This window comes from Andrographis paniculata, unplaced genomic scaffold (assembly GCF_009805555.1).
Source record: "Andrographis paniculata isolate CXL003 unplaced genomic scaffold, ASM980555v1 Contig64END, whole genome shotgun sequence".
Classification (NCBI taxonomy): Eukaryota; Viridiplantae; Streptophyta; class Magnoliopsida; order Lamiales; family Acanthaceae; genus Andrographis; species Andrographis paniculata.
In genome coordinates this window covers 1,905,576-2,049,754 of record NW_026137600.1, presented here as the reverse complement: position 1 = coordinate 2,049,754, position 144,179 = coordinate 1,905,576, and the positions used below count along the sequence as shown (strand labels likewise).

Here is a 144,179-nt window from a genome sequence, read left to right as displayed (position 1 = left end):
ATGGATGGAGAGAGTAATATATTCATATAAAAAATATTAATGAACTGTGGTTTTTAGTAGCAATGACATCATTATTGTTGTTCCTCGCTTGGTTTGATTGTCTTTGTGGAGCTTTTGTATTCTCTTATGATTTTTCTTAACCGTTTAGTTGTATATTATAGTACTTATTCCGTCTACTCTCAATGTATCTATTTTTTTTCATTTTTGTAGGTCAACTATCAATACATCTGTTTTCTTTTTTAGTAATTGTATTACTTTAATACATAATACTCCCACACTTAACACAATGCTACAAAAAATGTCATTTAAACGAGTATAAGGGTAAAAATATTATTTTTATCATTCTATTGTACCATTATTAATAAAATATTAATATTTTAAAATCTACGTATAAAAAATAGGCAGTTACATTTACGGTGGACGGAAAGTAATTTGATTTGATTTTTCACATTTTTATAAAAAAAAATGAAAATATTGATCATATTGTGTTTGTGTACTTATTTTTTCACTTGGTTTGATTATATTTATGTATTTTCATTTTTTATTTTTTTTTACATTTTTCTCTTAACAGATTAGTCACATATTTATATAGTACTTTGATTTGGTTATTTTAAGTTAAAAAATATTTAAAATGTTAATCATATTATTATTTGTGTATTTTGAATTTCGGCATCACCCAATCCACTCCCTTTAATTTCTCCCTTGGTTTTATTATATTTGTTTATTTGATTTTTTTTTCTCTCTTATCAGACGTATTTATACAGTGTTGAATCAAAAAATTTAAAAAAGGTGTGTTTGTTTGGATGTTTTAATTTTACTTTTATTATTTACAATTTTTTTAAAATATATAATCAAATACTTATTTTTTATTTTTTTTATTTTATTCAAAATATCACATCAATTTTTATTTATATTACATCAAATTATTAGTGAGAATGTTACTATTCAAATCAAATAAAAAGTCAAAACTCCCAAACAAACACCCTCCCCCCTAATGATTAGATGTATTTGTGGAAAATATAGTGAAATTAAATCATTATTTTCATATATTATATCAGTATTTGAACTATTAATGGTACCTTATCATCAAGTTATATTTGAATCTACTCTATTTCCACACTTTATATATATATATATATATCATGATTTTATTAAGTGGGAACAAATTCAAACAATAGTGAAGTGTTATAATACTGAACCTAGGAGATTTAATATTTGTCAAAGTGTTTTAATTCGTTTTTGGAGAATGAAATTTCTATTGTTATGAGGTTACATTGTACATTGAAGAATTTGCAGTATGTTTTTAATATAATAGAGTCTAAAATTGATTTTGTTAAGCATTATTTTAGGGGAGGGATACAAATGTTACACTAAACAAAAAATTTTGTATTTGTATTTTATTTTTTTATATTTTTAATGTGAGATAATTGTTGTATATAATTATTGTTGTTTAAAAATTTACCTTGTATAATCGATTGAAAGGTTATTGTAAATTTTCTGGTTCATCTTAAAAAAAGAAAAAAATATTTGAATTGTCTAGTATTTGATAATTGAAGATGGGTATAAACAAACTTGAAATAAATAAAATACATCATTGGTCTGGAATCAATTTATATGCGAAAAATAAATGAATAGATTGATCATGGAAGGAGTTTTAAATACTTAAATTAATAGGAATGTAAGTAATATAATAAAGATGCAAGAAATTGTAGGAATTGCTTGAGATATTTCTTGGAATTTTTTTTATTCTGTTTGTATGTTATTATTCCAGAAGTGAAAATCTATTTTGTTATCAATTATCTTCACAATTTTATTTTCTCTCTATATGTGAAAAAACAATTGGAACGGTTTGAAATTTTTCTATCTATTTTGTTTTTAAATTCTAAGTGCAAAACACAAAGAAAAAAAAATATATTAAGAATTGTTTGAAATGTTTGTGGGCATGTCATATTGTCTACATGTTGTTGTTACTCCAAAAATTGAAGAGTCTATCTATTTATCAATTATTTCCATAATTTTATTTTCTATATGTGGATAAGTGCAAAAAATAAATTTTAAAGTACTAAAAAAAAAAACCAATAAGATATTTTTTAGTATGTCTTTTATTTTATCTGTATATATATATATATTTCAAACAGTAAAAAGTCTAGTTATTAAATCTCCACTGTCTGACACTCATATTTTTTAATCTTTAGCTCCCAACCTATCATAGGCTCTTTAATATATTTTTTAATCTTTAGCTCCCAACCTATCATAGGCTCTCTAATATGATTTTTTCTTAATATAAGTTTATTGAATTTTGTTGGGTTTAAAAACTGACATTCTATCTTTTTGAGTTGTTGTATCCTTTAGCTTCCAACTTATCGTAGACTCCCTAATGTGATTTTTTTTGTTTTTATATATAAGTTTATTGGGATTCTTTAGATCTAAAAATTAATATTCTATCTTTTTGAATTATTGTATATTTTTAGAACTGATTACTTTTAATAAAAAAATGTGTTTGATTTATGATGTTGTGTTATCTTATTTTTCTTTTTTTCCTCATAGACCACAATCACAATTTGGTTCCTTGTATGAACAATGGCATTTGGGCCAACAATAATGTTTGTATTCAACATGAATATTGTTTATGTTGCTTTTACTAGAAAATAAATTTTGGGTTTAGATACATAATGTTTTGTGTATAATTTAGGCTATATTCAACTATATATTTTATTTTTTCAAAAATATAATACAATTCTTCGTTTTTTTTTTTTTTTTTTTTTTTTTGCGAAACTAACAATCTAATTTATTTTTTATTACATATTTATTTTAAAATAATATTTTATATTAATATCTTAAATTAATATAATATCTATAAGTAGAGTATTGATTAGGTCAAATTAGTATCATTATGAAATAATTATCATTTCATCACAAGATAAATAATATATGATCAAGTTAGTACATTAACGAAACAATTAATATTTCATCACAAAACATATAATATATTTTGTGTTATATAAAAATATATGTTGTTTGAATTATATATTGTGTTGAAATCAGCATATATTGTGTTATAATGAATTATCTAATGTGTTATATTATATATCGTATTAATATTTTCTGTATATATTATATATTATTTTGTATTGTATAATATGTTTGCTATTATACTGAAATTAAAAGCTTAATTCCCAATCAAATTACATGCCCGCAATTGCTCGATCATTTATGGCCTAAATTTGAGGCTATAAACCCTCCATTTCAAGCCACAATAATTAAACACATTATTAAACAAAATAAATTTGCTATTTTTATAAGTCCTCTATTTCAAGTCACAATTAATCCATGATTAAGACACATGAATTTGTTACCTTTTTCTCTACCTTGACAAATGGTGATTACGTGGGGAAAGAATTACTCAACAAATCCCTCCCCCCCCCCTCTCTTTTCTCACATGGGCTTCCATTATTCTTCGATTTCTCAGTGGACTTGGTCTGCTAGATCTTTTCAATCATCTAAATCTGTTGAAGCTTAACACAACTTCAATTTGTCCAAGATGTTAACTTGGTATACATAATTGCCGAAATTTTCTCTCTCTGAATATTTTCGATACCCATGTCAATGCATTGCCATCAAAAGTAAAATCGTATCCAGTGGTGCTTCGTTGTTTATCCAAATTGTTCCTTGCTAAAACAACATCCACAAAACCATATATAGTAGGGGGATTATTTTTTAATAGTAGAACACATGTTTCTAGTACGGTTTAGGTATCTAAAAATCTATTTTACTATATCATGGTGAGTCATTCCTAGATTATTTATTTATCTACTGACAATCCCCACAATATCTGAGATGTCTAATCTGGTACATGCCATTGCGTACATTAAACTTCCAATTGTTGAAGCATATGGACATTTATCATTTTCTCATGTTCCAACTCTAACTGTGGTGAGTCTCTGTTGGACAGTTTGAATTGTGCACCAAGTGAAGTACTTGCTGACTAGGCATCTAACATGTTGAATTTTTTAAAAACCTTCTTAATTTATTCTGATAGGGACAATCTCAGTCACCCTTGTTTATTCCGAGTGATTTCTCATTCCAAGAATCTTCTGAGCATCACCAAGATCCTTCATGGTGAACTAAGATGCCAACTACTATTTCAGTTGCTCTATCTCTTCTATGCTAACAAGCCAATAGCATATCATCAACATATAGTAATAAAAATATGTGGGAAGTTTTTAATGTAGTAGTAGTGATCGGAATTTGTATGCTCAAACTGGATCTTGAGCATATAATTATCAAACGTCCAAGATCTTGTTTTAAACCATACAAAATTTTTTTAAGGCTACACATCAAAATTTTATCAGTTGAATATCCTTCTAGATGGACCGTATAAATCTTCTCGTCCAGGTCTTCATGCAAGAAGACAGTCTTTACATCAAGTTACTGCAACTCAAAGTTTTTTTGCGGCAATAATGCTTAACACCAGATGAATACTTGTTATTTTGACTACTTGGGTGAATACATCCGTGTAGTCAATTCCATATCTCTGTCATAATTCATTTGCCATCAGCCTGACTTTGTGTCTATTTGAGTCAGTAACTTTCTCTTTTATCCTAAACACCCATTTGTTTTGTAATGCTTTCTTCCCTTCAGGAAATTTTCACAATTCTCAAGTTTTGTTAATCTCCAAAGCTTTAATCATTTTTTTTTTCATGACAAACTCTCATTTAGCATGATCAGGATTGTCTTAATCCTCTGTAACAGACTATGGTTCTTCACAGTTAGTTAAGAGAATACAATTTAGGCTTAGAAAATATCTCGATGATTGGTTTATCTTTCTCATTTCTAGTCTAGTAGAACATAATGTATAATCATCATTGTCGTGTTTATTACCATCTTTTTGGAGATCTGGAATGATTTGTTGTTATGGAGTAGCTGAACCATCATTTTGATCTAGCTCGCCTGAATAGGATGTTGTTCCAATGTTTGGAATGACATCTCGAACTCGAATGTGAAGTCTCGCACTTTGTTATATTGTGTGGATCTGTTGGCTTTATTTATCTCTTTATAGAATAATTCTTGTCAAACATTACATCCTTGTTCCTGATCAAATTCCAATTTTTATCATCCCAAAATCGATAGCCAAAATAATCTCTCCCATATCCAATATACAAGTACATTTTACTTGACTTTGGACCCAAATTATTACCCGCGGTTAGGATATAAGCAAAACAACAATTTTTTTAATATTTTAAATTTAAACTTTTACCATTCAATTGCATTAATACGCAATACCCCCTTCTCAATTGGTACCTCCAAATGCCAATTTAATTTTCAAACCCTAGTTTCAAAATAAAATTGGGGATTTTTATTAGTTCAATCGAGATTTCAAAAGTTGACTCCAAACCATTTAGTTAACACTACATAGATCGAACACAAACCATTTGCAATCAATTCAACCCAAAAAAATCGACAATAACCATGAACACGCCTTAAAAATTGATTTTGATGAAGAAACCATAAAAAAAAAAAAGCTTAAGAAGAAGAAAATTATGCTTAAGAGAGTCTAGAATCGACAAAGGATCAAAGTTTAGAAAATTGATTTTCAATAGAATGAGTTGATGCTTAAGCTCCCATGAACTCTCCATAATGTTGAAAAATGAAAGAGAAAAATGAGGTTTGGAAGAGGGGTTAATTCGTCAAAACATTAAAAATATTTTTAAAAAATATATATTTGACTGTATGGTTGACCGTACGATATGAACAACAAGACACTATTCAAGCTATAACTTGTTCATCAGACCTCCGATTGACCACTTGTTTGCAGAAATAGATAACTAACACAAAATACTATTCATCTGCACACTATCAGCTCAATTGATTTTATAAATAATTTATGATGACTTTTTAAGTCGACAATTATGACACAAGTTCTCATACGGGTATCTTTATACTCAAATGGACATAGCTCTTTTTGTTTGATGTCCAACCGACTCTTTGTCAGCGGAATTGGAAAGGTGATTTAAATACCTATTTAATGACACCAAATATGACAAAGACTCGAAAGTCTACATCCGTTCAAATTGAACATATTTCAAATAAGGTTGAAAATGATCGAATATATTAACTCTAGAGTTCTTTCAGTAGGGCTCCTGAAAAAGAATGTGCACATTGTTGACATGAGTAGTTTATTTAATCCATTTAATTACTATTCAATCTTGGATGGCCTAGCACCGATTCATCCACGGGAGTTCGTTAGAGCAAGCACGTTTAACTTTAAAGTTCTATCAGTAGGGCTCCCGAAAAAAATATGCACATTATTGACATGAGTAGTCTATTTAATCTATTTAATTATTATTAAATCTCGGATGGCCTGGTACCGGCTCATCCACGGGAGTTTGCCTAGCACCGGCCCAACTCCGAGGGTATTACAATAATGCTCCAATGTCAACCACCCATTCATCCTCCATGTTGTATACAACCATTATCAGTGTATACTGAACCTCTTTTGTTGTCATTATATGGGGCGCGTTAGACTCCGCATTTTCTCCTTCTTTGGTTTCTTGCATTTCGATTAGTAGTGTCCAAGCTTTCTGCAATTCCATCATTTTACCCGGGACATGTCGTTGGATTTTTCTCATAACTTGGACCTTATGCATGTTGACTTGTTCCAGTATTTGCTTCTTTTTCTAGTCAAGAGTGTTAAATTGGTCCCATTGGGTTCAAATTTTCTTCTAATCTCTTCGTTCAAAATCAGGCCCTAAATGTTATCAATTTTCATTGGTATGGTTCCATTTGTTGAACTCACCGTTGTCATTGTCAGGTTCCAACTTTCCGGTAGAGAGAATAGTAGAAACATTGCTTTCATTTCACCATCCAATTCAAATTTTATCGTTGTCAATTCCTAGGTGATCTGATTGAACTCACCAGGTGCATAAACAATTGTGTACTCTCCAATATTCTTAGATTGCACCGCTTGTGAATCAAATATACTTTATTTGTTGCTATTGGTTTCTCTTACATATCAACAAAAATTTTCAGCATCTCGTTGGTGGTTTTGGCCCGATTTGTGTTAAACACAATGTCTCAGCTCAAGGTTAGTCGGATTATGCTCATAGACCATCTGTCAACTCGAGCAAACTCATCATCTTTCATAGTCTCGGGCTTACCTATCAGTACAACATTCAATTCTTGGGTGTAGAGTACATCCTCAATATGCACATATCAAAACTCATAGTCATGGCCATTGAAATTATCGATTTAGGGCTTGTCACTTTACATGTTAATCTGGATTTGATACCAGTTGTTGGGATCGAACGAAACCAAAGTACACACTCAAAGTATAGTTTGGAACACAACACATATTATGAACAAGAAAATGAAAGCACAAAAAATTTTGTTTACCCAGTTTGGTATTATTATCTACGTTGAGGCAACCAAGCCATGACATACTAACAATAGAGAAGAAGACAATTACAATGATTACTCTTGACTATCAAAACTTCAACATGTTGAACTACACTTTGCTTGGGTATGGCTCTTGCATTGAAATAAGAATTTCAAGAATGTATTTATAGGCAAACACAGCATAATTCCCGATAAAACCATATGTCTAAAATTGTTCGATTGTTTATTGTCAAATTCGAGGCTATGGAACCTCAATTTCAAGCCACAATTAAGTCATGATTAAGGCATATAAATTCGTATTCTTATTAATTCTTCATTTCACGTCACAATTAAGCCATGATTAAGATACATAAATTTATTTTGTTATGAATTCTTCATTTCAAGCCACAATTAAACCATGATTAATCCACATAAATTCGTTACATTTTACTCTTTCTTGACAAATAGTAAATATGAGGATAAAAAATTACTCAGCAAATAAAATACATTCTCCATTTAGAATCCATTTGTACGTGTTTTGCTATTTTGTTTGTTTAAAATCAATCTTTTTTTTTTTTATAAAAAAAAAACTATGGTTCTAAAGAAATCTCTAAAAAATAATATTTTAATTATTGTTATAATAATATTCACTACAAGAAAAAATCATTTTTGTAACAAAATTTTTTTGTCTCTAAATCTACTTTTTCCGTTACTAATGATATTAGAGACGGAATTATGAATGGAATTATGTTAGCTACGTGAACATTATGAACGGAATTCCGTTACAAATATATTATTTTTTTGTAGTGATTATTATTTTATTTTATTTATGTGATTCAGTGATATATATATGTACATTCATTTATCTATTCTCCTATACAAAGATGGATAAACTTACCGAAAATATCAAAATATTGATTTATCGTACCGTACTGTACCAAAATATTGAAATCTTCGGTACAATATCGGTATAAATTTTTAAAAATCATTATTTCAGTATTATACTATACCGATAATATTTTAATTAAATAATTATTTTTTATTTTTAAAAAACCTAATGCAACCCAACTTCCAGAACCCTTACTCCATTTCTTTCCCCCCACTTTCCAGCAGTCCAGCTCCAACCGCAACTTCATTTCCTCCCCACTCTCCAACCCAGTCCAACGGTTCAGCCACAGCTGCACCTCACCGCACGACGAGTCGGCGATTCATGCACGCCAGCGGCCAGACCATAAGTTTTTCCGCCAGCCGTCCATCCGTCGTCTGTTATCCGTTAGCCGTTTGCAGCCCGCCCACCTCGCCGGACCCGCCTGCCTCGTCAGTCGTCTTTGTAAGTTAACAGCATTTTGGATTTTTTTTTAATTTGATTTTTTATGTTAAAATTTTTGCTTCATATCGATTTTTTTAATTCTAATTTGTGTTCTTTAATCTAATTTAACCGCTTCTTTTGGATATTTTTAATGTTATAAAATAAAATAGAATTCGAACAATATTTCTTTCAGTTACGATCAACAAAAATTCTTTTTAAGACCCATTGAATGAACCATCCGAATATCTAAAGAATGACAAAGGAATTGTGAACCCCAAATTATGGTCGAATACTCGAACGTGGATTTTTACAATGTTTTGAGGCTGAAATTTACGAAGTTTCGAAGATATTTTGTCTGTTATTATTATTTTTTTTTCAGATATTTGATTATGGTCGAATGTGGATTTTATATGGAATGGCCGAATAGGATTGATTTGTGGTGTTTGGAATGAAATTGTCGATTGTGTTTGGAATTACCGAATGAGATTGTGGTGATGGGATTGATTTATGATATGATATTGGGAAGATATTTTGCTTTTTTTTTTTTTTTTTTCAATTATTTGATTGTATTGATTAGTTATATTTTAAGATTGTTTATATATTGTTTAGGATAAAAATTCATTTTTTTATGATAAATTTCGGTTATAAATATTAGTACTGTACCGAAACTTTCGATATACCAAAAATTTTGGTACAGTTATATTTTTTAATATACCATTTCGATACGGTATACCATACCAAACCATCCCTAGTACTATATACATATAAAATATTAATATTTTAAAATTTATGTGTGAAAAATAAATAAATAAATTGATCATACAAATGGAAAGAGTATTAAAATTTTAAATGAATTGAAATGCAAATAATACAATTAAAATGCAAGGAAAAATATAAGTTGAAAGTGAAAGAAAATACTAAAGTCAAATAAAATGAAAAAAAAAAAAAACTATAAGAATTGTCTATGATATATGTGCTTATGTTATGTTGCTTTTATTCTAAAAAATGGAATCTATCCATTTATCATTTATTCTAAAAAAAATGGAATCTATACGTGAAAAACAATATACAAAAAATGTTTGGAATTTTTCTGACAATATTTTTTATTTTGTCTTATGTTGTTTTATTCAAAAAAACAAAAAAAAAAAAGTCTATTTATTCACCACTTATCTGCATAATTCGATTTTCTTTCTCCACCAGTGGATAAGTGAATTAAAACTAAGAAAAAAAAAATCATTAGGAATTGTTTGAAGTATTTGTGAGCTTGTCGGAAAATAAAATTAAAAGTAAAAATAATAGTAATAACTGTTTCAAATATTTTTGAGTATATTTTTCATTTTGTCTGTATATTGGTTTTTTTTTTTTTTCTAAAAAGTAGATAGTCTATTCATTCATAAGTTATTCCCATAATTTAATTTTGTTCCCACGTGTGGATAGGTTTTAACTCATTTTTTATCGAGTCTCCACTGGGTCATTATTATATTCTTGGATCTTTTTGGAAGAAAAAAAAATAACATACAGACAAACTGAAAAGCATATTACAAACATAGGTTCTTTGACCAGACCTGATCTTCTCTTAATTTGGGTTTATTGGATTCCTTTGATCTAAGGAATGTGATACATTTTTTTGGGCGGTCGTGTGTTTTGACAGCTGATTTAATTTTCATAAAAAAGTCTTTTTGATCTGATCTTCAATCTTTTGTCTTATTGAGTTTTCTTTATACTGATTTTATTTTATTTTTATATGCTGATCTCACAGTCACAATTAAGCCACGACTAAGGTACATAAATTTATTTTGTTATGAATTCTTCATTTCAAGCCACAATTAAATAATGATTAATCCACACAAATTCATTACATCTTACTTTTCCTTGAAAAATAATACTTACAAGGGGAAGTAATTACTTAGCAAATAAAATACATTCTCCAATGTGGAATCAATTTGTATGTTTTGCTATTTTGTTTGTTTGAAATAGATCTTCTTCTTCTTTTTAACTATGGTCCTAAAGAAATTTTTAAAAAATAACATTTTAATTATTATTATTATAACAATATTATTATTTTATGTTATTTTATTTATGTGATTTAGGGATATATTTGTACATTCATTTATCTATTGAACTATATACATATAAAATATTAATATTTTAAAATTTATGAGTTAAAAATAAATGAATAGATTGATCATAGGAATGGAAAAAGTATTAAAAATGTAAATGAATTGAAATACAGGAAAAAAATATAAATTGAAAATGAAGAAAATGCTAAAAATAGATATAACACAAAGAAAAAAAAAAACTATAATACTTGTTTAGGATATCTCACTTGTATTATGTTGCTTTTATTTTAAAAAGTGGAATCTATCCGGTCATCATTTAGTTTTACTACGTGAAGAACAATAAGAATTGTTTGGAATTTTTTTTGACAATATATATATATATATATTTTGTCTTATGTTGTTTCATTAGAAAAAAAAAAAAAAAAAAAAGGGAGTCATTTATCTCCATAATTCGATGTTATCTTTCCACTTGTGGATAAGTGCATGAAAATAAAATTAAAAGTAAGAAAAAAAACCATTATGAATTGTTTAAAATGTTTGTGAGCTTGTCTGAATGTTGTAATTATTTCAAGAACTGAAGAGTTTATTAATCAATTATATTTACAATTTTTATTTTTTCTCTCAGCACGTAGATAAGTGTAAAAAAATAAAATAAATCTCTCCACGTGTAGATAAGTGTAGAAAAATAAAATAAAAAGTAAAAATAATAGTAATAATTGTTTTGGATGTTTCTGAATATATTTTTCATTTGTCTGTATGTTGTTTTTTTTTTCCTAAAAGGTAAATAATTTATTAATTCATCAGTTATTTTCAGTTTATCAATCAGTTAGTCTCTAGCATGGATCACCTGTTCGGGGGCTTTCCGGTCCCCCTATCTATCTATGGGAAGAGGACACATAACAATCTTATTATTTTTTATTTTTATTTTTTAAAATTCATAAATTTTAAAAAATTACACTTTGCCCCGTAATAATTTAGGATTCACACTGATTAATAATTAAACGTTATTCACTCTAAAATCGATTAGGAAATCACAAATCGCCGCGGTCGTCTCTTCTGTCCGTCTGCTGTCGCTGCCGTTGTTGTGCGGTCTTAATCGTTAGTATTTGAGAAATTTAAAAATTCAGTAAAATTTTGGGATTTTTTGCAATTTATATTTGTTGTTTTTGATTTAGGGTTTAGGATTTGTTGTTCTTGGTTCTAATTTAAATACGTGTTTCGGATTTTTCAATTTCGAAAGGATTTTGATTTTGTCGATTTAGGGCTTTTAGGTTTTGTTGATCTTGTGGTAAACTTTGATGTTGTGGCTTTAGTATTGATTCTCAATTGATGTAAAAACTCAAAATAATTCAAGTTCTTTAAATTTTATAAAATATAAAAATTATACACACGTATTTTTACAACAACAAATTTTTAGTAATTTTCTTTGTAATTATAGACATGCTTTCAACTATAATAAATAAACAACAACAGTAACAAAAAATAATAATAATAATAGAGCCTGAAGCAATAAAAAACAAAAAAATAAAAAAGAAATAAATTTGTCGGGATACATGCTTTCTGATCACTTACAGTATGACCGAGTATTTGAAGATTGAAAAAAAAAAAACAAGGTTGGAATAACCGTGAAATTCGAAAGCACCGGGAAAAGTAAATATAAAGACAAGCACCACCGAGTGTGAAACGTTGGCGAAATCGATGATAAATGTTGAATGAAAAGTAAGCTTAATAATACGAACAGAATATCAAAAAAAAAAAAAAGCATTGTAATAGTGGGAGCGCGCAGACATGAGAGGATGAGGGGTTAAAGTGCAAAATAAAAAATTTTGTTTAAAATTAAATAAAAAACATTGACATGGGTCACCCTGGACAGGGGTGACAGACAAACCCTCGAGACAAGTGATCCGATGCTGTTAGTTTCAGTTTATCAATTCATCAGCTATTCCCACAATTTAATTTTGTCTCAGGTTAGGGTAGATTTCAACAAATTTTTATTTACTGAGTGTCCGCTGTGTCATTATTACATTTTTTTGATCTTTCTGCCATAATAGAAAACAACGTACAAACAAATTGAAAAATATACTACAAACATAGATTCCTGGACCTGACCTACATTCTCTTTATTTGGGTTTATTGGATTCGTTGGATCTGAGGAATGTCATCCATCTTTTTGGGGTGGTTGTGTGTTTTGACGGTTGATTTAATTTTAATAAAAAATTATTTTTGATCTAGTCTTTGGTATTTGTCTTATTGAGTTTTCTTTATACTAGTCTTATTTTTTCATACACTGATCTCACAGTTACCATTAAAGCATGATAGGTACATAAATTCATTTTGTTATAAATTCTTCATTTCAAGCCACAATTAAGCAATGATTTATGCACACAAATTTGTTACATTATACTATTCCTTAAAAATAATCCATTTGAAATCAATTTGTATGTTTTGCTATTTTGTTTTTTGAAATGGATCTTTTCTTCTTCTTTTTCTTCTTTTTTTTTTTTTTTTTTTTTAACTATGGTCCCAAAGAAATTTTAAAAAATTATATTTTAATTATTATTATTTTATTTTATTTATGTGATTTCAGGGATATACTTGTACATTCATTTATCTATTGTACTATATACATTTAAAAATATTATTATTTTAAAATTTATGTGCAAAAAATAAATGAATAGATTGATTGTACGAATGAAAAGAGTATTAAAATTTTTAATGAATTGAAATACATAAAAAATATATAAATTGAAAGTGAAAGAAAATGCTAAAAATAGATAAATGGACACAAAAGAAACAAAAAATTACAAAACTTGTTTAGGATATTTATGCTTGTGTTATATTGCTTTTAGTCTAAAAAGTAAAATCTAATCATTCATCATTTAGTTTTACAATTTCATTTTCCTCTTTTTATACGTGAAAAACAATAGAAATTGTTTAAAATTTTCTCGACTGTTCTTTTTTTTTTTGTCTTATATTATTTTATTAAAAAAAAAAATAGGGAATTACTTATCTCCATAATTTGATTATATCTTTCCACATGTGGATAAGTGCATGAAAATAAAATTAAAAGTAAGAAAAAAACTATTAGGAATTGTTTGAAATGTTTGTAAGTTTGTTTGTATGTTATAGTTATTCCAAGAACTGAAAAGTTTATTCATCAATTATCTTTACAATTTATTTTTTCTCTCCACGTGTAGATAAGTGTAGAAAAATATAATAAATCACTTTATCGTGTAGAAAAATAAAATAAAAAGTAAAAAGAATAGTAATAATTGTTTTGGATGTTTATGAATATATTTTTCATTTTATCTGTATGTTTTTTTTTTTTTTTTCAAAAAGTAGACAGTTTATTCATTCATTAGTTATTTTCACAATTTAATTTTTTCCACGTGTTGATAGATTTCAACACATTTTTTATTCAATCTCCACTGTGTCATTATACATTCTGTATCTTTCTGGTAGAATAAAAAACAGCATACAACCAAATTGAAAAACATACTCTTTATTTGAATTTATTGGATTCGTTGAATATAAGGAATGTCATTGATCTTTTTGGGTGGTTGTGTTTTGACTGTTGATTTAATTTTAGTACAAAACTATGTTCTATCGGGTTTTCAGGTTTTGTCTTATTAAATTTTCTTTATATTGGTCTTTATGTTTTCATATACTGATCTCACAGTTACAATTAAGCCATGATTAAAGTACATAAATTCATTTATTATAAATTCTCCATTTTAAACCACAATTAAACAATGATTAATCCACATAAATTCGTTATATTTTACTTTTCCTTGACAAATAGTAATTATGAGGAGAAGAAATTACTTAGCAAATAAAAAAGATTCTCCATCTAAAATCAATTTGTATGTTTTGCTATTTTGTTTGTTTGAAATGGATCTTCTTCTTCTTTTTTAAAATTTGGTCCTAAAAAAAATTCTAAAAATGACATTTTAATTATTATTATAACAATATTATTTTATTTTATTTACGTGATTTAGGGATATTCTTGTACATTAATTTATCTATTGTACTATATATATATTGTTAATATTTTAAAATTTATGTACGAAAAATAAATGAATAGATCGATCATAAAAATGGAAAGAGTATTAAAAATGTAAATAAATTGAAATACAGAGAAAAAATATAAATTGAAAGTGAAAGAAAATGCTAAAAATAGAAACACACGGAAAAAAAAAAAAAAAAAAAAAAAAGAATATAAAACTTGTTTAGGATATCTTTACTTGTGTTATGTTGTTTTTATTCTAAAAGGTGGAATCTACTCATTCATTATTTAGTTCTATAATTTCATTTTTCTCTCTTTATACTTGAAAAATAATAGGAATTGTTTGAAAGTTTTTTGATAGTATATATATATATTTTTGTGCTATGTTATTTTATTAAAAATAAATTAGAGAGTCACTTTATCTTCATAATTCAGTTTCATCTTTCCACGCGTGGATAAGTGCTTGTATGTATGTTGTAGTTATTCAAAAAATTGAGGAGTTTATTCGCCAATTATCTTTATAATTTTATTTTTTTCTCTCCGCGTGTAGGTAAATGTAGAGAAATAAATAAATCTCTCAACGTGTAGATAACTTCTGTAGAAAAATAAAATAAAAAGTAAAAAGAATAATAGCTGTTTTGGATGTTTCTGAATATATTTTAGTATATTTTTCATTTTGTCTGTGTGTTGTTTTTTTTTTATTATTAAAAGTAGACCGTCTATCCATTATCAGTTATTCCCACAATTTAATTTTGTCTTCACATTTGGATAGATTTCAACATATTTTTGGATATTTCTGGATAAACAGACAAACTGAAAAACATACTACAAATATAGGCTTTTTGACCTAACCTGACATTCTCATGATCTTGGTTTATTGGATTAGTTAGACCTAAGGAATGCCATCCATCTTTTTGGATGGTCGCATGTTTTAACTGCTGATTTAATTTTAATAAAAGACTATTTCTGATCAGATCTTTCGTTTTTGTCTTATTAAATTTTCTTCGTACTAATTTTATTTTTCCATAGACTGATCTCACAATCACAATATCATTATATGACCAGACATAATAAACATTTGATTTTGAGCATACCACCTATAATTTAGATTATATTCAAGTAGACCTGTTATTTTTACAAAAAGATATAATAAGTATAATTTTTTATTTTTACATAACTAACCACAATAACTTGTTTCGAAATATATTTTTTTATTTTTATAAAAATCAAGTAATACTCTGTGTTGATTTTATATATATATATATATCATCTTATACTTCATTTTATTATTATATATTTGTAGTTTAAATATTGGATTGATAATTGAAATTTAATTTTTATTGTTTGATTAAAAAATATAACAATTTTTTTTAAAAATATTTTTAATAAATTATTTTGTATATCATTAAAAAACAATTATACGAAATATATAGATAAAAAAATGTAATTTTATTTTTCAAAAGTCCATAAAATTCAAATCTAATCCATATTGTTAAAAACAAATAAAAATTGGTGAGGTTGGGTGGGAGAAATATTCGAAGGTGGGCTGAAATCAAAATTTGAAATTCATATTTCATTCCCTAATAAAAGAACAAAAAATAATAATAATAATAATAATAATAATAATTCATTAAATTTAATAGGCACTAGAAATGAATAAATATTTATTTAATCCGATCTGATGAGAGGCTCCCCATTCGAATTTTGTTGCAGTAAATTTTTTAAAGAGAAGAATAGCACATCCACGTCATCAATCCGCGGGACGTACTCAGAGCGAATTACGTCCCTCCGATCGCCCCCCGGTGGCGAATCCCCAGCCGTCGATTCAAACCCATCAACGCTCAATCCTGTCTGCTCCGCCTCTGTCCCGCTGTCTGTTTCTTTTTCCAATTAATTAATTATTTCTTTTTCCCATTTCTGTATAACCCTTTTATATCCCTTCCCTTCTCCTATTCCTCCCACCCCATTTTTCTCGCCTTCGATTCAGTCGCCACTGTCTTCTTCTTCACGAATTTGCAGGAATTCTGCCGCTGGACTGCTCGCCGATCGATTAGGTTGCAGAGGATTCGCAGCGCGGCCATGGCGAGTGAAGAATTTCAGTCTAATCTTCAGAATCTGGCTCAGCCGCCGGCGCCTTTGCCGCAGTATCCCGAGGTAGGAAATGTAGCTCGGATTGTTCGAATCTGCTTTGATTTCGTTAAAATCGGTTTAATTGAACCTAATTTATGGCTGTTTGCGCAATTTCTCGTTGCTGCGATATTCTTCGATTCAGCTGAACTTTTTTTTTTTCGATTAGGTTTCTGAAATCTGGATTTTATTTTTTTTTGAATTTGTGCTGCACAGATGATTATGGGAGCAATCGAGGCGTTGAACGAGAAGAACGGATCGAACAAATCGGCGATCTCGAAGCACATCGAAGCGACCTACGGGAATCTCCCGCCGGCGCACTCGACGCTGCTTACGCATCACCTCAACAGAATGAAGTCGGCGGGGCAGCTCGTTTTCCTCAAGAACAACTACATGAAGCCGGACCCCGACGCGCCGCCGCGCCGCGGCCGTGGGCGTCCGCCGAAGCCTAAAACTCATCAGCCGCCGGGGGTTGTCGCGGCGTCGCCCCGACCCCGCGGACGTCCCCCAAAGCCTCGAGATCCAAATTCAGCTCCACCTCCGGCGAAGCCAAAGGCTACAAGTAATGTCTCAGGGAGGAAACGCGGCCGCCCTCCGAAGTCGGCGGCGGCGGCGGCGCCGGCAGCACCGCCGCCGGCTAGTGGAGGACCGCCGCGCGGACGGGGGAGGCCGCCGAAGGTGAAAGCTAGCGCGACGGCTCCGGTGGGGGCTTAAGGGAAGGAATTAGATTAGGCCATTGAGTGAAGCTTATTAGGGAGTTTAGTGCTAATTTTATGTGGTTGGTCTTCTTCTTCATCTTCTTCTTCCTTCTATATTTATCTATGAATCATTATCCTTACCCTTAATTGGTCTTTTCTTTGAGTTGATTTTAATGGAGGAGGGAGTTCTTGGTGTTGGTGGTGGCGGTGGTGGTGGCGGTGGTGATGGCAAGTTAGTATATGATGATGATGATGATGATTGGTGTAGTTGATTTCAATGGAGGAGGCTACTGTACTGCTGCTGCCATTGCCATAGCCATAGCCATAGCCATAGCAAGTTTATGATTGTTGTAACTTTGTTGTAAATTTAATGTCTGAAATGACTTGGGATTCTCTCTCTCTTTGTCACTCACTCTCTCTCTCTCTCTCTCTCTCTCTTACTGTGTGCAAAGAACAAAAAGAAAGTTATTTGGTTGGGCTGTTTGAATGGTTCTTTACTTTTACTCTTCATCTTCTTCTTCCTCCATTTTTGTTTTATAGTAATCAAACTTTATGAAAGTTATTTTAGCTGTTATTGCAGTGCTGGGCTTAGCTATTTCAGTGCTTTATGCTTTTTCTTGTAGAAAATACAAATCAGTTTGAGGGTTGGATAGCTCATTCTTTGCAAGGTGGAATATTTTGAATTTGTAGTAAATTCAAGATGTACTTATTTATTAGTATTTTTCTTTTGTATAAATAGATTAAGATCTACTTTAGATATAAGAATTTATGAGACAACTTAAGAGAAATATAAGTAATGAATAATTAAGAAGTATACTATTAAAAATAATTATAATATAATATAAAAAAATTATAAATTAAAATAATTAAATATTTTAATTAATGTTAGTAAATTTCACAAAATAAACAAATCTGTATTTGAATAGCTTAGAATTTCATGATTGAAGATGAGTGGAAAAAAATTCTGAAATTCAATTTATATGTATTGTTATTTTGTTTGTTTGAAATCAATATACTCCCTCTGTCCCGTTAGAAGGGTGGCGTTTGCTTTTTGCCGTAGATTTTTGAATATTAGTATTATATTAAATTATAGTAAAAAAGACAATATGAAGTAATATAAAAGTAACAAAGTATTTATTATGTGAAGTAGGTAGTACAGTTACTAAATTAAGAAATAGTAACTTTATGTTGAGACGGACGAAAATGAAAAATGGTAACCTTTAATGGGACGGAAGGAATATATTTTTTATTAATTGTGATTCTAAAGAGATTTAAAAAGAAAACTTATTAGTATTATTATTACAATAATATTATTAATTTTATTAATTAATTTATTTGATTCAAAGATGTAATTTTACATTCATTTATTTATTTATGTATTTTACTATGTATATATAATGTTAATATTTTTAAATTTACATGAAAAAAAAAAGAAATAAAATTAGTCATATGAATGGAAGGAATATTATAATTTTAAATTAATTTTAATTTAAATAATATAAAAAATGGAGGTAGTTGTATAAATCGAAAGTGAAAAAAAGTGCTAACAAAACATAAAATGGAAAGCAAAAAAATAAAAGAAAATAAAATAATTATAGGAATTATTTTTGGGATGTTATATCATTTATTTTGTTTGTATATTGTTTTTATTTAAAAAAAATGAGGATGTATCTATTCATCAACTATATTTACAATTCTGCTTTCAACTCTCCACATGTCAGTGCTGAAAAATAAAATAAATAAAAATTAATAAAAATTATTCAAAATGTTTCTGACTATTTTTATTTTTCATTATATCTATATGATATTTTTATTTCAAAAAATTAAAATATTCATTTATCAATTATCTTCACAGTTCAATTTTCTCTCTTGGCACACATAAATTAATAAATAGAAAAACAAGAAAAATAAGTATAAATTGTTTGAAATGTTTTTAGTGTAATTTTCATTTTTGTCCGTTATGTTGTTTTTTAAAAAATTGTGAGTCTGTCTATCAGTTATCTCCACAATTTAATTTTCTATATTCACGTATTGATAAGTGCAGTAAAATAAAATGGAAAGTAAAAAAAATGACCAATAAGAATTCTTTTGGATGTTTCTGTATATTTTTTATTATATCTGTATATTGTTTTTACTCCAGAAAATATGGAGACTATTCATCCATAATTATCTTCACAGTTCCAAAATTTAATTTTATCCCAGGTGCATATAAAATGAAAAATTAAAAAAAAAATCAGAAAGAAATTATTTTGGATATTTCTGTGTGTGTTTTTAATCTGTCTGTATGTTGCTTTTATTCCAAAAGGTAAGGAGATTATCTATTTATTAATTATTTTTACGGTTTTATTTTTCATTGTCTGTATACTGTTTTCATTCCAAAAAAATAGGGAGACTATTCATTCTTCAATTATCTTCATAATTCCAAAATTTAACTTTCTTTCTTCGACATGTTGATAAGTAAAGGAAAATAAATAAAATTAAAAATGTAAGAAAAAAAAAACCAGTAAGAAATTGTTTTGGATGTTTCTGTGTGTGTTTTTAATTTTGTCTGTATATTGTTTTTATTCCAACAGGCAATGATCAGACTGTCCACTCATCAATTATCTTTATCGTCTTATTTTTTATTTTGTCTATACGCTGTTTTTATTCCAAAAAGTAGAAAGATTAACCATCCATCAGTTATTTTCATAGTTCCATTTTTTTTGTCTATATTGTTTTAATTTTAAAAGGTACGAAGATTGTCCATTAACCAATTATTCTCACAGTTTCACTTTCTATTCTCACGTGTTGATAGGTTTTAACAAATTTCTTATTGAATCTCCATGTCTCACCTTCATATTTATTGATCTTTAGCTGACAGTCTGTCATGAATTTTTTATTGCAGTCTTTTTGATCTGACTTTATTAGATTTGTTGGGTTTAAAGAATGTAATATATTTTTTTGGATTGTTGTGTGCCTTGAGGGTTTATTTAGCCTTCTCTTGATCTAACTCATTTTATTGTGTGCTTCTCTTGATCCCCTTCTATCATTGTTTTATTGGAATCGAATTTTCTTTTTTTTTCATAGGCCACTAATTGGGTCCTTCCACGAATAATGGAATTTTGGCTCCAATAACAATATTTGTATGCAATATAAATATTGTATGTGTTGTTTTTACTTAGAAAATTTTTAGTTTGCAGAGTAAAAAAATTAGAAAAAAATTACAAGAAAATAAATTTTAGTTTTGATATATAAGGCTTCTTATATAATTTAAGCTATATTCAACTATATATTTTATCTCAGATATATAATATAATTTTTTATTTAGTCACAATATTTTATAGTATAATTTTATAAATTTAATATATCATCCAACATTTTATTTTTTTACATATTATTTTACAATAATATTCTATATTAATATTTTAAATATTATATTGATGATTTAAATTTAAATACAAAATACATAGATAATATTATTTGATTGAATATAATAAATACAATAAATTAATTATCAGCTATTTTTCACATGTATCAATTTTAGTATAATCACGTATAATTAATTAAATAATATAAAAAAACAAATATATCAATAAATATTTATTTTTCTATAAATATCAATTAAAATATAAATATATATAAAGTAACAAACTTAGAATTATTATAAATATATCAATAGAATTATTTTTCTATTTGATTTAAAACGTTTTAGAGAAAGAATTTTATAATAAATAGTAAAAATCCTAAAAATCCTTCAACCAATAGAAGATTGCTACCATATTCCCCTCAATTGAGCACAATATTGTGAAGTACTTTCATTTGAGAAGGTGTCCCCTTCAATTTATATGATGATTTTTCGTAACTCATTCTATATAAATAATAATTTTGCTATTTATATAAGGCTAATGGAAGATAAGTTAAAATTGTTTTATAGATATTGAAGATGGTAGTACTTCCCATCTACAATTTAATTTTATCTCTTAAGTCGTGTTGATAATTATTGGAAATTAAAATTGAAAGTAAGAAAAAATAAATCATTAAGATCTGTTTTGGATATTTGTATGTATTTTTTATTTTGTTTGTATGTTATTTTTATTCTAAAAAATAGGGAGACTATCTATTCATCAATTATCTTCACAGTTTTATTTTTTTTACTGTCTAGATGTCATTTTTATTCCAAAAAGAGATTATTTATTATCAATTATCTCCACAATTCTATTTTTCAATGTCTGTATGTTATTTTTATTAAAAAATACAGGGAGACTATCAATTCATCAATTATCTTCACCGTTTCAATTTTCACTATGTCTATATGTTGTTTTTATTCCAAAGAATAGGAATATTATTCATTCATCAATTATCTCTGCAGTTTCATTTTCTGTCCCTACTTGGATAGATTTTAACATATATTTATTGAATCTCCATTCATATTTTTGGATTTTTAACTCGCAATCATGAGATCTCTGTTGTAGTCTTCCCTTAATATAAGTTTATTTGATTCATTCGGTCTAAGAATGTCATCCATTTGTTTTTGAATTGTTGTGTACTTTTAGTGTTGATTTAATTTTAATAAAAGACTATTTTTTGATCCAACTTCTTTCAACTTTTGTCTTTTGAACTTTCTTTGGGTTAGACTTTTTTTTTATAAGGCCACTGACTTAATTTGGGTCTTTCCACGAATAATGAATTTGGACCAAACAATAATGTTTGTATTCAATATGAATATTGTACTAACTGTTTGTATAATAATAATAATAATAATAATAATAATAAAAATTATAAGATAATAAATTTTAAATTTTGATATATAAGGGTTTGTGTTTAATTTACATTATAGTCAACTATACATTTTATTTTTGCAAGAGATATAATTAATTTTTTTTTTTCATTTTCGAAGGGACTAGCCACAATATTTATACTATAATTTTATAAATTATAAATATCATCCAATATTTTATGTTTTTACATATTTATTTTACAACAATATTTTATATTAATATTTTAAATATTATATTGAAAATTTATATATTTTGTTTTCATTAAAAATATGATAAAAAATTCTTTAAATATTCCTAATAAACTATTTTTATATCATTGAACAATACTTTTATGAAATATATAGATAAAAATATTTAATACTCTATTTGTTCCAACTGAAAATATATTTTTTTTGTTATTTTCGTTCATCTTATTATAAAAATATCTATTTTAAAATTAATCACACGCTAATAATAAAATATTTTTTTATTTTTATATAAATTACAAATATATCATTACAAAGATAATTAATTTATATGTAAAGTATTAAGGTAAAAAAATGTCAAAATCATCTTTTACAGTTTAATGAATTAATAAAATATTCTTATTTTTTAATTTACTGTAATAAGTTATATGTTGTTATATTGTTTGTTTAAAATCAATATACATATTTATTAATTGTGATCCTAGAGAAATTTAAAAGGAAAATTTATGATTATTACAATAATATTATTAATTTATTTGTGTGATTTAGAAATATAATTTTACATTCATTTATGTATTTTACTATGTATATATATAAAATATTAATATTTTAAAATTTATGTGAAAAAATAAATAAATTAATTAATCATATGAAAGAAGGAGTATTAAAACTTTAGATTAATTGGAATGTAAATAATACCATAAGAATTGAGGTAACAATATAAATTGGAAGCGAGAGAAAGTGCTAATAAAAGATAAAATGAAAAGCAGAAAAATAAAAATAAAATAGATTATAAAAATTGTTTGGGATGTTATGTTTTTTATTTTGTCTTTATGTTCTTTTTTTTTTTTTTTTTAATAACATAATAGAAAATATCTACTCATCAACTATATTAATGATTCTGTTTTTCTATCCACTTATGAATATGTGCTTACAAATAAAATAAACATTAATAAACAGTAGAAATTATTTGGAATGTTTCTGACTGTTACTTTTTTTTTTCATTGTGTTTGTATGTTATTTTTATTTAAAAAAATAGAGACATTCATTTATCAATTATCTTCACAATTCAATTTTTTCTCTTTCACTTGTTAATGAGTGCATAAAAATAAAATAATAAGCAAGAAACAAAAAAGTAGAAATTGTTTGGGATGTTTTTCAACGTGATTTTCACTTTGTCTGTATGTTGTTGTTTTTTTTTAAAATAGAGAGTTTATATATCAGTTATCTCGACAATATAATTTTATATCTCCACGCTGTTGATAAATGCAGTAAAATAAAATGGAAGGTAAGAAAAAAAATCAATAAGAGTTGTTTTGAATGCTTTTGTGTGTTTTTTTATTATGTATGTATATTGTTTTTATTCAAAAAATAGGGAGACTATTCATTCATCAATTATCTTTACAGTTTGAAATTTTAATTCTTTCTCCACGTATTGATAAATACTGAAGAATAAAATGAAAACTAAAAAAAATCAGTAAGAAATTGTTTTTGATATTTTTGTTTTTATTTTTAATTATGTCTGTGTGTTGTTTTTGTTCCAAAAAGCAAGGAGATTTATTCATCAATTATCTTTCCACGTGTGTGTCACAAGTGCAAGAAAATATTTTTTTTTTTAAAAAACCAATAAAAAATTGTTTTGGATGTTCGTGTGTGTTTATAATTATGTCTGTATCTTGTTTTTATTCTAAAAGGCAAGGAGATTATCTATTCATCAATTATCTTTATTGTTTTATTTTTCAGTTTGCCTGTATTCAAAAATAGGAAAATTATCAATTCATCAGTTATTTTCATACTTTCATTTTTTCTCTGTTTTTTATTCCAAAAAGTAGAAAGATGGACCATAATCAATTATCTTCGTAATTTTATTTTCTATTATCACGTGTTGATAGGTTTTAACACGTGTTTTTTTTTTTTATTTATTGAATCCCCATCTTTTCACTTTTATATTTTTTTATCTTTAGCTGACAACCCGTCGTGAACTCTTTGTTGTAACATTCTTTTTACTTGACTTTATTAAATTTGTTAGGTCTAAGGAATGCCATTCATTTTTTTATTTTTTTTGGGATTATTATGTGCTTTGAGAATTTATTTAATTTCGATAAAATACTACTTTTCGATTGATCTTTTTCAACCATTGTCTTATTAACTTAATTTGGATACTTCCAAGAATAATAGAATTTTGGCCCCAATAACAATATTTGTATGCAATATGAATATTGTATATTCTGATTTTAAAGGAAAACTTTAAGTTTGAAAGTAAAAAATTTGAAAAAAAATTATAAGAAAATAAGCTTGAGTTTTGATACATAAGGCTTCTTGTATAATTTAGCCTATACTCAACTATATATTTTATTTTTCAAGATATATAATATAATTTTTTATTTCTGCAGGATTAGTCATAATATTTTATAGTACAGTATAATCTTATATATTTAATATATAATCCAATATTTTTATTTTTTAACATATTTATTCTACAGTAATATTCTACATTAATATTTTAATATTATATTGATGATTTAAGTTTAAATATATATTGTTTGATTAAAGATATAATTAAAAATCTTTTAATATTTTTAGTGAGCAATTTTTTTTTTTTTTATATCATTAAGTAATAATTATACAAAATATGTAGATGATATTATTTGATTGACTATAATAAATACAAGAAATTATTCATCATCTATTTTTCACATATAGAGTATCAATTTTAGTATAATCACATTTAATTAATTAAAAAATATAAAAAATTATATATATATCAATAAATATTTAATTTTCTATCATTGCCGATTAAAATATAAATATACAAAAAAAAATTTAAAAATTTAGAATCTACTATATACAATAAAAACTAAACCAAAAAAAAAATAAAAAAAAAAAAAATTTGGCTAACTTCTCAAATGAAAAGTTGCTACAATATTTTCCTCAAGTAAGCAAAATATTGTAGATTACTTTCATTTTGAAAAATAAGGAGACTATCGATTTATCAATTATTTTTATATTTTTATCTTTTTTACTGTCAATATGTTGTTTTTATTCCAAAAAGAAGGGATATTATTTATTATTCAATTATCTCCACATGTCAATTTTTCATTTTGTATGTATATTGTTTATATTCCAGAAAATCGGAAGATTATCAATTCATCAATTATCTTCACAATTTCAATTTTCACTCTATGTATATGTTGTTCTCATTCAAGGAGATTATTCATTCATCAATTATCTTCACAATTTCATTTTCTGTCCTCACGTGGATTGGTTTTAATATATTTTTATTGAATCTTTATTAATACTTTCGAGTGTTCTGTCATGGGCTTTCTGTTGTAGTCTTCTCTTAATATGAGTTTATTTGATTCATTAGGTCTAACGAATGTCATTCATTTTTTTTGAATTGTTGTGTTCTTTGAGTGCTGATTTAATTTTAATAAAAGATTATTTTTCGATCGTATCTCTTTCAATCTTTATCTTATTGAACTTTCTTCTCGCAAGTCCTTTTTTTTTTTTTTTAATTTTTTTATAAGTCACTGACGTAATTTGGGTCCTTCCACGAATAATGAATTTGGAGCCAACAACAATGTTTGTATCCAATATGAATATTGTACTAGTTGTTTGTATAGTAAAAAAAATTATAAGATAACAAATAGTAAGTTTTAATACATAGGCTTCATGTATAATTTACATTATATTTAATTATACATTTTATTTTTCCAAGAGATATAAAACAATTTTTCATTTTTGATGGGATTAGCCACAATATTTATACTATAATTTTATAAATTAAAAATATCATCCAGTATTTTATTATTTTTTTACATATTTATTTTACAACAATATTTTATATTAATCTTTTAAATATTATATTGACGATTTTAATTTAATTTAATTTTTATTTTTTCATAAAAACATATGATAAAAATCTTTAAATATTGTTAATAAACTATTTTTTTATATCATCAAACAATATTATATGAAATATATAGATAAAAATATTTAATACTCCATTCGTTCCAACTGAAAGTATATTTTTTCTTATTATTTTTGTTCATCCTACTAAAATAATAGTATATATATTTTTATTATAGTAAAACTAATTATACACTAATAATAAATATCTTTTAACTTTTACATAAATTACACACATACCATTATACAAATAATTTATTTATCCATAAAGTACCAAGGAAAAAAATATCAAAACTATCTCACACTTCCACTAACTAATAAAATATTATTATTTTTAATTTACAATAAAATTCCAAATAACCTACTTAGATGAGACAAAGAGAGTATTATTTGATTGAATATAATAAATAAAAGAATTAATCTTCAGAATTATTCTATTTTTCATATATATCAATTTTAGTATAATCACATATAACAAATTAAGTATAAATATCAATAAAAATATAATTTTCTATACTTTCAATTAAAATATAAATACATAACAAAATAGGATATACTTATATATATATATATATATAAATAAAAGATATTTGTAAAAATCATCTTAAAAACTGATTTACAATAAAAATAAAAATGACTAAACTTCTCAAATAAAAGGTTGCTATCAGTAAGTCATCATATATATATATATATATATAAATATAATTGGCTATTTATACCTGATCAATTTGAAGATAATTTTAAAATTAATTCATATTGAAGATTGCACTAGTATTTTATCATTCCTAATTTTTAGATTGATAAAATGACATATTTAATAAATCATGCATAACAATTTCATTTTTTTTTTTATTTTTTATATTTATAACTATATAAGACAATTTAGCATATAGGGGTGTTGAGTTTTTTATCTAGATATTTTTATTTTTATTTGTTTTACTTATGTAGGTTGTATTTAATAATAATAGTAGAAAGATGTATATAGTTGATTGAGGTGTGAAATATATTAATATATTGAATTACATAACTGATAATAGAGATATTGAGTGTTAGATCTAGTTTTTATTTTTTTTATTTTTTTTATTTTTTTATTTATGTAGGTTGTGTTTAAGAATAAAGAGTAAAAAGATGTGAATAATTGATTGTGATCAATGTGAAATTGATTAAATATTGATTTATATAATTGATAATAATATTTTTACCATAAAACTCCTTTAGATGCCAAAATAAAAATTAATTTAGATCGGATTAAATTATATTCAACATCATTAGAGACTTAGAGTAGGTTTCTTGAAAATATTTTATTGAGGGAAAACAAGATTTAATTAGATTTTAGTGATAAAAAAAAGAGTAGAGGGTTCATTTTCAAAGCTACAATGATTGGAAATGACTAATTATCCTATTTGAAAAACTTTAGATGAAATATTTCATATAAATACAAGATTAGAATATATAGACATAATTGAGGAATGATGCAAACATCATATAATTAATTCTAAAAGTGGAGAGAAAATTAGGTTATAGAAAAGGATAGAATTGAAAAAGCTATCCAATTGAGTTCGATTTAATTAGGTCAATGTTTTTAAATATTATATATATATATATATATATATTTGAGTTTAAGACATCTCGTCAAAAAATCAAACCAAATATTGAATATGAAAAGTAATATCAAATACTTGATTGGGTATACAGATTTTAATTTAAAATAAAAATATTATAATTTAAATAGTTAGCTCAATTTAAATAGATTTTTTTTAAATAATAAAAAATTAAATATTTAATTTGATAACTTTTTATATACACGTAATATTGATAAATAGTTTTAAAAATAGATATAAACTGTTCCTTTGAATAATAGTAGTATCAATAAAATAATAGATTATAAATATTTTCAATATACAATGTATGATATTTATAATTATATTTTTATGAGATTAAAAAATACATATTATATTTTACAATAATATACATATAAAATATTAATATTTTAAAATTTATATGAAAAAATTGAATAGATTAAGTTTTAAAGGAATATTAAAATTTTAAATTAACTTAAATGTAAATAATATCATAAAAATGCATAGAAGAATATAAATTGAAAATGAATTTTTTTTAAAAAATGCAAGAGAATATAGTGAAAAGCAAGAAAAAAATGGTAGGAATTATTTGAAATGTTTCTAACTTATTTTTCATTTTGTGTACTTGTTATTTTTATTTAAAAATAGGAAATTTATCTATTCATCAAGTATTTTCACAATTCTATTTTATCTGTCTATGTGTGGATATATCCAGTAAAATAAAATAAAAAAAATAAGAAAAACAAAACGTTAAAAATTGTTTTAGATGTTTCTGATTGTGTTTATCATTTTGTGTATATGTTACTTTTATTCTAAAATGGTATAAATCCTTATTTATCAATTATCTCCATAATTCCATTTTCACGTGTGGATAGGTTTCAAAATATTTTTTTACAAGAGTCGCTACTATGTTACTTTCACATTAATGGATCTTTAATATCTTGGACTCTTTGCTATAACCTTATTTTAATATGAGTTTATTAAATTCGTTGTTTTGTAAGGAATGTCATATCTTCTTTGATTGTTATGTGTTTTCAGAGTTGATTTCATTTCAATAAAGAAAAACTATTTTTCGATCCGTTCTCTTTGACTCGTGGCTTTATTGGACTTCCTTTTGGCAAGATTTTCTTTTCCCATAGGCTATGGATTCAATTTGAGTCATTCCAAGAATAATGAAATTTGGGTTTAAGAACAATGTTTGTATTCAATATATTATTTGTGAGATTTTTATTTTGAGTTTTGGTTTTGAATAATAAAATTTTGAATTGAAATAGTTATTTGATGTTATGTTTTGAATGTAAAAATAAATTTTAGTGTAATATAATAAATAAAAAATAAGTGTTTGATTTTATATTTTGAAGTAAAAAATATTGAAATAATAAAATCACGATGAAAATTACTCAAGTAAACACATATATTTTTACCAAAAAAAAAAAAAAAAACAGTAAGTTTCTAAAAAACAAGTTTGTATAGTAAAATAATAATAATATATAAAACAACATTGTAGATTGTATATGCATGATAGTACTGATAACATAGAACATAGATAATAGAATAATGTAGATATTGTAAATTTATAATTGCAGGATAATATTTATTTATATTATTTGCTATTCTTTTAGTTATTTATAGTTAAAAATTAAATAAAACTTGAAAATTATTTAGCACTGATATTTTATATGCATATAAATTTTGTATTAATACTAAAAAAAAAATTAAATACAAAAACTCAAAGATACTGAATATTCAGAAAAAAAAAAAGTATTCAATATTTTGGGTATCTAGGTCGAACTATTTAAACAAGGAATATTTGATCTGATGTCAGCCTCTAGCTATAAATACTACTTTTATTGAAATAAATTATGTTAAAGTTACTATATCAAACTGTGAAATTACTAAAAAAAAATATGTATCTTGTTTGAGAAATGTTCATGAAAGGGCAATCAGGGGTAAAGTTTCACATTGTAAATCAAATGTGACAAAAATAGACATGGTTCAAAAATTCGATCCAGGCACAAAAAACTTTGTTTGGCAATTAAAAATCAGGTCCAAAATCTTCAGTTTGTATCTGGCATGATAGGTCAATAAACCGGCCGTTATGAATTGATAAATATCTTATTTTACCCCAATTTGATTCTGGGTTCGATTCCCACTAGCACTATTGGGACGGGTTTTGCAAGCCTCAGAACCCGTCTCGTTAGAAAATATTAGGCCCCAAGACCCGTCCCGCCCCGCTTCAGCCCGCCCCAAGACCCGCCCTGTCCCAAACACTCCGGGTTCGGGGCAAACTCGTTTTGTTTTTTTTATTTAAATACTATAATATAATTCTTTTAATAATTTAATACTTAAAAAAAGTAATTGTTAAAGTTAAAAAAAATTAGTTTAAAAAATAAGAACAATCAAAAGTTGACGGTGTTCTGCAATGATGGCGGTTGACGAGCGAGACAAAATTTTAGTTCCAAAAGCAAAAAATCAAATGTTAGCGAATATCCGCAGTGATGGTGGTCGGTAGCAGGCGATGCCATGCCAGTAATATCGATTGTGAAGAGAATTGAGGATGAAACAAACATGGACACAAATTTTAAATATATATATTAATTCTAATAATTATCAAAATATTCAAGTTCGGGTCCGGAATGGGACATATTTTTAATAAAACCCATAACTCACACCGAATCCGCTCGGGTTTAAAACCTAAAATCCATAACCCGTCTCGAATCATATTTGTTAGATCCGAACCCGTCCCATTAAGAGCTGATTCAGAGCTAACCAGCCAGGTAAAAGATAAAAAATAAAAATAAAAAAAAATAAAAAAGTTAGAATTTAATTTGATGTTTTATGAGAGAAAATATATAGTAACAAAATGAATGAAAGTGTGTTATCTTACTATTTACATTGATATATTTGAAATTATTTTAATTTAATAATAAGCTGATATATTAATTCAATTTAAAGTTTATTTAAGCCAATCTAATCCAATATAACCACAATTATTTTGGATATGAATACGGTAATAACGAGTCGGGTCATGAAAGAGGATATTCAAGCGACGGGAATGGACCATGGCCATGGCCAGGTCGAACCAAATCCAACGGAAGGGAGGGAGCGGAGCTGTCCAGCAGTCAAATTATCTTGTAAGAATTTGGAATCCTTAATTCATTTCGTTCCTTCCAATCCCGATCCATCCATGGCGAGAACAATTTCCGTCTCCATTCCCCCGCACACCCACCACCACCACGGTCCCCGCCACTTGCCGCCACTCTCCGCCGTAGACCACCGCCAGTTCTTCATCAGATTCCCCAAGCGCACCCACTGCAATCACTCCGCACCCCTTTCAGCTGCTTCCCCCTCTTCCTCTTCCTCTTCATCTTCATCTTCCACGTCGCCGCCCCAAAACCAGTTTCGAACGGGACGTTTTCTGACCAACGAGGATGTAGAAAAGCTTGAATTTCTCGGGAAATTCAGCCACCATCAGGAATTGGAGTCAGGATTTCTTTGGATTCGGGTAATGAGGGAAGAGGAAATGGACTTGGCTGTGACCTTGTTGGCAGAGTCTTTTGCTGAATCGATGATGATTGCGGCGGGTTATGTAAAACTTCTGGAGTTCCTGATTAGGAATTACCTGATTGAGAGGAGGGAGAAAATGCCTCACAATGCTACACTCCTAGGGATTTATCGGGAAAATGGGGAGGAAGATTTTGAGCTGGCAGGGACTGTGGAATTGACTTTTAATCGACAGGGTGCCAACGCGAATCCTCCCACTCCCACTCCGCCTAAAAGTTCACCATACATTTGCAACATGGCTGTGACGAAGCCTCTTCGAAGGTATGCCATCTAAATTCCGTTGATTTGATGATATTCTACTTTGTATGTTCCTGCAGTTTGTTGATTGCTATAATCACTTTTACGTTATTGAATTTTTTTGCGTAGTTTTTCCCAATCTTGTGTTTTCCAGGTGTCTAATTTTTTTTTTTATAATTTGTATTATTTCTTCGACTGTTGGTTCGTTCAGAATTTCCTTAAATCTGTAAGGCTTCTACAATTAAAGATGTAGTTTACAAGTTTTGAGATAGAGAAGTTCGATGGTAGGAAATCTTTTATTACCTAGGAATTTAAATGTAGGCACTCTAGTTTATAATGGGTCTCGAAGAAGGCTTTGGAAAGGAAAAGTAGGAAACCAAATATTATGTCCGATGGAGACTAGGATGATTTTGGATGAAAAGGCATAGACAACTATTCAACTAATGTTGTCCAATGAAGTTCTGTGTGTGGTTAGAAAACATTGGCTGGATTGTGGAATAATTTGGAATCTCTATACAAGATAAAGTTACTTGCCAACAATCTTTGTATGAAGGAATGCCTCCATGCCATGCATCTGTCTGGAGGTTTCCCCATTCAATCTTATTTGAATGAGTTTAATTCGATTTTAGAGAATCTTTAGGTTAGAATTGATGATAAAGATAAAGCTGTTTGATTGTCTCATTAGTCATTGCCTCTTTTGTACAACCAGTTTAGGGAAATTATGCTTTATGGCAATTCTGATACTTTGTCTTTTGATGAGGTTAAGTCAAATATGTGTTGATCGTGATGTTTGTGTTGATGGTGAGGCAGAGGGTTAGTTGTTCTTGGAATGAATTTTCAGAGAGGTGTTGGAGATAAGAAGTCACGTTCCGACTTAGGGGAACATGAGTCGAATATAATCTGTCATTATTGTGAAAAGGCCAGACATGTGATTGTTTGATTGTTATAAGATGAAAAACAAGAAAGAAGAAAAGGGGAAAGTGTAAGAACCCAATAGAAGTAGCTGCTGTCAATTCCGATTCAAATAAGGAGCACATTTTTTCTATGACTTCCGAAGAAGGGTCAAAGAGTGAGTGGACAATGGATCTAGGCTGCACATTCCATATTTGTCCCAATCAAGATTGCTTTATATCATTGAAAGCTACCAATGATTGTTTGGTTCCAATGGAGAATGATGCTCAATGTTGCATTTATGGCATTGGTTCTGTCCAAATAAAAACTCATGATGGAATCATTTGGGTTCTAATGAATGTGAGATATGTTCCTCGTGTTAAAGAGTAATTTAACTTCTCTAGGTACTTTTGAATTTCTTGGGTATAGGTGTTCTTCCGAGGTGGTGTTTTTAAACTCTCCACAGGAGCCTGACTATTTTGGAAGCAAATCATGTAGGGAGTCCATATGTTCAACAAGGTTCCAGAATGGCAAATTCAATTACAACTATTGCATCATTATCCTTACTAAAAAAGGTTTGAAAGTAATAAGTCCTAAGGGATTTCTTGATGATCAAAGGGATAAATAAATTGTAATTGTAGGTGCATTGTATATTTGGTAAGCCAAAAAGGGTCAACTTCTCTACAACAACTAACAACACATGTGGTATCTATGATTATATACATTTGAATGCATGGGCGCCGTCTAGAATTCCATTATACTGGGAAATGATATAATGATGACACTGATTCACGACTGTTCCTTGAAGCCCAAGGTATATATTTCTTAAAGCATAAGGATGAAGCTTAGGACACTTTTAAGGAAACCACAACAGAATGATATTATAGAATGAGTTTACAAGACTATTTTGGAGAGAATTCGTTGCATGCCCTATAATGCTAGGTTATGGCATTGCTGAGTTTTAAATGTTGAAGTTGTTTCAACACTGTTATCTGGTGAATTAATCACCATGCTTGGATCTTGACTTCAAAATTTAAGTTGAAGTTTGGATAGGTTGTAGCACTCCACTCCGTTATCTCTCTTTTCAAGCCAGACATGTTGTAGGATTGTAGGATGCCCTAAAGATCGACATGACAAGTTGTAGGATCGTAGGTTGGCATTACATATCAACATAAATCCTAATAGCACGCTTAATTCACTCATGTGCACTTTGAGAAACCTCCTAAGTTGTCATCAAACAGGCTTAACTTTAGAGGTTTTTTTTTTTTTTTTTTTTTTTCTTTTTTAAGTGGACTCCCTAAAAAACTCGTTGGTAAGTCTACGATCTTACAACATGCTTGGCTTGCAAAGAGAGGGTGACAATCGACCGGGGTGTTACAAATGATATCAGAGTTGACCCGTTACAGTACCATAGTTGAGATAACTAGTCAACGGTCTAGCAGGGTATAGATTCTTAGGGGTGTAATGAGCATATTGTGTTTTTAAATGGGGGATTGAGTGGAGTTTAAGTAGATCGATTAGATTACTATTGTCAATAATATGGACATTCATTTTTTGGAGCCATTTGAAAGAACTCTTTTTTGGATATTCATTAGAATAAAAGGCTATTGTTTACGCCAACAACATTCAATTGTTAAGAAGGTTGAAGGGGATGTAACACCTCTTTAACTAATTTCATCTTTCCACTAGCCAATTGATGTTCAAATACCACTTAACAAGTTAGTCTTTCTATTGCTAGAGATCATTCAAGAAGAAACATTGAACAAATATCTAGATATTATGAATAGTTTGTGATGACATGTGCACTTTTTGTTGCACAAAAAATAGAGGAAGCTGATGAACTTGGTAGTTACTCTAATGCTATTGCTTATACTTGTTGAGATATTTTAAATATTGAGTTTTAGATTTAGTAAATTTATATCTAGATTTGATCTTATTCATAGATTAGATTATTTAGATTTGAATCTATTGAGTCTGTTTTGTATTGCCTTATATATAGACTCCTTATTTTGATGATCAATAAGACAATCTCATTATTTTTCCCTAAAATTTCTAACATGGTATTAGAGTCTATTTTTCTCATGCAGTAGATATAGCCTACCAACCCGTGTTTCTTCGGGTACATTCAACCTGAATTGTACCGGAAGGTATTGTGATTTTGAGATGGTCTTGTGACTTTGAGATGATCTTGTGATTCTGAGATCATGCCTTTGCAAGGCTGTCTTTTTGCAAATTTTTCTCGTCTGCGATCTGTCATCTGTTAGCTGCCTGTTTGTTTTTGCGTGCAATTTGAAATTTGTCTGCGATTCTGCGATCCATCTGCTTTGTTTCTCCAGAGTCATGTTTCTGATTACAATGAGAGTCCCGTTATTTCCGACCTTGTGGAGAGTACTCCCGTCGTTTTTTACTCCAGTAGAGAGTCATGTCGTTTTCGGCTCCGGTGGAGTCATCTCGTTTTCAGCTCCGGTAGAGTCATCTCGTTTTCAGCTTTGGTGGATTCATATCGCTTTTGGCACTGATGGAGAGTCATATTGTTTTCGGCTCTGGTGCATGTCGTTTTCGGCTCCGGTAGAGTCATGTCGTTTTCAGTTCCGATGGAGTCATGTCGTTTTCAGCTCCGGTGGAGTCATATCGTTTTCGGCTCCGGTGGAATCATGTCGTTTTCGGCTCCGGTGGAGAGTCATGTTGTTTTCGGCTCCGGTGGAGAGTCATGTCGTTTTCGGCTTCGGCTCCGGTGGAGTCATGTCGTTTTCGGCTCCGGTGGATAGTCATCTTGTTTTCGACTCTGGTAGGTGGAGAGTCAACTGCTAATTTTATTTATGTTTTTTTTTTTTTAGTTTGAGGGGATGTTGAGATATTTTAAATATTCAGTTTTAGATTTATATCTAGATTTGATTTTATTCATAAATTAGATTATTTAGATTTGAGTTTATCGAGTCTTGTTTTGTATTGCCTATATATAGGCTTCTTATTTTGATGATCAATAAGACAATCTCATTATTTTCCCTCAAAATTTCTAACAATGCTGATTGTCTAAGTAGATGGTGGCAATAAATGAAGTGATGATGGCTCTATAAGAATAAAACATGAGATCTTGTGACTTTCCGAGTGGCAGATGTCTATTAGGAGGTAAGTGGATCTTCAAGAAGAAGAGAGGCACTTCAAGGGTTGAAAGACCTCGATTTAAAGCGTGATTGGTTAAGGGATTTAATCAACGCGAAAGCATTGATTTCAATGAGATTTCTTGCACCAATTGTGCAACAAACATCAATGTGTCTTATTTGGTTTAGTAGCTCAATTTGATTAGATTTTGGAGCAACTCATGTTAATAGGCTTTCCATGAACTTGAAGAAATTTACATGGAGCAACTGAAAGTATTTGTTTTTGTTTGGAAAAGAGTATTTGGCTTATAAACTAGAGAAATCTCTTTATAGCTTGAAACAAACACTGAGACGTTGGTACAAAAGGTTTGACTCTTTCATGATCAAACATGGGTATTCTTGCAGTCAATATGATTGCATTTATTTTAAGAAGTTTTCAGATAATTCTTTTGTACTTACTGCATTATGTTGACGACATGTTTATTGCCTTTTACAACATGCCATTGATTCCTAAATCAAAGGCCAGTTAAGCTGTGAAATCAATATGAAGTAATTGGGTGGGGCTCAGAAGATTTTGGGATGGAAATTTGTCATACTGGAAAATTATTTTTTTCGCAAAGTTCATACATGGAAAAGGTTCTTAGTCGCTTCAACATGGATAATTGAAACCCATTGCCACTCCATTAGGTGTACATTTCAAATTATCTGGAGGTGATTGTCCAAAGTTCAAGGATGACGTAAATGTATGGCCGATGTTTTTATTTTTATTGCTAGTGGTAATTTTATGCCTACAATGGCATGCACTATTCCAATTTTGGCATATTTTGCTACTGTTGTGAGCCGTTCTATGTATAATTCGGGGATGGCTCATTGGAACATTGATAAGTGTATATTGCAATATTTGAAAGGTATGCTGCATCTTGCTTTAGTTATTTTATTGGAAGAAATCAGATTTCATTGGTATGAATTGTTTTGTTGATTCTGATTATGGTGGTAATTTGGATGGATGCTCTTTTCCTAGTTATTTGTTTACTTTATGTGGATGTGCTATTGATTGGAGTCATGGCTTAAATCAATTGCAGCTTTGTCTATGACAGAAGCTGTATATATAGCAACCACAAAAGATGTTAAAGAGGCTGTTTGGATTTGAGGTTTGGTCTCAGAGCTTGGCATTGAACATGAAGTACTTAGGGTATTTTGTGACAGCCAAAGTGATTAATTTGACTAAGAATAATTGCTATCATGGGTAGACCAAACATATTGCCATCAAACATCATTTTATTTGGGATATAGGTATAGTTGAAATTCAAGCGAGCAAAATCCACACTTCAGAGAATCCTGCGGATATGTCAACTAAACCACTATCTCATGCCAAGTTTCAACATTGACGGGATATGTTAATTTGCACAATGTTTGAGAGCATGTTGGGGCTTTAGTGATGATGAATAATTTGTTTTGGTGAACCAAATTTTGGCAAGATGGAGATTGTTGGAAAATATGCTTCAGTTTTTATATTTTCCATTGCTTGAGATATTACCGAGAGCCAAGAGCCTATTATGTGTGGTGTTGGATTTATTAAATTCATATCTATATCCATATCCATTTCTTATCCATAATCATGATTTAGTTAATTAGGATAGATTTTCTAATTTGCTATATATATATATATATGTACTCTTCCCTTTTCTTTTTTGGAATAATATAACTTTATTTTCCCTCTATTTCTCTACATGGTATCAGAGCCAACTAGGGTTTAGGTAAACTTAGGGCTTAGTTTTCCGTCACCGCCGCTACTTCCAGCAGCCACCTCCTCTTAAACCCTAAATATACCAAAACCTTAGTTTTTTCTCTTTTACTTCAATTTGAGTTATTTTTTAGACACGCGCTTCACCGGTGCGTTCCTCTCTTGAAAAACACCTCGGGTAGCATCGCCTTCCTCCGCCGTCACGCGTGAGACACACGTGCCGCCGCCGCCACGCGCCGCCGCCTGTCCACCGAATTTTTTCTCAGGGACCTTTTTTGGTGCTGTTTCTATGGCTGATTCATTTAAAATTTAAAATGTTCAACCTATTACTACCGATAAATTACGAGGTGCATCTAATTATAAGTCATGGGCCGCATCTATACGTCTTTGGTTTAAAGGACAAGGGCAATCTGACCACCTTGCAGAGAGAGAGTCATAAATTAAAGAAAACTTCGATCTGAATGGGCAAAAGTTGATGCCCAGTTATGTGCCTTACTGTGGAATTCCTTGGATCCAACTATACTTCATACGTATCAGTCATTTGAGACATGCTATGAAATTTGGAATAAAGCTGCTTCCATTTACAACAATGATATTCAACGCTACTATGATGTTGTCTCCAGTCTTGTTTTACTTAAACATCACATGCTTGATCTTTCCACTTATGTGAGTAAACTGAAAGCTATTCGACAAGAGTTTCGTTCTCTAATTTCTACCGGTTCTGCAAATCCTGAGGCTGCTTGGGACAAATTCTTTGCCGTATTAGCGCTTGTTCACCTTAAGCCTAAAATTGATCATGTTCGAGACCAGATATTAAGAGGTGCCACTATAACCACGCCGGATGTTCTTGTTTCGACTAGTACGACTCTCCACTAGCAACAACACCCTTGTGGCTACCCCATCTACTAACACTCCTGATAGTTCAGCCTTGGTGTCTCAAAATCCTAGCTCCGGTAATCGTGATAAAAATCGTGGTGGGTGAGGAAGTCAAGATCGTAGTGGACGTCGTCCACAATGTAGTTATTGTCACAAGATGGGCCATACACGAGAACGTTGCTTCAAATTGCATGGACAACCCCCTCGTTCGACAAATGTTGTTGCTACTGATTCGCCTGAAAATTCATCTGACAGTATTACCTTACGTAGAGCAGATTATGCTGCATTTCCATCTCAGCAATCATCTTCCATCAGTACTGCCGACTCACTTGATACCCATACTCCTGTCATTGGCGTCTCTCAGACTTCTCTTGGTCCATGGGTTCTAGATTCAAGTGCAATTGATCAAGTGCAATTGGTACCGGACGTGAGTCTCATGGGCTATATTACCTAAACGAGTCACCTCGCAATACTTCTACCATTTTTATATCAACTATTAAGTCTCACGAATTGTTCCACCAACGATTAGGTCATCCCAATTTGTCTAAGTTAAAGCGTCATTTTTCTAATTTTTCGTCATTATGTTCGTTACCATATGAGTCATGTGCGCTTGGGAAGCAATCTCGTACTTCATTTCCCAAGTGCGTCGATAGTCGAGCATCTGAGCCCTTTGCACTAGTTCACTATGATATTTGGGGGCCTTGTCGTACTACTTCAACCATGGTTGTCATGGCGCCCTTTTGCGGCGCGGCGCTAGGGGACCGCCATACCGCTATGGCGACAAAATGGCGAACGCGGCGTACTATGTATAAAATTAAATAGATATATATAATTGTAAATATCATAAATCCGTAAAAATAATACATTATCAACTTCCTATTAATCTTCAAAACTTTGTGTGCCTTAAATCATAAAAAGAAATATAATACCATAAAAAATATAATTTCAATCATCAAATAAAACAAAATACTATCCATGAATTTCTAAACCACCAATTTTATCATCTCAAATTTCAACAATCAAAGAGCTCAAGTTCACCACTACCACTAGAAATATCTTCCAAATCATCATCATCAATGTCATCATCTAATGATACATCTTCATCGTCTAATTCTTGCTCCATCAATGCCGAAGTTGACACTTTCTTAGGACGTCTATAGTATAATTGTATTGATGAACCCGATGTATCTCCGATATTTCCCCTTATAGGAATATTGCGGCGTTCAAGATTGGCCGATGCACCCATAGCTTCATCAACATGACTCCATGTAAGATCCTCTCCCGAATGAACTATATCATTGGTGTCGAGAACCCACTCATTATCCTATTCAAATTCCTTCAACACCAAAAGATTGAAGTTCTTTCCTTCCTCACGCCTCTTTTGAAATCTATTCGCAATTTTTCGATTGTATTGAACGAAAACTAAATCGTTCAATCTCTTATGCTCCAATCTATTTCGTTTTTTTGTGTGAATCTAAAAAAAATAAATTATAATATATTAGTATATGACTTCAATAGCAATAATGCTTAATATATTATTTATATAAGTAATTAAATACTTACAAATTCAAATGAGCTTCAATTGCGTTCACACCCGGAGGACGGACAACAAAGACTAATTATATGAAAGGCAAGTGATTAAAGCTCGAAATGAAGGCCTCCAAATTATACCACCCTTGGTTTTCAATATTTTGTAACGTTTATTGATGATTTTTCTTAATGTACTTAGGTTTATTTAATGAAAAATCGATCTGAATTACTCTCCATATTTAAAAAGTTTTGTGCTGAAATTTCGTACGCAATTTCATACATCTATCAAGGTTTTAAGAAGTGATAATGGTAGAGAGTATTTTTCTCACTCATTCAGTGATTTTGGCTCATCTGAGGGAATTATTCATCAGTTATCGTGTCCTTCCACTCCCCAACAAAATGGAGTGGCTGAGCTAAAAAACTGTCATATGGTAGAAACAGCTCGCACTCTCCTCATACATTATAATGTCCCATCTCATTTTTGGGCTGATTCTATTCTTACATGTTTCCTCATCAATCGTCTTCCATCTGTCATCTTAGGACATAAGATTCCCATAACATGTCTTCAGCCTAATAATGTGTCCTTGTACCCTTTACCTCTCCGTGTATTTGGATGTACGTGCTTTGTTCATGACCATTCTTCTGGATTGGACAAATTACGTCCTCGATCCATCAAATGTTTTTTCCTTGGGTACTCTTGAGTTTAAAAAGGATATAGATGTTATTCTCCTCTCACTCGTCGATATTACCTTAGTGCAAATGTCACGTTCTTTGAGTCATCACCATACTTTACAGTGTCATCATCTTCATCCTCAATACCTATGACTCCTATTCCAGTTGTTCCAATTCATAAGCCTCCACTTTAAGTCTATAGTCGCCATACATGGCAGCGTCATAATATACTACTCCACCATCACCTACGCCTATTGATGACTCATCTCCGGTTCCATCGCCTTCCCCGGTTGCGACTCCTAAGTCACCTGTCGTCCCACGTCGAGGTACACGGTCCACTCGTAATCCGAATCCTATTTATAATTTTCTTAGTGATAACCGTTTATCTCCTTCAATGTGCAGTGTTGTGATTGCTTTAGACTCTATCACTGTTCCTCGTTCTTGGGGTGAGGCTTTGGGTCATTCAGGGTAGTGTCAGGCTATGATGAAGAAAATGTCTGTTTTGCATGCTAACAATACTTGGGAGTTGGTTTCGTTACCGCTAGGAAAGACACCCGTAGCTTTCCGATGGGTTTATGCAGTCAAAGTTGGATTTGATGGTCGCATTGATCGACTTAAAGCTCGACTTGTTGTAAAAGGCTTTACTCAAGTGTACGGAGAGGATTATACATAAACTTTCTCTCTTGTTGCCAAAATGTCTTATGTTCGCCTTTTTCTTTCAATGGCAGCAATGTGTGGTTGGCTCCTTCATCAGTTTGACATTGAAAATGCCTTTTTGCATAGTGAGCTTAAAGAAGAAGTATATATGGAGCAACCTCTTGGTTTTGTTGCTCAGGGGGAGTCTGGTCTTGTATTTCGCTTTGGTCGTTCACTCTATGGCTTAAAACAGTTCCCACAGGCGTGGTTTATGACTCAATGTTCGTCTGATCATACCTTATTCTTCAAGCATAATTTAGAAGGGCGATGCGTTTACTTAATTGTTTATGTTGATGATATTGTCATCACTGGAGATGATATGGATGGTATTACAAAGTTAAAGGAGCATTTACACAATCATTTCCAAACTAAAGACTTGGGACCACTACGGTACTTCTCAGGAATTGAGGTTGTCCAATCAAAGAATGGTGTTATCGTATCTCAGAGAAAGTATGTTCTTGATATGTTAGAAGAAACTGGTATGAATGAATGTAAGGTTGTGGATTCCTCTATGGATCCAAATACAAAATTGCTTCCAGGACAGGGGATCCATTGACTGATATTGATGCTAGACGATATAAAAGGCTGGTTGGAAAACTTAATTATCTCACTATCACCTGACCATATATATCATTTGCAGTAAGTGTAGTGAGTCAGTTCATGTAGTCTCCATGTGACTCTCATTGGAAGACACTTATGTGTATTTTGTGGTATATTAGAGGGTCTCCCGGAAAAGGATTACTTTATACAAATCATGGTCATTCTGAAATCGTTGGATATTCAGATGCTGATTGGGCGGGGTCTCCAATCGATAGGCGTTCTACCTCGGGTTAGTGCGTGTTTATTGGAGGCAATTTGATATCTTGGAAAAGTAAGAAACAAGATGTGGTTGCGCGCTCTACTGCTGAGGCTGAATATCGTGCTATGGCTTTAGCTACATGTGAGCTTCTCTGGATTAAAAAATTACTTTGTGAACTCAAGTTCTGTGATTTGACGAAGATGAAGTTATGGTGTGATAACCAAGCGGCACTACACATTGCATCAAATTCAATATTTCATAAACGAACGAAACATATCGAAATAAATTGTCATTTCATCCGAGAGAAAGTATTATCCGGATATATGGATACTAAATATATGCCTTCAGATGATCAACTTGCAAACATATTTATGAAAACTCTGAGAGGTCCTAGATCCCAATCTATCTGCAACAAGCTTGGATCGTATGATTTGTATGCTCCAGCTTGAGGGGGAGTGTTGGATTTATTAAATTCATATCCATATCCATATCTTATCCATAACCATGATTTAGTTAGTTATGATAGATTTTCTAATTTGCTATATATATTTACTCTTCCCTTTTCTTTTTTGGAATAATATAACTTTATTTTTCCTCTATTTCTCTACATGTGGCACACCTAGAAGTTTTAGAGAAACATAGTCTCCTTAGGTGTGGCTACAAATGAAGTCAAAGTTGGTCAAAACTGCTGTTTAAATGGACAAACTTTTCAATTGATGGGAAGAAGTTTTTCTTCTACATGATGTTTATTTTCTCTTTAGAATTTGTTCTTCTTTGATGTATATTTCTTTTGCAGAGAATTCCTCATCTCTTCTATAAATGAGAAGTGAGATTGTAATATCGTACTTTTTGATTTATTTTAGTGAATTTCTTCGTCATCCCATGGTTTTTTCCAGTCTTGTGTTTTCTATAATGTCCAATTCTATTTTTGCAATCTGTGTTATTTCTTCAAGTGTTCCTTAAAATGATCCTTTACTCTGTAGCAGTTCAACTTTCAAGGGTGGAGATAATTTGTGATCTTTTGGCGCCCTTCCACTATAAAAGCTGAATTCATCTCTGTGATAGATTATTTGGTGTATTATGAATCTTATGTGGTGCGGATGAGGTAAAGCTTGCTGGAATGCAGACATAATAGCAATTTAACAATACCAGAACTTTTGAACCCAGTTAGGTACTCTGGACTGCATCTGGAGAGATGCTGTGAGTTGTGACCTATTACATGAAGTCCTCGCTAATTATTTGACTACTACAAACTACTGATGCAATCGTACCCAAAGGACTTGGATAATTCAAAGGATGCATATCTCCCGACTTAAAAAATCAATGGGTAAATTCCCAATTTAAAAATTCTTCAATTCATTCAAAGGAAGATGAGCTTCTATACATTTGTTTTAGAGGAAAACATGATTCTTGGTTCCAAATGTTCTGCCCAAATCCACCTGACTCCCTCAATTCATTTACATTGATTGAAGTCTTTATCTAAATACTATGAATGATAATAACTTCTTTCTTAAGTAAATAAAGTTTCAGATAATTTGTAACAGAGTATGTTCCATTCTAAATTAACAACCAATGTAAACTTCCTAGTTGGTATTGTGGGTATACACTTGACAGTGCAGTTATGTTTTTTCTTGATACAAAGTAGCTCTCAGAGGGTGACTATGTTGATTGAAAACCAGACATTTTGGATATATAAATGCTATCAATCCTTAATTCTATCTTAGTTTTTTATAAAATTGTTTTCTAGGAGAGGCATTGGTTGGCATCTACTGAGAGCAGGTGAGGAACTTATTTCACAAATGAGTTCGTGTAGAGATGTCCATCTGCATTGCAGAATGATCGATGAAGGTCCATTGAATCTGTACATGAAAGCAGGCTATAGAATTGTTCAGACGGACAGCATCTTAACCTTGTTAACATTACAGAGGCGTAGGCATTTGATGTGCAAAGAACTCCCTGTCTCTAATGATACTTCTGCACCAGGTATTGAGGAGGAGATTTCTTGATTGATCAGCAGCTAGTCACTGAGTTTTGAGGTAAAGAAGCATGGAATTATGTTTAAATGCTCCTATACACAGCTTGTTATATATTGCAATCTTCTATACTCCAACTGTGAACTGTTGTTGTACACTATACTAAATTAGTAAGCAAAACATCCCTTTGGTTAAGTTTTACCTTACAGATTTGTCACAGGAGAAAATGGAAGATTGCTTATCTGAAATCAAATGCACTTATTTCCCCACATTTTGCATAAATTTATCATTTTTGTTCGCCTGATATAATTTGTGAAAACTTGTGCAGCTAAATGTAGTTTGAAGGTCAGCCTCAAGCTGATTTATACAAATTCTGTCATTTGTATGTCCTGATTGTTATTGTTTTAATGATACTTAGTGTTCCTATCTCATCCATACAGATGTTCCTTTTTATCAGCTGTTATAATTGTTTATCTTTTCCCTAACATACCTAATCAACTGGTACATCATTCTGTTGCTGGCACTTGCATAATGGGGGACAATACTAAAAACTTTCTTGAAAGATGAAAAAATCCTATTGAGGGAGGTAAATTACAGTATCTAAAATAATATGAGGGGTTTTTATGGGTTTTTAGTTTCTTGATTGAATATTTCTTATCGCACAAGGAGCAGGTCTTTGTACAAAATGGCTGGATGATTATTTGGTGATATTTTTACAAGGGTAAGGTTATCATTGATGATTTGCTCTTTTTCACTATGGGTTGCTCAGAACAAAATTCACACTTACTCCGATGCATGCTTATTCTTTTCAATTTTCCCAGAAGAAAAAATCTATTGTATACTTTTTCTCAGATTCTTGTTTTATAGTTTGTTGGACCAGAGAATATTTATAAATTTATTATATAGTATGATTAGTTAAATTATGCTGACTGATTAATTATGTAGATTATCTCTGATATTTTGTGGCCAAAAGACTATCAGATAATCAAAACAATATCATAAAGTATTATCACACAATAGTCTGAAAACTGTGTGATTTTGAATTGATGTTGTTTGCATTTTATCAACACATTACCATTTGATATGACTGTTGTGCGCATTAACACATTAATTATCTGAGAAATCTGTTGTGCTTGTCTCTACTGAACTCCGGGAATGTTCTCAGATTAGCTTCTGATTTGAAAATCCCATTTCTTTGGCCACTCTGTAACTTGTTCTCTTATTTTCGAACAAAACCTGGGCCTCAAATCATCCTGAGTGTATGCATTGCCATCCCCAATCCTTTAGTATTAATGCAGAGGATCAGTTGTAATTCTTTCACGCATTCTATCATTGAGGGCCTCTCTTGACTGTCTGTTCGGACACAGCGTGATGCTAGGTTTGCAAACATAGCTATTGACTCCATTGTGTATGAACTCCGTCTCAGCTCAGGATCAATCACCCGTTTCAACTTCTTCTTTTCATTCAGTATATTCTTAACCTGTGGAGTTTCATATATATATATATATATATATAATATGTTTGCATACACTGATGGATTTGTAATTCATAAAACTGATGCTATGGCATTTTAGGGTTTTGTAGGGTGTCATCTTGCCATTACCTGAAGCACTAAGTTCTGATCACTCGGTCCCTGGTTCAGGTCCACTGCTCTTCTTCCTGTCAGAAGTTCGAGTAGGACGACTCCGAATGCGTAGACATCACTCTGTAGTGTGAGTTTTCCTGTCTGTTACATGGTAGACATACCCATTGCTCAGTCCCTCTTGCCATTTAATGAAATTGTAATTGAAATGGATCCTCTTAATCTTATCGAATTTCTAGAATGAATGGATGATGCAAGAGGGAATGCCTGCCTTCAGCCCTTCATAGAAGTCTGTGCTCGGATATTAATGAAAGTGCATTAATTTTTTCAAACATTTAAAGCTCTAACAGGTGTATGTCCCTCTAGGAAGTCATATTCAAGAGTAGTAAGATGCCTTTTTTTTTTTTTTTTTAACTATTGTTTCTTTATCGTGAAATGCATATATGGTCAGTGTGTATGGGGAAAGAGATTTACCAAGGTATACTCCGGGTCGAAGTAGCCAAAAGTACCTAGAACTGTTCCTGTCACACAAGTTTCCTGGCCTTCTGGCATTATCTTTGCTAGCCCAAAATCTGATATCTGCTTTATAGCTTTCTCCATATAAGTTCTGATGTGCTTATGAAAGTAAGTCGTGTTCGTTATGTAGAAGCATGTGCGTGAAACTTGTTTGATCATGAATGGCTTAATCTCTTACCTTTGCATCATAGTTGTCGTCAAGAAGAATATTGGTGGACTTGAAGTCTCTATGAACTATGGGAATCCCAACATCTGAGCTAGAATGGAGGTATGCAAGTCCTCTTGCTGCTCCGAGAGCCACCTTGAGTCTTAGAGGCCAATCCATCTTGACTTCTCCGATTCCTAAAACATCATCAGTAAGTGTTGTAGCATAGAAATACCAACCCAACTTTAGTCGTTAGAATGACCAACCATTTAAATGATCTTGAAGGTTGCCCTTGTGCATATATTCGTACACAAGAAACCTTTGCTTCCTGTCAGCACAATAGCCTATTAAGTTTACAAGATTCGGATGGTCCAATCTGCTTAGGATGTCTACCTCTACCCGAAACTCCCTTTCCCCTTCGGCTTCCTTGAAAGGTGGTAGGTCCATTTTCTTGATTGCAACCACCTGTGAATGCCGAGTCAATTTCAATCTTCGGGTTTTTTTTTACGCATTAGTTTAGTTGGTTTGATTCTTGCACATGTAGACATAATGCAAAATCTTGGTTGTCCGAACTATTTGAAGTAGAAAATAAGCAAAATAATTTGCTCCTTACTCGTATAGTTTAGGACATACCTCCCCGGATTTTAGAGTGCCTTTATATACTCGACCGAATCCTCCTTTCCCAAGAAGGTTATCTTCGCTAAAGGAACACGTTGCCTCCTCCATTTCTTTGAGTGTAAACACTGTGGTTGCGCTTCTTCTTTTAGCTGGTGGATTTCCATATTCAATCTGCCAGAACTCCACAGGCTTGTATGTCCCTGAAAATGAGAAGTCGCATAAATCATGGAACTACAATGAGTGCACATTATTCGAACCAAAACAAGAAATGGATCAAAGCTTATACAGGGACTATTCTGATCCTCTGATTTGCTCCTCCTCCTTTTGTTCCAGGCGGAGACTAATCCGAATGGCATTTTTAGTCTCTCCAATGGTATCGCAATACAGGACTGTAAGTGATTAGAAGCTAGAATCTTAATACAAGCATTAAAGGGTGAGTAAAAAGAAAAGGTATGCTAACTATAGAGAGGTGAAATGAGATTATTATTGTTATTATTATACTGTTTCAATGCAGTGCAGTAGAAGACGACGACGAAGAAGAAGAAGAAGTACGAGGAAAGCAATGGAGGGTGAATATACTTAGTTTCAACAACCAGGAAAGGATTTCTGACTTGAAGAAACAGAAAAAAAAAAAAAGGGGGGGGGGGGGGGGGGGGGGGGGGTGGTTTCACTACAAAGGCAAGGCAGGAGGGATGAGGTAATTTGCTTAGCTTTAAATGAGAATTATGTGTTGGATTGGGGCTGTGGGGTGGGGTATGATGATTCTCTAGTTTTTATTATGTCTGAAAATGAAATGCAAGCTGCTGCTAGTTACGTTATTTTCCTCCTGGGAAAATTAATTTTGTTGGATGGGTATTGGAGCTGTTGAGCAGTGGTTTTCATAGTTGTTTTCTGCATCAATACAAGGGTGGGTGGGTGGGTGGTTGAGGTTGATCCGAATGAAACTTGTTGTTTTTATTGCTGATTTTTCTTTTTTTCCTCTGGGTAATTGATTTTCACTCTACCATCGGAAGCGTTAGGGTGCTGATTAAAGTTAGTCAGGACAATATTGATAAAAGATTGATTTCAACTAACATAATTGAAAATGTGTTGACAGTTATACTTTATAGGTGTGCTAAGATCAATATTAGTATGTCCGGTAAGACTATTATCACGTATTTATTTACTGTATTTGTATTATATGCCGAATGTACTTAGGGAGAATATTAAAATTGTTATGCCATCTATAGACAAATATTATCTTGTCTTGCATATATTTTTGTTGTATTTTAGGGCAATGTGAATTTAAAAACAAAATATTCATTTTGTTCGTAAATATAATTTTATTTTTTTTATTACAAATAACAAATATCTTCATATATATATATATATATATATAAGGGCACAATAATTTTTACCCATAAAAAGATATAATTAATTTATAATTTTTATTTGTTCAATCTAAATGAATATATACAAATATTAATATATATTAATTTTTTTCATAAATTATAATCATATAATTGTATAAACTACTATTTTATGGAGTACATAAAATAAAAAGGATAAAATATCATTTTTTTTAATTTTTTTTTTCATATTTTTACTAATTAGTAAGATAATTATTACTCGTGCTGCTTCAATTTTTTATGTCACATTATCCGATACGGAAATTAAAAAATGATAGTATTTCAATGTGTTTTATAAAAAAAAAAATATATTAAAGAATTAATAAGCAATAGTAGCAAATTAATTATTATTATTTGTTAAAACATGAGTAATGAAATTATATTTGGATAAAATTGTTTACTTTAAATTGATTATACATAAATATATAGACAATAATGATAAAAAAAAAAAAAAAGTGATAACAACCATGGAAAAATTGTTATATTTTAATTTACGAAAAAAAAAAATTGGATATATATATATGACTTAAATGGAGGGAGTATATTTACTAAATTTTGTATTAAAAAATAAATGATTCTTTCCAAATGGATAAACTGTTTTTTTTAATCGACTATATATATAGTGTTACATTATTACCTAAACCTAAACAAATACTTCCTCCGTCCCACATAATTTGTTCATATTTTCTATTTTCGTCCGTCCCACGTAATTTGTTCCTATTTTCTATTTTCGTTCGTCTCACATAACTTGTCCTTTCTATTTTTGGAAATACAAGTATGCACTTTAATCACATTTTAAATTTTAAATTTTATAATTTTTTTAACTTTAATTAAACTATTTACTTATCTTAATCTTAATCTATAATTATTTTTATTAAATAATAATTATTTTTACTAATACACTTCTTAATTATTTACTAATTATACTTTATCTAAATTCCCGTGTCTATGGTAATACACCCATATTACATGTGACGGAGGGAATATATTTCATAGTATCCTATTAAAAAGGGCGTGTCTAATTCGTTTGTTTATTTATTACTATTATTATTATTGCTACCAAGTAAAGAATATTCCTACATTGTTGTGTAGGATCGGATCTTTATTATGGCTATATATTGCATATAAGTAGGTTCTGAAAAGTAAAAAGTAAAATTATAAATTGAAATAATTATTTTATGTAATACATATAAATATTTGAAATATATTGTATGTAAAATTACTTTTTAATATATATTTTTTTTAAAAAAAATAAAAATCCAAGCTAATATCTTTTTAGAAAAAAAAATGAAGTTCAGATTTAAAACCCATAAACAAATTAAGCCTTATTAATTTACAAATTCTAACCATAAATTGTACTATAAATTTACAATTGTATAAAATATATCTAAGAAATAATAATAATAATAATAATAATAATAATAATAATAATAATAATAATAATAATCACAATTGTTATAATTATTACAAATTTTTGTTCCATGAATTACTTGTTACTTTTAAATTTGGTAGTAATAAAATTTCGAATTAAAATAGTTATTTGATTTGATATATTGGCTCGAGTTTTTAGACTAAATGATTTTTTATGTGTGATATGGAAAATTGTGTTAAATATTTGACTTTTAGTTTTTTTATAATGATTTTTTTACTTTTTATAATAAGTATTTGATTTTTTTTTATTTTTTAATTTTTTTTTTTTGAATTTTGAAGATGTTTGGCAAATAGCCTTTTTTAGGAGTTTTTACTTATTGAACAGTTTTTAGCTGGTTGACAAAACAACTGCTTTAGGTTTTCGGTAAATTAGCTTTCTGAAAAGCTAACTTACCTAACGTTTTGAAATAGTTTTTTTCAATTTATTTTTTTTTTATTTTTTATATGTCTTAAAAAATTTATTATGTATTTTACACAAATAAATATATTTTGATTATTTATTAATTATATTAGAATATTTTATTATATTATAGTTTTACTTATATAAATTTAAAATAATTAATTTATATATATATTATTTTAATTATAAAATATATATAAATAATTTATTTTTATATTAAAATTACATTATATAAATTTTATATTAAAAATAAATTAAATAAATTAAATTCTTTGAAAATTATAAATATAATGAACTAATCGATAATTAACATAATAAATATATACACAAAAAATTTATTATTTTATATTTTACATCATTTTCAATAAAAAAAAAACTATTTATATTTTTTAATAAAAATATATTATTTTTTAAATCTAACTATAATAAAAATAAATACTATTTTATAACACTTTTACAATTTTCAATAACTAATAACAACAAATTTCAAATATTCTAAACTCAAAAGAATACAATTGAATATATTATAAATAAAATAAAATAGAAATATCATCAATTGTCATTTTACGTATAAACAACTAATATCAAACAATTATTTTACCAAATATTTCAATACAAACAACTAATCGAATCGGCTAGTCAAATCAGCATATTGAATCAACTAACAACTATCAGCTAACAACTAATAGTTATCAGCTAATTGCCAAACACGCCATTTGTATAAAATATTTTGTACTTATTATTATTATTTTTGAAAAATAATGATAGGAGAACAAAATGATAATTTTTAAATTAAAACTATTAATTTATTTTTTGTAACTCATATATGAACGAACTCAAATGAATCAAGTCAAGCGAAACTTGCAAAATGTTGGTTTGTTTTAATGTTCTAATTAGACCCTAGAACTAAAAATTTATTTAAAAGCAAATATTTAAAAGAAAAAAATCAATTTTGGTCCAAATATAATTAAAATTTATTAATTTTGTTCTCAATATAAAAAATTCATCAATTTTAGTCTCATTATAAATAATTTCAATCAATTTTCACCACAAAAAAATAGTATATTTGTAACGAAATTTTGTTCCTAAATTTCACGTAGCTAATGTAATTTCATCTCTAATATCATTAGTAACGGAAAAATTGAATTTAGGAACGAAAAAATCTCGTTACAAAATTGATAATTTCTTGTAGTGAATTTGGTCCCATTATAAATAATTTTAATCAATTTTGGTCCCACTGTTAAAAAATTAACGAAAATTGCTGATGTGGACGTAACGGAATTGACGTGGCAGCTGAAGTGGAAACTACATGGCCATGTACAATTATACACAGCCTTGTTGTCACACGACCATATATATTTCAGTGTACAAATATACATGACAATATTGTTACACGGCCATGTATAATTCTACATGATCGTGTAACTTTCTGTTTTGGTATAAAATTTATTTTTTTTTTATATATTTTTTTAAAAGTATTTTGAATTTAGAAAAGTTGATATACTTAAAATAAAAAAAATAGTAATCATAATATAGTTAAAATGTATCAATTTTAATTCAAATATAACAATTATAAGATATGTTTTTTTTGTCTAAAATTCTACTATTCATAAAAAAATTTCCAATTACAAACGTCCAATTACACAACTATTTTTTATTTTTGCATATTCCAGTATTAAAAATTAATTTTACATTTCAATGCAATTATATATGTCTACGTTGAAATTGTATTCAAATATAAAATAAAATTTTAATATAATATAAAAAATAGTTGTGTAATTGGATGTTTGTAAGAGAAAAAATTTAGATGAATAGTAAATTTTAGGCAAAATCTTTCAAAAAAAATATCATATAATTTTTATATTTCAATTAAAATCGATACATTTTAATTATATTAGGATTATTATTTATTTATTTATTTTTATTTTAACTATATCAATTTTTCTAAATTCAATTTAAAAAAAATATAAAAAATATAAAAAAAATAAAACTTTATACTAAAACAGAAAGTTACCTGGCCGTATAACAACGTTGCCATGTATAATTGTACACTGAAATATACATGGCCGTGTATAATTGTACATGACCATGTAGTTTCTACATCAGCTACCACGTCAACTCCGTTATGTCCACATCAGCAATTTCCGTTAGTTTTTTAACGGTGAGACCAAAATTGATTGAAATTGTTTATAATTGGACCAAAATCGATTGAAATTGTTTATAATTAGACTAAAATTGATGAATTTTTTATATTGAGACCAAAATTGATAAATTTTTTGTTATATTGGAACAAAAATTGATTTTTTCCCTATTTAAAATAAACTCAAACAAATAGAGTAAGTCCAAACTTTTCAATCAAACATGGAATACAATAATTTATAAATTGTTGAATACCTAAAAATTCTTTAATTTTAATTTTAAATCAATATTGAATACTTTAAAATTTTTAAAGACTTTTGAAAATACTAATTAGATATCCCCAATTTTTGAAAATCTCTCTCTCTATATATAAAGCTTAAAAAAACTCCATGATCAATACACGCCGTAAAAATAATAACTAACGATATGATATGATACGGATGGACTAGACCCTCTCTATATATAGAGAGAAAAAGACCCTTGTTGGAAGGCATTGCATTGATTTATCATTGTCGATTTCCTAGAAAGTTTGGTTGTTTATTATATTCGATAGAAATGGCGTCGACTATTGAAATGGAGGTGGAATTGAAATCGAGCGCAAACCAGATATGGGAGGCCCTAAAGAACTTGACCACTCTATTCCCTAAGGCCATGCCTCACATATATAAGAGTATTGAGGTCCTCGAAGGTGATGGACAGTCCGTAGGCTCAATTCGTCTCGTTAAGATACACTCCGGTATGTATATATATATATATGTATCTTATATTACTATAAGAATCCAATATGAAAGATGTGTTTTCTTTGAAGAATTTTCTTTTTTATTATATGAAATATAAGAAATTTTGTAGATAATATAAAAATAATGAGTAGGTGTAGTATATTAATTTTTTTGAAAAAATATGTTGAATTTATTTTGAAAAAGAAACAAACCCTCAAAGTTTAGTTCACATCTGTTATCAATTAGTACTCTTACTTTGTATATTAATTTTTTCCTTAAACATAACATGCGATTTTTAGTGTGCAAATTTAGCTAAGGGATCATAAGTCAAGGATCTCATGCAATTTGCCTAATTCCACACACTAAATGTGTATATATATATATATATTGAGTGTACATATAAAGTAAAATTATATACATACACACAACATGTATACTTGCATATATGTATATATATTGTATGTGAAACTGGATAAAAATTAATTTGATAATCCTAGACTTTGAATTTAAAGGGCAGAAGATAAAAGAATTACTATTTGTAAAATACATGAGTAAAATACAATTGAAGAAACATATAAGTGTGATAATAACTTATACATATAAATTGGATTTGCAAGTTTTACAAATAAAAAATATGTGATTACTTGAGTTTTATTTGTTATTTTGGATGTTTTAGATTTCCACGGTGTAAACAATTATTGGATACAGTGTTTTCATATAGAGTAATGAAAATTTTGATTTTATTATACAAGCTAACTATTATGTCAACTATATGAATAGCAGGGTAAGACAATGACTTGATAGAATTTTCAATTGTGAAACATTGTCCGTATATTTTATTTTGACCCTTTATACCTTAGGTAACACAAAATAAGTACGAGGATAAGAAGTTTTCACTCAATTGTTATAGGCGTTAACAATAAGTATTAATGTTTGGAAGAAAAGAATGATCACTTTCTTATACACGAAAAGAAAAAAACGGTAAAGGCCAAGCGTTGCGTAGGTACATAATTTGGGAATTTTCAAGAGTTTTGAATTTAAATTAAATAACCAACTCTCCAGTTTATTCAAATTCAAATATTAAGAAATTGAATTTGATAAACTCAATTAAAATAATAATTTTCATTTTAATTTGAATAAATCTAGCAGCTTATTCTGCAATCTATTTTCATAGTTCTTGACATCAAGAAAGCTTGTCCGAGCGCGTACTTCACGCGACCCGTCCCGGACTCGTCTTAACCTTGATATCTCTTGGCCTAAGAATAATTACCGATTATACTAAAATAACCAACATTCCTCCCCCATTTTGGTGTAACCCTTGAATTATTCATAAAATTAATCAAACTCATCAAACAAACGCATAAATGAAAATATCCGAACGATTGAATTTTCATATTAGTACCTAACAACACATTTATTCGAGAATCAAGGTATCACAAGGGATTGAACCAATCAACTCATAAGAATACATGCTTGTAATGTACACCAGTGTTTACAAATCCTAACATTAATCTTGACACTTTCCAGCCCTATGTCCCAATCCTTCGCAAGCACATCGACATCAAAGTCCTTAAATATCTTAAAGCGGAAAAACTCCGTACTTGTATAGGTGATTTCTTTAAATCTTGCTCCTGCAATGCAATTTTCAAAGAAATCATTGAGAGAATAATTCTCAACTTAACTTTCTTACAGGATTGAACGTTTACCTTGGGATGATTATTTAAGAAACGTTCCAATCAACTTAAGATAAACTTTCCACATTGAATTCAACTTCTAACGTCGTACTAGAAGGGAATTGAGTGTCTCATCCTTAGATGAATTTAATGGACTTTAATCCCATCCCGACAGATGACTTGTGAACAAGTTCTCTAGCTAATCCCTTCATCAAGTGATCAGCTAAATTCTGTTGTGAACGAAGATATTCTACCGAAATCACACCATTATTAAGAAGTTCACGAATCATGCTATGTCTCACGCCTATATGTTGAGACTTTCCGTTATAGATTACACTATAAGCTTTTTCCATCGTTGTTGAACTATCGCAACGTATAGAAATGGGTGACACCGGTTTTGGCCACAATGGAATCTCATGAACCAAGTTATGAAGCCATTCAACTTCCTTTACAACCGCGGCCAAAGCAATAAATTCATATTCCATTGTCGAACTAGTATACAGGTTTGCTTCTTTGATGCCCAACAAATAGTAGCACCTCCAAGCAAAAATACCCACCCAGTCGTAGATGAGTGATCCTCTATATGATTTATCCAACTAGCATCCGAGTATCCCTCAATGATCGGAGGAAACCCACTATACGACAAACCATAATTTATTGTTGATTTCAAGTATTTAAACATTTTTCTAAGTGTTTTCCAATGGTGTGTACTTGGTTTACTTGTAAATCGACTTAGCCTTCCAACGGCATAAGCACTATCCAGTCTCATGCTTATCATTGCGTACATCAAAGAACCTTTGACTCTTTGAGTACTCGAGTTGGCACACCGATTCTCCAGTATTTGCCATAAGTTTTGCACTCTGATCAAATGGGGTATTAACTGGATTACAATTCTCCATGTGATACCTTTTAAGAATTCTCTCAACATAATGCGATTGCGTAATTACAATCCCAGCAGATTCTCTCTTGATTTTAATCCCAAGAATCACGTCTGCCTACCCCATATCCTTCATTGCAGATTTGGAAGACAAAAAATCTTTTGCTTCATCAACATGACTTTGATCTGTTCCAAAGATCAGCAAGTCATCCATATACAAACATATTATAACACCTTCACCGGCATTATTAAACCTATTGTAAACACACTTGTCTGATTGATTTAAAACAAAACCATTGGACAACACAATTTCATCAAACTTTTGATGCCATTGTTTTGGAGCCTGTTTCAAACCATATAAAGACTTAATGAGTTTATATGCCTTATTTTCGTTTCCCGAATCGATCCGGCTGCTTCATGTAAACTTCCTCACCCAAGTCTCCATTGAGAAACACCGTCTTTACATCCATTTAGTGAATTAACAAATCTTTTATGGCAGCCAATACAATTAACAATCTGATTGTAGCAATCCTTGCAACCGGTGCATAGGTATCAAAATAATCAATGCATTTTTTTTGCCTAAAATCTTGCACCACTAATTGAGCCTTAAATTTATCGATTGTGCCATCAGATTTTAGCTTTCTTTTAAAGATCCATCTACAATCTAAAGGTTTACAACCCGAAGGCAGATCCCAAAACACCCAAGTGCCATTCTCCATGATAGAATCCATTTCGTCGTTTATTGCCTCATTCCAAAAGGTTGCATCCCTAGACTTCATAGCTTCGCTAAATGTCTTAGGATCTTCCTCAACATTGTAACAAAAATAATACAACACATCAATTTTATTCCCTGCACTTTCAACTAAATAAAGCTGAAAATCAGGACCAAACGACTTTGGCTTCTTAGCTCTTTTACTTCTACAAGGTTCAATAATTTGTTCCCTCGTATCTTTCTCAAATTCATTTCCAGAATTCAGAATATTACTCTCATCTAATGTTATATTCATTGGATGACAAAAAATGTCCTTGCGCTTGTCAAACTTAATAGATTTTACATTACTTGATGATCCATGAATTGAGGTAAATCGATGTTCATCAAATATTGCATCTCGAGATTCTATAACAGCACGAACTGATACAAAATCATTAGGTTTCATAACATAGAACCTATATGCTTTAGAATATTCAGCATAACCAATGAATATGTATTTGATTTCCTTTTCTCCTAATGTTTTTATTTTAGGCTTCGGAACTTTCACAATCGCCTTACAGCCCCATACACGCAAATATGACAAATGTGGGCGTTTTTTTAACCAAAATTCATAGAGGGTGAGTTTGTTTCGTTTGTTGGTAACCCGATTAAGGAGATAACAAGCTGTTAACATAGCTTCACCCCAAAATCCTTCACTCAATCCACCATAAGATATCATTGAGTTCACCATTTCCTTCAACCTACGATTTTTTCTTTCGGGAACACCATTTTGTTGCGGTGTATATGTAGTTGTTGTCTCATGGATGATTCCGACAGATTGAAAATAGAGTGGATCATAGAACTCTCCATCTCTATCCGTACGTAAGATTTTAATCTTAACTCCAAGTTGAAGCTCAACTTCAACCTTAAAAATTTTAAATTTATCCAAGGCCTCAGTTTTTTAATGCAGCAAGTAAATATAGCAGAACCTAGTGACATCGTCAATAAATGTCACGACATACTTCTTATTTCCTAACGAGGGCGCATAACGAAAATCGCACAGGTCGCTGTGAATAAGTTCAAGAACTTCCGATTTTCTATTTACACATTTAAAAGGTTTCCTCGTTATTTTAGTTAACATGCAGGTTTTGCTATTCATGTCAAATGCAGGGACTAATTCTGATTTTGACATATCTCACATCCGTTTGTAATGTACATGACCCAAATGAGCATGCCATAAAGAAGAGTCATTGTTTGATTTTGATACCAAACAAATGGATTTGATAGGAACTAAAATATTTATTAAATTCAGCCTAAACATTTCATTATAATAATAACCAAATCCTACAAATGATCCATGTTTCGATAGGACATACTTGTCCGATTCAAACACTTGTTTGTATCCAAACTTATTTAATACATGACCCGACACAAGGTTCTTACGCAGCCTAGGAACATATAATACATTACATAATGTGATACTCCTACTAAAACTAAATTTCAGTGTCACTTTTCCACGTCCTACGACTGGATCATAATGATAGTCCCCCATATATAACACCGATCCATCATCAACCGGTTGGAGTTTTTTGAATCATCACCTATCTTTACATACGTGTGTAGTGGCACCGAAATTTATCCACCACGCATAAGCGTCATCCTGCACATAATGCGCATTAGAAATCAAAGTTACTGAACCAACAAATTTTGTATTTTCAGATTTAAAGAAATTTGTACCTTGGTTTTGGGATTGGTCTTTCGGCCCTTTTCGCGTTCCGCTAGTGCTAGTGCTCCTCTTTCCTTTTCCAACACGACAATCGTGCTTGAAATGGCCTGGTTTTCCACAAATCCAGCAACCTTGTTTAAGCTTCTTGTTGGAGCCTTTGTTGAAAGCGAATGCTTAAATTCTTACCACGCTGGAGGGAGTTTATCAATGACACTCGATATACTTGGTTTCAAGCGCATCCCAAAGTTCCCTTGAGGACTGGACATTTTGGTAGATATCGAACAGATGATCAGCCATAGCATTGAGGATATGGCCACGGCAGATGTAATCGTTGTTCTCCCATTTCAATCTTGCCCGGGTACGCTCCAGCGGTTTATCATCAGGATCCTCAGGCAGTTCTGGACATAGTGTGCTCAGCACATACACAACCTTGAGAGAGGTTAAGAGAAAATGCATATTCTTCTGCCAGCGTCTAAAATCAACTCCTTCGAATTTGCACAGCTTCCCAAATTTGGTCGCCATATCGTTGATCGTTTCTCTAGCCATTGTGCACAAAAATAAAGTATACGAATGTTATGTCAACTATATGAATAGCAGGGTAAGACAATGACTTGATAGAACTTCCAATCACGAAACGTTGTCCGTATACTTTATTTCGACCCTTTACGCCTTAGGTATCACGAAATAAGTACGATGATAAGAAGAAGTTTACACTCAATTGTTATAGGCGTTAACAATAAGTATTAATGTCTGGAAGAAAAGAATGATCACTTTCTTATACCCGATAAGAAAGAAACGGTAAAGGCCAAGCGTTGCGTAGGTACATAATTTGGGAGTTTTCAAGAGTTTTGAATTTAAATTAAATAACCAACTCTCCAGTTTATTCAAATTCAAATATTAAGAAATTGAATTTGATAAACTCAATTAAAATAATAATTTTTATTTTTAATTTGAATAAATCCAGTAGTTTATTCTGCAATCTATTTTCCCAATTCTTGACATCAGGAAAGTTTGTCCGAGTGCGTACTCCACGCGACCCGTCCCGGACTCGTCTTAACCTTGACATTCCTTGGCCTAAGAATAATTATCGATTATACCAAAATAACCAACACTAACAAATATATAAATGGACTATATATATATACTTTCTTATGCGTAGGAATACCCGAGATATCGAGCAAAAAGGTGAAGTTAGAAAAGGTGGATGAGGCGAACAAGAGTGTGGAATACACGGTGATAGGCGGGGATTTGCTCCACTACTTCAAAATTTTCAAGTGGAAGACTATGGTGAGCTCTAAAGGGGATGGCTCTGTGGTGAAGTGGTCGTGCAACTACGACAAGGTCAATGAAGATTTTCCGAATTCCAACATTGTCAAGGAATTCACAATCAAGAAATTCAAGGAACTCGATGCTTATCTTCTCAAAGCCAACTAAGGATATGCTTTGTAGAATCTATGGTGTTATTTGTGTTTTGAGTTGTTTTAAATATGAGGTTGGAGATGAAGATGATATTTGGAATGGTTGTTATGTATTAAAATAAATAAATAAAACTATGCATTCTATATGTTTGGAGTATTTGAACATTATTTGTAGATGCTATATTTCGAGTATCTACTAGGTAAATTTCGATCGAATATAATAACATGCAAATTACACTAACATAAAAAGTTGCATTAGACAAACTTTATGTAGCAACCAAGAATTTTAATATTATTTATCACTTAAAGAAGTGTTCGGTATATAGAAATTGAAATAAATCAATTTCTTGTATTTATAAGTTCTACCATACATAGGGAAATAAAGATAATTAATTAAATTTGTGAGAGTTAACAAAAAAAATAAAAGAAAAAAAAAAGTAGAAATTTATTTTCCCACTACTTTTCATTGTGCACGTAAAATTCTTTTCGATTGTTTTTTACCCCAAATTTCACATTCGGTTGTTGTTATTGTCATCCCACTGTCCACCATAGAATTTTCTGATAGATTTATTTTTATTAATGTATTTTAAAATTATCATATATGTATTTTTTTTGTATATATATAAATATATTTTTTGTTTGAATAAATGATAATTAATTTCCTATTATATGATTTCTTTTATATATAGTTCAGTTTTCTATTTTCAAATATTGGATGTCTTATATGATTCACATAGTAGGCATTAAATTTTCTATTTCTATTTTTTTTTTGTTCTCTCTATTTTCACCAATGAAATACTACTATATGAATAAAAGAGTATCATTAGAATTTATTTATCTTTTAATTATAATTTTATTTCTTATCAATTTTATTTTACTTTTTTCAAAAGTAAAAAAATATATCTTAGCTTAATTTTTCTTTAGTAAATTTTTTATTCTAATTTTAATTATATTATTCTACCGTAAAAGATATATTATTTTTTAAAAATATATAATGTTCAAATACTGTATATATTCATAAGTTTATGATTGAAATATTATACAAACTATTTAATTTTAACTTTTTTTATATAAAATTTAAATTCAATTTTATAATATACTAATGTAACATGGGTTTTGTTTGCATAAAATATTTTTTTCGATATGATTCCCAATATATATATATTATTCTATTACAAAAGTCAATATTTAATATAAAATATTATTTTTTATATTATCGAAATGAATTTTCTATACTTCACTTAAAAAAATATTTCAAATCAAAACATTAAACAAAGAAATCCCCAATGTTTTATGAAAAATTAATTCACATTTAAAATTTAGATATTTTATTTTATTATATTTTAAATTTTTATTTTAAATTTTATTCAAAAAAAAAATTATGTATTTGTTCACTTAATCTATTTTTGGGTGACAAAATAGAGTATATATATATATTAATGCAATATATATATATATATTCTATCAATCCATAAGAAATCATCTATTCAAATGCAAAACATTATTTTTTATATTACTATATCATTTTTTATACCTAATATAAAAAAACACATTTATTTAATAAAAACACAAAAGTGAATACACCCAAATATTAAAATTTAATCTAATGTATATTATTTATATTTTTTATGTTACTTCATAAATTTTTAAAGAATATAATATGAACATATAATATTATACTCAATAAAAATAAGTACTGAATTCAAATAAATCCTTAAAAAAATTGAATTCAAATACTATTTTTACGATAAAATAATATAATAAAAATTAAGTCAAAAAAATAACAAATAAAAATTAAGTTAGAATATAAGGCTTTTAATTTTTATTTTTTAAAAGAATTGGCAGTAACAATAATAATAAGATAAAGATACATAAGTTCTAATGATATTTTTTTTTCATTCATGTGACAATATTTCATTCATCAAAATGTATTTTTATTTGACTTGGTTTACTTTTTAGGATAAAAAAAAAAAGTGATAGTTTTTGTTTTAAAAAATAAAAATAAATTTAAATAACAATAAATAAAAAAAAGAATAAATTTGAATGACAATTTAAGTATAAAAAAATACTCCCTGCGTCCCAAAAGATTTGTTTTATTTTTTCATTATCGTCCGGCCCAAAACAATTGTCTTGTTTCCTTAGTTAGTAGCTGTGGTCCCTACTTTATAACAAAATTATTTCTACTTTTCCATACTACCCCTAATTATTACTCTAACATACTCTTTAAAATTCTTAAAAAAGTAAGGGCATTTTAGTCATTTACATTCTACTTTATACCATTTTCAATTAAATATTATTATTTTTTAATTTCCGTGCCAACTCTGAATAAGACACTTCTTTTGGGACGGAGGAGTAATTAAATTGTCCATTACTAAGAAAACAATTCAATTTTTTTTTATAGCTAAATTCATCTTTAAATAAATAAAAAATAATTAAATTGAATATTACTATATAACAACAAACTCACCCTTACATAAAATAATAATACTCTCTCGGTCCCATAATTAAATATTTATTTGCTTTTTATACGTAGTTGTATAAATATTAATATTATATTGAGATGTAATATAAATAAAATAGAAATAACTAAAATAATTTTATTAGTATATATGTGATATAAAACTAATGATATTTATGTAATATATTGTAAGTTGTAAGGGTATTTTTAATATTAGGTAGATAATATAATTACTAAAAAAAAAATATTTTATTATGTGATATATTAAAATAAAAAGATAAATATTTTATTATAGAACCGAGGGAGGGAGCAATAATAATAATAATTTGAACACTCCTAAAATGTAGAAAACAACAGGGTTGGCGTGAAGTGATATGGAAATATTAGTAGCGGTGCCAAAACTACACTAATATTAATAAAATGTTATTTTGATTCAAAAAATTGTGCTTAATTTATTAATTATATTAAAAAAGTTACAAGGCACAATTTTCTACGCCATATTAATTAATTTCTTAATTAAAAGAAAAAGACTACGAAAGTCAAAAGTAGCTCTTCTTGCCTCACAAATTTTATAATTTTAAAAAGAATTTAGGATGTATTTGATAATTATGTGACAATTCTTAACTGATAGCTGATTCGATTAACAATTAACTTATTCGATTAGTTGGTTTGACTAGCTAATTCGATTAACGATTTGTATTAAAATATTTGATAAAATAACGGTTTGATATAAACTGTTTTCATGTAAAATTACAATTAATGATATTTTATATTTTATTTTCAAAATATATAATTGAGTTTTTCGGTAGGTAGATTTTTCTAGAATTTTATTATTATGTTTAAAAATTAAAATTTTTTATTAAAATATTTATTTTTATTATTTTTAAAATTTTTACTAGAAAGTAATGTGATTTTTTGCTGCCGAAACAGAGACGGAACTACACAGAGGCTAGGGGGCAGTTGACCCCCCAACCCCTAAAGATAGGATTTATTTAATGTAAGAAATAATAAAATTATGTATTTTTTTTTATTATTTTGCCCTCCTATTTTTCAATTTTTTTTTTATGTCATAGTGTAAAAAATAATAAAATTTTTGCGGGTGTGTTTGTTTGGGGGATTGGATTTTAAATATATTATTCATCTCATTTTTTCTCCCTAAAAACATCAAATCAAACACTTATTTTTCATTTTTTATATTATATTAAAAATTAATTTTACATTCAAAATATTACGTCAACACCTATTTATACCACATCATACAACTATTCAAATTCAAATTTTGTTGATTTATACTTTTAAATTTAAATTTTTTTAGTAGAAATTATTGAATTTTATTAAATTTTCTTAAATATTTATCTAAAAATTTAACTTTTACCTATTTTTTTCCTTTCTTCTTGGTTATTCCGTTGCATTGGGAGAAATCGAAAAAGATAATACTCCCTCCGTCCACAAGAAAAGTATACAATTATTTTTGGCGTGGTGTTTAAAAAATAATAGTATTTTAATTATAGTAGGTAATTAAAAGTAGTGTAATGACATTTTTGCCCTTACTTTTTGGTGTAAAAGTAATGATGTGATATAAAGTAGGGGTATTTGTGGAAAAAGGTAAGATATTTAATGAAATGTTTACTTTGTAATTGGACGTACCAAAATAGAAACATGTATACTTTCTAGCTGGACGGAGAAAGTATTAAATAAAAAAAAAGTAAATTGATATTTTGTCCCCTCTAAATTTTAGGGCTGGTTCCGTCACTGACCAGAAGGTGGTCGGATTATTGCATGAACAAAAAATAATGTTTTTTCTTCCTTTTTTCAGAAAAAAAAAAAATGACAAAAACACTAAGGGTGCGTTTGTTTGGGGGTTTGGATTTTGAGTTGAGATTTGAATAGTAAAAATTTTGAATTTGAATAGTTGTATGATGTGATATAAATATGTGTTGATGTGATGTTTTGAACGTAAAATTGATTTTTAGTATAATATAAAAAATAAAAAATAGATATTTGATTTGATATTTTTGAGGGAAAAAAATTGGATGAAAAATTTCTTGAAAGTTCAATGCATGCAAATATTTTGGGGGCATCTATTACTACTGACGGATGAATTGATTGAAAAATCTAATTGACAGGTTGGCTCAAGGAATCGCGAAGGAGAACAATACAATGATAGTCCAATTTTTGAAAAGACTTAATAAAAGATCTATAGGGTGAATTTTTTGTGTTTTTAGTGAAAATGAACAAAATATTTTTGTATTTTATTTATTGGGTGAGACTCTTTTGCGTTAATGTAAAGCTTGCGCGAAATACTCTCATTTCCAAAACTGATGTTTGGTTTTAAATAAAGATCTATATTATACAAGTTTTATACAAATAAAAAATAAAAAATATCTTAAATATTTTTTTAATAAAATAAATAAATAAATAAATAATTGATTAATCTTTTATTTTATAATTTTTTTGGAGATAAATTATTATCTGATTTTTACAAAAATTATAAAAAAATAAATGATTGATCAATTATTTATTTATTTATTTTACTCAAAAAAATATTCAAAATATTTTACTTTTTTATTTGTATAAAACTTGCGTAATTTATATTTTTATTTAGAACCAAACATCAGTTTTGAACAAAGAGGTTGTTTCGTGAAAATTTTACATTAACACGAGGAGATTTCACACAATAAATAAAACATATAATATTTTGTGCATTTTTACTAAAATACAATAAAATTTTATATAATTTATCCAAATTTAAATAAGCCCAAAAAAATAGACCAAGAAGTCTAGAAAAATGAACATTCTTGGGTAAGAATATCTCTACTGAAAGTGGACTTATTTGGAGGCATTTTGTAATATTTTGAAGGAGGAGACCCAAGACTTTGAAGAAATTTGAAAACTTAGAAGTATGCTTCGGAGGAAAAGATCCATAGTTTAGAAGAAGAGGCTCAAAAGCAATCAACGGCGCTGTTAAAGGACCCATAAAAAGGTCAAAAAAAGGATAAAGTGTTGGAACTTAAAATTTGGAAGTTTCAAGACCGTTCATCGATTCGTCGGTGTGGGTTCCGGAAGTATTTCAAAGAGTCTGTCGATCGTCGGATTGGAGGCGGCTTCTACGATGGAGCCTGCATGGCTTCGATCTTAAACGAGGCTTCAAGCCTAAACAACCGATTTCGATGGATTTAAACTAACATTCTACTAAAAACTCGGATAAATCTACTATAAAGCAAATAAAAACATGTTGGATAATAAATCAAGCAAGAAATTAAGATAATCTACTAAAATCTATGGATAAACTAGAAAATAAAAGGATAAAAGACAATAAGGATAAAATGTATGATTCTTCTCGTCGTTGTGTTTGTTGTGTTCTTTTTACTATATTTATCATAATATCAAATAACTACATATTCTACTAAAAAGGTAGTTTTACTTATTCCTTCCACTACCTCCAACTGTCTGATACCTCATTCCACTATCTCCAATTGCTTGGTAACCTCCTTTCACTACCTCAAACTGTCTGGTAACCTCATTTCATCAGTTCCCAACCACCTGGTAATCTCTTTCCATCAGCTCACAACCGCTTCCATTGCCTCTGGATCGGGTTCCACTTGCTCTAAACTTCTTCCATTGCCTCTGGACCAGATCTGCCGCTTACTCCGACTTGTTTCCATCGTACTCCTAGCCGGTCCACAGGGATGTGTTCCCAACAGCCTCGAGTTACATGAAATCTTCGGTTTTCCTTTTGTTGGCTTGTTCCATGGAGCTTTTTGAATAAAGTATGAAAGTGCATAGGCCTTCCACTAATGTTCAGTACGAAATTATTAACCCATGACCAATTAAGATAATTATCCCATGATCTGTGGAAGCTGTTGTTTTTTATTTTGTGGAGGCAATCTTCCTCTGCTTTGTGGAAGCACCGCAGTCCAATAAATGTAGTTGTTTTCAACCCAACTAAGGTAACAATTTATAACCTTATGGAAGCATTGTTCCGGGATGGAGGCACCATAGTCCAAGGGGTTTCTGCCCCAAGGTCTATGGAGGCTGCTGCTTTCCGCCCAGTGGAAGCACTACAATCCAATGGAAGTTGTTGTCTTCGGCTCTGTGGAGGCAGTAGTCTTTGGCTCCGAGACTTGAAGCTCCATTGCTGTTGAGCGGCTCCGTGGCCAAGCAGCTCTGGCTCCACTTTTGTCTTTAAGCCTCCTTCACGTTCAGGTGTTTTTGAACCCATGTCCAACATAAAGAAAAGTTACTTGAAAGCTTTTTTAAATGGCTTAATACAACTTATTTTTTAAGGTCTAATGATAAAAAGGAGCTTACAAGGAAATGAATTTATAATTTCGTTGAATATGAGAATTAAAAGAGAGGTTATTAAAATCTTAATAAGGAGGCATAATGAAGAAAATAATGGACGCTTAATGAGATAATTAAATGAAGGGGAGGATGGCTTAAAAGGGGGAAAAAAAAGAAAAAAAGACATACACACCATCACAAAATTAAAACCTCTTTTATCTTTATTTTTTTCCCTTATATTTCATTTTTAGTTTCTTTTAAATCAATATAATTCATGTTATTCCTTGTCTTATTTTATTTTATTTTATTTTTACTTTCCTTCAATTATTAGTCATTTTTATTTTCTTCTTTTACATTTTTTGAGTTTTTTTTTGGTATATCTATACTACACGAGATTAGCCCAAAGGTTTTCTTCACCCAACCAGGGAATACACTCTTTCAGCCTTCCGATGGGCCGTCTTAGATACACATAATGTGCGAAGTCTTCATAGTGTGCCGTCTTAGATACACATGGCTAATTACATAGCAAGTTGTGTTGATAGCTTCAGGCCACAAGAATTTTGCAACTCTTTTGGCTCGAATTATCGATCTTTCCATCTCTTGTAAAGTTTTATTCTTTTGTTCTACCACTCTATTTTGTTGTGGAGTTTTCGGAGCTGAATGCTCGTGTTTAATTCCCAATCCAACATAGTATACAATGAACTTCTGACTGTGAAACTTCTTCCCATGATCAATCCTCAGTCTGTTAACTTTCAATTTCTTTTCATTCATGAGTCTGGTGCACAACTTCTCAAACACATCAAAAGCAACACTCTTCTTACATAAGAAATATACCCAAGTATATTTAGAAAAAATCATCAACACAAAAAAATATATACTTTTTAGCTCCAAGACTGCAGACATTCACTGGACCTATTAGACCTATATGTAGTAATTTCAAGTAGCAGTTGCTACCTTGTTTTAGCAATGGATAAACAACATTTCTCTATTCTTTTCTTGCATACTCACCACAAGTAGAAGTTATCACCTTTGAAATTTTGGATAGACCTTTGGTCATTCGAATTTTGATGATTCTCATAAGTTCTAGGGTTTGACATGCCTTAGCATGGTATGCTATACTATAGCTTCATCATTCTTAAGAATCAACATTTGAAACGTCGGGTTTTCCATGAGTAACAGTTGTTTCTCGAACGTGTAGCAATTGTCCTATTTTGTGGGTTGACAAGAGACACATGAAACCTAAGTAAAATAGCAATAGATATCAACGTCTTATGCCAATTTGGACATATGATTAATCATAATTTTCCAAAGACCAGCTTTGTTTACACAAAATACTTTCACTCATTTGACACTATTCATTTTTCAAAAATATTACATCATATACATTTTTTTTCTCACAAAACATCAAATCAAATACCAACTTTTTATTTTTTCCAAACTTCCAAATTTCTAAAAACCTCAAAAAATCCCTATCTAAACAAACCCGAAAACATTCATACTCAACTAATCAGTATGCTCTCAAAGTTAAACCAATCATTTCAAACAACACAAAGAACATCAATAAACAAATGTGCATAATTATGATCATAAAGTACTTTGTTCTTTAGTATCCATCTCACTCTCCTGCTCTAAGTCCACCTTGAGATCCACAACCACACTATTGCTCTCCAAATCCCAAATTTTGATGCTAGACTTTGTTGTGGCATAAAGCCAATACCCATGTTAGGAGTTGAGACCGAAGGAAAGTGCATGGATAATGAAGCCTGCAGCATCCAGCGAGTATAACCTCTTGTCTTTGAGTGTATTTATGCTCTATAATTTTAGGGTTTCAGATATTTAACTCGATTCAATGGGTTGCAAATGAACTCAAATAGCGAACGGAAGCAAGAAAACACTTACTAAAATCGAGATGGATATTAGGACAAAAATGAGAAGTATGTTTTTTTTTTTTTTTGTTTAAGTAAAAAAATTAGTAGGCGCTGACTTTATAGCGTCTGGATTTTTATTTTTTCAATAATAGACGTCAACTTCAGAGTCTTAAGGTTTCATTTAAAATTTGAAAATCAAACGCATAAAAAAGACATTGTATTTCAGTGTAGAATTTGGTAGCAGTTGCTACTTAAAACAATAATTATTATTTTCATATAAAAATTAATAAGACATTATATCTTGCATCATTTTTTTATATTTCGGTGTGAAATTTGGTTACTATTGATGTCCGCACCACACCGCGCCCCTTTATCCACCTCAAATGTCCCTTTTTCGGGTAGTGCAATATAATATTTAAAATATTAATATAGACTATTATTGTTAAATAAATTTATAAAAATAATAAAATATCGGATTTCATTGGTAAATTTATAAAATTATATAAAATAGAATATAAAGATAATATTCTTGACTGTTGAGATATTTTACATATTCAGTTTTAGATTTAGTAGATTTATATCTAGATTTGATCTTATTCATAGATTAGATTACTTAGATTTGAGTCTATCGAGTCTGTTTTGTATTGCCTATATATAGGCTCCTTATTTTGATGATCAATAAGACAATTTCATTATTTTCCCCAAAAATTTCTAATATGGCAGAGCCTACTTTTCTCATGCCGTAGATATAGCCTACGAACCCGTATTTATCTGGGTACATTCAACCTACATTGTACCCGGAGGTTTTGTGATTTTGAGATCTTTCTGTCATCCGCTGCTTGTCATTTGCTGTTTGTCTGTTGTACAATCAAAAACCTGTCAGCTGCTTGTCTATCGTACAATCAGAAACCTGTCTGCGATCTGCCATATATCCATTTGTCATATGTCCGCTGCTTGTCTGATGTCTTCGTCCGTTGCTATCTGTTTGTTGTTTGCGTGCGATCTGAAACTATCTGCGATATTCTTTATGTCTGTGCTTGTCTATTGCATGCGTGCGATCTGTTTAGTGTTTCCGATCTATGTCATTTTCGGCTCCGGTGGAGTCATGTCGTTTTTTGGCTCCGGTGGAGTCATCTTGTTTACGGCTCATTTTCAGCTCCGGTGGAGTCCTGTCATTTTTTGCTACGGTGGAGTCATATCATTTTCGACTCCATTGGAGTCATCTCGTTTTCGGCTCCGGTGGTGTCCTGTCGTTTTCGGCTCCGGTGGAGTCATCTCGTTTTCGGCTCAAGTGGAGTCGTGTCGTTTTCGGCTCTGGTGGAGTCATGTCGTTTTCGGCTCCGGTTGAGTCATGTCATTTTCGGCTCCGGTGGAGTCATATCGTTTTAGGCTCCGGTGGAGTCATGTCGTTTTCGGCTCCGGTGGAGTCATCTCGTTTTTTGCTTCAGTGGAGTCATGTCGTTTTCGGCTCCGATGGAGTCATCTCGTTTTTTAGCTTTGGTGGAGTCATTTTATTTTCGGCAACGGTGGAGTCATCTCGTTTTCTGCTCCAGTGGAGTCATCTCGTTTTTTTCTCATGTGAAGAGTCATCTCATTTTCGGCTCCAGTGGGGTCATCTCGTTTTCAGCTCCGTGGAGTCATCTCGTTTTTTGCTTCAGAGTGGAAAGTCATCTCATTTCCGGTTCTAATGGAAAATGAACTATTATTTATATTTATGTATTTTTTTTGCGTTTATATTCAAATTTCTTATTAAACTCAAGTTGGTTTCTGTTATACCACTTGAGTTTGATGGGGATGTTAAGATATTTTAGATATTCAGTTTTAGATTTAGTAGATTTATATCTAGATTTGATCTTATTCATAGATTAGATTACTTAGATTTGAGTCTATTGATAACTAAAATTTGCTATTGTAGTTTGTATATCAATTCGCAGGGAATTTTATTCGAAAATCAATGAGTAGAGTTTATAGAAGAACGATCAGATATAACAATTGTGTGGTTGTAGACCCTGGATAGTTATCACAATTATTTATACTCTTTTTACTGGTGAGTTTCCAGGTCGAACACAAGGATTTAAAGTCATGAATTTCAATGGTAAAAATCTTGGAGAAGCGACGAAGAAAAGAAAAGGAGGGTCCGCTTGGAGCGGGCGTGAATCTTTTACTACTGAAAACGGTAAATAAAGCAGTAAGGATGAGGTGAACGGAGACGAGCGAAGCGGAAGCGAGAGGCAGAGTTCCAGTGGCAACCAGATGATCGGGGCATGGATGAATCGTGGTTACCAGAGGATTGGGGCGTGAATGAGCGGCATATTATATGTATATGTATATGAGCGAATTAGAGTGAATGAGAGGTGCTGTGTCTGAACTATGCGTTACTAAATGGGTAGATTTCCCTGGATGTAGCGAGCGAATGACGTAAGTGTGTTATCGGAAGCATATATGTATATTATGAAAATGATGATAGAAAGATGTTGTAATTATATAAAATGGATTATAAAAAACTCATCACACTGGTATTTTTGGCCTAGGGGGGATTTACAACAAGACTTCAATGACACCCAGAATTAAGACATTATAAGAAAGAAACCCTACTGTCACTAGGAATTTCTGCGACCTAATAGACCCCCGTCTATGTCCCGTTAATTTTCCCAATTTCTGCCTCATTAGTGGCTTTACCCCCTGATGTTGCTACTATTTTATCAGAATCAAATTTAGCACAGTAGTTAAGTAGGTCGACAAGGCTCCCGCGTACTTAACTACATTGAACTACCTTGAGACCGCTTTTGGCGCATCACAAGGCTTAATTAATCAATTCTTCTCTCGCTCTATACCAGTGATATGAAATTTTCTAAAATTGATTTATATAAGTATGGAAAATTGTGAAAGAATTTAATTTGAAGAAGTGAATGATATTTCTTTATATACTACGAAAGCGCGAAAAGAATTAGACTACAAAGCTGTAAATGAAAGCAGTAATCTAATCTAAGAAAGCATTAAAGACGTGGCCAAGGGAGAGGGAAGACCCCCACTCCCTTGGCCTTTCCTGTGGAGAACTCCCTTACAGGGTTGGAGCTCTCGGAAACAGGAAAACGACGAACGCTATGTGTATGCTGAAATTGCCCAAGAATTCGATCTTCTTTACATAAAGATATCTGGCCCTATTTATATCAGGTGTGAAAAGGCGGTTGCAAGTAGCAGTTAGGCAGTTCCAACCACTGGGCAGTTAGGCGGTTGCTGGTGGTTATTCTGTTGAAGCAGTTGCTGGTCATAACTCCCAGGGTGCCCGCTTCGCTTGCGTTGAAGGTTAAGGGCACAGATCTTCCTCGCTTGCTGGAGAGCAGGAGGGCATCAGCGTAGCTCGGCTCGCTTGTGCTAGCTGGAATTGGAATGACTGTACCGCTGCAGTTGAAGTACTTTGTTGAAATCTGGTGAGAGTCTGCAGTGGTGGGTATCTGGACTGTCGCTTGTAAGCGGGAGAGGCTATCGCTTGCGGCTATGAAGGTGGCCGCTTGCCTCTCATGCCTTAGTGTTTTCAAAGTGTGTCTTGGGCGCTTGCGAGCGAAGGCGGTTGTCGCTTGCGGCGTCTGCCTTAGCTTTTCTGGTTCCAGATTACCGCTTAAGAGGGCAAAAATCGTTAATAGTCTCAACAACGAATTCTGGATCATGCCTAGTGATATAAATCAATATTGTATGCCGATTACGAATTATTTTGATGGTTCTTATGCAGAAATTCAAGTAATACACATTTTTGTCAACCTAAGAATATGCTCATATTTGGAGTCATCATCTATCGAGTCTGTTTTGTATTGCTTATATATAAGCTCCTTATTTTGATGATCAATAAGACAATTTTATTATTTTTCCCCAAAATTTCTAACATTGACCATGTAAAAATAGATGATAGCCTAGAAAAATAGATAATGGTATTGTAATTCTTGCAAAAATAAAACCTATTATTTGATAAACTTTTGTGTTTTTGTCATTTACTACTGAAAATTATGAAAGTATTATGAAAATATTCTGCTTTATTATTTTGTAAGATAAAAGATTATATATATTTGAATTATGTGTAGTGTTTAGATTATTATTTTTTTTATTGTATTTAAGTTATTAAAGTTATTTGTTTGTCAATTATTTTTTTTACATAATTTTCAATATATATTTTATTTATTTACATAAGTCAAACATTCAATATAAAATACTAATTTTTATATTATCGATACGATTTCTTATATTCCATATTAAAAAAAATTCAAATCAAAACACTGAAGAAACAAACCTTTTTTTTTGTTATCTAAAATCAATATAGATACTCTCCCTCCGTCCATTGTCAAAAGGAGTTTTTAAAGTTTTGTAGTAAATTAAAAAATAATAGTATTTTATTGATTAGTGAAAGTTTTTAAGAGATTTTGATATTTTTCTTATTTGACTTTATGCATGAAATGATATGTTTGTAGTTTAGGTAAAAATTAAGGGTATTTTGGTATTACTGTATAATTACTACTTTCAAATGAGATAGACGAAAATTGTAAAAAAAATATTTTGAATTGGGACGGAGGGAATATTTTTTTTAAAAAAAAATATATAACATAAATATTCAATATAAAAATTTATTAAACAAATATTTCAACTTTTATTTCAATATTTGAGTCTAATAATAATTAGAATAGTTATCTATAATTAATTATTACATTATTTAAATTAAATTAATTAACTATCTAACACACTATTAATTTGGAGAGACGAAGGAGTGATATATATTATAATAATTTATAATTAAAAAAGAAAATAAATAAAATAAAAATTTCCATTTATAGAATACACAAATTACTCCATTTATTATGGGATGGACCAAAATAATGAGTTTGTTATTTCTAATTTTTGTTTTCCACTCGTTTTTCTAAAAAGAATTAATATATAATATACATTCATTATTTTTATATTCCCTGCACAATTCTCTATACCTCACATTAAAAAAAAAAAAAAAAAATTTCCAAAAATCTCATGTAATATTAAAAATTAGTTCCGCAAGGATGACCTGGCAGTGTGGAGTCGATTTGTGACTATAAGGTCATTCAAATTTTCGACACTTTCAAATCTTGTCTATCACACATAATTCAGAAAGTAGCGACCGCGTGAGGAGTGGATCGATTGTTGATTAATTTCAGCTGAATTGTTATTCAAATCAGTTGTTGATCCGATCCCATTAATCACATCTTAATTATTTTGTTTTAAATGATCTATTCCATGTGTAACTATTATTATACGATGTTCTAATTTAATAATTATTATACTCACCATTAATATAATTATGTGATCCAACAATAAAAGCGCCCCCTCGTAAATATTCTCCATTTTAACAACTTAGGCCATCTCCAACCCGTCACTCTATTTTTGTAGTTACTACAGTACAGATACAGTTGATCTACTGTACTTTTACTCCAACCATAAACTTCAATTTTTACTCTAAAAAGTATATTCTATATATATTCTTCTTTTATATTATTTTATATAACTTTTCATATTTATAAATTACACCCCAACTTTAATTATTTTTACATTATAATTCATACACATATAATTTATATTTTATTTAAAAATTACATATATTAAAATTAAAATTTATAATTAATAACTATTACAAATAAAATAATTTTAAATAAATAATTAAGTGTTATCAAGGCAAATAACTATTTAAAATAAAAAATTATACATAAATTTTTATAAAATAAAAGTACGCGTAACTTTAAAAAAAATAAAATTATATTATTTTTCGAAAAGTAAAATTATATATTAATTTTAAAAATAAAATTATACATTATTTTTTTGAAAAATAAAATCATATATCACTTTTAAAAAAAATAAAATTATACATTACTTTTCAAAAAAAATAAAATTATATATAACTTTTTAATATATAAAATATTATATCATATTCTAAAAAATAAAATTCCACAAAATATTATAAAAACTCCACTAAAAAATAGAATACATTACTTCAACAATGATGGGGGTGGGGGGCGGGGTATGTGGGGGTGAGCTGGAGCCCCTCCCCCATTTTTTGCCCAACCCACTGTATTTATGCAGTGAGTTGGAGTTGGTCTTATAGGTGAGAATATTTATATTTAACTTTGGTCCCTCTACATTTATTATAAATAAATTAAATTTTATGTTTAGTGTTTTAAAAACGTGTGTTTTGTTTTGTTTTGTTTTGAGTTTGTATTTCTTATTTGAATTTTTATTTTAATAATATTTTGATGTGGTGTTTTATGATAATAGATAGTGTATTTATATTGGGAACAATACAAATTAAATAGTGTTAATTTTTCCGTGTTCTTTTGAGAGTTTGGATTTTGTGTTTAAAATTTGAATAGTAAAAATTTTGAATTTAAATACTTTTTATGATGTGATGATTTTGAATGTAAAGTTAATTTTTAGTATAATATAAAAAAAAAAAAATAGGTGTTTGATTTGATATTTTTTTAAAAAAAAATTATGATAAATAGTAAAATGCCGTATAAAAACCTAAAAAATTATGACAATTTACAATATTAAATTTACATCTCTTGTAAATAAACAACTATATTTATATATTTAAAACTTTTTATTTTCATAAAATTAATCTATGTTAAATATGTATAGAAATATGGAATGAGTGTCTTTATATTTATCTTTTTTTTTTTTTTTTTCATTTTTCTGCAAGATGATATTTATATCGAGTAAATTTGATTGAAATATAAGATGTTCTCTCTTCTTTCTTTCTTTTTTTTTTTTTTTTTTTCTTTAATGTATTTTGATTTTTGACATTTGAGAGGGAAAATAGTTGTTGCATGTGATATTTTTTAAAAAAAATGAAAAAATGCATAATAAAAAAATGAAAACAAAAAGAGCAAAAAAAAAAAAAATAAAAATAAAATTATTTTCTTATATAAAAATGTTAAAAATATATAAAATTATAAAGTTCTAAAGTACATTGCTCCATGTAATGCAAAAATATTTTAAAAAACAAACTAATCAAACCCTCAAAAGAGTTTGTATTCTTTTGAAATTTGATGTTAATATGTCTTGTTTCTTTTTTTCAATTCTTTTTTTTTTTTAATATTGATTTGAATATACTTTTACCTACCAAATTTAAAGAAGTCATTTGGTGTTTTATAATAGATTGAGAAATAATATATTTTATTAATTAGTCTTAATGTGTTTTTTTACAAAAAAAATAAAATACATGTTTTTTAAAAATATTAATATATTACATACATTTATTATTTTTATATTATCTACACAATTTCTTATACATCGCATAAACAAATATTCTTTTAAACCATCTCACAGAACAAACACACATATTTATATATAAATTAATTGTATATGTAATGATATGTTTGTAATTTATGTAAAATTTAAAGAGTATTTTTTTATATTAATATGTAATTTTTTCTACTATAATAGAAAATATATACTTTTGAGCGAGACATATAATTAAAAATAATAAAAAAATATACTCTCCGTTAGAATGAAAAGAGTAATATTTATGAAACAAATGACATATTTTTATAAAATTTTTGCGATTGTTACATAATAAAAATAAAAATAAAAATAAAATAAAATCATCACAAGGTTTGACTATATATATATATTATTGTGATAAGGTCCCAACAATAAACCCTCATCTAACTTGGGAGTGGCTCAATTATTGCAGACCAAATCGGGTGACACAATTTAAGGCCATTTATATATCATCTTTCAATCGGTCATAACTTATTACATACATGAATTTTAGATTTATGAAGATGGTGGGTGGTAGTTGTCACCCTAGCTACATTTCATTAAATTTCATGCACACTACCAATGGATATATTTAATTACTAAGTCTGTTTACTCAGCGTTTTTATATAAATTGATTTTTGTGCATGTGGTAAAAATAATATTTTGTATTGAATGATTGACTTTTTATGAGCCCGGATAATGTATATATTATATTAATGTGTGTATATTTGTATTGTTGTGATAATATTTATAGAGAATTGTTCCATTAAAAAATATTGAGTGAACATTCTGATTTTTTTTTATTTAAATTTTGGCTTAAATAATAGTTTTAATGTAATATGTTATGAAAAAAAATAGTATCATCAAAGTATGTTCAAACTTTTTAAATACATAGATTAATAAAAATAATATTTTAATATTTTCATAAGAATAAAATTGGAAATTTAGAAAATTAATAAAGTAAATCTTGAATTAAAATAGACTGATCAACGTGAGAAATATATGAGCTGTGTAAATAGATTGAAAATAGAAATTTAACAAATAGTTAAATTTTTTACTAAATATGATATAGACATATTTTTAGTAGACTACCTAAAATAATAAAATGAACACACTTTTAAGAGATCGAAAAAATACCTTTTGTAAAAAATTGCGAGAACTGAATAGTAAAAAAAAAAGTAAAAATAATTGTCAATTGAACAAAGTGTCTCTTCTTTCTCTCTATATATAGAGGAAAAAACCATTGTTGGAGGGCATTGCATTGATTTATCATCGTCGATCTCCTACATAGCTTTATTTGTTTGTTAGTTATATTCAAGAGAAATGGCGTCGGTTCTTGAAGTCGAGGTGGACTTGAAATCGAGCGCAGAAAAGATATGGGAGGGCATAAAAAACTCGGCCACTTTGTTCCCCAAGGCTATGCCTCAGCAGTATGAGAGCATTGAGGTCCTCGAAGGCGATGGACAATCTGCCGGCTCCGTCCGTCTCATTAAGTTCCCATCCGGTATATATATATATATATATGTATCTATATTACTATACAAATTCTAAAGGAAATTTCATAAATCTAGTTCATATCTATGATAATTATCATTTTTTTTTTATATGTTTCTTCATTATATTTTGATCATATACTTTAAATATATAAACAAAGCAAGTTCATTATCCCTGAGAGGATATAGAAGTGATTTTTTTCCGAATGAGAATTATATTTTGTAAAATATAAGAGTAAAATACAATTCATGAAATGTAAAAGATGATAGTGACAACTACTCATAGATGCCTAACTAAAATTGCAAGTATTATTTTGTTTGTGGAGTTTTGGATTTACGTTTGAGTTTTTAAGAGTAAAATTTTGAATTAAAATAGTTCTTTTGATGTAATTTAAATATTTGTTAATATAATGTTTTAAATATAAAATTAAATTTTAATATAATATAATAAATAAAAATTATAAATTTGATTTGATGTTTTTAAGATAAATATTTTTTGAAAAAATAAATCCATTCCCAAAACCTCCACAACCAAACACTAAATGTGTGATTACTTTGGTATTATTTTGTTGTTTTTGGATATTCTAAGATTTTTATAATGTAAATAGTTTTAAAATAAGTGAAAAAAACTTAAGGCTGTGTTTTTTCTTGTGGGTTTTATCCACAGGTTTTGACTATGCAAATTTCTTTTTCCTCTAAAAATATCACATCAAACAATTCATTTTTTTTATTTTATATTATACTACAAATTTATTTTTCATTCAAAACATCACATCAACCTCTATTTATATCATATCAAACAACTATTCAAAAATCTAAACCCACAAACAAACACACCCTAAGAAATTTAATTATATATAAATGGATTATAGATATATAAAAATAATTTCTTGTATGCAGGACTATCTGAGATATCAAGCACAAAGGAGAAGATAGAAAAGGTGGATGAGGCGAACAAGAACGTGGAGTACACGGTGATCGACGGGGAGATGCTTAAATACTACAAGAGTTTCAAGGGGAAGACTGTGGTGAGCTCGAAAGGAGATGGCTCTGTGGTGAAGTGGTCGTGCAACTACGACAAGGCCAGCGAAGATGTCCCAAATCCCGACCTCATTAAGGAATTTGCTATCAAGAATTTCCAGGAACTCGATGCTTATCTCCTTAAAGCCAACTAAGGATATATGATCATTTGTTGTTGCCTATCCATAGATTGTAATGCTTCATAGAATCTATGGTGTTGTTTGTCTTTGGAGTTGCTTTGAATTTGAGTGTATGAGAGGAAGATGAGCTTTAGAATGGTTGGTATGTATCGAAATGAATAAAATAAAATAATGCATGCGAGTTTATGGGTGTTTTTTTTTTTTTTTTTTTTTTTTGTCATATTTTGTGAAAGAAAAAAAAAATATATTTGTATTTGAAAAAGTTAAGAATATTATTCACCACTAATTATATCACTAATTATATAACAACACAAAATACCTTATATTTTATATATTATGTGAAATCTCTTGATGTTTGGATGTAAATATGCAACTAATTATGCAAATTTTATACGAATAAAATAGGTAAAATATGTAATATAATATTTTTTAATATAATAAATAAATATTTATACACCATTCATTTAGTCGTTGTTTTTAAGACAATTTGTTATCTGATTTTACTATATATATATAATTAAAGATTAACAACCAATTTAACATATTTTACCTATTTTTTTTGTATAAAATTTATATAATTAGGTACGTGTTTACAATCAAACATCAAATTTGGACGAATAAGGTGTTTTGTGTATACTTTAATTTAACATATGAATTTTACACAATAAATAAATATGAATTATATTATACATTTGTACTAAAATATAAGAGGGTATTACGCAATTTACCAAATTTTATTTAAAATATTACATCAAATACTTATTTAAATACATATTACCAATTTTTATTTGTTTACTTTTATTTTTTAACGGGATTTTTACTACTTCATATGTTATTCAATTTTTTGCTCTACCATGTAGTCACAAGTTTTAATGAGTATATGTAATAATTGTTAAAAATTTCTTTTATAATAATAAAAAAAAACAAAAACAAAAATGACAGAAATTTTTACTATAAAAAGACAACTAAAAAAAAAATGCTAGAAAATACGGTTTTTGTATTAAAGTAGTCTATGTCATTCAAAGAACTATCAAATACACAAAATAGTTTATATTGATCTTAAATGATACTTACCGTGGAAGTACCAATCTAAAATACATAACATATCAACAAGTATCTCACATATTGAATCCACAAAAACAAAAAAAAGCAAATAACATGACAATAAAATGAAATATGATAATCGAAAGAGATATAATTCCAGTTGTTTGGATCAAATCAGCATATATAATAAAAGTAGACAACATATATTATATACAATATAACATATTTATAATACGACAAACATCATATAATTGTGTTACAATAAAATATAAATTATTTAGAAATATTTATTGTCTACTTTTATCATATGTGCTGACCGAGTCAAATCAACATGCCAATTTGACTCAATCATCATGAAATCCGTGTCCAATAAACCATTTACCGCTATAAGTGTGTTGTCATCGCAGGATACAAACACAAGTTCTCGATCGTGGGATCATTACTTTTCTAATAAAATGATTTAAGGTAAATTGCGTCATTTCAATCCATATTGATTTGATCAATATTCTAGTTTGTTAGAGTATAACATCAAATAAGATAAATCATATGCTTGTGTTTCTATTTGATTAGAGATCAAATTAGCAATAAAGGTGGTGGTGGAACTTTTGTAAATAAAGAATTTTGTATTTGAAATAAAAAAGAAAGATTGGATGTTCATGTTGGTGTTGTTAATAATGCTCATAATACTTCGTTGAAGAAATGCAGTGATTTAATGCAATAAATGAGTATCGAATTTAGCTTTGTACTTCAATTGTTTCATGTAGGTTTATGTTACACCAAAAGTTGTTTTTTTGGTGGTTATAATAAAATTGGAAATTATTCAAATATAAGAAATATTTGGAGATACTTAAAAATATGATTGATCAAAATGAAATTGTTCGTAATGTTGTTTTCAAAAATTCAAAAGTGAAGAATTGTTAAATGATTTATCTTAACATTTAAGAAAATATTGTTTATTGTTTTGCACAAGAGATAGTGCAAAAAATAATTGAACTAAAGATGATTAATTTTTATTGATGCTTGATGAATGCAATCAGCTCTTGTTGCTAACGTAACTTGGAGTTCCTTGAAAATTTGAACTCATAATTTTACGATCACAAGTCCATCTTCGTACCATTAGATCATCCATAATTATTGTTTTAATAAGTTGGCTTTGTTGTATATGTAATCACTTTCAAAAAAAAAAATTGATGACAATTCTAATAACAATGGGGTTTAGAGGTTAAATTGAAACAAGAGTTTCATAGGTATAGCTTTTATTTATATATACCTACACTTATAAATTCTTAAAAATAATAAAACTTCAAAAGTTTATTTACATGTTAATTATTTTCTTTTTTTTTTCCTTTAGATTTTATATTACATTGGGCACCCATTAAATAATAATAATTCACTCTAAATTGTACTTCATGTTCCCAAGTGCATGAATTTCTTTTTCTTTTTTTTTTCTTTTTTTTTTTTTTGTCAATCTCAAATTTTGTATAATCTTTTTGAAATAGAAAATTTTGAACAACGCACATCATTTAAATAAAAACATTATCTAATTCTCAAATTATAATTTTCAAAATTCTCGTGCTGAAAACTAAAAATTGCACTATATATGGAATGGCGGGAGTATTTGTCTAAGGATTCAAATTCAAAATTATTATTTTATTAAAAACATTAAATCAAATATCAATATTTTATATTATATTAAAAATTAATTTTGTTTTTATATATATACATTTTATCAACTAAAAAGAAATTATAATTTAATACAAAATATTATTTTCATATAACATATTCAAATTTTCACACTAAATATTAAAAACACATTTATCCAAAACACAAATTGAAAACACCCAATATATATTTTAAATTCACAATACTGAATAAATTAATTTATAATCACAATATTAGAGCCGAAAATGGTGTCGATTCGTATTGGGTTCGTATCGGGTTGAATATTTTAAACGGGTTAAATTACTCAACTCTAACCCGACTCGTTTATTATTGTGTCGGGTTCGGGTTAACCCGTTTATTATCGTGTCGGGTTCGGGTTGACTCGTGTTGACCCGTATAAATAATTAAGTCTAATTTCTTGATTCAAATAAAATAATTTTTTAATTTTGTTGTATGTTAGTTTTTATTGGTTTGAGGATTGAATTATTTAAAATTGAACTTAGTTTAAATTAATTTATGAAAAAATTATTAAATTATGATTATTTTATATATATAATAAATATATTAACAAATATTAATATATTATAATCGGGTTGTCGTGTCGGGTTCGAGTTGAGAGCCTCAACCCTAACCCGACCCATTTATTATCGTGTCGGGATCGTGTCAACCCGTATACGTAATCGAATTGAAATCTTTGACCACAACCCAATTATTTCGTGTCGAATCGTCTCGGGTTGTTGTGTCGGGTCAGTTTTTGCCAGCTCTACACAATATCCATTTATTAATATGCGGAATTTAATAATTTCAGATGTATTCCCCAACTTAAGACATTTATTAAGAATGCATGAATTTAAGGTGTGATAGCTAGAAATAGTATGTTTTTTATGTTCATATCACATGCAATATTTGAGTGATTTTGATTGGATTCTATCTAATTTTATACGTGTATTGTTTATTTGTTGTGTGCAGAGGACAAATATCAAATTTGGCATAATTGACAAAAAAAAATAAATAAAAAAAATTCAGATTTGCACCACCTAGTTAATCATGGTCATGACTAACTATACCCTCTTAATATGAGAATTTAATTAAAGACTCAAAAGCCCAACTACAAAATAATTATGGAAAAAATTAAATAAAAATGGGAGTCACACGCAGACGCAAGAAGAGAAAACGGCCAGAGCAGATATGCACAACAGCAGGAGACTGCCAGACTCATATATCGCGCAGGAACAAATCGACAGAGAAGATTTCTCCTTCCACTATGACTTTATCTTTCCTTTTTGTTCTTTACTATTCGATTATGGAGTAGATACGTTTTTGGTGTGAGCGATGGTCATGTTTTGGTTCTTTTGTTTTGGAGATTCTTAATTTTCTTTATGAAAGTTCTTTTTTATTATCAATATTTGTCTAATTCTGATAATAACGTTTGTGATTGTTAGATTGATTGAATGTTTTGGTACCGATATTTTAATTAGTCTAATAATCTAAAGTCAATTCAGGTAGGATATCTATAATTGTATTCGCACTTGAATAGGTGACAACTGGGTTGAATAGTTCATTCCCAATTAAATTTGATTGTCTAACCCCCGGGAATGGGAATACTTTGAGTTTAATCTGTTTGTCAGTAACACCTGGCGGTTTCATGCTGGAGCACACTACGTCGAACTCTTGCAAGTGTTTGTGAGGTTCTTCGCCTGCAAGTCCATGAAAAGAAGACAGTAAATGAATTAAGCCAAATTTCAGTTCAAAAGCAATAGTGTTATTCAGAGTTGGAAAGTTCATGAATAAGGGCTATTGTGCCAAGTTGGGAGCAACCAACTCCCTTAGAGTGCGGGTATCCTCAGCCATGACAGTCTCTTGATCACTTTCAGAGTCGCTAGAGCTAGAAATTCTGAGGTGGTTTGTTTGGCTTCATTTCGCAGCTTTCGCTCAACCTTCTCGATCTCAAGATTAACTACTCCTAATTAAGCAAGTAAACTTAGGTGTGCCCATAAGAAATATTGTCTAATCGCATTCTAATCTAAAAAAACCCAATTCAAAACAATTACTACCTAAGAGGAACAATTAGATATGGTCGTTCTCTCTTCTTGCGTCTGCGTGTGACTCACCTTTTTATTTAATTTTTGCCCTAATTATTTTGTAGTTGGGCTTTTGAGCCTTTAATTAAATTCTCATGTCAGGAGGGTATAATTAGTCATGACCATGACTAACTAGGTGGTACAAATCTGTATTTTTCTTTAATTTTTTTTTTTGTCAATTATGCCAAATTTGATATTTGCCTTCTGCACATAAACAATACGCATATAAATTAGGTAGAATCCAATCAAAATCACTCAGATATCGCATATGCTATCAACATAAGACGCATGCGATTTCTAGCTATCAATTCTCCCCACACCTAGATCATGCTGCCCTCAAGCATAGATTCGAAATAAGCCAAAGAAATCGTAGACGACTCAATATGACAAGAGAATCAAACACAACCAATTCAATCCGAAATTCAACACATCAAGCCAAGTCAACCTCACAGGATAAAGTGTATTCGCACATGCTCTCTGAAGGAATTAAGTGTATAATTGGCTCAATACTCAGGTAGTGCAACAAAAGATTATTTTATAGGCTTGAGTAAAAATCAAATCTCTCTTACTTAAATACTCGAATCTAACATAAAGAATCAAAGGGACTTTCAATAAGGGTTGTAGCGGGGCTTATGGTCAGGGGTAGGAAAACAATGATAAACAATGGCTAAAATATGTCATAAAAGAACATAATAAGAACACAATGCTAGCATATGAAAAACAAATCTACATAAATAATGAAATCTTTACTCTATTCACTATCCAAACTTCAATAACGGAATTAAATAAAAATACTAGCATCAATTATATTACTCCCTCCGTCAGGTGTAAGGTTTGTCGTTTACTTTTTGCACGTAGATTTTTTAATATTAGTATTATAATGTATTGTAGTGAAAAAAGACAAAAATACCTCTATTAGTATTGTGTAATATAAAAATAATGATATTTGTGTAATATAGTGTAAGCTGAAAGGATATTTATTATGTTAAGTAGGTAGTACAATTACTAAATTAGAAAATAGTAACCTTATTTTGGGACGGACGAAAATGAAAAATAATAATCTTTCAATGGGACGGAAAGAGTATTTGTTTCACCATATGCCACTATACTTCGATTACAGTGCTGATTGAGTCAAATCAGTATGGTGTAACAGAGGCATCTTTTGTGCAACATTATCCGATGGGATGTCTTTTTGGTGAATCTGCTGGGCTTCTTTAGCCTTTCCCCATATCACTGAATAAAACCCAATCACCACAACAATCGATCCCACGATACTGCCAAAACATTACCAAACATTATGATTTGTTTATACACTTGAAAATTATGTTATTATTCAATAAATTTTTAAAAAATATCATATTGAATATATATTATTTCATTTAAAATATTACATCAGAAATATATTTACTATATGAAACATCACATCAAGGACGTGATCTTTAAAACTATATCAAATTTTTTTCAAAACTTCATAACTTTCAAAAATCATGTGTCCAAAAATCACTTTTAGTACTATACGTCTACCATACTATTTTTAAAAAGAAATTATATCATTATATATTTTTTCTTACAAAATATCAAATAAAATACTCTTATATCCTCCGAAATTATGTCTATTCATGAAATGTTTTATACACTCACTCTTTTTACTCCTATGTTAACAAATAACAATAATTTTGCCATTATTTTCCCAATTACTATTTTATCTAACTCATTATTTAATTTTTTATAATACTTCTGTTTTACATTTTATCTACTTTACTTTAATATTAAAATATCATTATTTTTTAATTATTTTGACCAAGCAAACTCATATAATGAAATACTAACTTTTTACTTTTTTTTAAAAAATTTTAAAACTCCGCGAACCTTTAATTATTATATCTAAAAAGAGTCTAAAGTTTGAATTCAATCAAGTACTTATGTTCAATTATCACTGTTATCTTATATGTTTTTCCTGACTGCATTTTAATTGGTTGTAGTATGTGACTAAATTAGTAGTTTTTTCCAGGTAAAAAAACAGTGGTTAATTACATAGGCAAAGCTTAAACATACCTTCCAAGATACATCGACTCTCCCAAGAGGATGATGCCCATAGCAATGGCAAATATGACACCCAATGGATGAAACACAGATACAAAGAGAGGACCCCTTCTTTTCACACACCACATAATAATCGAAACCTGGAATACATTGCCGAAAAGCGCCTGCATAAACCGAGTATAATGAATCCGTGATCATTACAAAATCGATGGACTTGTGAGAAGCATTGGATACCGAGTATATGACAGGGATCAGCCTCGTCTTATCTTTGAGGCTCCAGGCGTCGTGGTTTTTCTCTATCACCATAGACGTGGCTGCAGATAAAATGGCGACGAAGCAACTGTAGAAGAGCATCAGAATCAGCTCTGCCGGGCATTTCTTGAGGACCAATGCCTGCAGGTACGAGTTACGGATCAGACATTTTTTTTCTGTTTTTGAATACGCCGTGTTTGTTGTTTTATTTCTTGTTAACCTGCACGATGATGAATAGAGCAGACACGATTGTGTCGATTGCAAGAAGTAATCCCCCCAACAGCCATGCTGATGAAGGTGTAAGAAGAGTTGGGGAAGATGCATTCAAATGCTGCGGATTCTCAAAAATTGTAGGGCCTTGATAGAGAGTTAGTACAAGAGCGCCGATGATTGACACCACTGTCCCGATTAATTTAGCTTGAGTAGTTGAACTTGAGAGCTTGAATTTCTCCATCCTGAAATCGATAATAGATTAAACTTCAGTTCTATGTGCATACTTAACTCAAGAAGTTGGTAACAACAGCCAAAGTGATGCAATAAATAGAACATTGAAAGCTTCAGGTTTAGCTGCCTCCATAGGCATTGATCGATCATAAAGAATAAATGACAAGTTCCTTAGAATACAAAGTGAAATTTTATTTTTGGAGAAAATTGCAAATAATATCACCATTTATATCTTGTTATCACTTTTGTCCTGTATTTACTTCGTTGGCGAAATATATCCTACATGTTTCCAAAAGTTGCTATTTTTGTCCTTTAGCCGCGCGCGGTGACGTTCACACCATGCGCGGCCAAATGATATAAATAGTGACTTTTGTAAACATGTGTAAAATATTTTTTGCCAGTAAGATAAATACAAGACAAAAGTGATAATGAGGTATACATGGGGATATATTTTGCAATTTTCCCCTTAGTTCTGTAACAAGACTGTGATAGATAACATGGCAGCGTTCGTTAAAAAATGGAAAATATATCTAATTTCACAATCATCGATGAAAGCAAGTTTCCAACCGATCAAAATGTCTGGGGAATAGGGCTGTCTCCAAGTATTTCCAGAAAAATTAAGATGAATGTGAAGAAACCAGTGATGATGAATCCCAGTTGAAGAATGATAAGTAAGAAAAAATGACACCGAAAATTTCGATATTTCTATTTTAACAATAAGATTAGTAGAAAATCTGTGATCTTTATGTGTAGGAGTGAAATATGTCAGTAATAGTTTGAGAATCAAAATTCTAGGGACATCCCAATTTTTAGGAGTACTTCATTGTTCTAAGGAGATTATTACTGAAACTTGACAAATTACAGGGAATTAACTTCAACACATATTTGTTCGTGATCGCCTAAAGCTTTTCTTCAATCAAGATATTAGGATCATATATAACTCAATTGGCTTTAAATTCGGGTGTTCTCGACTCATTGTACAACAAATATCTAAATTAATTGAAACGGCTTAGCTTGTACAATGGAGCCTTTGGATTTGGCCACTTTGAACATGCCTCACGTTATAATTGTTCGTTCGGACTTCATAGAAGCTGAGATTCGTAATTTAAGAAGCGACCTCGAACTTGTCTTGAGCATGTTTAGAATGGTTCTATATATTCCTTTTTTCATCTACTCTATTTTGTTGTAGACTTGAAAAAAACTGCTGACTTCCGTTAGCTTCAAAATACTCGACAAACTCTTTGAATGTGTACTCTCCTCCATGATCCGGTTGGATAGTCACATTCTTTGTCCCCAAGACTGGGAATTTTTTTAAAAAGGAAAAGGGGTTCGACTTTTCTTTGAGGAAGTGTACATATATTTTTCGCGAGAAATCATCGATGAATCTTATTTATAATTTGTTTTTACTGAATAACTTAGGGAAGATCAATCCACAAAAGTCGTATGCACGAGCTCTGGCCACTTTCTTGCTCTTAGCAATGCTATGTAGGAGAATGCTTTCTGCAATTGCTTTCCACGTCTTTTACATATTTTTTTTGGATGTGAGATGAATGACAATCATTTCACCATTCTACACAATAGCAACTTCAAATCTCCAAAATTCAAATATACAAATCATCGACGACAGCACCATGCCTCATCATGAACACAAGTTTCAAACAAAAAGATGGTCACTTTAAATGTTGAGGTGAAACATGCGGCTCTTTGTCATCGGCACATTTGCAACAAGCTGTTGATCCTGATTCTTTTGTAAGATGGTGTTTTCCTTTAAATTTATCTCCACATGTGAATTGATTCTTGGTTGGGGTTATATCATAGAAAAAATCCCTTATTCTATGTAATGTGGTTGCTCACTCCGGTGTCCAAATACCACACATTCTTGCTTCCTTTAGATCTTTGAAAATGGTTGAATATCCCACAGTGGAAGAATATTGGAAGCTCCCCTTGATTATTAAGGTGAACGAGAATTCCTTTTATTACCAATTATTTTTTAAATGAAGACTCGAATTCGTTTCTTAATATGGTAGTAAAGCTATGGTCGCTGATTTAGGCTAGGATACCAATTCTACTTTTGAGATGAATATCATCCCGAGGGGAGTTTTGGGTGTCCCACATTGGAAAGATGTTGGGAATTCCCCTTGATTGTAATCGTGAAAGACAAACTCCTCTTATCACCAATTGGATTTAAGATGGACCCCAGATTTCTTTCTTAACATCAACCATCAATAGGGTGAACTATGAAAATTTTTTACTACAATGATATTTTAATTCTCTTTCGTGCATGCGATTGGGGTTTCTACATTTGAAGGCATAATGAACTTATCTACGGTGACAATTGCAACATTGAGTATGCGACTTGTCTTTCCGTTGAGTGTTTCTCGCCACAACCTCTAGGAACATCATTGCAATATTGTTATACATCTTCTTTCATTTATTTTTTTTTTGTCACATCTTTGATAGCTTTGAGGGAAGAGTTTTATATATTTTTTTTCTCATAGACTTGTAGAGAACTCATCAATTGTCTCATAATGAGAGATTTTAGATCCTTTGACATGTCAATGTATTCAAGCTTCTCAGGAAGTGAGTGAAGAATTTTCTCCATGATTTCCACGTTCTTTATATCCTCTCTACGCCTTCTCATTTCATTCACAAAATTTAAAACTCTAAGCAATAATCCAAAACCAACTCGGATTCCTTCACTGGAAGTGCCTCGAATTCACCTCTCAAAGATTGAACATACACCTTCACTTTATCTCCGTTCTATTTTCTAAAATATCCTTACTTTTGTACTTCCATGGGTTGCGCATTTCCCATTTTTACATAAGCCTACGAACTTATTCTTCGAGGTCATAAGAAGTTAATAGTATACCTTCATTAACCTGACTTTATAATTAGTAAATTGAAACACAAAGGGGCTTTGCCTACATCCCTAGGATGGCCTAATTAGCTACTTAACAAGGCAAAAAGACATTTGAGATGCAATGAAGATGTTAAATTCTTAAATGGGGCACGTATGATACCTCAAATTTGGACGAGGTTTATTTACCTCGAACCTAATACCTTGCAAACTAGACCCGACGAGACAAGTTACATTGGACGAATTATGTGTGACATGTGGACCTGGAGGGGTCAGAGTTTGAACCCAAACCACCCATTTTTATATGTGTTGTGTTGGTTCGGCTTGATGTTAGATCAATTATGAAAATCTAGATCCGGACACAACCCAGATTTCAAACCATGCCGGCTCGCGGCCAGCCCAATTTTTATAATCTTTTTAATTACAATTATATTTTGCATAATTTTTTATTTTAAAAAATTATATTAATCTAAGTAAATATAATTATGATAAAATAATATTTGTATTGTTAATTAAAAATGTAAACATTAGATATATAATTAAAATTATAATTTTATTATATATTTATTAATATATTTTCAAAAAATTAAAATCTAACTCTTTGGTAAATCGGGCGGGCCAGACAATGTCTGATTTGCACAAACTCAAGCACAATCCGATTTTTCAATTGTGATGGGCTGGCCCGACCCAATTTTTTTAACTCTACTTTTAGGTCCAAATTCTTATTTTTCGAGGTGTGCTCGAATTAGATTTTCGGGTTGTGTTTATTTTTATTAAGCTAGGGTATTAGGTATATCCTATGGGTCTTCATGTTGCTTGGTTAATGCCTTTCTCGACGTAACAATTGATCGTCTCTACATGTCACTAAAATCCGGTCATTCATGACAGTCACATACAAGAAGACATATATGAAGACTCATTTCGGGGTTGGTCCGGATAGAGTCAGCTCATTATTTTATATTAAAATATATATTCGGGTCGAATCTTAGTTCAGCTAACTCGATCTCATTTTCATTCCTAATTTATGTCCGTATCCATGCATGCAAAACAATAGAAGGAAACGTGTTGCCTAAATGGAGAAGGTGGTCCAAAAACATAAATAATAAATAAATACTTGAGAAGGATGTCTAGAATGACATTTGAATTAAAGATGGCAAAATAATTTGACCCAAAAGTTGCACGCAAACAAAATGTCATTCAGAAATTAAAGTGATATTGCCGATGAGACTTTTATTAATTTTCAGTAGGAGAATAAAAACGATTGATGCGACAACTAGAACAATAATTCAGATTCTGTCTATTTGAAGACAGTGATCTATATATATATATATATATATATTGAAATGTGGTTGAATTATATAGGAAGTACTTCCACCGTCCAGCTAGAAAGTATACACATTTTTATCTAGGATGTTCAATTACAAAGTAAATATGTTATTAAATACTTTACATCGCATCATTACTTTTATACCAAAAAGCAAGGGCAAAAATATCATTACACTATTTTTAACTATCCATTATAATTAAAATACTATTATTTCTTAAAAACCGTGCCAAAAGTAAATGTTTACTTTATCCGTAGACGAATGGAGTATTAGGTAGAGGTTTTCTTAAGGAAAAAAAAAGACAATCAAATATTTAATCTTTTAATTTGTTTATATCACATTAAAAAATTAATTTTACATTTAAAATATTACATCAATATCTATTTATATAATAGGATTATACAACAATTCAAATTTCTACTTTTCAATAGCCAAACACCCAAACAAATACACTTATAACTCCTACCCAAATTTTATTTCAATTTAGTATTTTACTATAAAAAAAAAAAAAAAAAAGCACAAAATATTTTATACTACTTCCGTCCACAGCCAATTTATCAATTTGTATTTGGTGTCATTGTTTTTAATATTAAAAATATCCTTATATTTGTATAATTTTTTATACAAATATCATTATATTAGTATTATAAGACACCAATACAAATATTTTTGTTGTTTTTTCTTAATTTATAATATGTTTTGATATAATAATTAATATTCAAATATTAACATATAAAAAGTAAATTGATAAATTAGCGGTGGTGGACGGGGTAGTATCTTAATCATACTAGAAATATTGTTTGTTTGAAGGATTTTGGAGGATTTCCACTATTCATCCAATTTTTTCCCCCAAAAAACATCAAATCAAACACCTATTTTTCATTTTTTATATTATACTAAAAATCAATTTTACATTCAAAACATCACATCAAACCCTATTTATATCACATCATACAACTATTCAAATTCAAAATTTTTACTATTCAAATCCCAATCCAAAATCCAAACCCCCAAACAAACACACCCATAAAAAACACTCTTTGTTCAAATATGATGAATAATGTAAATTGTATAAAAATAAGGTGCACTATCTTAAAAATATTTTTTAATAAAAATAAATAAACAATTATCATCATTCATTTAATATTTTTACTAAGTCGAACTGTTACTTAATTTTTACAAAAAAAAATAAACTTTAGTCGAAAATCATAACTTAATTTTTTCAAAAAAAATTTCATGGTTCACATCTAAATTTCAAATTAAATTAAAAAAAATATTTCTTTCGTCACTTAAGAATTTATCCATTTTTTCATTTTAATCAGTCCATAGTAACTGTATTGTATACTTAACTTTACAAATATCTTACCACTTACAATATATTACACAAATATAATTACATTTATATCACACAATACTAATTTACAATATATTAAACAAATGTAATTATCTTTATATCACACAATACTAACTTACAATATATTATACAAATGTAACTACTTTTATATCACACAATACTAATAAAGTTATTTTAATTATTTCTATTTTATTCCTACTATATAATAATATAATATACTAATATTTATAAAACTCTGTGAAAAAAAAAAAGATACATAGAAAATATACTAATATTTTATATTTGTTTGTTTTTCAACTTTTAATAAAATTATATTATTTTATCTAATAAAATATTATTTAAATAAAAATATAATCAATATATATTTCAAATTAATTTTGGAATACAACTAAAGAAACAATATATCTGAACTGTGAACAGTCAACTAACTGAAAATTGAATTTATTCAACGAAAACAAAATGTAAAATAAATAAATTTAAAAAAAAAACAAAAACAAAAAAAGAGGAGGAGGAGGAGAGAGATGACCTTAAAATGACAGCAAAGAGGAAAGTGAAAGCAGGAAGGAGGTTGAGCATTGAGGTGGACATGGTGGCCGAGGCATACTGAAGTCCGCTGTATCCCAATATCTGCACAAGGAAACTATACTACAAACACCATTTCAATTTCAATTTCAATTTCATTAGGAGAATGAATGAATGAATGAAACGACGTCGTACCCGATGGATCCCAGCAGAAAAAACCCGCACAAGAAGGAGGGCAGAAGCGGAGGACGATCGGATCTGCAAAACCAAACCAAATCAAATCAAATCAAATCTGAGACGAAACGAAATGAAACGAAGAAACTAATTAATTAGGGTTTAGGATTGGGGGAAAAGAGTATTTGAGTTTGAAATAGAAAATGAAATTGAAATTTACGGACCTGTAAATGATGGAACAAATTGGGAGAAGGAGAAGGGAAGAGAGAGCATTGGCGTAGAAGGCGAAAGTGAAGGTGGTCATGCCGTGGGACATGGCGACCTTGCCGGCTATCATCAGCCCCGCCTGCGCCAACTGCACCACAACTATTCCGACGTACGGACCTGCCTTCTCCATCTCCATCTTCATCTCACTGTTGTGAGCTGTAGTCGTTGTTGTCGTTGCACAAGGGACCACATTATATAAATTTATATATAACTCTTTTCATCGGACGCAAGCATAAACAATTTGTTTATTTGACACGAATTTTAATATTCGTTCCTAAATAATTTATCAATTTTTTTTCAATATATTACAGATAAATAATACAGTTATAAAAAATAAAATGAATACTTTGAATTCAAGAACAAGAAATGTCTCATTGCATGATTTACAAAAATTTGACGACAAAATAATTAAATTAGTAAAAAATGGAAGGAGTAGGTTACTCCTTCCACGTTAACCCAAGTTTTAATAAATATATTATTATATTAATTTATTGTAATATAAAGTAAAAATATTTTGATAAATACCTAACTAAGTAAATTTAATAAAATGGGAGAAACTTTTTTATACATTAAATGTATAGGTCGATGTGGTATTTTATATATAAATATAATATTGAAAATTAAAAAAATATGTAAAAATTATGTACTATAAATAAAAATATACAATATTATATATATATATATAACAAGAAAGAAAAACAATTATTTAATTAATTTTTTTTTTCATCGGGTATCCGAAATTCAAGAATTTTATTTATTTTTCTAAAAAACATTGATCCAATAAAACCAAATCCGATCAGGTCGGTCAGCCCGAACTACCCAACCCAAACAACCACCTCTAACTATGCTTGTGTTTGAAATGTTTTGGAAATATTTTTATAATATTTTTAAAAATTTTGAAAATAGTAAAAATAGAATAAAAATATGTATTTTGCTATGCAATGGTTAAAGTACTTTTGATCCAATTAACATTTAACTGTAGAGAGACAATATCTCACAGTAAGACAGACAACATAATATTGTACTATAATGGCAGAATCATTTCCAAGTTCTCGGAGCTAACTGTTGATTTATTCTTATTGATTCGATGTGATTTTTTTTTTTCCATAATCTTCTATACAATAATAGTGGGTGAAAAAAAAAATTAAAATTAAATGTTACATTTTTAATTAAAATACAATTAAATATAATTATATATATACATTTAACATTAGAAAAAAAAAACAAAATAAAACAAAAAAATTGGAACAAGGAGCAGCAGCCCACCTTTGCCCGATGGTAGGTCCCTGACTGTTTGTACTATATAGATGTATCTCATTTGCACTTTATATATATTATACTGTGTCATATACATATGTGTAGTACGTTGGAAACAATAATATATTGTATTATATTTTTAATTATTACGTGTTGTCAGAATATATATTGTATCATGAATTGTAATTTATGTGTCAACTGTTTATATATATCTGTGTGCGCGCGCGCTAACATCCCGTCAACATGGTAATGAAAGTAGTATTTGATATTGATGTAACTATAGTTAAGATGAATGATTATGGTTTATCTTCTCGGCAAATAGAGATTTTGATGGGTTAAAACAATCTTGTATCTTGGTATATTGTAAATAATCAAATATAGAAATCAATGAAAATTATATTATTGTGGATTCTAAAATACTATATCATAATTGATTTATACTCTTTAACTAGTGAGTGTTTAGATCGAAGACAACGATTTTAAGTCGTGAAATAAAATTAGGAAATTTTACTGAGTCTGGCTAATTCGTGAAAGTGACAAAGGATGGCTCGATGGTGAGCAAGCAAAAAAAAAACAGTAATTGCAGTAAAGTAAAGAAAACAGTAAAGAGTGAGCGACGCAACAGCAACAGCGAGTGGAGTAACGTTTATAAGCAGCGAGTATGATGGTGAGCGGAGCGGTAAAGATGACAGTGAGCAGTATACATATATGAGTGATGGTTGGCAAGCTGTGAGTGATAGCGATAATGAGTGAATGAGCGGTGATAATAACAGCGATAAGGATGGATAGGGGTGTTTTTGTGTGATCTGTATGCTAAACAAATGACTAAATTATCATGACTGAAATGAGCTGATGATGAAAGTGAAATAGCGAATCATATATATAATGCGAAATGACATAAAAAAGGATATGTGATCATATTTAAGAGATTTACAAGAAGACTTCAATGATACCCAGATCATAATATTATAAGTAAGAAAAACTATTGTCACTAGACATTTTTTAGACCTGATAGACAAGCGCCTATGTTTAATTACTTATTTCGGAAATCTGTTTCATTAGTGGCTTTACCTTTCTGATACTTCTCTTTAATCAAAATTGAATTCAGAATAGCAATTAAGCAAGTCGACAAGGCTCCTGCGTATTTAATTACGGAGAACTACCTAAAATTTGTTAATGAATACGACGCATAATTAGGCTTTAATAATCAATTTTTCTGATGCATTTTCCAAAGCGAGTAAAACTCCAAATTTAAACAATCAAATATAAATTTAAATTTGAGAATGAATTTTAAGATGGAGAAATCTTAATACTGCATTACTTCTATAAAAGTGGTAACTTTACATTAATCTAACTCTAACTGAGAGAACTCTCTTACATGATTGAAGCTAGAGTAAAAGCAGATTATCACAGTATGATATATGATATATTATACAAGAAATTTGATCATATTTATAGATTTTATGGATTGGCAGTAGGCGGCAGTTAGAACTGTTAAATGAATCGAGTAGCTCGCGAGCCAAGCTCGGCTAGGCTCGTTTATCTCTATAATTCTTAAACGAGCCAAGCTCGAGCTCAGCTTGCGAGTAGTTTGAGTAGACTCATTAATACTTGGGCATTTTTGTCATTTTATGTATATTAATATATATTAATTTTATTTCATATTTTTTCAATTTTCATTCTTAAAATTTAAAATTTTTCCAACTTCCCACCACATCCCATTTATAAGCAAAGTAGTAACCGTAATCCTAATTTCCTTTTTTCTTCTTCCTCAATCTTCAAGCAGTTATCATTGGCATTAAAACCATCTTCTTTATAATTTTTCAAGATTCTTCCACTATATTCTGAAACTTCTGCCAGTACAATCTTTTAGTTTTATTTTCAAAGGAAATTAAAGTCAAAGCACCACAAGCCACACACGACAACAAATCTTGCGTTGGTATTACTTCTTAGTTTTACCCTCTTTTATTTATTTATTTATTTATTTATTATTATTATTATTATTATTATTATTATTATTATCCGTGTTAATATATTTTGTACGTGTAGTTCCTTTAATTTTTTCCAATTATTTTTCCAAAGTATTGTTTATCTAATTTATTAAAATAGGTGATTTAGTTAATAGTTAGTAATTTTGTTTTATATGAATTATTTTTTGTTTTCTAGTTAGAGCTGTTGTCTATATTTAGATATGTCATACTTTATTTGGAATGAATTTTAAAGAAATAGTTTAATATTTAAAATAAATGAAAATTTATACGTAGTCTTTTTTTTTATACGTTTCTAAACTATTTTTTTTTATTTATACATTCTAATAATTAGAAATAATAAAAATAATATTTATATTTTTTATTTTTAAATAATTTTAAATTAAATTTTTGTGGAATATAATATTTTAGTTTTATTATTTTGCATATTCGTACAGATTTATTTTATATTGCTATTTTTATATTTTACTATTCGCTATATTTATTTGTTTATGATTAATTAGAATCTAATTTTGGTTAATAATTTTTCTTTTAAGGTATGCACAATTTTTTTGTCCAGAGTTTATCATCAACTCCTACAATGGAACAAAACAATGAAGATATGAAACATTTTAATTTGATTGAAGAAATGATTGATGAAATGAGTGAAGAAGAGCTGGAAATTCTGGAAGGTGAAAATAGTTTAAAAGACAAAAATATAGATGATAAAATTGGGCATTTTGAAAAAAAAAACAAAGGAAAAAAAAATCCAAAGTTTGGGATGAAATGACAGAGATTATATTTGAAGATGAACAACCAAAGTGCAGTGTTATTATTGCAAAGGTTATTTTGCTAAGAGTACTACTGGAGCTACTTCTCAGTACAACAGACATTTGGCATCTTGCTTATAGAGGAAGTTGGCTCTCGGGGAAAAAAATAAGAGCACACAAAAAGTGTTGTCGTTCACGGAATGATCCACTGAATCTAGGCTTATTCAATTTGACAACATTAAAAAAAAATTACAGTTGTCATCTAAGAAACTGATTTTGGATTGTCCAACGAGATGGAATAGCACATATTTGATGTTGGCTTCAGCTTTAGAGTTCAAGGATGTTTTTCCTAGATATGCAGAAATTGATCTTGGATTTCGATATAATCCTTCTGAATTATAGTGGAAAAAAGTGGAAGAAGTGTGTGAATTTATAGGGATATTTCATGAAATCACTAATATGATTTCTGGATTTGAATATCCATCGGCCAACATCTTTCTTGTGAAGTTGTATAGGCTTAAAGAGTTGTTGAATGAAAAAAAAAAAAAAAAAAAGACGATATCTCTGATCACATTAAGTCTATGACAATTGGTATGTCTACTAAGTTTGATAAGTATTGGGGGATAGCAATATTCTGTTATCATTGGAGCAGTTTTGGATCCAAGATACAAAATGGTTCTTATGAATCATGTTTATCTAGTGATTTATGGTGAGAATGCAGCAGAAGATTATGTGACATGAATAAAAAAAAATTCTTCATGAGTTGTATGATGAATATGTGAATAGTTACATGTCTTCTCAATCTGAGAGATTGGCTAGAAAAAGAAAAAAAAAACAAACTGAAGTTACTAGTTCTTCTGGTAAAAGGTCTAGTTCATCAGGTATTTTAACTGTAAGGAAAAATTTCAAATGCTTTTGAGTGAAATTGATAAAACTTCTCCGGAAAAATCAAATCTGGATGTTTATTTAGAAGAAGGTAGATATGTTTGTGATGCAAATACAAATTTGGATGTTCTTGGTTGGTGGAAAAGGAGAACGATTGAGGTTTCCTATTTTATCAAGATGGTTGCAGACACACACTACAAAAAAATAATATATTTGTAACGGAATTCCGTTCCTAAAGTTCACGTGGCTAACGTAATTCCATACCTAATTCTGTCTCTAATGTCATTAGTAATGGAAAAAGTAGATTTAGAGACAAAATAAATTTTATTACAAAAATAATTTTTTCTTCTAGTGCACACTTTTTGTCCCTGTCATAATAGTGGCTTCAGAATCTGCCTTCAGAAAAATAAATAAATAAATAATATGAATTAAAATTACTTACATAAAAATTATTTTTGAGTCCGTAACAGCTACGAATCCAATCATTTCCACACAATGCATTTGTATTGTTTCAACAAACATAAAAGCGCGTCGATCATCAATGCATTGTGTGGAAATGATTGGATTCGTAGCTGTTACGGACTCAAAAATAATTTTTATGTAAGTAATTTTAGTTCATATTATTTATTTATTTATTTTTCATATTTGATCATTGTATGTATTTATATTAAATTTCTTACATTATTTTATAGAAACGCAATGAGACCGAGTCAAGTGCACTTGAAGAAGTTGAACTTCCTGAAAATTTTACAAACTCGCAATCTACGTTATGGTTTATTTTTAGTTATTTCAAGGTAAACTTTTATAGTTATTTTATTTACAACTAAAATATACTATATTTTTTTAGTATTATTTTTTTTATTTTATTGACGCAGGTATTGTCTTTTGGTTAGAACTAATTTTCTCAGAAAATGTTCCTTATAGTTGATATGAATTTTTGTAAGTTCATTGATTTATATTAAATAATTGTATGCATTATTATTTTTAATGAAAATTTTAACATATATATTTTTTGTTTCTTTATTTTTGAAGTCAGAGATTGCCAATTTTTTTTTTTTTTTTAAGTGGGTTTGTTAGTATTGCCAATAGCTTTATTTGTTCTTTTTTTTTAAAAAAATATAAGATCCTTGGTGTTTAAAAAAGGTTTAATGTTACTCCTGAATCACTAATTGGTTATTTTTATTGTGGTTATTATTATTATTATTATTATTATTTTATATAAAAACTTATTATTAGTGAAATATAAATATTTTATTAAAATAAGTATATATTAAAAATTATTTATAATTTAATTCGAGCTCGAGCTCAAGTTTGAGCCTTGCGAGCCTAGCTCAAGCTCGAGTTCGAGCATTACAAGCCGAGTTCGAGCTCAAGATCGAGCCGAGCTCGAGCCACTATTTTAGCTCGAATTTATTAACGAGCCGAGCCGAGCCTGTACCGATAACATATTCGAGTTGAGCTCGACCACCTTATACTCGAGCTTGCTCGACTCGTTTAACAGCTCTAGCGGCAGTTGAGCGGTTATAGAGCAGCAAGTGAGAACGGTTGAGAAGCTGTTGCAACCGCTGGACAGTTAGACAGTTAGTTACTTGAGCGGTTGGAATTGCCACAACTCCCAGTTTGCTCGCTCTACGTTAGTTCGGCACAACTTGTCCTCTCTCGCCTTGCAACACTTGGCTTGGCTGGAGGACATTGGCACAACTCAAGCGAGGTTGTCGTCTCTGGCCGGTAATGGATGGTTGACCGTTGAGAGCTCCACAATTAATCAATTCTTAAAACTTCTGGATCATCGTTATTCAGCTGGCTGCACCTTCACTCGTCTTATCATACTTAGGCGTTTCTAAGCCAGATTCGTCGCTTAAAAGGGTTAAAAACATCAATAATCTTCACAAGCGAGCTTTGGATCATATTAAACGAAACATATCAATAAAGTATGTCATAAATCAGATATTGTGATAGCTCTCACATAAAAATCCAGGAAATACATAATTTTATCAAGCGATAAATATGTTATTATTTGGAATTATCATATATAAAGTGAATTTAGGAATGACAACGGAGCAGGTTGAAGACGGGTTTTGTAGGCTCTAGAACTTGCCCCGTCCCGGCTCGGCCCAATCCTAAAACCCGCCCCGTCTTGAACCCACCGGGTTTGGAGCCAACCCGAAAAACCTATTTTATTTTGTAAAATATATTTATATATTATTTTTTTCCTATTTATAGGCTATATAATAAAATATAATTGAAAAGTAAGATATTATTTTGGATCGAAGATGGCCAGATTTGATGATTTGGTGAAAAATACGAAGAACGCCTTGAAGCGTTGAAATGAACTTTGGAGGTTTTTCCTTGCTTTGATGGATTCTTCAACGGCTTTTAGAGCTTTGATTTTTCATTTAACTTGGACATATGACGAAAAATGTTAATTTCATCGATTTTGTCGACCAATAATGGATTATTTGTCCAAATCAGTGAATTTTCGACGAAGAACACTTTGAATGACACAAAGAATATGAGAACATTACAGAGATAGTCTATAAACTTACTCATTTGCTTAAATACTCGATCTAAATTCGGTTTGTCCAATGGTTTGGCCATGACCCCTATTTATAGGGGAGGAGTAGACTCGGTTTCCTTTCCGGGTGATTCCACGTGACTGCATTTTCATTGGCCGATAGGAAGACTTTATGAAATTTCCTTTTTCGTCAGATATTGTTTTTCACTCTTGCAAGGACTTTATTGTACACTTTCTTTTCTCGTCAAGATCTTTATATAATTTCCTTTATCTGAATATATTAATTATAGTTCTTTTTATTGACGAAATTAATTCGTTTATACGATATCTTTCATTTTAAGAAGATTTTGCATTAATAATTGATATTTATTGTATAAAAATTAATATATATCCATAATTAAATATCACATATATATTATTGGAATTTTATTTTCTCCAAAAATATATGTTATTTAATTGAGTTTAGGTATTTATTTTCAATGCTTACACACACAATATTTAGTATGGACCTTTCACCAATACAATCGAAAAAATGTGACGACGGAATAGTTGAATTATGTTGATATTGTGTTATTTTTTTCTTTATAATCTCTTGTTGTTGATTGTAATATATCATACAAAGATTCGTATTTGGAACAATATTAAGATTTATTGCCAGAATTTTATCCTCACATTTAAGCATTTTATATTCTAATTTTTGTTTTAAGCTTATTGTGTTTGTTCATGTGTTCATATGTTTTATTCATAGTTTCAACAATTTGTGATGTATTGTTTTTTATTTATAATTTCAACATGAGCAGACAAGGTTTCATCGATCTTCTTTTTTTTTTAAAACTTTTTTTTTTAATCCCTGTAATACATATACAGAGGCCACGTAACATAGGACATGGGGGCTGTATTATATTTTATTTTATTAATATATATTAATCATAATAATTTAACCTAAATTTTATTCTAATAATATAACCTTGGTTTTGCTTTTTTTCTTTATTTTTTAATATATAATATATATATATAGTATTTTATTAATAATACTATACATTGTATTAAAAATCAAATTAAATTTAACCTAAACTTCAAAATTAGTCTATGCCTCTGTTGCACCCAAATTTAAATCTTTTTTATTTCTTATTCTTTTCTTTTTCTTTAATTTTCTCTCATTTTTTTTTATTCTTCGAAATCTTTTTTCTTTTCCATCTTTTTTTTGGTGTTGGACTCAAATATGATCGGGTGGAACCAACTAGCAAGAACCGGTATTGTTCTTTTTTTTTTTTATATTTACAGTGTGTTTGATTAATAATTTAATTTGAATTTTTTTTTATGTGAAAAATTGCAAAAAATATCCCACACTATACCTCATTATCACTTTTGTCTGTATTTATCTCTCCGGCAAAATATATCCCACATGTTTTCAAAAGTCGCTATTTCTATCATTTGACCGCGTGTGATTGCGCGTAAGGGCGCGTGGTGTGAATTTCACACGCGAGAAAAGGACATAAATAACGAATTTTGTAAACATGTGAAATATATTTTGCCAGAGAGATAAATACATGACAAAATTGATAATAAGGTATAAGTGTGGGATATTTTTTGCAATTTACTCAGAAATTGTGTCATAATAAAAATCATAATATTTTTTGTTAAATTTTGATTTTCGGTGAGTAAATAGAATATTTATTTAAAAAAATTATGTTAGATAATTAATATTTGATTTATTTGTTTAATTATTTTTTAGGTGTATAGTTATGGATAAATTTATTATCAAATAAAACAGGTCTGCTTCATGTCCATCTTTGCACCCACCAAGTAATATGATTGCTAGTCAAATTAGTATTGATAATAGAAAAAGTGTTAAAACAAATCGAGTACAAATAGAATTATCGGAGAACGACATTGTTGGTGATCCAGGATTACGTAAACCGATTGATAGCTATCATATTGATGCTATAGATGAATTAAGAAGACGATATTTGGCTAAAGGGCCTTGTCAACCGCATGATCATGATTTTCCGAAGACTTCATTGGTAAGATTATGAGAAATTTTCAGCCAACATGGTTTGATCAATTTGAATGGCTTGAATATAGTGCACAAAAAGATGTTGCATTTTTTTTTTTTTGTATGATATTTGTTCAATAAAGGCCACAAGCATGGTGGAGATATCATTTTACAGAAGTTGGTTTTAGAAATTGAAAAAAAAACCTTAGAAAAATTAAAGGAAAATGAAGGTCCTTCAACAAGTGCACATCGTTATGCTAAGATTCAGTGTTCGTCATTTCAAGATCAGCGACATAATATTGATTATATAAAAAAGCTAGGAGGTAGAAGTTTATTACCGTATTCGGTTAATAACAGTTGTGGATGCAGTCAGATTTATTTTATAACAAAGTTTGGCTTTCCGTGGGCATGACGAGTCACAGAAGTCAATGCATAGAGGTAACTTTCTTGCACTTTTGAAATGATATTGTGATTGGAATGAAGAAGTAAATAAAGTAATGAATTCAAATGCTCCGGGAAATAATCAATTGACAACTCCTATAATTCAAAAATAAATCATCAATACTTGTGCAATAGAGGTGAGAAATATTATTTTAAACGAGATTGGAGACAAGTAATTTTCTCTTTTGATTGATGAAGCTCGAGACAACTCGGTAAAAGAACAAATGTCTAGAGATTTGTGAACAAGAGAGACGTGATTGAGCGATTTCTTGGAGATGTGCATGTTAAGGATACCTCTTCAAAATCTTTAAAAGAATCCATTGATGATTTCTTTGCAAAGCATGACCTATCATTTTCAAAGATTAGAGGTCAAGGTTACGACGGAGCTTCTAAAATGCGTGGTGAGTTTAATGGTTTGAAAATGCTTATTTTAAATGAAAACTGTCAAGCACATTATGTTCATTTTTTTTCTCATCGACTTCAGTTAGTAATTGTGACAACTTCAAGGATCATGCATTGGTGAGTAACTTTTTCGATCATTTAATTATGATTGTGAATCTTGTTGGAGCTTCACGTAAAAGTAGAGATGTTCTTTGTCAAAAGTATCATGATGATCTTGTACAATACATAGACTCTGGTGTAATTGATATTGGAAAAGGAAAAACTCAAGAAACAGGCTTAGCGCGGCCAGGTGATACTCGTTGGGGTTCTCATTATAAGACAATCAGTCGGATTTTAGATATATGGTATGCAATTATAGATGTTCTTGAAGTTATAATTGAGGATGAGATTGAAAAAAAAAAAAAAGTAGAGTTTCCGCTGCAGGTTTGGTTGAAAAAGTATTGACTTTTGAAATTGTTTCCATTACTCATTTGATGTTCACATTATTGGCAAAAACAAATGCATTATTAGCTGCTTTGCAACGAAAATCTCATAATATTGGTAATGTTGTATCTTTGATTATAGCATTGAAGGATGATTTGAAGGAATTTCGGGACGAGGATAGTTGGGAGAAATTCATGTGAATTGTCTTCAAATTTTGTTCTAAAAAAGATATTTTTGTGCCGAATATGGAAGATCCTATGTCTGGTCGAGTTAGATCTCAAAGAAAAGTTGATGGCCAACCAAAAACTTATTTTCATTATTTTCATCGGGATATTTTTCTTCAGGTACTTGTCTACTTTAATTTCATAGTAGAAATATTGATTATTTTACTTCATTTACAAATCATTTGTTTATTTTATTATTATATTAGGTTGTTGATCATATCACACAAGAAATGGATAATCGTTTTATGGAGACAAGTTCAGAACTTCTCTTAGGCATTGCATGTCTTGATCCTAGAGATTCATTTGCCAATTTTGATATTGATAAACTACTTCGTCTTGCTAAGTTATATCCAGACGATTTTGACGATGAGGTTATGCTAGCTGCAGAACTGAAACAATATATCTCTATTGTTAAAAAAGTTGAGTCTGTATTTTTTTCTGATCTTAAAAGTATTGAACATGTTTCTAAAAGGATGGTTGAAAGAAGATAACATACTATTTTGAAGTTAGTGTATCGACTAATCGAGTTGGTCTTAGTTCTGCCTGTTACAACAACTACCGTTGAAAGATCTTTTTCTGCGATGAAGATTATCAAAACTGATTTGCGAAGTAAGATGGGAGATGATTTTTTGAAAAATTCTTTGGTATATTATATTGAAAAAGAAATATTTGTAAAGGTTGAAACTAAAGCTATTTTGCAGTGTTTTCAAAATATGACAACTCGAAGAATACCGTTGTCCGACAGCAAATAAACTGTTAGTCTTCTTACATATATAATGTATATATAAAATATATTATTTTTAAAATTTTATATCCCCCTCTTATGTAATGCTAGTTCCGCCCCTCTACGTATATATTCCCATGGAGTTTCCATTATCCGTAAACTTGAAGGAGAATTTTCTAGCGTCACTTTCATCATCTAATTGAATAGAAGATGTAGTGCAGGAGAATTGGGAGCTAGGTGCTCCGATGACGACGAGACATGTGTTGCATTATGTTTTCGAAAAATCTTTCTAGGAGACACATTAGTTGTGATCTTTAAATTTTTCAAAGTCTTTTAATTGATTATAAACATGATCAAATTTAAAAATCTTGTCATTTTTACCGCAAATACTCGTCTAGAGTCTCTCACTTGAAAAAAAAAATTAAAAAAATTATAGTTAGAATACTAAATTTATGAAGTTTTAGAATAATAAAAATTAAAGAGATATTTACTATACTGAATTTTGATGCACCACTACCACTGTACTGCAATTTTTTTACTTTCTTCGTACAAAAAAAGAATTATTTGACTTATTTTTGTAGCCTACCATCCAAATCTGTATAGATTGAAAATTGTGTGCAACTCATTCTTCTTCCTTCTGCACATTATAGGCATCATCCACTCGTGTCCAAAATACTACATCCACTCGTGTCCAAAATACTACAGATATTTGGTTGGGGGCACCAACAACTCCTAGCATCGGCTAAAAATGTATTAATGTAGCTACCTTAGTTATCGAGCAATATAATAATTCAGATAATTACTCGCATATATAATTTTTTTATTTAATGTAAGATTTATTTTAATTTAGCATTTTATAAATTTCCGTATTTAATATCATGTTTGTTTTGGTATTTAACTTTTAAAATTATTTTCATGAATAATAAATAATTATTTATTTATACTATAAATATAATCATTATATAATGTTGAATGTAAATTGTAAATATAAAAAGTTGTTTAAATAATATATAAAATGAAATGTTTGAAGAATATTCTATTTGGAGTGAAAATTAGAGTTACAAATTAAAGTAAATATATTGTAGCAACTGCATTTTTAAATTAAAATTGTATAAATGAAGTGTGTTGGTTGAAAATAGCCCAAAGAGAATATTTGGTTAGTCTCAACCATGTATACCAGTTTGTGTTTTTTAATAGTTAAAAAAATAATACTCTCCATCTTAAAAGAGTTTGACCGTATTTTTACTAGTGATACAATATTTAGAAAATTAAGTTTAATAAGTTAATGATAATAGGCTATGAAATAATTTTATTAATTTTTTAATGTGAATGGCGGTGTTAATATTTTTATAATAAAAATTAATATATATGATTAAAAAAATTTAGAATATATGTTTAAATATGTTTAAATATTATATATCAATAAAATATATATAATATGTATATCATTTTATAAAAAATAATATTTTATATAATACAAATAAATAAAAAATATTTATTTATTTTTTATTAAAATAAACTAATTTATATAAAATAGAGAGTTTTTAACATAGAAAAAAAAATATTTATTTATTGAGGAGAGAGTATAATCATAAAAAAAAAAAAAAAAAAACAGTTCGCGAAGACTAAGTTCGGCTCGTTAAGAGCTCGTTCTTTAAGATAAACCAGCCAAACACGAATATAAATTTCGGCTCGTTATGTTCATGAACGAGCCGGAGCTTGTTCGCGAACGTTCGTGCCATATTTATTAAAATTTTAAATTAAAATTTTTTTATATTTAATAGGTATATATATCTTTATAAATATTATATTTAATTATTTTTAATTTACATTTATTAATAAAAAATATAATTATTATTAATTGAATTTAAATTTAAAAAATAATAAATAAATACAATAAAAAAAATTCTCTTAACGTGCCGAGCCGAACCGATCACGAACAGAAAATTACTAAACGAGTCGAGGTTAAACAAAAAATTTAGCTCATATTTCTTAACAAACGAATACGAGCCGAGCTCGAATCCTTAACAAGTCGAACTCAAATATGACAAGCTCGGCTCAGTTGGGCTTGTTTACAGTTCTCCAAGAGAGGTCGAACTGAAGGAATTTCGAGTAAATCTTATGTGTATATTAGAAATTTAATTTAATTGATTTATAATATATTAACTGTGTTTAAAATTGATAAACTTACTAAAGATGAAAACTTGACAGAGTAAAATATAAAAAGTTTCAACTGTTGTGGAATGAAAGGAGTAATACCCCTCTGTCCAACCAGAAAGTATACAATTATTTTTAGGTCATTGTATTTAATATTAAAAATATTTTTATATTTACATAATTTACTCCACAAATATCATTGTATTTATATTATAAGAGACTAATAGAAGTTTATTTTTTCATTTTCTCTTAATTTGTACTACGTTTTGATATAATAATACATATTCAAAGATCAATAAAAAAATAATTGTTTACTTTCTTGCTGGATAGAGATAATATTTTATAAGTTGATAAATGTTTGTAAGAAAATTTTAATATTTTTGTTGTTGTGCTTTATGTATAATCTAATAATATGTGTAATTATATCTTTTTACTTAATATTAAAAGATATTTTGATATTAATATGAGTTAACTTTACTATAATAGAAACGATATGTACTTTTTGGTGGGACATAAGGAGTAAAAGGCTTATTAAAATATTATTTTTTTTGTTCTAAAATTTTTTTAACATATTTTTTTATATCGGAATAATTATTTTTTTATGAAATATTTAAAAAATAATAAAAGTTACTTTTTTTCAAACAATATTATGAGTTTGTTTTCGTTTGTATTTTAAATATAAATTAATAATATTTAATTTGTATGATTTTTTATAAAAGATATTCATTTCATCTTACGTAAATTTATATATTTAGTCATTTTTGTCCATCTTATAATAATGTATATATTTTTTTTAGTAATTATGAACTCACTATTCAATACAAGTAGCCGTATTTTCTTATATATTTACCATTAAACTATTACTTTTACATAAAAAAGTAAAAGTAAAATATTATTTACACTATTTTTAATCATTCATTATAATTAAAATACTCTAATTTCTTAAAGTCGTACAAAAAATAAATACATATCTTTACTCGGGACCGAGGAAGTATTATTTTCTCTTATAAAAATATCAAATTAAAATATTATTTAAATCAAAATTAAAAACAAACAACTAATTTTAAATCGAAACAAAACAAATCAAATACTTTTTCATAAAATTTTCATATTTTCCGATAAGTAACAACAAAAATTCATAAATCTAAAACATCAAAAGATAATAAATGTTTGGTTCTACGTTTTATTTTTGGTAACTTTAGAATAGTAAAAAATTTAAATTATAATAATTATTTAAAATTATATAAATAATATTTGATTTAATATTTTAAATAATTTTTTATTCAAATTATATTTAATAAAATATATATAATATAATGTTGTAAATTGATAACGCTAGTAACCAGTTAAAATAGAAAGAAAAACCATGCGGAAAATAAATTAAAAAAAAAAAAAGAATATTTGGTTTTGATTTGAAGTCGAGTTTTTTTTACAAAAAAAAAAAAAATAAAATAAAAATTTAAAGTGTGTTTGTTTGGGGGATTGATTTTAAATACACTATTTATTCTATTTTTTTTCCCCAAAAAATATCAAATCAAACACCTATTTTTAATTTTTTATATTATACTAGAAATCAATTTTACATTCAAAACATCACGTCAACACCTATTTATATCACATTATACAATTATTCAAATTCAAAATTTTTACTATTCAAATCTCAACTCAAAATCGAAACCCCCAGACAAACAAACCCTAATCTCAAGAGACATAACAATTCAAACCCAAATAGTTCTAACAAATTTGTGCGTGCGTGCCTTGTATTAACAACAACAACAAAAGGTCTTATTATCAAAATTGTGTGTATCAAAGTGTTTAACCTGGATTTGATTAAATAATACTTATGCAAATATATTACCTCCGTTCGACTCTAAGGTCTTATTTATTTTTTGTATGTTTATCTTTAAATATTAATTATTATATCAAAACATAGTACAAATTAAGAAAAAATTACAAAAATACTTTCATTAGTGTCTTATAATACTAATAGAATAATATTTGTACAAAAAAATTATAGAAATATAAAGATATTTTTAATGTTAAATACAATGACGCAAAAGGTAAATCTGACCTTAGAGGCGGATGGAATGAGTATAATTTTTAATTAATTTTCTCTTAATATATTTTCATTGAAATTATTTTATACTCCCTCCGTCCCAGATACCATATCCACGTTGCCGTTTCTGTCCGTCCCACATACCATGTCACTTTCCTTTTTTGGAAAATGATTACACACTTTAATCTCATTTTAAAATTTTTTAATTTTAATTAAACTAATTAGTTATATTAATCTTAATTTATAATTATTTATATTATAAGATAATTATTTTCATTAATATATTCTTAATTATCTATTAATTATACCTCTTCTAAAATACTGTATCTACAGTATAAGAGACACGATATCTGAGACGAAAAGAGTAATAAAAATAGCATATAAAAAATACAAATTATGTATTGATGAATAAGACTATTATATTGATTATAATTAATTCATAATATCAGTATAATATAAAACAATGCAATGATAGATGTAAACTGACAGTACAAAATATGATATATTTTCATGTGCTGTCTAATATATTTTTATGTACGGAACAGAGATAATAATCATGATTACTCTCATTCTTTTGTACGTTTCTTATAAACTTTTCGTTTTATTATAAAAAATATCAAATTAAATAATCTTTTCTACTTTTTATTTTATATTAAAAATTAGTTTCAAATTCAATTTTATATTATTTAATATAGGACGTGTTTGACAATTAGCTGATAGTTATTAGTTGTTAGTTTATTTAATTAGCTGATAGTTGTTAGCTGATTCAATTAGCTGGTTTGACTAGCTGATTCGATAAGCTATTTGTATTAAAATGTTTGATAAAACAACTGTTTGATATTAGCTGTTTATACGTAAAATGACAATTGAAGACATTTTTATTTTATTTTTGTTTCTAATATATTCAATTATTTTCTTTTGAGTTTAGAATGTTTTAAATTTTTTGTTATTAGTTATTGAAAATTATAAAAGTGTTATAAAAGTATTTATTTTTATTACAGTTAGATTTAAAAAATAATATATTTTTATTAAAATATATAAATAATTTTTTCTATTGAAAATGATGTAAAATATAAATAATAAATTTTTTGTGTATATATTTATTATGTTAGTTATTGATTAGTTCATTATATTTATAATTTTCAATAAATTTAATTTATTTTTAGTATAAAATTTATATAATGTAATTTTAATATAAAAGTAAATTATTAATGTTTATATTTTCTATTTTATATTGATTTTAATAAATTTATATATTTTACAATTAAAATAATTTTTATACTTCCTTCGTCCCCAAATTAAATATTCATTTGCTTTTTTGCACGTAGTTTTAGAAATATTAGTATTATATTGAGATATAGTAGGAATAAAGTAAAAATGACTAAAATAACCTTATTAGTATGTGTGATATAAAGGTAATTGCATTTGTATAATATATCGTACATTTGTATAATATATTGTAAGTTGTAAGGGTATTTGTAATGTTAGGTAGATAGTATAGTTACTAAAAAAGGAAATGAATACTTTGTTATGAGACGGACTAAAATGGAAAAATGGATACTTTGTTATGGGACGGAGGGAGTATAAAAATTAATTATTTTAAATTTATAAAAGTAAAACTATAATATAATAAAATATTCTAGTATAATTAATAAATAATCAAAATATATTTATTTGTGTAAAATGCATAATAAATTTTTAAGGGCATATAAGGAATAAAAAAAAAATTTTTACAGAAAAAGCTATTTCAAAACGCTGGGTAAGTTAGCTTTTCAGAAATTAGCTTTTTGAGTCCAAAAAGCTATTCCAAAAAGCTAATTTACCAAACACCTAAATTAGTTTTTTAACTGGTCAAACAACTAAAAATTGTTCAATAAGCTAAAAGCTCTTCAAAAAGCTATTTTCCAAACACCCCATAATATAAATAAATATTAATATAATATTTTTAAAATAAAATAATTTTTCAGTGTAATTTAAAAAATAAAGAAAATATATTTAGCTTGATATATTTTTTTTTTTAATGTATAAAGAAGTACTTTTATCTATCTTTTAAAAATATATTCATTTACCATATTAGTATGTCTATAAAAAATATTTTCATATTATATTTAGTAAAAAAAATTATAATCTCTATTTACTATTTCTTCGGACTTACTGTGTTCACATTGGTATTTTTGTCCATTCTATGTTTTATGTCATTTTTATTTTTTTAAAAAATGATTACACATTTTAATCTCATTTTAAATTTTTTAATTTGCAATATTTTTAATTTTAATTAGACCGATTAATTATCTTAATTTTAATTTATAATTATTTTTACTAATATATTTTAAATTATTTATTATTATACTTATCTTAAACTCGTTTTTACAGTAATTCGGACACACTGTATACGAGAGAGAGAGAGAGAGAGAGAGAGAGAGAGAGAGAGAGAGAGAGAGAAAGAGAGAGAGAGAGAGAGAGAGAGAGAGAGAGAGAGAGAGAGAGAGAGTATTTATTTTATCTATTCATATCATTGCAACTGATGAGATCCCACGTCTTTTTTTACACATACTTATTTTGAAACATGTGAACAAATACAGCCATAAATATTTTTATATTTCTTAATATTAAAAAGAAAAATAATACTAATTATATAAATATATATATATATATTGTGTTGGTCAAATTCATAAGAGGGATCTTCCAGTGATCGAGGAATTTCACATGGTGTCCTTCAAGAAAGGGCTTTTTTTTTATTTATTGGCCAAACAAGATTATGATCGAGTTGATTTGAGGACCTCTCTCTATATATATATATATATATATATATATATTTATTTTTTTTTCATTTTTTTTTATGACGACCTATATATATATAATATATTTGTTGAGATTTGCCAAACATGGTGTCTCTCCAGATGTGTTTATTTTGCCAAATTTTTCTAAATTTTATTATTTATTCCGTCTCATAAAGAAATATCCATTTATTGTTTAGAAATATTAGTATTATATTATGATATAGTAGGAATAAAATAGAAATAATTAATATTACTTTATTAGTATGTGTGATATAAAGGTAATGTCTCATCCTTACGCTGTGTTAGTTCCGGATTTTCAGGATTTGTATAATATATTGTAAGTTGTAAAGGTATTTGTAATGTTAGGTAGATAGTACAGTTATTAAAAAAGAAAATTGATACTTTATTATAGAACGGACTAAAATGAAAAAATGAATACTTTGTTATGAAACGGAGAAAGTATTTGAATTCGTTGTTCTTGAAAAAAAAACAAAATCACAAACATCTCATTGAATAATATTTTAATATTAAATCTGAAGTAATTTTTCACAAAATCAATCAAATGAAAACCCACCCACCAAACTTAAAAACCAATATTTTAATTACTATTTGATTTATAAATATATAAATTTTTCAATAAGACATATATAATATAGATATTATTTTATAAAAATTAATTTTTTATATAATATAAAAAATATTTATTTGTGATTAATAGCATAAATTAATTTTTAAAAATAAAAAATTATAAATATGCATATAATATATTTGTTTATTAAAAAATAGAAATAAAATATTTAAGTGAATATCATACTCCCTCCGTCCCAAATTTGCGAGAGAGTTTGTATCTTTTGTTAATATAACTAATTTGTGTTAAATTGTTGACTTTTTTATAAATTGATAGAATGAATACTGTGTGGTCGCGTGTATATATTAGGAGTGTGTTTGTTTAGTGAAATTGTTTGAAGAAATATTTTTCTAGGTGATATATAGAAAATTGTGTAAATAATATAAAAATAATAACAATGTGTAATATATTTTTTTTGAAAAAATATATTTATGGGAAACATATATACATTAGAAAAAATTAACGATATTTTTCTAATATTCAGATATATCTATTTTCTTTTTTAATAAAAGTAATCATAATATTAAAAGAATATCGTTAATTTTTACTTAAATTTAAAATATATCATTACACATAATATAAAATTACTTTATACATAGTCAGATGACAAAAATATTAACATCTTAGAAACTTTCACTAACAAATAAAATAGTATTATTTCTTAATCTATTACTCTCCATTGTCCACCATATTTAGTTACACTTCATTTGCAATATATTTAGTTACACTTCATTTATAAATTATAAAAGAAGTGTAACTAAACAAGGTGGATAAAGAGAGTATAAAATTTCAAAATAATATTTTGAAATGAGATGAAAAAAACTCCTTCCGTTTCAAAACAATAGTCTCATTTTGTCATTTTCGTCCGTCCCAAAATAATAGTCTCATTTTCATTGTCGATAACTATTTTCTCACTTTTTTACAATAATTATATAAAATAGGAGTATTTTGGTATTTTAAAAACACTTTTTATACTCGTGTCAATATAATACTATTATTCTTTAATTCTTGTGCTAATTTCAAATGTCTCTATTATTTTGAAACCGAGGGAGTATGATTTACATTTTTTTCTCTTATAAAAAATCAATACTCAATAAAAAATAAAAAAATAAAATATTAGCTCATAGTGGATCAAATATGGGCTACCGGGTCAAGCCACATATCAAGGCTTAATTTTCAATAGGCCTAAAACAAAACTATAATTTGGGCCAACCTTAACCTTAATTAAACCTACACAAAATCAAAATACACTCATCTAGTTGCATCTAGTTTTTGATTTGTTAATAAAGCACTAACAAGTGATAATAATAATAATAATAATAATAATAATGATGATGAAAAAAAAAAGAAAGAAAAAAAAAGAAAAGAGATTCTTCTTACCTTTTAGTTCCATAATGTCAACGCTGTTATCCATCGTCCACCTCCACTTTCCTCTACTCCGGTTTCATCCACTTGCACTTTCTGTTTGTTTTTTTTTTCTTTTTTCTTACAATGCCCTATCCTGTCTTGTCTTGTCTTGTCCCGCGTGCGTACGTGCACCATTCCAACATTAAATTTAGATAAAATTGCTTATAATTCCCATATGATTTTAAAATTCAGCTCAAAATTTTCATGTACTTTAAAAATTATATGGTACCCTCTTATACTTTAAAAAACGTTGCATAAAACCCCACCACCATGAAACTTTCCTCGTGTGATAAGAAGATGATTTCCTATCTATATGTTTTGCATGGCAATATTTTTTAAAGTATAAGTGAGCATCATGCAATTTTTTAAAGTAAAATGAGGATTTATGCTGAGTTTCGAAACCACAAAGTGGTTTCATGCAACATTTTTTAAAGTATAAGGGAACGTCATGCAATTTTTAAAATAGAGGAGGAATTTACATTGAGTTTCGAAACCATAAGGGAGTTATGGACAATTTTATCTTAAATTTATATAGAAGCACAAAACCCTAACTTTATTTTTTTTTTGCAAAATATCCATACAACAGATCATGTAGAACATAATTAATTAATTAATTAATTTAATTATCGAGAAGAATGATAACCTTATTCTTCTCCACCTGCCCTTTCATCAATTAATTAATCTCAATGAAGCTTTTCAGCCATGGCGATTCGAGGGATCGGATCGATCGTCTTCTACCCTTAATTAATGAATTGCAGAGAATGGATTGCCATAGATAAGATGATTATTTCATATATTGATCATTATATATCGTATCTTTCCTCCACTATTATATATATATATATATATATATTTAGAGGGAGAAAGTTGGGCACGATGAGCAGTGTCCATAGACATTAAAAAAAATAGAATTTTTTTTTGTCCCTACAATTTTAGTTCTTTTTATCTAGATCAAATTAAGTAATATGAATATTTTATTAAAATTTATAAAATAGTTGCAAATTATGTGTTGATTCAATGAAGTCAATACCGTGTTGATTTAATCGAATCAGTATCACCAGCGTATATTTATACATATCTCATCGTATGTTGTGTTATAAAATAGCATATGCTGAGTTATAATATATAATGTATATTGCATTATAATTATACTGAAATATGTATAAATATACATTGGTTATAATGCAATATATATTACTCCCTCCTTCATTCAAATTTATGCTCATTTCTTTTCAGAGTTGTCATAAAAAAATATTCTCGTTTCATTTTTAAGTAAAAAAATTATTACACTTTTGTATTTTTTAACTATAAAAGAAAAAAATAACAATTATTACTTACTTTTATTATATTATTGTAAATAATATTGATTGAAGGGAATAAACATTTGCATGACGGAGGAAGTATATTATTGTAAATAAAGATTGAAGGGAATAAACATATGTTAGATAACTCAGCATATGATATCTTATACTCTGTTATAGGATATGCTGATTCTGGTCAAGTGAGCAACATCCATGCCAGTATAAAATAATTAAAATTACTTATAAATATACTAATGATAGTAATATTTATTGTAAATAAAGGTTGAAGGGAATAAAAGTTGAAGGAAGATAATAGTTAAATTTTGACATTTTAATTTTGTCAAAATTAATAACAAAGTAAATTTAGAGAACAAACAAAAAAAAAAAATGAAAATAAATTTGATGATAGAAGAAAATAGTTTTTAAATTTAAAAATAGAATAAATACAAATAAAGTGTAAATATTATAGAAAAATTGTTAAAATATTAATTAAAAAAGTAAGGTACATAAAAAAGTGATAGCAAATTGAGTATTTATTAAATAAAAATAATAAAATTATATGTAAGTAAAGTTTTAATACTCTCTCCGTCACAGATACTATGTCTGCTACATTGTAAACACGGTATTTTAAGAGGAGTGTAATTAGTAGATAATTAAGAATATATTAGTGAAAATAATTATCCTATAATATAAATAATTATAAATTAAAATTAAGATAACTAATTAGTTTAATTAAAATTAAAAAAAATAAATTAAAAAATTTAAAATGAGATTAAAGTGTGTAATCATTTTCCAAAAAATGAAAGTGACATGATATGTGGGACGGACAGAAACGACAACATGGATATTGTATGTGGGACGGAGGGAATATAAATATATTATACTTTGTATATAAATTTAACCATATAAAACAATGTCATAATTATCCTGGACATAGCCGTTGGCACTGTGTAAATATATATGATTGTTGTTACCTGATTGACTAATTATAATTCACAAAATATATATAATAATATAATGAAATATGAATCAACAGAGTATATATTAATATTTTCTCATTCCAAAATCAATTGGATATAATATATATATATATATCTCCGTCCCAATAATTTATTCTTATTTTTTATTTTTGTATGACCCACGTAATTTGTTATTTCTTTTGAAAATATAATTATACACTTTAATCTCATTTTAAAGTTTAAATTTTATAATTTTTTTAATTAAACTATTTACTTGTATTAATCTTAATTTGCAATTATTTTTACTATATAATAATTATTTTGACTAATATACTTCTTAATTACTTATTAATTACACTTTACCTAAAATTTCGAATCTACAGTAATATGCTCATATTACATGGGACGGAGAGAGTATTTTATTAGGACATTTAACGAATATTAATATATATTTTTTATAACGTAGGAATTTGCAATTCGAATAAATTTTTCGATCGAACCTAATGATCTTCAAATTAGGTTCGACAAGGCAAGTCAACGAACCATATGTGTCAGTCAAGACTCGGAGATATCGAAAGTTTAAATATATGACCTACGATCACGAGTCCATCACCGCATCATCCCTTGTAAGAAAGTTAAATTATATGTTTCTCCTTGTTTATATGTATTTTAATTTAAATTTAAAATAATCATATTTATAAAATAATAAAAAAATATGAAAATTTTTATGGTAGTATGATAATTTATTTTAGACATAGCCGAAGGGATTATTATATAAACACACAATATATAACAAGAGTTCACTCCGCACATATTACAATTAATGTCGACACATAAAAAAATATCTATCTAGCTAGCACATATATAAAATAAACACACGAAACTAAAAATCTATCCAACATGTACTATATAAATTGTTATTTCTCGTCTCCGCTGAAAGTGCTATTATTATCATTTTTGTCTATTTTCTTAAATAAAATATATATTTTTTATTTTAATAAAAATAATCAAATATTAATATCAAATATATTTTAAATACTTGTATTAACCAATAAAATGTTGCTTATTTCGTCCATTAAAATTATATAGGTTTAATTGGCATGAAAACTGTAAAATAATATTTTAATACTATTAAAGCAGGGTAATAAAATTAAAAAATAATAATAAAAAAAATTGATTATTACTATGTATTGATGTAAAGGTAATAAAATGGTTTATTATAAATGAATTGTACATAAATTTATTAAACGGTAAAAAAATACATAATATTGGCAAACAAATATATCATTATCTTTTAATCTATTATAAAAATTCAAAAGACTTTTGAGTGAGTCATAAAGAGTAATTTTACTATGTACTCCCTCCGTCCGGTTCTAAGGGTTTCATTTACCTTTTGCGTAATTGTAATTAACATTAAAAATATTCTTATATTTATATAATTTTTTGCACAAATATCATTATAATATTATAAGACACTAATAGAACTAATTTTGTGATTTTCCCTTGATTTGTACTACGTTTTCATATAGTAATTAATATTCAAATATGAATACGCAAAAAGTAAATGAGACCCTTAGAACCGGACGGAAGTAGTATTACTTTTGTACCAATTCAAGGTATCATCTTTATCATTTTTTGTCCCTTAAACTTGTTTACGTCATTGTTTATAATAATATGTAAAGTGTGTGGGTATTTTTTATTAGGAAAAATTATCCATAACTCTCCTATAATTTCAAAATTTAGCGTAAATTCCTCTAATACTTTAAAAATTACATGACGTCCCTTTATACTTTAAAAAATATTGCATAAAAATTGGCTTCTATGTAAAAATTATAGATAGAAAATCATCTTTTCATCACACAAAAAATATTAAAAAGGGTTTCGTGCAACTTTTTTAAAATATAAGGGAACGTCATGCAATTTTCAAAATAAATAGAATTTATGATAGTTTTTAAACCACATGAGAATTATGATCAATTTTGTCTTTTATTAAAATAAAAAGTATTTTTACAAAAAAAAATAATAAAACAGATACATTGGAATTGGACATAAAAAGAAATAAAATAATTAGATACGACTCGAAGAAAGAAAATACCCCATTTGTCCCAAAACAATAGTCATATTTTTTTTTTTTTCGTCCGTTTGCAAATAATAATCTCATTTTAATAAATAATTATATCACTATAAAATATCTCTATTTTTTTTAATTATTGTTACATAAATATCATTATTTTTTGGGCATGGATAGTTGGTAATCCGGTCAAGTCAGCATGTTGTTATATGAATGACCAGACTATATTTATACATATTTCAACGTATTTATAATACTACATATATTATATTATAAATCAACATATCACTACAAAAAAATAATCTAATTTGTAACAGAATTTCGTCCTTAAAGTTCACGTAGCTAACGTAATTCCATTTCTAATTCCGTCTCTAATGTCATTAGTAACGGAAACAGTAGATTTAGAGACAAAAAAGTTTTGTTACAAAAATGATTTTTTCTTGTAGTGTATGTCATCTTAGAACGCTGTATAAACATATGTAGGTCACTTATACTGACCGGATCAAAACAACTAGGGATATCAAATGGGGCGGGTTAGCCCCGAACCCGTTCTTAATGAGGCGGGTTCGGGTCTAAATAATATGTTTCGTGGCGTATTGTGGATTTTAAATTTTAAATCTGGCCGGATTCGGGGCGAGTTTTAAATTATTATAACTAATATATGTATATTTATATAATAAAAATATATTATTTATTTATTTAGATAATTTTAAATATAAAACTCAATTAGTCGTGTGCTCCTAGTAATTTTTTTAAAATTATTATAACTAATACATATATATTTATATAATCAAAATATATTATTTATTTATTTATATAATTTTAAATATATAACTCAATTAGTCGCCTGCCTCCAACTCTAAATCTCTAATTTCTCTTTCCGTTTCTTTAACCGCGACTATTGCCGTATGCCATCCTCATCCACTCGTCTGCCGCCAGCGCCACTATGCCACCACCGGCCGCTTGCACCACCGCTGTCAGCTATGAGTTTCTTTTTTCTGTGTTGTGGTAAGTACATATTGGTTATTACTTACAACATATATATCTGAATATTTTGATTTATAGTTATGATTTTTGGTTAGTTTGCTCCACGATCTTACAACAATTAGTAGAAAACTGATTATTCAACTAATAAAATAGCATATGTCATTGATTAAATAAACAAAATAAATTAAGCAGACAAGACAAAATTATAGCAGGTACATCTTATATAACAAACTATTAAAAGATAAATGAAAAATACGTAGCAAACTAGTCATACAAAATGAAGAATTAAATCATTAACCTCGTATATCTAATAATCACATGTTCTACAATAGCAAAAATTTGTATTTTTCCTACTTTTTTATACTATTAACAGAAACTAGGTTATACTTAGTATTGCAATATTACACTTTTTTATATGAAAGTATTAATTCTGAATTTTAATTATTAAGATATAATTTTTTATTTATTATTTTTATACAATTGCTGATGGAATTTGAAGAAACAGATAATTCTATACTATCGGTAGAGATTTCAGATTTTGATGCAAATAATCTTGCAAATGCGATTGAAACTTTGGATATAGATGAAAGTAGCAGCAAAAGAAAAAGAACGTCTGAGTATTGGAATCAATTCAAAATGATTAAAGTAGATAATATGACATATGCCGAGTGCAAGTATTGACAAGTTCGTTTGAAAGCACCAAGTGATTACGGGACCGATCATTTGCATAAACATTATGAAATGTCTTGTACGAAAAGACCAAGAAAGATGATATCCAACAAGCATTTCTCAATCTTCAAAATATTAGTTGATAGCCATAAATCGCATGTGTTAAATATTCATGGAACTAACAATCTTCAAAATCACATGTTTAGCTAATAGCCATAAATCGCATTTGTTAAATATTAATATTATTTGCGATATTTGGTTAATTTTGATTAGATTCTACCTGATTTGGGTATATATTATTTATTTATGATTTGCAGGAGAAAAATAATAAAATTGATAGAATTAGAGGGAAAAGAGTACAAAAAGGTTCAAAGCCCAATTGTTACAAAATTAGGGCAAATATAAAGGAAAGAAAGAAAGGGGAGGCGCCACTTTATGCTACTTGCCGAGGAGAACACCGTGCAGACTAGTCCCAGGGAAAAACCGTGCAAGGGCAAGAGGGAGAAAGATTCTTCCAAGAAGATTACGAGTTCTACCCATACCAACATCATTCTCAGGCGATGTTTCTCTTTGTTTCCTTTTTTTTTCCTCCTATGATTAGCGAGTAATTCACTTTTTTAGTCTATGAGTGAAAAACAACTTGATATGAATTTGGGATATTAAACTTGTTTTGATTTATGATATTTCTTTGGTTATAAGTATTTATGTTATTTCTGATTTCTTTGAGTTATAATCTTTTTTGGGTTGGGTATTGTGGTAAGGTATTTCAATTGGATTAAGGATTAATTGCTAAACTAACTTAGGCATCCGTAATTGCGTTTTAATTTGGTTCAAGTAGCAACTAATGGCAGACACCATTAGGAAATCACATAATCAATTTTAAACAATTTCGAATAGGTAATTGTTAAATTGAGTTAGTCTCTTCTAGTTCGCAAGGCGGTTAGGCTAGTAAATTCTTTTTGGCGTCACTAGGAATCTAGTCTAACTAGGAAAGCAGTTGACGGACGTACCTAAACTGTCGAGAAATTAAGGAAGAGTTGGTTATTAGGCGCGTGTCGGTAACTATAACTAATTTATTTAGAAACCAATAAAATTAAATATTTATCGATGATCAAATCCACTACTCAAGTTGTCAATTTCATTCATAGACTGGAAACTTATTTTTATTGAATTTATTTTTTAGTCGTAGAGTTTTTAGTTTGTTATTTTATTTTTATTTCCTACTTCCAAAATTCCCCCTTTTATTATATTTATAAATTAAACAATTGAATGTAAAACCTTTTTAATTTCCTAAGGAGACGACCCTACTTCATCTATACTACGTTATTTTTATTGCAGAAGTAGGTTTATTATATTTAAATTTTGTTGTGTGTGAAGAACGCCTGTCAAATTTTTGCGCTGTTGCCAGGGAATTCCAATTGGTTTAATTTATCTTTGGTTGTTTTATATTATTTTTGAAAATCTGAGTTTTTCTAGTTTATGTCGAGATCTGATCGCACATGAATCTTGAGTTTCAATCCCGAAATTGAGAAGACTGCGTGTTGATTAAGAAAAGAAACTATGGAGCATCGCCAAAAAGATTTAACTTTAGAATTATCTAGCGATTTGAGTTTTGACGAGTTAGAGCTAGAAGAAGAGATGGATCAAAGGACACTGAGGGAGCTGGTAGCTCCTAACTTGACTTAGCAGCATCTGTACATAGCATACCCGACAGTAGAAGGTAACAGTGCTTTTGAATTAAAATCAGGCCTAATACACTTGTTGCCTTTTTTTCATGGGTTGTCAGGAGAAGAGCCACATAAGCATCTTCAAGAATTTGATGTCGTTTGCACAAGTATGAAGCCACAAGAAGTAACAAAAAATCAAATCAAGCTTCATGCTTTTCCCTTCTCACTGAAAGACGCTGCAAAAGATTGGCTATTCAATCTATCTGCCGAAAACATCACTACATGGCTGACATGAAGAGAAAATTTTTAGAAAAGTACTTTCCCGCTTCACGAGCTGCGATTATGAGGAAAGAGATATGTAGAATGACACAACATACAGGGGAGTCTTTATTTGAATATTATGACCGCTTTAATGCTCTACTTATTCGATGTCCCCATCATCAAATCCCAGTGCAATTACTGATTCAATATTTCTATGAAGGTTTAACTTCCATCGACAGGAGAATCATAGACGCAGCAAGTGGAGGGGCCTTGATGAGAAAAACTCCTAGAGAGGCGTGGGACTTACTGAACAATATGGTGATAAACTCACAACAGTTCGGACAAAAAGAAGCATTACCAGTTAAAGAAGCAAGCGATGTGAGTTCTATTCAACGACAATTGACTGAACTGATTTCATTTGTTCGACAATTTGTTTCAGGGAAGGCACAAATTAAGGCTTTTAGGATCTGTGCAAGTTCGGAACATCCTACTGATATTTGTCCTACTTTAAGTCAAAAAGTAGATGTCAGTGCTGCAGGATTCATCCCAAGAGCATACAACCACTACTCGAATACCTACAATCTAGGATGGAAAGATCAGCCGAACTTAAAGTATATGAATCAACAATCTAAATTTGGAGATCATTCGAGAGGATTCCCAACACTTAACCACCCTCCACAACCCCCTCAAACGGTTCCTAGTAATTCCTTAGAGGATCTGATGAAAACTATGGCGTCTAACATGTTGCAATTTCAACATGAAACTTGGAATAGCATAAGAAACTTGGAAGAACAAGTAAGTCAAATAGCAAATGCGATGTGCGAGATGAAGTAAAAAGAAAAATGTAGATTGCCCTCACAACCCGACGTCAATCCGAGGAATGTGAGCTCGATTGTTATACAAAATGGAAAAGATTCAGAAGTATCGAAGATTGGAGTTCCAAAAGACAAGAATGAGAAAGACATTAAGAAAGAAATAGAGCAAGACATCACTGAAACATTGAACAATGTAACTTTTGATACACCTACTAATACTAAAACTAATGTTGCACCGTTTCCTTGCAGGTTGGTGAAACCAAATAAGGATGACAAAAATAAGAAGATGATGGAGATGTTTCGAAAGGTGGAATTGAACATACTCTTACTAGATGCAATCAAGCAAGTGCCGAAGTATGCAAAATTTCTGAAGGATCTTTGTGCGAACAAGAATAGACTACATGGAGACAAATGCATTATTATTGGTGAGAGCGTATCTGCCGTTTTACAACGTAAGCTTCCTCATAAATGTAGAGATCCAGGTATGTTCTCGGTTCCTTGTAAGATAGGTAAGTTGGAGATTAAACGAGCAATGTTAGATTTAGGAGCTGCAATTAATGTGATGCTTAAATCTATTTATAAGTCTTTGAACATTGGGTCTTTAAAATAAACTGGAATTATGATACAATTAGCCGATAGGACAAATGCTAACCCTGAAAGAATGATTGAAGATGTCCTAGTGCAAGTTAACGAATTAATTTTTCCAATTGATTTTTATGTGCTTGATATACATTATTATGATTCTCCAAATCCTGCACTGATTTTACAAGGTAGACCATTTATGTACACCGCACAAACTAAAACTGATGTGAAACAAAGTATACTTTCTATGAAATTTGATGGTGAGAAAGTGCAATTTAATTATTTCTGATTCTATTAAATACCTTGAAAAATCTAGTGTGTTGTGCAGTGTGAATATTATTGACAAAAGTATGCAGGGAGTCTTGAGATTGCATGAGAAATCTATTCTGGACATAAAATCAAAGCCGCATCTGAGTCAATTGAAGCTTGTTCACTTAAACGATAATGTGAATCTTGCAAAGAATTTTTTTGTGAGTAATCATCGTTTTAAACATGGAAGTAAAAAACAAAAATTGAAGTGGGTAAGACGGTATAAAGTAGTTCTACCTAATGGTTAACATGGTAACTGCGTCTAGCCAAATACGTTAAAGAGAGGCGCTTCTTGGGAGACAACCCAAGTTTTCTAGCTTTATTTCTTTTATTTTCTTTAGTTTTTGTTTTATTTTTTTAATTTTTAAACATCGCCTATTTGATTTGGATTCTTTATTTTATGTAGGGAACTTCTTGGAGAATTTTGAAAGAAAAAAAAAAAAAAAAAGCCGCCGTCTTTTTTCTTCTTTCTCCCTAAGCTACCAATTTTGGTGTTGGCTAAAAGAGACGCACAATCAACTTGAAGAAGTTTGGAATCCAAAGCAAAAACATACAGTCGCACCAATCCTACGGATTCCAGGAAAGTTCCTCTCTTATTTTACTTTTTTTTACATTAAGGACAATGTTTGCTTTAGGTGTGGGGAGAGAGTTATGCAAATATTTTGGGCAAATTTTTCATTTTGTGCTACTTTTGATGCCTGATTTGCTAGCCTTTCACATGTTTTTTAGATTTGTCTGAAGTGAGTCAAAGGTGGTTTAAGTGATAGGTTAGTCTGATATGATTGATGACATTGGATTTGAAATATGTTAAGTCAGGTTGACATTTGAACCTTGTGATAATTTGAGTATATATTCAAAAAAGCTTACATTAGAAAATAAACTACATATTATCAAGCTTTTGGAAATTCTTTCTTGTTTGATTTGTAGTATTCAATTAGATGACCTAGAACTTGAGTGAATATGCATGTTGAACTTGCAACTATCGAGTCTTGCATTTTGAAAATGATAAGGGCATTAAGTAACCATTGAGCCTTTCTTTATCACCCAACACAATATATTTCCCCCAGTTAGCCCATTTGAGACTTTTTAGCCTATTTTTCTTATATTAAACCGTCTTTTAGCTGCATACCCTTCTTTTGATATTAAGCTTTCTCCGATTTTAACCCTATGTTAGAAATAATTAATTTAAGTTCACGGTGTGATGCACCTTATTTGTTCGGCACTAGTTAGAAACGAAGTTTGAGTATAAATAAATAACGCATTCAAAAGTGTTTGCTTCAATGAAAACGGGTAGTGAAAGGCGTATATATATTTTTTAAAAAAAAAGGCCAAAAAACAAAGAGCAAAAAAAAGGCCCAGAAAAAATAATAAAAAAATTAAATCTTGATGAAGTATTATTGATATAATTATGTTATCAAATTTTGGGTAGTGAATAAAGTAAGGGTTTTATTGTTTATGTCGAACTGTTTTTCACATGCTAGCATCGTGTTCTTATTGTGTTCTTTTCTAACATATTTTAGCTTTCGCATATCCTTTTTTCTACCCCTAACCATCAGCCCTGTTACAACCTTTATAAAAATGTCCCTTTGATTCTTGATGTTAGATTCGAGTATCTTAAGCAAGGGATTTGATTTTCATTCAAGCCTATAGGATAATTTTTTTTCGTACTACTTGAACGTCAGCTTATTATACACATTTATTTCTTTCAGAGAGCATGTGCGCATACACTTTATCCTTTGAGGTTGACTTGGCTTGATATGTTGAATTTCCGATTTATTTGGTTGAATTAGATTTTCTTGTCATATTGAGTCGCATGCGATTTCTTTTGACTTGTTTCGAATTTATGCTTAAGGGCAAGCATGATCTAGGTGTGGGGAGATTTGATAGCCATAAATCGCATGCGTTAAATATTTATATTATTTGCGATATTTGGTTGATTTTGATTAGATTATACCTGATTTGGGTATATATTATTTATTTATGATTTGCAGGAGAAAAATAATAAAATTGATGGAATTAGAGGGAAAAGAGAAGAAAAAGGTCCAAAGCCCAATTTTTACAAAATTAGGGCAAATATAAAGGAAAGAAAAAAGGGGGAAGCGCCACTTTATGCCACTTGCCGAGGAGAACACCATGCGGAACAGTCCTAGAGAGAAACCATGCAAGGGCAAGAAGGAGAAAGATTCTTTCAAGAAGATTTCGACTTCTACCCCTACCAACATCATTCTCAGGTAATGTTTCTCTTTGCTTCATTTTTTCTTCATCCTATGATTAGCGAGTAGTTCACTTTTCTAGTATATGAGTGAAAAACAACTTGGTATGGATTTGAGAGATTAGACTTGTTTTGATTTCTGATATTTCTTTGGTTCAAAGTATTTCTATTGTTTCTGATTGCTTTGAGTTATAATCTTTTATTTGGTTGGGTATTGTGGTCAGGTATTTCAATTGGATTAAAGATTAATTGTTAAACTAAATTAGACATCCATAATTGCGTTTTAATTTGGTTCAAGTAGCAACTAATGACAGACACCATTAGAAAATCACATAATCAATTTTAAACAATTTCGCATAGGTAATTGTTAAATTGAGTTAGGCTCTTCTAGTTCGCAAGGCGGTTAGGCTAGTAAATTTTTTGTGGCATCACTAGGGTTCTAGTCTAACTAGGGAAGCAGTTGATGGGCGTAGCTAGACTGTCGAGAAATTAATAAAGAGTTGGTTAATAGGCGCGTGTTGGTAACTATAACTAATTTCTTTAGAAACCAATAAAATTAAATATTTATCGATGATCAAATCCACTTCCCAAGTTGTCAATTTCATTCATGGACTGGAAACTTATTTCTATTGAATTTATCTTTTAGTCGTAGATTTTTTAGTTTGTTATTTTATTTTTATTTCCTACTTCCAAAATTCCCCATTTTATTATATTTATAAATTAAACAATCGAAAGTAAAACCTTTTAAATTCCCTGATGAGACGACCCTACTTCATCTATACTACGTTATTTTAATTGTAAAAGTAGGTTTATTATATTTAAATTTTGCAGCGTGTGACGAACGTCTGTCATTAGCCAAGATGAATCAAGACGTGAGCTTGCTATAATGGTTATTCTACATGACTATCCAATTTCAATGGTTGATTATATTGGATTTAGAAGATTTGTTACAAGTCTTCAACCTGCCTTCAACATGAGTTCACAAAATACTCTCAGGAATGATATTTTCAAAATTTATGAAAGTGAAAAAGCTAAGCGTTATTCATTATTGGATAAGCTTAAGTGCCGGATTGCAATCACTACTGATATGTGGACATCAATCAACAGTAAAGGTTTTATGGCAATCACTGGTCATTTTATTGATAACTCATAGATTCTACAAAGTTTTATATTGAGGTAACTTTAATTTTTGAATTATAATTTTATATGTATTTATATGCATAATACTAATTAATTGTTAATTTTTATAGGTTTATTTATGTTCCGACTCCTCATACGGCTAAAGTATTGTCTGAAGTTCTTGTGGAATCACTACTGAATTGGAATATTGATAGAAAGCTATCAACAATTACCATTGACAATTGTTCTACCAATGATGTTATATTCCGTCATGTTTTGGAAAAGATTTGATTTTGGATGGAAATATACTACATATGCGATGTTCAGCTCATATTTTAAATTTGATTGTGAAAGACGGTTTTAAAATAATAAATGATGCTATTGAAACAATTCAAGATAGTGTTGTTTATTGGATTGCTTCACCTGCTATAGTTGAAAATTTTAAGGAGGCTTCACGCCAATTGCATATTTATTGTGGTAAAAAGTTGGTTTTTTATTGTAAAACTCATTGGAACTCGACTTATTTGATACTAGAAACAATTATTTTATATAAGGATGTGTTTCCACGAGTTAAACTTCAAGAGAGACATTATGATAGAGTGCCCAGTGAAGAAGATTGGAAGAATTCAAAAGAAATTTGTGCAAAGTTGAAACTTTTTTATCAAGCCACGGAAATGTTTTCTAGCACTCTTTGTCCTACACCTAATTATTTCTTTCCAAAGATATGTGATATCAAAGCTGAAATTAGATGAGTGGGCGAAGAGTTCAAATATGATGATTAAAGACATTGCTAAAATAATATTGATGAAATATGAGAAATATTGAAATAGTTATCATATTATAATGGTGTTGTTGTTGTGTTGGATCCTCGATACAAAATGAAGTTGGTTAAATTCTATTTTCTCTTGATATATGGTGATAATCGGTGGGAAAAAATTGAGGAGATCCAACAATATTGCTATGATCTCTTGTATGACTATCAATCTAGGGATACATGTTCAAGTATTGGACATTCTGAATGTTTGGATTTGTGGAATTCATCATCGTATAATTCTACTTGTGATACATTTAAGAGTGATCCATTAGCTTTGTATGATTAGTATATTGCTTCTAGTTCAAATTATTCTGCTAAAGTGTCATCAACATCTGAATTGGACTTATATTCGGAGGAAAATGTGCTACCAAGAACTCCAAATTTTGATGTTTTGAGTTAGTGAAAACTAATGGAGTGAGATATCCTACTTTGCAAAAAATTGCATGAGATGTGTTGGCTATTTCTGTTTCAACAGTTGCTTCTGAATCAACATTTAGTACAAGTGAAAAATTGGTTAGTCCTCATCGTAGTAGATTTAATCCATCTACTTTGGAAGCATTAATGTGTACTTGACATTGATTATGGAATCAAGCTACAAGTAAGTATTTATTTTTAACATTTTAATTTTTTTACTTGTATAATATAATACTCCCTCCGTCCACACACAAAGTATACATTTACTTTTGGCGCGGTGTTTAAAGAATAATAGTATTTTAATTATAGAGGGTAGTTGAAAGTAGTGTAATGTCATTTTTGCCCTTACTTTTTGGTGTAAAAATAATGATGTGATGTAAAGTAAGGGTATTTGTGGAAAAAGTGAGGTATTTAATGAAATGTTTACTTTGTAATTGGACGTCCCAAAATAGAAACATGTATACTTTCTAACTGGACAGAGGGAGTATAATAATATGTATATATATATTTTTTAATTAGGTACTAGTGGATCGACCGTTAGATAAAAAAAACAATTGTCCTCCTGCAATGCTAGATGAAGATGAAGACTTTGATATTGAAGAATGTTAGAATTAACTATTTGATGTTTTGAATTTTTATATTTGAATTGTATTTATGTACTTTTATCTTATTTTTATGGATCAATATTTGATTGTTTTTATAATTATATTTTTTTTGTGCTTTTAATGCTATTTTTTTAGTATTCGATTGTTAAAAAAAATATTTATTATTATTATTATTATATTTTCCTAAAAAAAATGAGTTTTCCTGGTTGGCCCCGAACCCGATGGGTTCAAGGCGGGGCGGGTCCTGGGGCAAGGCTGAAGCGGAACGGAACGGATTTCAGGGCCTAATATTTTCTATCCGGCCCGAACCCACCCCGTTGACATCCCTAAAAGCAGCACCATGTTGATTTGGTCAGATCAGCCTAGAATCTACCGCGTTACTTTTTACACAAATATAATCACAAAAATATTTTAGTTTTTTATTATCTGTTTTATACCCACTTTTAATATAATCTACTCTCTTGTCCCTTGACAATTTATCTATTTTTCTATTTTGGTATATCATATAACAAAGTATTCATTTTATTTATTTTAGTAATTGTACTATCTACTTAACATTACATTTATTTTTACTTTGTTCTAATATAATATTAATACTTTTAAAACTCCGGAAACAAAATAAATTGATAGATAAATATAAGACGGATGATTATTTATTAAATTTAATGTCGAATGGAGAGATTCAATATGATGCCGATTAGATTTGTTTTTATTATTTTATGTATATATAGATCTATCTCTCTCTCTCTCTCTCTATATATATATATATGTATAATTGTATATGGTGGCCTCCCACGTCATTGTAAGGTCATTCTTACATAGGCGCGCACAGTGGTTATGAACCCGTTTGACTTTGCGCTAAGGTAAAGTGATATATCATACTCATTTAATTTCATCTATTCAATTCGGACAAATAAATTCCCTTTCTTCTCTCTCTCTCACTTTCCCAGTTTCCTCTTTGCTCTGACTTCTTTCTCTAATTTCTCTCTCTCTGGTCATCATCAGTGAGAGATAGTCTATCAATGGAAGGTCTTCCCCCTGGATATCGCCCCAACGTCGGACTCTGCCTCCTCAACCAGGATAACATGGTACGCAAATTCCTTCTTCTTACACCTCCATACCATACGATGAATTCGTGTCTGCTCAAACTCATTTCTATTTTTATGTCTTTTTAGTTTTGAATTTTTATAATTGTTCTGCTGCTACAGATCGTGCGTTTTATCGGTATCCTCTTTTGCCTGTGTGATTGATTCGTCTTCTATTTCGAAATCGTTTCGGAGAATTTTTTTTTTTAGGTTAATTTTGCCCTAAATTAGTACAGCTGTCTGATTTGGGTAACTTTTTTTTTTACCTCAATTTGCAATTGCAATTGCGAACTAGATTCATTACATTTTTCTTTTTTCTTTTTAATTTTTTACTATTATTTTTTTTTTTTATCCCCAGGTTTTTGTTGCATCGAGATTAAATGTTCCTGGAGCATGGCAGATGCCTCAGGTAAATTAATCACTGTTATTCTGGAATGCCTATAAATTTTACAGTTACTTTTTTATAATAAGAAAATGAAGTGTGTTTGTCCGTGGGATTGAGGTTTGAATTTAATAGTTGAGTGATGTAATAACGTTCATTTGTTATATTAAATATAAAATAAATTTCTAATATAATACATTGAAGAAATTGATTAATTTAATATTTTTGAAAAAGAAAAAAAAAAAGATTGAATAATAAAAACTTGTTCTAAAATTCACAAAAGAAAACAATTGTCTCCTGACTGGCCTAGTTTCTGTTGGGAATAGAGGATTTTGGAATTTGGAGTTTAATTTTTGTTTTGGATTTTATTCCCACTTTTTTTTTTTTTTTCTGTAATTTGAATATAATATTCTACCAAAATAATAATAAAAATAAATTGTATATTTAAAACCAAACTCACAAAATAGTTAGATTTGTTTCTTTAATATTTTAATTTGAAATATTTTTTTATATGCGACGACACAGATAATAGTATCGATGCATAAAATTAGTAATATTTTATATTGAAAGCTGAATTTTTGTGAGAAAATAATATATATATGCATTATATATATTGAAGATCGTATCATAAAAAATTTAGGGGTGTGTTTCTTTATTCCAAAATTTTTAATTTTTTACTATTTGTTCTGTGCGTTCCTCGAAAAAATATATATTTTTTTCTTACAAACATTTCATTAAATATTATTTTAATACTAAATTCAAATCAATTTTTTTTTTTATATATCCATTTGTATTTTGAATTTTAATATTTTAGAAGATAATACTCTAATGTGATTTTTTGTTTAAAAAATAAGTCCTGTACAATTTCGTTTATGTCTTCTTGTTCATTAAAATTTCTCTTCTTATTCAACTCAGTTTTGGACAATAGATTTTTGGAAATTTTAGAATTTTGAAAAATTTAAGAATAATAAAATATTAATATTTGATATGGTATTTTGTTAAAAATAATAATAATAATATTTAATGTGATATTTTTGAATAAATCGAAATAGTGTTAAATTTTCAAAATTTAATCTAAACAGAGTTGCAATTTTATTTTTTTATTTAAAAAATTAGATCAAAAATTTATTCAGTATTCAAAACATCGTAATATAACATCAAACATATATGTTCTATTAAAATTTTTACTATTCTCAAAAAAATCTACAATTTCGAAATACTTTAAATATATCTAAACATAAAAGTAAAAAATTATGAAAAAAAATCCTTTTTTTTTTGTTAATTTTAAGTTGAGATAATTGTGGTCAGTGATGAAAATAATGATGGTTGATGTTTGAGGAGGGAATAGAAAATTAAAATGATAAATAAATAAATAAATAGTAAAACAACATTTTCTTCGTATTGTCAAAAAAAATTAAAATAATAATAAATAGAAAGTATTGTATAATGGCACTTAGAGACTATGCAAATTTAGTCGCGATTATTGTATAGTAAAAAAAATTAAAATTAAATTTCAAAAGAACGTAGCACTTTTTTTTTCCATTATTACAACATAGTTGTGCACATTATGATAGGGAAGTATCGAAGAAGGAGAAGACCCGAGGTCTGCCGCTGTTCGAGAACTCAAGGATGAAACTGGAGTTGTCTCTGCCGAAATAATCGATGAGGTCCACCCTTATTCTATTACACTATCATTGGTTTTAGCTGTCCGGACATTCGCATTTTTTAAGAATGTTCGAATAAATTATGTCGTCGATCTTTAAGAGGTCTAATGAATTGTCAGGTTCCGGGATGGTTGACCTACGAATTCCCGTCTGCTGTCAAGGCAAAAGTTAATCGTCTTTGGCGAGGAGAATGGCATGGACAAGCTACAAAATGGTTAGTACACAAATGTTGTAAGAAATATTCATATTTTGATCTAAATCGATAATCATGTCAATTATTTGCTTTCTTTTAGTGTTGGTCTATTTCAATCCATCGATCTTTTTGACACTTCTGTTTTTCGCCTTAATCTTTTCTTCGGACATACTTTAACTCCTTCAGTTAGTACTATTTGGTAATAATTGCCGAGAAGCTCGAATGAATGAGTTCTTTGTGTGAGCAACAAAACGAAAATTTGGAGGAATTTCATGTGTGTTTGTTGGTGATTTTTTATTTTATTTTTATTTTAGTTATTAGTTTGAATAGTGATTTAAATAGTATAAATTAATTTTTATTTATTAAAGTAATGGTAATACAATTGTGGACGTATAAAATTGTTTATTATAAATGAATTGTGTATAAGTTTAGAGGACGATAAAAAAAATAACAGCGACATAATTTTATGAAAGTAAATAATGTATTTGTATAGAAATAGATGAATAATAGAAATTTTGAAAATAATTACCAAACTTGGAAATTGATTAGTTAGATTTTAAATCTGATTAACTTTGATTATCTATTTATCATAGTAATAATTCATTTATTTTTACTTATATAACTATCTATGTATTGACATTTCATTTTATTAGGTGTAAGATGTTGTGAAACGATTTTTTCACATGTAATATTTCCCCACATTCGTATACACTCTCTCCATCCACTTTTAATGTGGTTATTTACTTTTGGCAAGTCGATTAAATAATATTAATATTTTAATAGTACTTAATAGTATCCAAGTATATTAAGATAAAATTATTTTTGCTAAAAGTAGTGGTATGTAATGACATGATTGTAATAAATGTAAAAATAGAAAAATTATAATTTATGATGGGATTGTGGTTATTAAAACGGAAAATATATACATTTGAATTGTACAAACGAAAATAAAAATATGTAAGCTTTAGAGATGGACGAATATTTTTTTACCATTCTACTTTTACTTTTGCTTTATAATAGTTTTATAAATTGTACTGAGAAAAGTAAAATAGGAAAAACCTAAGTATAAATAGTTGTAAATATTTTAGAACACCCAAATTAGAAATATACCATAAGATCTACGCGGTAATTATTTATATATATACATATATTTTAGCGTACATTTTAACTTTTCAAATGTACTCTTTGCTATCCGAAATAGTATTTTAGGATTCTATGGCTATTCATCGCTATTCAAGATTGACAACTAAGGATTGTTATTATCCATAATGTTCATAATTCATGGATAGGTTTCTGATGCGACTCGGAGCCGATGAGAGGGAAATAAATCTAGCAAATGCCGAAACTGATCGAGAGTTCTCAGAATGGAAATGGGCTTCCCCCGGGGAAGTAATCGAGCAGGTACTATACTAGTTTATTTAATTCTGGGAATGGTTACCGTGCAAAATTTTTAAATTAGCACCTATAATATATACAAACAATACATGTTTTTATTACACACAACTGTGTGTAATAAAGACATGTGCTATTCGTTTAGAATTATATGTGTGTTGTATAAAAGTATGTCATGTGTTAAAATCAACCGTTGTGTGTATTGTATGTGACTATAGCATGTGTTGTTAATTTATGTGTTGTATTTGTATTATATTGTTAATTTATGTGTTGTGTTTGTATTATATTAATGCTGCAAGAAGTAATACAATGTGTTGTTTGTTATTACATGTTGTGTTGTTAGTTTATGCGCTTTATTTGTATTATATTAATACAAGAGATGTGATGTCATAAGTAATACATTATGTTGTTTGTTATTACACAGTGTATTGTTCAATTGAATTTAATTTTTTGTTTGATTTTGATTTTGATTTTGATTTTAATTTTTGGACCAAGCTTCTGCAGGCAGTGGATTATAAGAGGCCGATGTACGAGGAGGTAATGGCGGCGTTTAGGTCGTACTTGAAGAGTACAGGAAAAGGAGCTGCAAAATGCTACTCGACAAAATGGTGAATGGCTCGATCGAGCAAAAAAGTTGTCTGTAAAAGGGAAATAATAAATAAAAGGAATAGAGTACACGAACGACACAACAACTACCTCGCGATTATGGTTTTATACAAATTTGGTTTTCTTGTGTATATTTTGACGGAGATGGGATCGAACTCGTGGATTAATTGTTTACTACGAAATGGTTGTCGACTAAGAACCGTGGGGCGTGATAACTGGTATTTTTGTAATTTTTTTATTTTGGTATCTTCGAAGAATAATTATTGAATGTAATATTCTGTATAAAATATGGATGTTGAATTTGATATTTTTTAGAGAGTAATTGGTTGAGTATAATACAAATTGTAAGTAGAAATTGATATGAACAAATCCTTTATTATTGATTTCTTTTTTTCTTTTTGAATAATATTTTGGCTCTATTTCTTTTGTGTTTGTTTTAAATTTATATACTATGTAAAATTTTATATTTTTATATATAAAAAAAAATACTATCTCCGTTCCATAAAAATGGTATTATTTGTTTTTTAAGTCATTGTATTTAGCATTAAAAATATCTTTATATTTATATAATTTATTTTGACAAATGTTGTCACATTTGCACTACGGTATTTTTAATTTATGTAATGCACTATTATTACTTTTATATAAATGAAATAATTAAAGCTGCTATTGAAAATTATAAATTTAATCGTTCCAGAGTTATCTATATTTTTAATGTTTTCATTTTGGTAATGTCATGAAGGATATTTTTGGATTGCCTCAAGAAAAAAAAAAATCAAAAGTAGACGTAGAAGTTGAAGTTAATCAAAAGTAGAAATGATTTATTTTTCGTTTAGATAAATTTTTATAATATAAATTTTTCGGAAAATATAAGATATAATAAAATATTTTTAAACAGTCAAAATTATTCAAAATGTCGTAATGATGTAAATGCATTTTTCTATTAAATATTCATAATTTTTTAAAATTTTATTAATTATATTTAAATTTTTAAAAGTATAATTAAAAAATATATATAATTTTTAAATTTGGCAAATTATATTTTAAAACTTTAATAAGTATAATATATAAATTAAAAATAAAATTACAATTTAATTTTAAATTAATTGTAATCTACAATTTATTTTATAAATTATATTTAACAAATCTAATTTTTACCTAGTATAATTAAAAATTTATATTTTTAAATTTTAGTATAGTAATTATAATTTAAGTATAATATATGAATTAGTTGTTATTATCATAGGTAAAAACAGTAATTTCAATTTCAAAGTTTTAAACTGGTTCTAAAAAGTCAATTTTTTAATTTCAAATCCTACTTTTATTTTTAGATAAATATGTATAAAAAAGTAAAACCAAAAGTCTTTTCTAGTAGTCAATGCAAATGGACTTAAATACTTCCTACCTCCCTTAATAATTTATCAATTGTTTTATTTTGGTTTATCTCATAACAAAATATTTATTTATTTGTTTTAGTAATTAATATTATCTATTTAATATTACAAATATTCTTTCAATTTACAATATATTACACAAATGTCATTATTTTTATATCATGCAATATAAATAAAGTTAGTTTAGGTTTATACTTTTATTTTTATTATATTTCGATATAATATTAATATTTCTCAAATTTTGTGCAAAAAAAATAAATGAATATTATAGATTTGGGACGGAAAGAATACTATTTGTGCACCGACAAAGTAATTTGCCACAAGCCCAGTCAATACAGCCCAAATGATTAAGTCCACTCAAGATTTTGGTCAGCAATTAAGTTGAGAGAATTAGAAAAATTGCCCGTATGAAGAGAAAGTAGAGAGAGTTGATTTTGGTCTATAGTTATCCACTTGTGATTACAAGAAAATTGAGAGAATTTAAGAAAATTATCGACATGATTTTTTCCTATTGCTTTGTTTTATGTTTTGGTTCCTACAATTAAGTATTAAAATTTCAATTAAATTAGATTCATTTTCAGACTTTATTTTGTGTTATTCTTCATCCGTTTAATTCTCACTCTATTCTTATCATATCAAATCAGCTTCAAAGGTTCTACCGTAATAATGTATATTCTGATATGTTACGTATCAATTTTCATTGCGATACCAAATTTGAATTCTTTTTTAAGGAAGTCGAAAAACTCAATTAACGTCAATTCCAATATACCTATAGATCCATTGGGCTGTCATCAACAGATTTTTGCGACAACGGTTTTATTAATGTTGGCCCAAATTAAGTAGTGTATCCTGTCCCCAAACTTATAAATGTTTTTTTTATAAATTATAAGGTTTTTTAAAAAAATAAAAATAAAAAATAATCTAAGTCAAATGGTGATTAAAAATTCTAATCTTCGAAGGAGTTTCGAAAACTACTATATTTATATCGGCCAATATTGGTGATTGAGTTTTTAAATTTTTTGTCCATTCATTCTATTTTATTTGTTTGTTGGCTTGAAGGATACATTTGGTGGGTGAAGAGATTAAGGTAGAAATTGATAAAATCATTGTTCTATTTTTTTTTGTGTTTTGGATTGATCAGTTTCATATAAATTCATCATTCATGAATTAATCCGAATCTCACTTATCCTTTCTTTAAAACTCGCACCTCTCTCTATATCCCCAATTTCCGATCAAATTTTTGAAAAAATTTGAAAGTGTGTTCATTGTCTGCATTGTGTCGCTAGCATCTTCTTCACAAGGTATCATCTTATTTATTTGTTTTTTACTATTTCTTATTGTATAATGATATAATTTTCAGAGTTTTTATTTATCATCTTTGATTTTATTTTTTTTGTATATATATATTGTTCTAATTTTTGTGATATTGCATATTCTTATTATTATATTTATGTTCGTACCATTTTGCCAGTAGTAATACCTTGAGTTAATATAATTTTTATTGCTTTAAAAATTTCTATGAATTTATATTTGTGTTCAAGAGCTTATATTTGAGTTAATATAATAAGATATGGATTTCAATATAAGCATTATTTATATTTATATAAATATACTAAGTGAACCACACACTTCTAACATAGATATTTTTAATTTGAAATATGGACAGTGTTTTGTGATGTTTTCATATGGGGAGGGATTGTATGGCCCCAGTAACGATCATCTACTTCATTTTTAATCTACATACCATTCTGAGCATATTTGAAATGGTGAATTAACTTATAATAAGTTTAGTCTTTGTTTGTCCGAAAAGATACTGGACTAGTATATCTAAATTATGTCATCTTAGGATCTTTGAGATATTAAATCGTATTGAATTTTATGGAGTATATCGGATTGGACATGTTAGACATGATCCTGATTGACGGTATTAGTTGAGTAATGAACTTTTCAAAAATTTGTATGAAATTGTTACAATTGTCTCTTGGTCCAAAATATTGCAAGCATAGACCGTGAATTTTGCACTATAGTTTAGATGACCATTTGAAGAAAATTTTGTTTAGCGGTTATTGGAGTAAAAAAAAAAAAAAAAAGCAGCTTAGTGGCCCGCTCGCATTGTTACCGATATATTTTTATAACTTGACATCTTAAATTTATTTAATAATACTACTTTTGTTGATTGAGTATTTTATTTTTTCTAGATTTGGGCATGGTCATGATTAAACATGTTGGCTCCTCGAATTAAATCAATAAACCTTATTGATGTCGATTCTCACATGTTTGCTAATGGTGTAATGTTCCTGCTGCGTCTTACGGAGCTAGGTAATTTATATAAATATGATAGTTCTTAATTAAAATATTTTACATTTTTAAATATAATCTATAATTTGTTATTATAGATGAACTCGGGGTAAACATGATTTTACTCCAAGCTGCTATACTTAATATTCTTGATCACGAAGGAAATAGACATATCAATAGGTATATAAATTTTAAATTTTATGCTATTTTTTTAATATAAATATGTCATATTTTGTGTGCAGTTTAATTGGCGGACTTACGAACCAATTTTATACGATAATTTACCACATTCTTGTCCTTCAACTTTATTTCGTTATCAAGGATCTTTGTTATATAAACAATCTATTGAACATCATTTCATAAATAAAGTGCTTCGACAACTAGGCTTAGTTCGATGCCTACAACATCATCTATTTGGTTGAAGCTTTTTATATCTGTTGTGGCATTGGTCTGTGGTGCTTACATATTGATATTTTTCATGAAAAAAATTTTAGTTTAATTGTGGAAACAGTCTAAGCAAATGACCTTAGGTGTATTAGTCTTTTTGACTTATTGTTGATGAACACTAAGAAAAGTTAATTAATTTTTTTTTTATTTTTTGGGAGTTGGGTGTTGATGTATGCCTTGTAAACAAAGATGTATTACTGCATTATGGTTGATGTATGCCTTGTAAACAAAGATGTATTACTGCATTATGGTTGATGTATGCCTTGTAAACAAAGTCCTTTATAGATTATGGAAAAATGCAAGAATATGTTTAATATAATTGGAAGTTAAAATTGAAGAAATACATTCCAAAAAATAAAAAATAAAAATGAAAAGAGTTGAAGATATTTAGTCTTATTTGTTTGTTTGTTTATGCCCTGTAAAATTAAAATCAATCATTATTATTTACAGTTAATTAAGCAAATTATAAAACCGATAAGATATTGTAATTTAAAATTTCTTAGTTAACTAAGCAAATTATAAACCGATAAGATATTGTAACTTAAAATTTCTTACATACATCTATGCTTGTTCCTGCTTCAATAAAATTCATACTTGAATTCTTATGTTGGAATAAAATTACTTATGAAAATATCCATAAGCTTCACGGACAAATGGAGTAACATTTAAGACTGAAATTGAGGCAAAAGGGGCAAAATAAGTCTTATATTTCAATCGGCTCATATTTTCACTCATTTATGAAAATTTTCCAAATATAGTGGAGTTGTTTTTGCATACAATCGAGTAAAATATTTGAAATTCGAACATCCGATTTAAATTACACCAAAATTTAAATTTTGATTTGAATTTCTGAATTGGATCGGTTCAATCTTTTTATAAATTTTGAATCTTCAAATTAGTTCAGATTAATATAATAAAATCCAAATCAATCCAAAATTAAGAATATACTATATTAATATATTTTATTATTATAAATATTCAATATTTTAATAAAAGGATAAAATTTATAATTATATATTAATATCTTTATTATTTTATATATTAGGTATTTTAATAGAAAAGGAAATAAAATTATCAAAATTTTAGAATTTTAAATATATTATGCAATTTTAAAATTTTGATTTGGTTCAAATTTGATAAAATTCGAACCAATTATCTGAACGCTCATCCTTATTTTTACGCAATCATGCCAACTAAATACAATTTTAAATAGGTTTTTTTTTTTATAGGCTCTATTACCGCTTGTCGCAGATCAGTATCTTCTTTCTCAAACACTTATCGTGCATACTAACAATTTTTCAAACGTTGACAGATACTCTATAAAACAGTAATTTCAATTTAAAAGTCTGAAGTGTTTCTAAAAATTTATTTTTCAATTTCAAAAGCTACTTTTATTTTTAGATAAACATGTATAAAATATATTTTAAAAGTAAAGCTAATAGTCTCTTTAAAATCAATGCAAACGGGCCTAAATAATATTTATCCTCCAACAAAGTAATCTATCGCAAGCCGGTCACCACGGCCCAAATCAAATGATAAGTTCACTGAATATTTTTATCAATTATTTAATAAATTTTTTATAATATCACCATTAATCATTTTATTTTATTTTTTATTCTATTTTAATATTAAAATAGTATTATTTCTCAATGTTCTTATCTTAATAAAACTATGTAATTTTATTAGACGAATGAAGTATTATTTAATAAAAGTCAACAGCTATACATATACAATCAAATATCAATAATTCAAACACACAAAATACTATTCTAGATAACACTATCAAAAATTTTCATACATAATAATAAAAATATTTAAAAATATAAATACTAAATAAACAAATCCAAAAGTTTCTAATATTTTCTTAGTAGGCCTAATTTATTTATAATATCCAAGATATATAATTGAGTCCAAATACAAAGTAGGAAATCCAAATCACACCTGGGCTAGAGTGTATTGTAGACTCATTTGTTTGGGGATTGAATTTTAAATTTACTATTTATCCCATTTTTTTTTAAAAAGCATCAAATCAAACGCTTATTTTTCAATTTTTATATTATACTAAAAATCAATTTTACATTCAATTTTTAACATCACATCATACAACCATTCAAATTCAAAATTTTTACTATTTAAATTTCAACTCAAAATCCAAATCCCCAAACAAACGCATTACTTTTTATGATCATTTGCCATTAGTTTTTATTTGTAATCATTTTATTAATTAAATTGATAAAAGTTTAAAAAAAAAAAAAAAAAAAAGGCAAAGAAAGTCTCAAAACATTTTGGAACATTTCAAAATAACAGCATGCATGGAGAACATGAATTCTACTCTAATAAGGACTAAAAGTAAAGAAAAGAATCTAAAAAATCAAGAAGACTACTTAAGAATCTATGAAGGATACAAAACTAAAAGAAACTTTTGAAAAAGAAATGGAATCTAGATTCACCAATATCCATCTAGAATATGCATTATATATATATTATATGGTTGTAAAAATATTTTTGACATCTTAGAATAATATCATTGTGATAATAAATGATTTGTTCTTTAAAATTTTGAACTTGAATTTAGGAGTTAATAGTAAAAAAATTTAATTTGAATTGTATTTTATTGATATATAGATAAGTATTTGATGTAAAAAATTTGAATAAAATATCGAATTTTCGGTAATAAATTAAATAAAAAAAAGTATTTGGATTAATGATTTATTGGAAAAAAAATTTAATAAATAGTACGAGATGATCCAAACCTTAAAAAATAAGCCTAAGACTTCTAAAAAATAAAGAAAATATCAAATAATAATAATAATAATAATAATAATAATAATAATAATTCATAGGAAACTAAAAGAAATATAGAAAAGTGTAAATAGCATAGAGATTATACAAATATAAGCTCATGAGTTATATAAAGGACATAAGCCTAATTAATCAAATAGAAATTAGGACATCATATATATATATATAATGAAAAATATTACAAGAAAAATCTAAAAATAATTATAAATCAAAATAATCTAAAAAATATCTTTAAAATGTAGATAATGATTCGAACTCTCCATATTTATTTTAAATAAGCAACATTAGGTCATGGTGGGCGAATCCACTAGATCGATCAATTTTCCGAATTAATAATTAATCAGAGATATTCATTAGGCGTTGTCGAATGTTATATATTTGGTCTGGTTTCAGTTCTGGCTCTGGTTCGTCATCACATAGGCGACAAACTAAAACTACTCTCCCAAAAGAATGTACCAAATTAGAAAAACTTGTAATGAAACACCATAACAAGACATGACAGCTAGCTCGGATTTCTACCCTTTGTCTTCTTCCTCGTGTATTCCGAATCTATCTATATATCTATCGAATATGTCCATGCCTTGCTTAGCTAGCTTCCCTTTGCTTCCTACAATAATATGCATACAATAATAGCAACACTAGACATATATCCACCCCGCCCCATCCCATCACGTCCGATCGGTTTGCAACTTTTTTCTCGACTTTATTTTTTCTTTAATTTAGATTTCGAGTATCAATGGTTAACATAAATATATATATGTATATATATAGAGAGAGAGAGAAATGTGTTTAAGGAAGAAGATCAAAGCCATTTCATTATATATGTGTTTTAATTTGGAAGTGTTTTTTAAATATTTAGTTAGTTTGATAATCATAAAAGGTTGAATTTAAAATAAATGTTGATCTCATACGAATGTATATCGGTTGTTATAATCTTTAATATAGAATAAATTTTCATGATGTATTTTTAGAAAAAAAACATATATATTATAAATGAAAAAATTGCAAAAAATATCTCACACTTATACCCTATTATCACTTTTGTCTTTGTATTTATCTCGCTGATAAAAGATATCTCACATGTTTACAAAATTCGCTATTTATGTCATTTGCCTGCGTAACATTCACACCATGCGCCGTTACGCGTGGCCAAATGATAGAAATAACGACTTTTGCAAATATGTGGAATATATTTTGTCAACTAGATAAATACATGATAAAAGTGATAATAGGGTATGAGTGTTGAATATTTTTTGCAATTTTCCCTATTATAAATATTGTTCTTTAGAAATAACCTTTTTTTTTTATTATTTTTTATGAATGATACAAAAATAACTTTGAAAGTATAAAAATAAATCTTCACTCGTCAGCAATATTAATTAATTCTACACATTTGTATTACCTTAAAAAAATACTAGTGTGTGCTTTTATATATAATTATTTTTAAAAATTTATTATTTAATTTTACATAATTTTATAAAATATACTCCCCCGTCTCAAACACCCTGCAACATTTCATTTTTTATTTGTCTCAAATTTACTGTAATATTTCCAAATTTAGAAATAATTAATAATATTTATATACATATATTAATATACACTTCACTTTGTCCCATCACATCACTCAAATACAAAAACAAATAATCATTTCTCTCTCCAATCACATCACTTAATATCCAAATTATCTCAAATTACTATACTTAATATTCCCCACCTAAATTTCTGTGCCAAATACAAATATTGCACGATGTTTGGGACGGAGGGAATATTATTTAATTTTATAAAAACAATAGACAATCAGATATAATCTTAAATTACAATAAAAATACTTAAAAATAAAAAATAAATAAAAAGGCAGATGTGATGGCAAAACTTGCAGAGTCCCATCCATATGCAATAATTATGCATAATAATATTGTCGAATAATAATAATAATAATAATCATGTGTAGCACTTTGGCCATGGTCTAAACAATTAGGGTTGCATGAGTTCAAAACTTTATAAAAAGTTACATTCAAACTATTCCAAAATATGAAATTTAAATTATAAAATTCAAAACAAACTCAAAATTTTTCATTTTCTTTTAAAATTAGAATAATTTATTAATAAACAAATAATGTCCAACAAACTAAGGGTCTGTCTAACTGTAATTTCAAACCGAAATCAATATTTTCATCTATCATTTGAAAGAAAAGAAAAATACAACAACAAACAAATGCGTATTTTTTTCTTACTATAAAAAAATAAAAAGTAAACATCACGTTAAAATTAGAATTGGCAATGGGTCGATTCGTGTCGGGTTGAATACCTTAAACGGGTTAAATTATTCAACTTTAACCCGACCCGTTTATTATCGTGTCGGGTTCATGATGACCCGTTTATTATCGTGTTAGGTTCATGTTGACTCGTATTGACCCGTAAACATACTTAAGTCGAAATCCTTGATTCAAATTAAATTATCTTAAGGCGTATTGTCGTGTTATGTTAATTTTTACTGGTTCAAACGTAATGTGTACGCTAAATTAGGTTGAATTATTTAAAATTGATTTTAGTTTAAATTAATATATAAGTAAATTATTAAATTATAATTATTTTACATATATAATAAATATATTAATTACTATCAATATAGTATACTCGGGTTGCCGTGTTGAGTTCGAGTTGAGAGCTCCAACCATAACCCGACCCATTTATTATCTTGTCGGATTCGTGTCAACCCGTATACATAATCGTGTTGAAATTTTTAACCAAAACCCAATTATTTCGTATCGGATCAGTTTTGCTGACTCTAGTTAAAACTAGTGCCCAAATTAAGCAAGTCTATTTTTACATTGCGATGTGGAATACTATTTATCCTACACAATTTTTAATAAAAATAAATTATTTTTACTCAAATTATTATATAAAAATATTATTTAAATAAAAATTTAAATCAGTATTATGAAAAGGTATGGCCATCGACTTTTTTGCAACCTTAGGTTATGAAAATGCATAAGGTACATTCATTTTTGGCCCATGCATCAATCATTTCATCCCAATCCCTAACCACTCTTTGTAAATCTCAAAGAGGCTAATTAATCAATCATCAAAAAAATAAAAAAAATCACTATATATAGAAAAGAATAACATCGATCGTTCATTTTGTTTACGTACACCCGTCATCCAACCAACTTTTCGAATATTTACCCTTATTGTTGTCGCCACTCAAAAGTTTGCAAAAACGGACAAGTGAACAAGAAGGCGTCGGGGAATCTAGGAATAGTATCAAATGAAAGCAAAACTAAATAAATAAATAAATAAGTTGAATTAATGCAATATATATATTTTTTTTACGGACATGACACACTCAAGCGATATTGGCCTAAGTTTGATTTATTCGTTCGATCCCAAATTCAGGTATATAAAGCAAAATTTATAATTATATGTATAATGCTAAATATATTTAAAATTTATTTTATTTTATTTGAATTTTCATTTAAATGTATTTTAATATAATATTTTATAAAAAAAAAAAAATCCTCTGTCCAAATGTAAAAATATCAAATTTTTTATTAATATGTATAGAATATGTTACACATTACAATTTTTCACATTTATATTTATTTATATAAATATTTTCACATTGAATTTATACCATAAATGTAAAATAGTCTTTATATATTAAAATCATCCATTATTATTAAAATATAATATTTATTAAATTTTGTGTAAAAGATAAATACTTATTTTTTGAATAGACTGAAAGATTAATATATTTTTTTTTATTAAAGATTAATCAAATACATTCAAAAAAGTAAAATAATAATAATAAAATAAATAATCCTAAAATATTAATTTTATCGATAAAAAATTAATTAAAACTCTATTTTTTTTAAGCCCATTAAAACTCGGAAAATGTTCTTACATACGCAATAATTAAGCAAATCGGCAATTCTAATGAGTCAATTATAACTTTTACGACTTTCTTTGGCATATATTTAAAAATATTTTGACACTATTAATTTATAATACAAATTTAAGGAAATGTTTTTATATATAATTTATTAATTTTTTCTTCCAAATAATCAAATCGAATACATATTATATATATATATATTATATGTCCTCTTTTTCCTATAAATTATTCACTATTTCTATTTATGTTCGTTCCATATAATTTTAATTTTTAAAAAATGATTATACAGTTTAATAACATTTTAAATTTTATAATTTATAATTTTTTAAATCTTAATTAAATAAATTAATTATTTTAATTTAATCCATAATTAATTATATTATATAATAATTATTTCTAGTAATACAATTCTTAATTATTTATTAATCATTATTTTTCTAAATTCTTATATCTACATTACTTGACATATAAGATGAGATTGAAGGAATATTATAAATTAATACTGCATTTAAACTATTGCATTAAATATTTATTTATATCACTGTCACATCATTATTTTAATTCAAAATTTTACTATTTAAAATCTAAAATTCAAACTCGAGGCAAAGAAACTTTAAACCAAATATTTTTATTTTA

At 28.6% G+C, this 144,179-nt stretch overlaps 9 protein-coding genes and 1 non-coding gene across 12 annotated transcripts; 7 read left to right on the top strand and 3 right to left on the bottom strand.

Annotated features, from left to right (window-relative positions):
* Positions 1-16,677: 16,677 nt before the first annotated feature.
* LOC127261917 (HMG-Y-related protein B-like) lies at positions 16,678-17,982 on the top strand. The gene is made up of 2 exons (XM_051290356.1): positions 16,678-16,903; positions 17,093-17,982. Exons 1-2 carry the CDS (start codon positions 16,829-16,831, stop codon positions 17,588-17,590), a joined length of 573 nt encoding a protein of 190 aa, XP_051146313.1. The 5' UTR covers positions 16,678-16,828; the 3' UTR covers positions 17,591-17,982.
* A 13,051-nt stretch (positions 17,983-31,033) lies between these two features.
* Positions 31,034-44,283, top strand: LOC127261795 (uncharacterized). The gene is made up of 2 exons (XM_051290197.1): positions 31,034-31,830; positions 43,863-44,283. Exons 1-2 carry the CDS (start codon positions 31,034-31,036, stop codon positions 44,119-44,121), a joined length of 1,056 nt encoding a protein of 351 aa, XP_051146154.1. The 3' UTR covers positions 44,122-44,283.
* A 763-nt stretch (positions 44,284-45,046) lies between these two features.
* On the bottom strand, positions 45,047-47,476 carry LOC127261794 (probable serine/threonine-protein kinase PBL28). Of its 2 annotated transcripts, none has more exons than XM_051290196.1 (7): positions 47,182-47,476; positions 46,965-47,149; positions 46,598-46,796; positions 46,365-46,528; positions 46,145-46,249; positions 45,692-45,814; positions 45,047-45,568 (listed from the first exon to the last, which is right to left on the bottom strand). In XM_051290196.1, the coding sequence occupies exons 1-7, from the start codon at positions 47,303-47,305 to the stop codon at positions 45,332-45,334; spliced, it is 1,137 nt and encodes a 378-aa protein (XP_051146153.1). In that variant the 5' UTR covers positions 47,306-47,476; the 3' UTR covers positions 45,047-45,331. The 2 variants fall into 2 exon arrangements, with proteins under 2 accessions (XP_051146153.1, XP_051146152.1); XM_051290195.1 differs by having other exon boundaries at positions 47,236-47,475.
* Positions 47,477-48,036: 560 nt separating this feature from the next.
* On the top strand, positions 48,037-59,427 carry LOC127261682 (MLP-like protein 423). Its single transcript, XM_051289979.1, has 3 exons — positions 48,037-48,087; positions 52,861-53,043; positions 59,153-59,427. Exons 1-3 carry the CDS (start codon positions 48,081-48,083, stop codon positions 59,425-59,427), a joined length of 465 nt encoding a protein of 154 aa, XP_051145936.1. The 5' UTR covers positions 48,037-48,080.
* Positions 59,428-76,538: 17,111 nt separating this feature from the next.
* LOC127261916 (MLP-like protein 423) lies at positions 76,539-78,129 on the top strand. The gene is made up of 2 exons (XM_051290354.1): positions 76,539-76,794; positions 77,684-78,129. Exons 1-2 carry the CDS (start codon positions 76,614-76,616, stop codon positions 77,956-77,958), a joined length of 456 nt encoding a protein of 151 aa, XP_051146311.1. The 5' UTR covers positions 76,539-76,613; the 3' UTR covers positions 77,959-78,129.
* A 5,557-nt stretch (positions 78,130-83,686) lies between these two features.
* Positions 83,687-92,168, bottom strand: LOC127261793 (WAT1-related protein At5g40240-like). Its single transcript, XM_051290194.1, has 7 exons — positions 91,926-92,168; positions 91,723-91,785; positions 91,532-91,645; positions 85,246-85,480; positions 85,008-85,166; positions 84,786-84,937; positions 83,687-84,004 (listed from the first exon to the last, which is right to left on the bottom strand). Exons 1-7 carry the CDS (start codon positions 92,108-92,110, stop codon positions 83,845-83,847), a joined length of 1,068 nt encoding a protein of 355 aa, XP_051146151.1. The 5' UTR covers positions 92,111-92,168; the 3' UTR covers positions 83,687-83,844.
* Positions 92,169-120,147: 27,979 nt separating this feature from the next.
* Positions 120,148-122,538, top strand: LOC127261681 (uncharacterized). The gene is made up of 7 exons (XM_051289977.1): positions 120,148-120,252; positions 120,374-120,411; positions 120,755-121,258; positions 121,364-121,812; positions 121,963-122,015; positions 122,269-122,382; positions 122,488-122,538. Exons 1-7 carry the CDS (start codon positions 120,148-120,150, stop codon positions 122,536-122,538), a joined length of 1,314 nt encoding a protein of 437 aa, XP_051145934.1.
* On the bottom strand, positions 120,594-120,700 carry LOC127261937 (small nucleolar RNA R71). Its single transcript, XR_007841030.1, has one exon. It is a non-coding gene; the product is annotated as a small nucleolar RNA R71 (small nucleolar RNA).
* A 1,792-nt stretch (positions 122,539-124,330) lies between the features above and the next one.
* On the top strand, positions 124,331-125,586 carry LOC127261680 (zinc finger BED domain-containing protein DAYSLEEPER-like). Its single transcript, XM_051289976.1, has 2 exons — positions 124,331-124,452; positions 125,289-125,586. Exons 1-2 carry the CDS (start codon positions 124,331-124,333, stop codon positions 125,584-125,586), a joined length of 420 nt encoding a protein of 139 aa, XP_051145933.1.
* Positions 125,587-128,290: 2,704 nt separating this feature from the next.
* On the top strand, positions 128,291-133,014 carry LOC127261625 (nudix hydrolase 25). Of its 2 annotated transcripts, none has more exons than XM_051289906.1 (6): positions 128,291-128,473; positions 128,829-128,879; positions 130,427-130,519; positions 130,636-130,730; positions 131,999-132,110; positions 132,606-133,014. In XM_051289906.1, exons 1-6 carry the CDS (start codon positions 128,408-128,410, stop codon positions 132,711-132,713), a joined length of 525 nt encoding a protein of 174 aa, XP_051145863.1. In that variant the 5' UTR covers positions 128,291-128,407; the 3' UTR covers positions 132,714-133,014. The 2 variants fall into 2 exon arrangements, with proteins under 2 accessions (XP_051145863.1, XP_051145862.1); XM_051289905.1 differs by having other exon boundaries at positions 132,597-133,014.
* Positions 133,015-144,179: the final 11,165 nt, after the last annotated feature.

Coding starts and splice junctions, on each gene's coding strand:
- LOC127261917 (XM_051290356.1), top strand. CDS start 16,829: ATGGCGAGTGAAGAATTTCAGTCTAATCTTCAGAATCTGGCTCAGCCG. Junction 16,904..17,092: donor CTTTGCCGCAGTATCCCGAG/GTAGGAAATGTA, acceptor TGTGCTGCACAG/ATGATTATGGGAGCAATCGA.
- LOC127261795 (XM_051290197.1), top strand. CDS start 31,034: ATGAAAGAGGATATTCAAGCGACGGGAATGGACCATGGCCATGGCCAG. Junction 31,831..43,862: donor GTGACGAAGCCTCTTCGAAG/GTATGCCATCTA, acceptor ATTGTTTTCTAG/GAGAGGCATTGGTTGGCATC.
- LOC127261794 (XM_051290196.1), bottom strand. CDS start 47,305: ATGCCATTCGGATTAGTCTCCGCCTGGAACAAAAGGAGGAGGAGCAAA. Junction 46,529..46,597: donor CCTTCAAGATCATTTAAATG/GTTGGTCATTCT, acceptor ATGATGTTTTAG/GAATCGGAGAAGTCAAGATG. Junction 46,250..46,364: donor ACGACAACTATGATGCAAAG/GTAAGAGATTAA, acceptor GCTATAAAGCAG/ATATCAGATTTTGGGCTAGC.
- LOC127261682 (XM_051289979.1), top strand. Junction 53,044..59,152: donor TCTCGTTAAGATACACTCCG/GTATGTATATAT, acceptor TCTTATGCGTAG/GAATACCCGAGATATCGAGC.
- LOC127261916 (XM_051290354.1), top strand. CDS start 76,614: ATGGCGTCGGTTCTTGAAGTCGAGGTGGACTTGAAATCGAGCGCAGAA. Junction 76,795..77,683: donor TCTCATTAAGTTCCCATCCG/GTATATATATAT, acceptor TCTTGTATGCAG/GACTATCTGAGATATCAAGC.
- LOC127261793 (XM_051290194.1), bottom strand. CDS start 92,110: ATGAAGATGGAGATGGAGAAGGCAGGTCCGTACGTCGGAATAGTTGTG. Junction 85,167..85,245: donor CTCTATTCATCATCGTGCAG/GTTAACAAGAAA, acceptor TCGTACCTGCAG/GCATTGGTCCTCAAGAAATG. Junction 84,938..85,007: donor TGATCCCTGTCATATACTCG/GTATCCAATGCT, acceptor CGGTTTATGCAG/GCGCTTTTCGGCAATGTATT.
- LOC127261681 (XM_051289977.1), top strand. CDS start 120,148: ATGGAGCATCGCCAAAAAGATTTAACTTTAGAATTATCTAGCGATTTG. Junction 120,412..120,754: donor ATCTTCAAGAATTTGATGTC/GTTTGCACAAGT, acceptor TTCCATCGACAG/GAGAATCATAGACGCAGCAA. Junction 121,813..121,962: donor TCATAAATGTAGAGATCCAG/GTATGTTCTCGG, acceptor TGATACAATTAG/CCGATAGGACAAATGCTAAC.
- LOC127261680 (XM_051289976.1), top strand. CDS start 124,331: ATGCCACTTGCCGAGGAGAACACCATGCGGAACAGTCCTAGAGAGAAA. Junction 124,453..125,288: donor CCTACCAACATCATTCTCAG/GTAATGTTTCTC, acceptor GTCTGTCATTAG/CCAAGATGAATCAAGACGTG.
- LOC127261625 (XM_051289905.1), top strand. CDS start 128,408: ATGGAAGGTCTTCCCCCTGGATATCGCCCCAACGTCGGACTCTGCCTC. Junction 130,520..130,635: donor CTGCCGAAATAATCGATGAG/GTCCACCCTTAT, acceptor ATGAATTGTCAG/GTTCCGGGATGGTTGACCTA. Junction 132,111..132,596: donor CCGGGGAAGTAATCGAGCAG/GTACTATACTAG, acceptor TTTTGGACCAAG/CTTCTGCAGGCAGTGGATTA.